The sequence below is a fragment of the Xyrauchen texanus genome, chromosome 40, assembly GCF_025860055.1.
Source record: "Xyrauchen texanus isolate HMW12.3.18 chromosome 40, RBS_HiC_50CHRs, whole genome shotgun sequence".
Classification (NCBI taxonomy): domain Eukaryota; kingdom Metazoa; phylum Chordata; class Actinopteri; order Cypriniformes; family Catostomidae; genus Xyrauchen; species Xyrauchen texanus.
In genome coordinates this window covers 19,105,229-19,227,124 of record NC_068315.1, presented here as the reverse complement: position 1 = coordinate 19,227,124, position 121,896 = coordinate 19,105,229, and the positions used below count along the sequence as shown (strand labels likewise).

The following is a 121,896-nucleotide window of genomic DNA, read 5'->3' as shown; positions in this document are numbered from 1 at the left end:
TCTTTTAGCTATATTTTAAATACATTCAATTATACAGTGGTGGTCATTCCTAATCTATAAAAGTATCTGACGTATACAATTAATCTATAATCATACTTGCGTTTAGGTATTTTGACTGTGTTTCAATCAAATGGTAATAATTTACTGCTTTGACAGTAAAATTCGTCATATGTTACACGACATAATATATCAATGATGTACGGAATCTACTGATACTAATGACATACTTATATGCTTAACGATACTTATAACAGGAGCAGGTACTTTTATTATGAAAAGATTTGTTGAGGCCGGTACTTTCAAAGAACTGTTACACCGGCTTTACTGCCGCCTCCATGTGCCTCATGTTGTAATTATTTACCATAGTTCTGTGTGAAGCTTTTAATTACTCAACTAATTAATCACTAAAAAGACTGATTTTTTTTCCCGTGGCGTAAGGTAAATACTTTCATATAAAAAATGTAGTGTAATCTATGTGATTAGATTTTGCTTATTGTGTTGTGTTTGAATGGTACTCAAACTGGACGATGAGCGGAAGCTAGGATGCTAATTCTCTAAACTAGCCTGAGCAATGCGTTTCAGTCATGTTATAATGTTGTTATGCGAAACGTGAATGTATGGAGCTGCAAGGCGCTCTAGCGCTTTATATTATATTTATTTTTAAACCAGTTGTTTTATTGGTTGTTTTAAATTGTAAAATGTTTCACTGTCGAACATTAGCATATTAAGTGACACGCTAACACACTCAACTAATATTGTTAGAGTCCTGTTAAACAAGAATGCAATACGTGCTAATCAATTTTGTGATACCGAGAGACTCTAAACTCAGATTAAAGGAATAGTTCACTTCACCCAAAAAGGAAAATTATCTCATCATTAACCCTCATCTCAGATGTGAATGACTTATGCGGAAAACCAAGATTGAGAAGAAATCTCGGCTCTGTTGGTCCATTCAATGCAAGGGAATGATTACCAGAACTTTGAAGGTCCAATAAGGACATAAAGACGGCGTAGAAATAATCCAGTGGTTAATCCATATCATCAGAAGATATGATGGGTGTCCTTTCTTACTATAAATCTCCACTTTCACATTATTTTGTTTTTGGCAAGTCACGTTCTTTGTGCATATCGCTACCTACTGTGCAAGAAGGAGAATTTACAGTAAAAGGGACATAAATTTTAATCTATTTCTCACCCACAACTATCATATTGCTTCTGAAGACATGGATTTAATCACTGCAGCCAATGTATGTGCTTTTTGAGCTTCAAAGTTCAGGCCACCATTCACTTGCATTTAATGGACAGAGATGAGAGATTCTCCTAAAAATCTTTGTTTTCAGCAGAAAATATAAAGTCATACACATCTTGGATGGCATGTGGGCGAGGAAATTACGAGAGAATTTTCATTTTTGTGGGATCTGTTCCTTTACTATTCAGAGATTGTTTTATTAGTTTTACTAATACAGAAAGCAATGGCCTCTGGAGATATTGCTCAGCTTACAGAGGCACTGTCCAAGACACATGTTGGGGATGCAGAATTAAGTTATAAGGGACAAGGGATGAAGTTGGACAATGCAGATTCCGGTGAGAACTTTTTATTTGCACTCTCATTTTCAAATATTTACCATTTTCAAATCTTAGAAATATCAATTTGAGGAGGGTTGAAGTTCAAAGTGTGAACCATATTCCATAAGTATAACACGAGTGTTTCCCTCCACTTCTTTGATTCTGCAGTCAAACAGATGGTGCAGGAGATCGAACAGTTTCAGTGTCTGCAGTCCCTCAGACTAGAAGGAAACACACTGGGGGTGGAAGCAGCACAGGTTATTGCAAAGGCTCTTGAAGCTAAAAGTGAACTACAGGTACTTTTACATTGCCTCTGGTCATATTTTAGATCTGCTATTTACTGTACTTATATTTGTTTTTCATCTGTTTTATTTCAATAAGCAATGCCACTGGAGTGACATGTTCACAGGCCGTCTTCGTGCTGAAATTCCATCTGCCCTGGTGAGACAATGTACATTACAATTTGCTCAGTTATAAGAAATTGCTATATAAGAATGTGTTTTATCTCCAGTGTTTCTTTCAAATCCTTAGAAATCACTAGGCAATGCATTGATGGTATCAGGGGCCAGACTGACTCAGTTGGACTTGAGTGACAATGCCTTTGGCCCAGATGGTGTAAAGGGAATTGAAACCCTCCTCAAGAGCTCTGCATGCTACACCTTACTCGAGCTCAGGCTTAATAATTGTGGCATGGGCATTGGAGGGGGTACGGTAAGTTTAGGCTTAGATCAGCACTTCATTCACTGAATGATTATGATGTCAGTAAGCACTTTGAGATGTTTTTGGGTCTGAGGGCTGTGAAACCGTATTTAACATGTTAAGTCTTTTTGAGGTTTATGGAACAGATGTGTGGTGTTTTTTTTTTAAGGTCCTGGCTTCTGCATTGACTGAATGCCATAAGCAGTCTAGTGCATCTGGCTCCCCCCTGAGGTTAAAAGTTTTCATAGCTGGACGCAATCGGCTGGAGAATGATGGTGCTACTGCGCTTGCCCAAGCATTTAAGGTACTGATACATCGAGGAATAGTTCACCCAAAATTCTGTCATTTACTCATTCTCATTTCATTCCAAACCTCACTTTTTGTTCTATGGAAAACAAACGGAGAAAATCGGCAGAATGGTCAAGCAGTTCTTTTCCATACAATGAAAGCATATAGTGTCAAAATGTAAAAACAAACAAAAAAATACAATACAATAATTTCCATAATTATATGGAATGTAGCATAATAGTCTTAAAATACTTTTATGGTTGTTTTCTTTTGTCCTTTTTGGAGCTTGATAGCCCCAGGACTCTGAATGCATTCAGTATATGGGAAAGAAAAGCACACACATTCTACTTTTGCACTCCATGGAACAAAAAAGTCTGGTTTGTAATGACACACGGGTGAGTAAATTATGCCAGAATTTTCATTTTTGGTCAAACTATTATTTAAACTAGTTCTGTTTGATTAATACAAAATAAAAATAAAAAACTTTCAACAAAATTCAAAGCTTTGCTTTTTTTCTCTTTCTTTCCTCTTGTTGTCTTTACGTTTTATCTCAGATATTAGGCAGTCTTGAGGAGGTCCATATGCCACAGAATGGGATCAATCATCCTGGTATAACTGCTTTGGCCAGTGCCATGCTGCACAACCCAAACCTCCAGGTCCTCAATCTCAATGACAACACCTTTACCAAGAGAGGATCATTAGCCATGGCAGAGGTGAATCATGCAGTCTTACTCTATATAATGGATCAAAATTGTTTAAAACGTAAGAAAGAGCAGGTGTTAAAGGCTTATGTTTGCACACTCAGTGTTTTCATGTGTGTAACCCTTCTGTGTCCATCTTCAGGTCATTAAGCACCTCCAGTATCTTAAGGTCGTCAATTTCGGGGACTGTCTGGTACGGTCAGAAGGGGCTATTGCTATAGCAGGGGCCCTTAAAGAGGGGCTGCCACTTCTCAGGGTCAGTGGATGCATTATACATTTACTTTAGCTCACACTTAAACACTTTCAATCAGAATTTAAACATCTTTTTTTAAGAACAAATATGTGTTCTATTTGTCTAGGAATTGAATTTGTCATTTGGAGAGATTTGCGAGGCTGCTGCTTTGGTAGTTGCAAAGGCTGTACTGGGCAAAGCTGGCCTGGAGAAACTGGATCTCAACGGTACAGTAATTTTAGCATGAGATACACAAATGTGTGTTGTCACAGTATTTTATTACCATAAAATAGTACAGTAATATGTAAACACAATTATATAAATATACTTTGTTAAGCCCAAAGTATACTTTGATTTTGACCACTCAAAATTGAGCTCAGGTGCATTCTGTTTCCACTGATCATCCTTGAGATGTTTCTACAACTTGATTGGAGTCCACCTGTGGTAAATTCAGTTGATTGGACATGATTTGGAAAGGCACACACCTGTCTATATAAGGTCCCACAGTTAACAGTGCATGTAAGAGCACAAACCAAGCCATAAAGTCAAAGGAATTGTCTGTAGACCTCCGAGACAGGATTGTATTATAAATTTAGAATAAATTTTATAGGTATCATACAGTAGTTTCCATTGGTTCTCCTTTCGTTTTGTTTTTATAGCATTGTTATTCTTTGGTTATTTGAGCTTGTCTGGGTGCTTGCTTAGGAAACTGCTTGGGAGAGGAAGGCTGTGAGGCTCTCAGGGAAGCAATGGAGAGCATGAACATTGGGGATATGCTTTGCTCACTCAGGTATTTATCTGAGCCTGTGTGAACATGGTGGCTGGTGGCTTTTGTTTTCTCATGGACGAATAAATTGAAGGCATATGCATGTTTTCTAAGAGGGATGAATGATGTGCCTAATATAGTGATGATGAAGGAGAGCCTGATGATGAGGATGGCGATGATGAGGATGGCGATGATGATGAGGAGGAGGAGGATGAGGAGGAGGAAATGAAGATGGAGTAGAAAAGGAAAATGGTGTTAATGGAACACAAGATGTTATTGAAGGAAAGGTGAGTCCATCAAATTTCTGAAGCCCTGTGAGAACATCAAAACAATTTGTATTGCAACAGCTACTTATGTTTTACATTGTAATATAATTATTTCTATAACAATGGAAGAATTGTGGTCATTCGGTATATCTGCCACATTTGAAGTCGCAAACTATTGATGACATTGGAGGACAGGGAAGATTGGATGTTTAAAAGAGTTCATCTGTTATGTCTCCTCTCTGCAGGAGGAGCCTCGCTGCATTTCTGAGCTCATGTCCTTCCTCAGCTCGCCATCAGCTGAGAAACTGCTCTCCCTTGGAGCCAAGAGGATCCAGCTCATTGAGCAGCAGGTACAGTGTTGATTTATAAAGCCCAGCTGTACATGAGGCCTGTTACTCTTGTTCACAGGCCACATTCCTTATGAATGTACTCCATTACCACTGATGTCTTCCCCCCAATTGTTAAGCCCAAAGTATACTTTGATTTTGACCACTTAGCATCTGCACACAGTCGATCACGATCCTGTCAAAGTATTCTCCATTTGACGGTGCACGCATACACAGGCGGTTGGCGCATGTGCGCTACGACTGCTATAAAACACCAGACTATTTCTCTTCAGGAGTTTAGACCCATAAAATGTCCTTCCCATGTCCTGTATTTAAAAATGAATTTCCGTATCAAATTAATGGTGTCTCGCATTTAATTTTTAATTCAGTAAGTAAGGGGTCGTCTAAATTGTCCACACATTGTGCTGAAATGTGCTATCGTGTTGGGTCTGGTAAGGGACTGTCTGAAAGTCCTCACAATGTGCTAAAATTTTGGATTTTTTTTTTTATTGAAAAACAGAAGGTTCAAAATAAATTCTCAATAAGATGTACAAAATTACTCTTGATTCAACAATGTACGAATATAGTCACTGAGTTAAAGACAAAAAGTACAGGTGAAGGAAAAAATATTTTAAATAAATAAAGAAGGAAATACATATTAACCAAGATGGCGTCAGGTGCATTCGGCATTGTGGTAGCAGTTTTGGCATTTACTGTTTTTGTTCATTTGTGTCCTTCAAGTGGTGCACTTTTTTTCTTGTTGTAAATTGGACAATCAGGATTTAGAGGATGTTTTACCTTGTGCATTTTGGCTACAGTCAGAGTGTTATTCTTTTCCTTTTTCTTTGCACTCAACCAAACCTTCCATCTTAAAACACCATAATAATGCTGGCAAATTAATAAAAATGTTGTGCCTGCTGCTTTCTGGAGACATTCTCCACCCACCTCCAACCTGTGAAGTTTTGAACTCCAAATTATGTTTGGCTGAACGAAACATCGCTGTTGAACAGGTACAAGTGCTGAGTAGAGATATGAAAGTAAGTGTTAACAGTATGTCTAAGAATACTTCCTACATTCTCCTGGGTGTGTGAGTTTTGCCGCGGATCCAGAAGAAACTATGAACCTATGTTGGAGAGACTTTCCATTTTCGGCTTTTTCAAAATTATTTATTAAAGGACAGTTTTAAGGTAATAGGTTTGCATTTGGTGAATTTAAATATAAGGAGTTTATTACCGAAGATTAAGGTGGTGGCTTAATAACTGCCAAGAAGAAATTTTATGTTTAACAGAGACCTGGTTAGATTCAACATTAAATGAAGAAGTTAGTGTTGGAAGATATAATATAATTAGAAAGGATCACAAAGGGGGAGGCATTTGTGTTTTTATTAGATCCGATATTAATTTTGATGTGCTAGACATAAATGCTGTGCATGAGGTATTCCTTCTGGAAGTAACACTGCCTTCAGCAAAGCTTCTTCTGTTTGGAGTGTGTTATCGACCACCAAATCAAAATGATTTTTATGAGGGACTCTGAGGATGCTTTGAACAATTATAATGATGCTTTGACAAAGGAATGTATACAAAGGAATGATAGTATTATCAACCTAATTTTGGTGTCTGATGAAAAGGATATTTCCCAGAAAGGAGTGATAGAATATGGTGTCAGTGATCATTATATTCTTTACAAGGAAATGTTTAAAACAAAAATGTAGTTGTCATAAAGCAGTAAGGACTAGACTGCTTAAAAATTATAATGATGAAATATTCAAACGTCACCTAAATAGAGTTGGAAACTCTTAAAATATACAAAACAACTCCTCAGTTGATGATGCTTGGGTAAATTTTAAATATTGATTTCTTAATGTTGTAAACAAAATTGCCCCACTTATACAGGTTAGAGTTTGATTCCTTAGATGAATCGGAAGGTTATATAAAGTAGAAATAAGGCCCTATCCATTTATAGGAGAACTGAGAATTTAGTGGATTATGATAAGTTTAAAGTACTCTGAAATTTAGTAGAGAAAAGTGTAAGGGAAGCAAATAGTCTTTTTATCACTGAACAGTTTAAAGTAAACAAGGAGGATCCAGAATCATTGTGGATGGTGCTGAATAAGCTTAAACTTAAAGGTAACTCTAAACCTGGTTCATCAAAAATGGGCATCTGTTGCTAATTGCCTAGTAGAAAGGTTGCCTCCAAGAAAGGGAAGTTTTGGGATTGCATTTGCTAGGTTCTATTCAAGACAGATTCTTTCTCTTTCATCAAAGTTACAGTAGAAGAGATTTCTTTAATGTTAAAAGAATTATAAGTGTCTAAAGCAACTGGTCTAGATAGCATTCCAGCTAGGTGCTGCAGATATCATTGCACCGACTAAAGTATTCACAGTGCTTCACTTTTTCCACATTTTGTTATGTTACAGCCTTGTTCCAAAATTGATTAAATTCATTATTTGACTCAAAATTCGACAAACAATACCCCATAATGACAACGTGAAATAAGTTTGTTTTAAATCTTTGCAAATGTATTCAAAATAAAAAAACAAAAAAAATCACACTTACATAAGTATTCACAGCCTTTGCCATGACACTCAAAATTGAGCTCAGGTGCATTCTGTTTCCACTGATCATCCTTGAGATGTTTCTACAACTTGATTGGAGTCCACCTGTGGTAAATTCAGTTGATTGGACATGATTTGGAAAGGCACACACCTGTCTATATAAGGTCCCACAGTTAACAGTGCATGTAAGAGCACAAACCTAGCCATAAAGTCAAAGGAATTGTCTGTAGACCTCCGAGACAGGATTGTATCGAGGCACAGATCTCGGGAGGGGTACAGAACAATTTCTGTAGCATTGAAGGTCCCAATGAGCACAGTGGCTTCCATCATCCGTAAATGGAAGTTTGGAACCACCAGGACTCTTCCTAGAGCTCGCCGCCTGGCCAAACTGCACGATTGGAGGAGAAGGGCCTTCATCAGCGAGGTGACCAAGAACCCGATGGTCACTCTGACAGAGCTCCAGCGTTTCTCTGTGGAGAGAGGAGAACCTTACAGAAGAACAACCATCTCTGCAGCACTCCACCAATCAGGCCTGTATGGTAGAGTGGCCAGACGGAAGCCACTCCTCAGTAAAAGGCACATGACAGCCTGCCTGTAGTTGGCCAAAATGCACCTGAAGGACTCTCGGACCATGAGAAACAAAATTCTCTTGTCTGATGAAACAAAGATTTAATTATTTGGCCTGAAAGGTAAGCTGCACTGCTCATCACCTGGACAATACCATCCCTACAGTGAAGAATGGTCGTGGCAGCATCATGCTGTGGGGATGTTTTTCAGCGGCAGAAACTGGGAGACTAGTCCGGATCGAGGGAAAGATGAATGCAGCAATGTACAGAGACATCCTTAATGAAAACCTGCTCCAGAGTGCTCTGGACCTCAGACTGGGGCGACTGTTCTTCTTAAAGCAGGACAACGACCCTAAGCACACAGCCAAGGTAACAAAGGCATGGCTACGGGACAACTCTGTGAATGTTCTTGAGTGGCCCAGCTAGAGCCCAGACTTGAACCCGATTGAACATCTCTGGAGAGATCTGAAAATGGCTGTGCACCGACACTCCCCATCCAACCTGATGGAGCTTGAGAGGTCCTGCAAAGAAGAATAGGAGAAACTGCCCAAAAATAGGTGTGCCAAGCTTGTAGCATCATACACAAAAAGACTTGAGGCTGTAATTGGTGTCAAAGGTGCTTAAAGTATTGAGCAAAGGCTGTGAATACTTATGTACATGTGTTTTTTTTGGTGTTGTTTTTGAAATAAATTTGCAAATATTTCAAACAAACTTCTTTCACGTTGTCATTATGGAGTATTGTTTGTAGAATGTTGAGGAAAATAATGAATTTTGGAAAAAGGCTGTAACATAAAATGTGGAAAAAGTGAAGCGCTGTGAATACTTTCCAGATGCACTGTATATTGTTAATATATCACTTGAAAAATTTAAAGTACCTTCTGATATGAAATAAAAATTATTCCAATATATAAGAAAGGGAATAGATTATGGTACTGGGAATTACCGTCCAGTCTCCATCCTTATTGTGTCTTCCAAAATTTTTGAAAAGTTTGTGCATAAATGGATGTATGAATTTGTATGCAAAAATAAATTGATTTATGATTTGCAGTCAGGTTTTATGAGGTCTTATTCCAGATACTTGTTGACTATATTTAACATTATATAAGGATACAGATTGATGGAAAATTGTGTGGTTTAGTTCTTTTGGACCTTCAAAAAGCCTTTGATTCAGTATTATTGGTTTCTGGTAAAGATGCTTGTAAAATACAGGTTAAATTAGGTGAGGAACTCAGTAAGGCAAGAGATTGGCTTTCAGAAAACAATTTTTACTACATCTTGGCAAAACAAACAATACTATTTAGCTCTAAATATAAATTACATAAGGCTGCCAAATTGGCGACTGTATAATTTTAAATAGATCATCAGTCAGTTATCTTGGTTGCGTTCTTGACAAGAACGGCCTAAGTGGTGCAATAATGGCCTTGAAATTTCTAGGCAAGGTTAATGACTGGATCAAATTTCTTGTTAGACATGTTGGACTTCTGGATAGAGAATGCTTAAGATTACTTGCATCATGTTTAGTGCAATGTTATTTTTGACTATGTAATTCGTGGATGTCTGATTTGTCTCTGATGTGGATGGGTATTACAAGCATCTCAAAATAAATAAATTAGGTTCGTTTTAGGGATTCAGTGTTTTTACTCATGTGGATGAAACCCATTTTAGACATATTGGTTAGTTGCCAATTGAATGTAGAGCAGTTAACCTTAAACTTAATATGATACATAGAATAATCAACAAAAGAGCTCCAGTTTATTTTAGTACTTTTCACAGAAAATGTGGTTACAATACCACACTGTAAAAAAATCCTGTTTTACACAAAAAATAAATAAATCTGCTTTTTACTTTAGAAGGTATTGTTAATCACAGTAAAAATTACAGAAGAGCACATGATGACATGTAGTTCACCAATAGTGGCTCTTCCTGGAGCAATGACCAATAAACATGTAGAGACAGACAGTGCTCAGTGTCACTCACACAAACACTAAACACCATCAGGGTAACACATATGAAATTAAATAATGCAATAAACATTCATTCAACTAAATCAAATATATCAGAACACCCCAATGTACGTAACTGATATAAAAAATAAGAAGAAACATAACTATTCCCATAAATTTGATGACCTGCAGGGAATTGGGGGAACGCCCGATGATTATTTAAATTTTTTTACTGTAATTTTAACAATTTACACTAAATATTTTTTTTTGTTAATGTACATTTTTACCATTAATTATAAAGGAAAATCATATTTTTTTACATCTAAAAAATTATATATTTTGTAATATTTTATTTAAAAAACTAAAATAAATAATGTTTTTTATAAGTCAAGTTAATCGTTAATCAATTAAAGTTTTTTTTTATGTAGCATTTTTACAGTGCAGGCAGAGTATCATGCATCTTTATGTTGCTTTAAAACCACGTAAAGTTAATTTAACTTTTTATTGTCAAAGAAATCTAATTAAAAAATCTAATGGAAAACCATCACAGATTTATACATAAAATAATGAAGATAATCGAAGAAATAAAAATAATCATATTTTTTATAAGTCATAGGTCAGGAAAGTTCTCAACATAAGAATTGATATACTCAAAAAGCATTTATTGCTAAAACTGAAGGATGTGGTAAGGGATGTTGTTGTTTTTACCACCTCCAGTTGTTTATGTCTTCTAGTGTTTTTTCATGACAGCAATGGCTCAAATGTGAGGATTGCCACTTTGTGGATCTGCTAATTTGTGCAAATAATTGCAGGCACATGCTCGTTCAAAGACATGCGGTTAGAATATCGGGCTTTGCGTGTTCAGTGCTTGAGCACTCTGCTGATGATGAGATTTAAGCCACGTGTCCTGTTTGCGAATGCTAAGAATTCACATCTGACCAAAGTAAACTTTGGGCTTTATCTGCAGAATATACAATGCTGTTTATTTAAACCCCTTGAAATCCATTTATTTCTTTTTTTAGGCTGAAGTTTCAGATGCTAATAAAGTGTCAGAAGTTTTTCTTAAAATCTCATCAGTATATGAAGATGAGCCAGAAGTAAAGCAAGCTGTTTTTGAGAGTACTGGTATGTGTAATATACTAATATATTGTAAACATGTAATCAGTTTTTAACTATCGTAAATGTTGAGTTTCGCTGTCATTAAATTCAGGCATTCATGTTGCACAGATGTCCTGATGAAGAAAGCTTTTTCCAAATCCCACTCTCAGTCCTATAGTTTCATCTCCACTCTGATGGTGAATCTGGGACTTTTAAAGGTATCACACTTATCTTAAGATGTTTAGTTTAATGTGTGTTGATTTTTTATTTTTTTTTTGGCCTTTTCAGTTGTTCATTACTGTTTGTTTCTTTTCCAGAGTGAGGATAAGAAGATAAAGAAGGTGTCTGTGCTGCCTGGACACTTGCTGGCTCTGGAGCACGCAGTTGCACAGGAGTTCTTTCCAGTGGATCAGGCTGGTGTTCTGGAAGAATTTGTGTCACGGTCAGTGTCCGTTCCAGGAGCAAAGGTTTTGTGACCATCTATATATCATAAAAAGGTCACCTGTTTCAGTTGTGTCTGTTTGTTTTCCAGAAATGGCAACATCTTAGAATCCTGTTCCACTGCCAGAGATGCTCTCAAATCCACGTTGGCGAAAAGAACCACTGCTTAATTCTTAAACCACTGAAATTCATACGGGTCAAAGAAACTGGACAATTACAAAACTTGACAGGCTACTTGAGACACTCTAAACTATAATCTAGTTTATCTCGGATCAGTTAATTCTGGATTTTAAACAAAGGAAACTGTTCACTCTACATTGATGACTAGTGTCTCATAATGATTTCCTCACAAACAAACTGCTGATTAGAGTAGCATTGAATAAGAGTGTTGTGTAATTCCTTTATCTCTTTTTAGAACAAATTCTTCTATTTTTATACATAAAAGGGAAAAGGGCACTGGATGATTTTAGGGCTTAATTATCACCTTGATATTATATTAAATGTTCTAACTGTATGACGTTTCTTTACAACTGGTTGAAGACTGTCATGTTGATGTGGAGCAGAGAACATGCCTTTGACTAGATGTGCCAATGCCATATTGTGAAATAGTTATGGTGGTAAGGGCATTCAAAACCATACATCAACGTATAAATACAATTTTCTTTTTGACTAAAGTGAAAAGAACAGATCACTGGTGAAAAATATGATTGGACATATAGTGTATTTAATACCATAGCAGGTATGCACTGTATATTTGTTCTATTTGCAACATTCCAGTTTGTTGATATTAAAAATTATTTTCATTTCAAGACTTTGGCTGTATGTAATTATATTGTTTACTATTATTTGAACCAAACTACTTTGCTCAAACTACAAAAAAAAAAAAAAAAACTAATGGAAAAATGAAAGACTTTTTTGCATTCTGTTGACGTGTTGTATCGCTTTAAAATCTAGTTGGTCAGCGTTCACTTCACTGTGACTTTACTCAACTTTTGAGTGACAAAATGCCCCGAGTTCACTGAGCCTTGAGGACCTCAGCAAACCGAATAAGCGAATCTGGTTCATTTTCTCAATATCTTTTGTTTAGACGTAGTTTAAGAATGTTTGATGAGGATACTGAAAATGATAAAGGTTTTGAGCCACTCTCTCCTCCGCTGGTTAATATATTTATAAATGACTGGTGGGCAGACGAACAGTGGAGTCAGTGTGCCAGCAGAACTGCGGACTGAAGTCTACCTGCCTCATGGGACGCCAAGAAGCATATTTCACATTTGGAATATACGTTTCTCTCATGCTCTAGCCTCGATGCCCTTCGGGTTGAGTTTTTGCGATTTTTCTATATTTTTTTCTACAACTGAGTGATTGATCGATTCCAGAGGACTCTTTTATCTTCCCTCTACATTTGACGGATATTCTTGTTTCACGGATGCGATCCGCCGGAGAAGCGTGAAATAATTCAATCATTCATTCTTATAAGGTGTGAAAATTAAATATGTGTTGCTCTTTTAGAATAATTTTTTATTTCAGTCGAGTTATTTTAAATTGTTACTATTTAAAATCGAATTTACTGTCAATACAAATCCAGAAGAGTTGCTCCAAATCAACTCAACCAAGTCAAACAACAGAACTATTTCTTTACATTTCATCTTATTATTTTTTTTTTTAAATAAACTCTTTAAATGCTGTTGAAGAACTTGTTTATTGCAAGTTTTTGCTTTTTTCATTTCTTGTAATTGTGTTGCGTTAACCTAAAATCCCAGATTAAGCATTTGGATTAAAGTGCCACACTTTTGCCATTGTCAGATATAACACTGGAGTCAAGAGCTTGTTTTTACATTCTTATTTTGAAGCAGTGAAGGAGATGCATTCAACCATAAATTATCTGATCATTGCAATGTTTTTGAATTCATTCAGTTTAAACATACCAAGAGTTCACTAAAACCCACTCATATCATACAACATTGGCAAGTAACCTGGTATGGTTTTAAGTAGGTATACTGAGGTTTATCTTAAAAGTTATTAAGTAAATTGATTTGTCACCTCTGGTGTGGGATATCCTCCTCTTTCTTTACACAGATGGACCAAAATGTTTAATCTTCCCACATTGCCAGTTATAATATTGCTTGCCCTGAGGTTCCATGCAGTGAGGTCGGGTAAATGCCCAAAGTTCTGCATTTGTGACAACATCCAGCTCACAATTGTTTGCGTCAACAAGAATCTTACTGCGGTGCCACCTACTATTGATGAGTAATTGTACAACATCCTGATCACTTTGGCCTTTTTCTATTGATAATACTCCATTAAGGTGGCTTATATTCTCTGTTCTGTATATCTTCAAGATAACGGTGAAACTGGACCTGAGAGGAAATGACCTGCAGGAGCTTCCTACAGGGGCTTTCTCACACACACACACACACACACACACACACACACCTTACCTCACCCACCTGTCCCTGCAGAACAGCAACGTCCAAAGAGTGTGGGAAGGAGCCTTCCATAAATTTGGCTGTTTTGGTTTTACTCATCCTGGCCAACAACAACATTCCAGGGGAGACAAGGTGGAACAATGGCTTGGTCTGGAAATTGTTTTGTTCACTTTCAAGATTTCATTCAAAGTAATTTTATACATTTTACAATTCTCTTTTCTTACACTTAATTCAGGAGTCATTTGATAGCCTTTCAGCTCTAAAGCAGCTACTGATTGACCAAAATAGGGTGGAGGAGATCCAGCCTGGAGCTTATCCAGCCTGGAGCTTTTTCACAGCTTGGCTTTCTCAACCTCCTCTCCCTCACACACAACCAATTGGTGTACATACCTAACTTGGTATTCCTGGTTTGCAGAACATCAAATGGTTACGCCTCAGTCACATTCCCTCAATTATCTTGCAACAGAGGCTTTTTCTGGCCTCTTAACCGGTTGAGCCTGGGCAATAATGAACTGCAGTTTTATCCCACTGAGACAATGACAATGTTGAGCTTATAGAAACATTCAGTATTTAATGCTATTTAAGGTGAATTTTGTCATTTCTGTGCCACTAGCATCACCAAATGGTTTTGCACAAATAAAAGTAAATATTTTTTTAGATTACCCCATCTTCAACTGGTTGTACAACAGATAGTGCCGTCCCAAACTCATACAATTTGCTGAGCCAGTGTTACTTTGTTGGGCCGGACGGGTCGCTTAAACAAACAGGAATCTCAAATTAGCAACACAGAGTTTACCCTTTAGGGTAAAATCAACATACAAACTATCTCTCTATATGTCTAACTAACAGTTGCTAAGAGTTATGACTTTACAAATAAAAAAAAAAACTTTAAAGTCAAGTGCTTGTTTGCAGAGGACCAAGCTTTGTTTTTGCTCTCTTTTTTTTCTTTCCCTCTCCTCAGACTTCCAGAAGTAACTCACTTGGAATTAAGCTATAACCTCATGACCTACCTTGGAGAGGAGTCTGTAGCCATGCCCAAGCTCACTCACCTTTCCCTGCAGGATTTTTCAAATGCAGCTATCCTGCTCTCACCTCCTCTCGTCCATCTGGACTAGAGCTATAACCAGCTGCATGTGCTGCAGCCAATGGCCCCTGGCTCTCTCAAATTAACTTGCCTAAATCTGGTAGGCAACCCCATCTACTAGAGCTGCTACATGTGGCCGCTGCGAGAGTGGGCAGTACGGGAGCGCATTCGCCTGGGCGGCATGTATGGAGGTCCACCACATCTGTCTGGTGAGAATCTAGAGGCAGTACAGCCGGATGATTTGCGCTGTCAGAGCCAGGAGGCCATATTAAAGGCTGAACTGGAGGAACAGAGCAGACTACCCACACTCCCCACAACCCCACCCCCAGATATAGTCAAATGCCCAGCCAACTGTGAATGTAAGGTAAGTGAGAACTGTATAGGTTTGATACCAAATATATTTTCCAGAGTGACTGAAATGTTAACCTTGATTGCAAACATTTTACAGGCTGAGAACCAACACTCAGCTTGTGGAAGCAAAGGTCACACCAAGATCTCTCGTGGTTTTTCACCAGATACACGCTTGCTGGACTTGCGAGGCAACCATTTCCACTACATCCCTACGAATAGTTTTCCTGGTGTTGCAGAAGTTGTTTCCCTTCATTTGCAGCGGTGCAAGATCCATGAGGTAGAGGACGGGGCTTTCAATGGTATGAAGGGTCTGGTCTACCTCTACCTCTCATAAAATGATCTCACCTCATTGAGTCCTGAGGCATTCAAGGGGTTGCTTCAACTCACTTATCTGGAGAAGAACCATTTCACACAGTTCCCTAAAGAAGCATTCAAGCTGTTGCCTGGTTTGCTGGATCTACACATGGAGAACAATGCTATCATGAAGCTGGAAGCAGGGCTCCTAACAGGCACTGAGAAACTTAGGGGCCTCTTTCTCACTTCAAATGCCATCAAAACCATTTCCCCCAGGGCCTTTGATCCAGAATCTGACTAGGATACTCTACATTTATTCAGCAACAAACTTTTGGAGGTGCCAAGTGAGGCCCTTTCTTGAGCCAACATCCTGGCAGAGCTTAAACTCTTCCACAAGGGGCAGAAATTGAAAGAGTTAAATCTTTTAAATATTTAGGTATTTTAGTTGATGACAGTCTTAGTTTTAAAGGACATGTTGAACATTTGGTTAGGAAACTGAGACTGAAAATTGGTTTTTATTTTAGAAATAAGCTATGTTTTTCTTTCAATGCAAAAAAGAAACTTGTAGCTGCAACATTTACACCCATTCTGGATTATGGTGACCTCATTTATATGAATGCCACGACCCAAGTATTGAAACCACTGGACTCTGTTTACCATGCCGCATTGAGGTTTATCACAAACTGTAAGCCTCCACACACCACTGTGAACTTTACACACGTGTGGGCTGGACAGCACTGGAGAATCGTAGACTCAGTCATTGGTATATGTTTATTTATAAGGGTATTCTGCGTCTGCTCCCCTCATATCTGTGTGAATATATTCAACCAAAAGGAGCTGGACTGTATTCTTTACGTTCACAAGACTCACTGCTAATGTCTGTACCAAGTGTCCGCACTGAAGCGGGTAAGGTGGCATTTCACTATTCTGCCCCCACAACATGGAACAACTTACAAAAATTCTGGAAATTAAAGGAACTGGTTTCAATAGGCCAGTTTAAACTTTTGCTCAAAAGTTTGGAAATGAAATCTATGGTTTGTAAATGTTTTTAAATAGTCTTATGAAATTGTTATGAAATTGTTTGTAATGTACTAAATTGTTGTGATCTGTGCCGCTGTCTTGGCCAGGACTCCCTTGAAAAAGAGATTAGTAATCTCAACGGGATTTTCCTGGTTAAATAAAGGTTTAATAAAAAAAAAAAACAACCCTATTCGCTGGATTGGAGCAGGGGGTTTTCAGTCAATTGCTACCACACTTAAACACTTACCTTGATCATATGGGCTTAGAAAAGGTGAGAACAGAAAACAAAAGCCATCTCTAATTCAACAAAAATGTCTCCTCTTAAATCTCTATTCCATCTCTTTTTTTATTTTCAAGATGTCTAAGGATTCTCTAGCAGGATTGGGGTCTGGTCTGCAGAGTTTATTTCTTGAAGGGAACCAGCTCGAGGAGCTGCCTGACTTTAATCCACTCACAGGCCTTGAGGTTATAAAGTTAGCAGAGAATCAACTGCTCTGTGACTGCCCATTGTTGCCACTTCACAAGTGACCTCTACCAGAATATACATTGATCAAGTACATTTAGATTTATTCATTTGGCAGAGTGCCAATTATTCATTTATCCAAAGCGACTTACAAAAGAGGAAAACATAAGCGAATCATCTCAAGGAGACATTTGTACAAAAAGTGCCATACTTCTTCCTGCCACTAGGTGGATTGAGAGGGTGAATCTGATGGTCCGAGCCACCTGTGGCCACCCACCAGAACTCAGAGGTCAAAGGGTCAAAGACGTCCACATCTTTAAGAGCTGCCCAGGGAAAAAGCTATCTCCCTAAAATCTCCAAACCAACCAGGGCCACAAAGACTGAATCTGCTCTAATCAGTCCTGTAAAAGCCATCAAAATAGTTGAAGCCAAAGGAAAATCACGCAAAAGTGCAAAACCTCACAAAGTGCAGAAAACTACCACCAAGAAAAGGAAGTCGGTGTGAATCTATCGTTACTGCATTTATTGCATCGCTGTTACTGATTTAGGTAAATGTAACCCTAACACATAAATTTTAAACAGCTTGCATCTGTAAGTGTTCTAGATCTATTTATGTCTGCTCAAGAGTATGTAACTAAGCAGGTAGTAAATAACCTTAATGTGCAGTTTTAGTTTACAAAGGTTGTACTATTATGGTTTACTGGTTTAAGTCATAGTAGGGCTTAGACTTTTGATAAAATTTCCTCAATTGTCAACTTTTTTTCCCATATTGTTAATGTGTGCTTACCTAAAGCATGTTTCTTAGTTAATATCAACATGTATGACCAGATCTTAGCAGAGGTGTAGTCAAGACCAGACCCTCCAAGACCCAGACTTGTTGACTCGAGAGCTGCTGTCCTCGGATCAGTGTACTGTTGACTCGAGAGCTGCTGTCCTTATATCACGCTTCAGTGATTATAAAGGGAGAGTTCTTCACTCACTTCTTTATATAATTTAATCACAACTTGAATAACAATTGTTTTTCATGCTGCTATGAGGAACAATGTGAAGTCTTGATTTACTGCTGTATAGAACAGCAATGTACTAATTCAGGAACCCCATTCTCCACTTGTTTGGGATGTCACTACATAAATAATATGGCATGCAATAAATTTGTACTAACCAATATTATTAATAGTGGTTGCAATATCAAGGGAAATAATCTTCAATTATGATTTTAACGTGGGGGATACGTCCCCTGCACTCTTCAAAAAGGTGATTTTTGTCCATGCACTTTTCCATGCTAAACCCATACCGAGGTGGATTTGTATACAGTATTCTTTGTGTTTCTTTGTATATTACTTTGGGCTGACTGAGCGACCATTCAGTCAATCACAGGTGAGTTTCATGAGCCGAAACAGTTCCGTAATATTCCATCAGTCAGACAGTCGAATCAAAGCAACTCAGCCATTGGCTGCAACTCTGATCTAAATGAATAATCTAGAGATGAGGGACGCACAAATGAGTTATTTATCGGCATATCACTCTTGATTGGCAGCATTACGTGAAATGCACTGCAGAAAAAAATGGACAATCCTTCTTTTAAGCACTCGTTGTAAGTGGAGTTTACATCAGCGCATGAATCAAGTTATTCTTTTTACATTTTGTTTGTGAGGAAATAGTTTGGTCAGGTGTTTTTTCCATCTTAAACAGATTACTACATCTGTGTTAAGTGTCTAAAGCCTTTTTTTTTTTTTTTTTTTTAATCAGCTCCTGTTTTTTTTTTTTACCTCTATTGGTGTGCACTTGACAAACTGTAGGAAAAAATATCTTCTGTATTCTTATAAAAACTGCATTTTACTGAAGTGAATAGATATGTAGACTTTTTATACATGAAAACTTACGGACATAATTGAAAATCATAATATAAGTCTATTTTTGTTGTCTTTTGATAAAGGTCATTCTCAGTAGCTCACAAACTGTAGGGAAATTATAGATTTGCTTTGTTCTTATAATGCTTAAAAACTTCTAAAGACTCTTTGTAGATCTGTAGACATACACATTTTATAGGATTCAAATTTTAATTTGATCTTTGATTCAGTGACTTACTCATTTCACACAAGACACTCATTTGTCATCACCAGTAATGGTCAATTAATCAAAAAATTAATCTGAACGAATTTTAGAGAAGGTTGTTAAATCACTCAAGCCACTTGGATACATTTAAATCCCACAATACCACACACAAAAAAAAAAAAAAAAAAATTGCCCAGACAGTCACACTTCCTTCGCCTGGCTGCCATCTCTTACCCGGGTAAGTGATGCACACCCACACGGCCGTCCACATGATCTTAAGGAAAACGTGATTCATCAGACCAGATCACCTTCTTCCATTGCTCCATTGTCCAGTTCCGACGCTCACGTGCCCATTGTAGGCGGTTTTGGCGGTGGACAGGGGTCAGCACGGGCACTCTGACCGGTCTGCGGCTACGCCTCTACTCCCGCCAACAACTCGTAAGAATACTGGCCACTCGCTCCACAGAACAACCGGGTACCGCAGCTAACGCGTGTAAGTCATAGCCTCTACTTGGTAGTTATAACCATAAACCACTAATGATTGCTTTGTGTTGTTAGACCATAGTTCTTGCACTCACAATCATGCGATGAGTGAGACAGTCCTTGTCGTATTAAGTACTATCAAATTCACATTAATGGTGAAGATACCAATTTAATGCACTGGTCTTGACTAAGACCATAAGCCAGATCCAGACCAAGACTTTTAAGTGTTGAGACCCAGACTACAAGATCAAGACTCCAACTTAGCAAGGTTTGTGATCAACTAAAACTCTGATATTGTTTTTAAAATGCGTTCATAAAAGATGTCAATCTATTTGCAATTGCTAAACTTGAGTTACAGGTCAGTTTTTTGTTTATCAATTTTGAAAATTATTATTTTTTGAATAAAACTAAACACTAAAAACACATGTTGTCAAAGATCAACACAAAAATCACAATTTAAAATGTAAACCATTTTAATAAAGGATTGTAAGATTTCAGTACAAAATGAATACTATATATAAAAAAATGAAATAAACATAATATACCATTCAAGGCAAAATGTATCTTCTCTCAACAGTTCATTATTTACACAAACAGTTTAATAATTAAGCTTAATTACTTGATAAACCAATCAATAACTAATGGTTAATAAAGTACCTTTCACAGTGTTTAATAGTAATAAATGCACAATAGACAATCTGCTTTACACTTTTGTCTTTTATATTCCTAATGAGTGATGCATCAAGAACTTTCATCATTATAGGCGAGGGTTTAAACTGAGATGTCCTCCTGTTTAAAGGTTGTGAAGACCTTTAGGTTGTTGCTTTCTTTACTTTGTATGCTGGGTAATATTGGGCTTTCCATCTCCTCAACCTTCACTTTCACTGCATTAACTGTGGGAATAACAGGAAATCAAAGTATGAACTCCACTGTGAGCTAAAATAAACTTATTTACAAATAACAAAGATTTTTTAAACATTCAGGAAGAGACAACTTATTTTGATTAATGCTTACTTTCTTCCTCTGGTTCAGTCTTGATTTGTACAGAGGTGGGTGTGACAGAGGGGACTAGTGCCTCATTTGAGTGATTTGTCTCAGAATTCTCTTTCGGCTGGGGGAACTGTGTTTTAGATGTGTTTTTAATGCTTGTATTTTTCTTTATAAATCTTCGCCCTTAAGTAAATAAATAAAATAATAATAAGAGATAGATTGTGTTGGTAGGGAATAAGAACACAATACAAAACTGTTTAAGTAAAATTTTATGGATGGAACCACATTAGTAGTCTAATAATTTATTTAAAATTACATTTTTAGAAGTAATGAATATTTTATTTAAAAACCCAATAATAAAGAATGAAACTTACTCCTTTTCCCAATAAAGGGTTTTGGCTTTTTGCTTGGATTGGTGCATTCCTGACCCTGAGGTGGTTCTATGTAGATGGCAAAATACCACATGAAATAACCAGTGCATAAAATCAATAGCATGAAAATGACAACGACATTCTAATCTGAAATTGTCTCTCCATGGTTCACTGCCAAAATTTTAAGAGTAGATTTCTTATAGGTTTCCCCTACCTGGGCCGATGGGTGGCTGCAGCTGGTAGCCAGTGACTTCACACCAGCCCACCGGGTAAATTTCAGGGGACTGACAGTCCACCCACTGATCAAACTCTGGCTCCCAGCCATCAAAGTGCAGAAGGAGAAGCCGGCCTACACAACGCCTAACAGTGGCCACACACACCAGCCTTGGCTCCATGAGGTCCACGGCCTCTAACTTCATCCCTGTGGTAAAGCCATGGCCTGCAGCATCCTAGGTAATACAGATGTGGGAAGGACAATGTTAAGCCACACTAAATGCTACACACCTGCCAAACACATTAGGATACATAATTGAGAAATAAAATGGTTACTGTGTTGAAAAGTCTCTGTGGAGCAGCCACAGCACCCACTTCCTCTAAATACTTATGCCATGTAAACGTTTCTTGAACATAACCTAGTGAGAAGGAAGGCAATCACTGCTTGAAACAGCCTGAAAAAAACTTTAGCTAAAATGATGAGTTGGTCGTGAAGTATCACAATAGAGAATCAGCTGAGCACGTTACCAGGAGGTAGAGTGAGATTTATGTTGTTGTTCTGACAATATCCTACAGGTAAAATGGCATGTGAACTGGCGTGGTAGCAAAACCAGTCAGAACCATCACCAATCTCAACACCATCGATGCCAACCATGATGTATCCATCTAGCAGCACCTGAGCAATAAGATAAACCAGGTGAGTGCAAATGCATTCAACAATGTAATGTGCATTCCAATATTCAATATAAATCATAAATGGTGGCAGCATCATACTTTACGGACTGATGCGACACAGATGTTCCCAAGGTTCAGAGGATCAATTGCTTCCAGTTTCATGCCTTCCTCAAAAAATGTATCTCCCATGTAAACAGTCCTTAACTGTTTGCACCGAGTAATGAATTAAACACAGTAAAAGATTAAACTACATAAGACTAACAAACTATTACAACACAAAGAAAACTTTCCTGTATATATTATTGACTAAATTGCAATTATGAAATAAGCACTTACCTTCTTGAACTGATATGGCACACTGTCTTGAAGGACCTTGCGAAATGCTGGATGGCTACTCATGTTGACATTCCTATCTGTATCAGAAATATCATGCACAATTTAGTCTACAGATAATTACATTGTATAAAAATTTGATCTCAAAATCAATAAAATTTCCTTTTCTGTTTTCTTACAGCTGGTTTATATATTTCAGTCTCATTGTATATTTTGTATATCTGTCTGCTTCTATGTTTGGCGCCATGCATAGATCCAACAGTCTCATCTCACCACTTTCTTTGATGTTGTGGCCCACTCTTTCAGACCAGCCTACTGGATGTACTAGAGAACTTTGCATGTGACACCAGAAATCTGAGAGCACCTCGCCCGATGCTCCTAGACCCCCATCCTCATACAGCAGCCTGAGTCGACCCCCTATTATGGTATCCACCACTGCATAGCGGGTACGGCTCACCTGTGAGCGATCGACCACCTCCACACGAACACCTTGCCTGAATGAACATCTCATACTGTCTGCCATCTACAAAAGTGACAGACAGGAACAAAAAGGGATACTAATGCAGATATGAAAGCAAAAAAAGATGGCTCAATGGAAAATTGATTTGGCATTGTTGTCACCTTGACATGAAAGTCAACAGGAAGTGTGTGTTCTCCAACCAATTTCTCCATCAGGTAAGATTTCCAGTCTTTAATCTTCTGGTGGACCTCTGTGGGAAAATAGAGAGCTCAACAACACTTAAAGGAATAGAATGGACATGTCACCAGGGTGACAAGGTGGCCCAGTGGTTTGCACTGTCACTTCAAGAAGGTCCTGGGTCGAGCCCTGGCTGACATCAAGCCTTTCAGTGTGGAGTCTGCATGGTCTCCCAGTGTTGGCATGGGTTTCCTCCAGGTGCTCCACAGTCCAAAAACATGCAGATCAGATAAATTTGTAAACTCTAAATTGGCTATACGAGTGAGTGAGTGTGAATATGTCTATTGTCCCTACATAGGATAAGCGGTTATAAAAGTTGGATAGATGGACGCGTCACCATATTTGGGCTTTGTATATATGAGTTGATCAATTATCTGTTTTGATATTGAATAATGGCTTACATTTAGGTATGTTCATCATAAAAAGTAATAGTATGCCTTCAGGTCACTTGGAATATGATGCACGAGTCGCATGGACTACTTTCTTTACACTTGGTTGCTTTTTTTAAGCTTTAAAATGAGGCGCTATCCACTGCCATTGTATGTAAATCAGCAATTTTTACATAATTTCGACATTCTTTAATATATGTCTTTTTGTGTTCTGAAGAGAAAAACACCCTTACAGTGAGGCACTTATAATGGAAATGAATGGGGACATTTTGGAGGGTTTAAAGGCTAAAATGTTAAGCTTATAATTTTATTAATTACTACATTAATTATTTTGTTAAAACCTATTTATTATTTGAGCTGTAAAGTTGTTAAAACTGTTTAAGAAGATTTAAGTCGTCATGGCAACAAAGTAGTGAGGGTAATTATCACACTAAAATCATGTTAACATACATATTGTTTGTCTTGTGGCTATACTTTTGAAATTGTGAGTATTTTAATGTTTATGGATTGGCCCCATTTACTTCAAATGTGCCTCAATTTTTTAAAGGAGAGGGACAAGTTTAATTTATTTTAAGGCAAGGCTGTCCACTCTGTGACCATATTGGAAATGCCCCTGGTAAGCCATTTTCTATGTCGGTAAAGTCATATGAATACAGCTCCTATCTAACTGAAACCTTTTTTTTTTTTTTTTACGTTTAAATAACATTTAAAGTCAGCAATAAAATCTGACAATAAGGGTATCACAAATTTTGCTTATTCTTTAGCTCAAATCATGCAACAAATTATAATTATTATAATTTGTTTTCAGATTATTGGCTCTTTTAACTGTCTGTGATATCTGCCCAATTTTTTGCAGTGTACAAATTAGTGTCTATGGAGTCAGCAGTCACCTTGAGGGGGGACCAGGAGCTTGCTATTCACTGCACACCAGCCTATAGGATGAACATCAGATGTACCCAAGTTACACCAAAGGTCATGGCTATCATCATCCTCAAAACCCTCATAGCGCAGAAGAGCCTTATAGCCTGAGAGAATATCAAAAAAGTTTGAAATCAAAAAGAAAGTTTGAACAACAGGCCTTGCACATCTGATACATCTGAGAAGAATATGGAGTTTATATACCTGCCAGCTGTACTACAGTGGCAATCCAGTACACCTTGCTAGGCAAGGCTGTGTGAGTGTTCAGAACCTCCACTTTTAACCCCACGTAGATGTCCTCCCATTGAGCACAGAGTGGTGCCTGTCAAATTGGCAGTGAGAGATCAGGCATGTATAGACCTTTACAGTGCAACAAGTTTACAATGGCGTAAGTGGTGAATTGTTGCAATTGACCACAATTATCTTGCACTGGTACATTTCTATATGTAAAAACACTGAGAAAGAAGTCACTTACATGTCTGAAGCAAGATACAGGAGTAGCGAGGTAGCCACTTTTCTCAAGGTAACTACCCCAGTCAAATCCAGCCAAAGTAGCTTGCAAAGAACAAGGATAATTTAGAGAGATAGTTCACCCACAAATGAAATTATTTTCTCAACCTCATGCCATCCCAGATGAATATTAGAAGAATATTTCAGTTCTGTAGGTCCACATATTGCAATGGAAAGGAAACCAAAACTTGAAAATCCTAAAAGCACATAAAGTCAGCATAAAAGTAATCCATACAACTCCAGTGTTCTTCTGAAGTGATCTAATCAGCTTTGGGTGAGAACAGACCAAAATGTAACTTATTTTTACAGTATATTTTTGCCATTGCATCTCGAAATCATGATCACAAAAGAGACTGCTGATGCCAAGATTTATAGTGAAAAAGGAGTTACATTTTGGTCTGTTCTCACCAAAAATCGATCCGATAACATCAGAAGGTATGGATTAAACCGTATGGGTTGCTTTAAGTGCTTTTTAAAGCTTACAAATTTTGCCACCATTCACATGCATTTATGAATCAACAGAGCTGAAATATTCTACAAATAGTCATTGTTTTTTTTCAGCACAAGAGCGAAATTCATTCACATCTGGGATGGCATGAGAGTGAGTTAATGATGAGAATTTTCATTTTTGGGTAGTTTATACCTTAATGCATTCAAATAGCTGAAATATATCACTATAATCCTGTGAAACTAGATTTGTATAGCTCTCTGTAGTGAAGACAGTAGAATGTGACTTCACAGGTGCATGTGGAGTGTTTTCTCACCATCCTGTCCAAATGCTCTGCTCTCCTGTTGCTGTGCAACACCCTTTGACTGAGAAGACTCAGTCAGTGATTTTAGAGAGATTTTGTTTGTCGACTTCTTTATGGGTGGCTTTCCCTGAATATAAAGACATACAAAATATAATTTCAGGTTTTTAAGGGAATATTTCAAAATCAAAATCCTCATCATTCAATTACCCTCATGCCCATCCCATTTGTGTATGACTTTCTTGAACACAAATTCATATTTTAGGAGAATACCTAAGCTCTGTCGAGTCAAAGCAAGTGAATGGTGGCCAGAAATTTGAAACTCCAAAAAGCACATAAAAGTAGCATCGATTAATAAATCCAGGTGTTTTCAAAGTGTGGGGCACGCCTCCCCAGGGGGGCACTAGGGCATGTGGAGATTGGTACATTTTTAATTAAACAATATATATAAATATTTTACACTGGTAGCCAAACATTTGGAATAATAAACAGATATGGCTCTTTATGGAAAGAAATTGTTACTTTTAGTCACCAAAGTGGCATTCAACTGATCACAATATATAGTCAGGACATTAATAACATGAAAAATTACTATTACAATTGAAGAAAAAAAAAAATTCTCCATGTGCAGCAATGACATCTTTGCAGTTCCTTGACATTCTAGCTGTCAGTTTGTCCAGATACTCAGGTGACATTTCACCCCACACTTCCTGTAACACTTGCCATAGATGTGTCTGTCTTGTCAGGAACTTCTCACACATCTTACAGTCTAGCTGATCCCACAAAACTCAATGAGGTTAAGATCCATAACACTCTTTTCCAATTATCTGATGTCCAATGTCTGTTTCTTTGCCCACTCTAAACTTTTCTTTTTGTTTTTCTGTTTCAAATGTGGCTTTTTTTCTTTGCCATTCTTCCCATAAGACCTGCACCCCTGTTGTACATGAAACTGGTGTTGAGCGGGTAGAATTCAATGAAGCCGTCAGCTGAGGACATGTGAGGCATCTATTTCTCAAACTAGAGACTCTGATGTACTTATCCTCTTGTTTAGTTTTACATCTGGTCTTCCAAATCTCTTTCTGTCCTTGTTAGAGCCAGTTGTTCTTTGTCTTTGAAGACTGTAGTGTACACCTTTGTATGAAATCATCATTTGTTTTGGGAAATTTCAAGCATTGTATATCTTCATTCCTCAAAACAATGATTGACTGACAAGTTTCTAGAAAAAGCGGTTTCTTTTTTGCCATTTTTTATCTAATATTGACATTAAGACATGACAGTCTCCAAAGCAAAGACAATGTTAAGCTTAATTTAACCATCCAAACAGCATTCAGCAGTGCTTAATATAATGGCAAGTAATTTTCTAGTACCAAATTAGCAATTTAGTATGATTACTCAAGGATAAGGTGTTGGAGTGATTGCTGCTGGAAATTGGTCATGTCTGGATTTTATCAAAAATAACTTTTTTTAAATAGTGATGGTGTTTTTTTTTTTTTTTTTTTTACATCATTAATGTCCTGACTATACTTTGTGATCAGCTAAATGCCCCTTTGGTTAAAATACCAATTTCCTTCCAAAACAGCAAAATCTGTACATTATTCCAAACTTTTAGCCACCAGTGTATATGTATTAGGTTTAACTATTATATATAAAAATTAAAAAAATAGGCAAAAAAAAAATATTTTTAAATGAAATATTTGTGAAGATTCTCTGATATTCGTTAAGCCCGCCAATAAAGCAGACGTGATGTATTAGTCTGTAATTACAATGAAGCGGTTTCTGTGACCACCAAATTCGAATCCTCAGGTTGGGGGCACTATCATGTACGTTGCGTCACAAGGGATTCCCACTGTCTTTGACTTCGAAAACCCCTGCTCTCGATTATTTGTTTTGATCATTTGTCTCGTTTATGCTTTGTGGGTGTTAATTTTTTGCCACGCCATCAACATTCATATCTATACAGGCAATGCGTTTATAATTAAATTACTACTACAGCACAAAATTGTTTACAAGAGCACAAAGTTCTTCATAGCCTCTTAATTTTGCTCTTAAAGAGCAACAGATTGATGGATTTAACTTTAAAATGTACAGAATTTTCTTACAGTGGACCATGCTCCATGACCCCCCTAGAGGATCCAAGAGCCACCCACCACAGTCTCACAAAATACTGATAGAAACACTGTGCATTTATGTCCTTTTTGGAGTTTCAAAGTTCTGCCACCATTCACTTGAATTGTGTGGACCTGTAGAGCTGAAATATTCTTCTAAAAATCTTTGATTGTGTTCAGCAGAAGAAAAAGTCATACACATCTGGGATGGCATGAGGGTGAGTAAATGATGAGAGAATTTATATTTTTATGTGAACAAGTCCTTTAAAGAGAAAGTTCACCCATAAACCTGCCTAACATCTCATTATGTGTTCACCAGAAGAAAGTCATACAGGTTTGGAATAACAAGAGGGTGAGTAAAGGATGACAAAATGTTCATATTTGGATGAGCTAGTTCTTTAAATATACAACTGTTTGAAAAAAAGAATATGTTCAAACAGTTGGTGTATGCATGCATGTACACAACACGCATAATAGACAGACAATACATCTTTCCCACCTGCAGCCGTGCAAGAACTGAGGATTTCTTTGAGTTGGAGGAGAATGACCGGGAGCAGGACGCACTGCAGAAGCGCTTGGTTTTTGAGTAGAAAGTGTCCTTGGTACCAGTAGTTCCACACATTTCACACACTGCAGACACAGGAGATTGAGTTTAGGTAACATGACAGAGAAGCAACACTTTTATTGTGGGTTGTTTGCAAAGTGTGCTACATGCACATATCAATGCTCATTAATACAAGTACTCCTGAGTTCACCTATGCCATCATTATCTGCCCAGGATGAATAAGCCCCAGAACTATTAACACTGTTATCATCCGAATAGAGCTGTTTATGATCTTCTCCATCAAATACTCTCACTTCTCCCTCTTTCTGCTTACATGTGTCCAAGTTGACATTCCAAGAGGCCAATTTCCATTCATCCTTTAAGAAGAGCAATGTTATTAATACAGTAAACAAACAAATCAATGTGTTAATTGTAGGGTAAAGCCTATATGATCAGTCAAAACTTTATTGGGTAAAACGCTGTTAACTCCCCCAATTAATTTTAACTCATTCACAAATACATACTATACTACTTAAGTGACTCCTACTCAAGGGATGGTTCACCCAAAAATGAAAATTCTCTCATCATTTACTCACCCTCATGCCATCCCAGATGTATATGACTCTCTTCTGCAGAACACAAATGAAGAATTTTTTGAAGAATATCTCAGCTCTGAAGGTCCTTACAATGCAAGTGAATGGTGAACAGAACTCTGATGCTTTAAAAAGCACAAAAAAGCTGTGTCCCGTTTGGAAGGCAGCATGCTAGATAGGACGCGTCCTTTGAAGGCTACAGTGTCCTCCTTTCAACAAGTCTTGTTTAAACGAAACAGCCTTCATAAGCAAACGGAACATAACATGGTTGCTATGACAGCACACCACTCTTTAACTAGCATGAGCGCTTTGAGTGAGAAGGAAACAAAGTCCCTTTGGAAGGGAATGTATGAGATACATTTCAGGAGAGTTATAATGATGTAGAGAGAAAAGAAAATATATAATCCAGGTGTACTTTTAGCCTAATATTTTATTTTAATTATATATTACTATAACTATACATATTATATACTCTGCACTATATACTGAGGTACTTCAACATGGGAATTAACATTACTTGCGTTTGAACGTAATTTTTTAGACATTTCCGTTGAAGCAAAAAATTGTGGGTTGCGAGTGCCCACGAAGGATACACCTCATGCATCCTCTGAATTCCTGTGAAAGAAGATCGCCTTTGGAGTGTCCTACTCGCTTTTCTGAAACGAGACAGCCTCAATGAAGTATGCGGTCGACAAATGTGACCTCCGGAGTAAGCATCCTCCAAATGAGACACAGCCAAAATCAGCATAAAACTCCAGTGGTTTCATCCAAATCTTTTGAAGTGATCGAATTGGTTTTGAGTATGAACAGACCAAAATATAACTGCTTTTTTTTTTAATAAAAATCTTACCCTTACAGTCTAGGTGGAATTTTCATGAAATCATGATATCAGGCTTGATTAAACTTCCTTGCTCTTGATTGTGCCATGAAGAGTAATCAAGTTTGAAATCATGATCTCGAAGACTGCTGATGTCAAGATTTATAGTGAAAAGGAGTTATATTTTGGTATGTTCTCACCCAAAACTGATTAGGTTGCTTCAGAAGACACTGATTAAACCACTGGAGTATTAAGGAGGATGAATTATCTACTGTCTTTATGTGCTTTTTGAAGATTCAAAGTTTTGGTCACCATTCATTTGCAGTGTATGGACCTACAGAGCTGAAATATTCTTCTAAAATAATATTTGTTTGTGTTCATCTTTGTTTGTGTTCAGTATAAGAAAGTCATACACATCTGGGATGGTATGAGGGTGAGAGAATTTTGAATGATCCCTTTCAGGGTTTTTCAAAGATTATAAAGAAAAGGCATCCGATACTCACTGATTCAAACTTTTCAGGTTCCGTGGTCACACCGTGTCTCTTTCGCTTTGGAATACACGTGGAACAGGAGGCACCGCCGCAGTTATTGCACGGCGGGCGGTTGAAAATCGTCGGGACAGCGCCCTCCTTCAGTCTCAGCCCTTTGAATCCCATCGTCTTGGCAGTAGCAAGAGATCTTGGCTCAAAGCAGTCCTTATTAAAATGATCAGAGCATAAATGGGAGACAGTCCTGGCAACCCAATTCCTGCGGGTCCTCTGAACCTGCTTCTCCCATTTGCGAAAATCCCCGGGGTCCTTGGGAAATCTGAACATGGATACATTCTGCCCACTAAACTTTCCACAGGCATAGGCAACACATCGGTTAGGCATTTGTGCTCCTCTTCAACGCAGGTGTAGAGTCGTATAACGATTGGCCAGACACTCTAGGTCTTGTCGTCCACAGCTGCCTGGTAATATACGTTTAAGATGCATTAACATACTGGAATAATTACGCCATATAATACTGTAGGACCACCATGCTGCCTTTACTGTTACTGGGAGTCATTCATTGCTGCAAGCAAATCATTTAGGAAAATATCTTGTACGAGTATCAGTGTTACTGTTAACGTCTGACATACAGCGACGATGAATCAAAGCAACAGTTTGAACGTGTGAAAAAGAAACATCAAAATATTTCTCACCTGCTTCACCTCTCAGAAAACTCACGTTTGCTTATCGTGAATGGCGCATTATCGCCATCAACTGGACTGGAGGTCAAGAACTGTAACTCCAAAATGGCTTGATTTACGTGTCAGAACGTGTACACTCGTGATCGTATGTAAATATAATCTGTAGTTAATAAAAAAGCTTTATGTTTCACAAACAATTCAGATATGTTTGAATACGGAAATAATACGGAATAAAAACCCTTATTAAATAGAGCTGCAGCATCGCGGTTCCATGGTGTAATGGTTAGCACTCTGGACTCTGAATCCAGCGATCCGAGTTCAAATCTCGGTGGAACCTGAGTTTTTCTTTTCGATTGAATAGTGCTCAACAATACAGAAACTGTGCGGCAGTAGCCCCGGTAAAACCGTGGCAAGGAAAAGCACTCGATGTTAAGGCTATTGAAAATTAATTGATTTCGTTGCAACGGTTCTGGTAAACCCTCTTCATTACATTGACTTGACGGTCGTTCCATGAACTCAGGGCCTTTTCCATTTTAAAAGTTTTTTTATTTTCTCCAAAAAGATTTTAAACATTATATTAGACTAAGAATGTCTTAAGTGTAAACATTTGTACCGTGCTATCTCAAGCTACATCTAAATATGTTTAATGTATGCTGGGATATGGCGATGCATTTAGAAATGTAATAAGGATGACAGTTTTACAGTTCATTTAACCATTATTATTTATGCTCAAGGTCATGACACTGCAAAATGTTTATAAGAAATATAAATTAATGCTGCAATTCCTACAAATATCCACTTTATAATTATAAGATGTTTTCTGTACAAAATCATGGTAACAGTGATGACAATGTAGGATTGTTCCCTTCTGACAAACCTACCAAAAGAAAAAGAGGAGACACATGCACTGTACTTGTAGATTTAACATTATACAGAAAGGATCATGTAATTATGAGATTTTGTTTGTTTGTTTTTTACAGAATTGTATTATTTTAAAAAGGGGGAGTTATGATGGTAACAAGGTTGATATATAAGGGGACAAAACTTTAAACAATTTATTTCCACTAAAACATGCACACACACACACACACACATGTGTGTATGTGTGCATGTGTGTGTGTGAATGTTGTGTGATCGTGTGATATGAGCATGAATCGATCGTCTGTGTTCCGTAACTGCTTTCGGGTCCTTGAATAACATATAACGTGCGAGTAAGGGCAGCCAGTGGAGTTTCTAGTGCCCTCCTAGGGTAAGATGGTGCCCCCCGAGGGAGATGGTGCCCAACGCAGACTGCGTAGTAAGTGTATAGGGAGCGGCTGTACTGTATATTTATATATATATATATATATATATATATATATATATATATATCCATCCACAGAACTGCTGCTCACTTGTTGTTTTTTGTTTTGGGCACTATTCTGATTAAATTCTAGAGACTGTTGTGAAGTTACAGAAATACTCAAACCAGCCTGTCTGGCACCAACAATCATGCTTCAGTCAAAATCACTGAGATCACATGTTTTCCCCATTCTGATGGTTGATGTGAACATTAACTGAAGCTCCTGACCTGTATCTGCATGATTTAATGCACTGCTGCCACATGACTGGCTGATTAGATAATTGCATGGATGATTGTTGGTGCCAGATGGGCTGGTTTGAGTATTTCTGTAACTGTTGATCTCTGGGGATTTTCACACACAGCAGTCTCTAGAATTTACTTTGAATGGTGCCAGAAACAACCAGTGAGCAGTACTGTGAATGGAGACACTTTGTCAGTTCAAACCAGCCTGAACAAGTCTATGGTAACTCCGATAACCACACTGTATAATTGTGGTGAGAAGAATATAATCTCGGAATGATATTCAGAGATGTGGGTTGGCACTGTTTTGGTGGCACAAGGGGGACCTACACAATATTAGGCAGGTGGTTTTAATGTTGTGGCTGATCGGTGTATATACACTGGCAGCCAAAAGTTTGGAATAATGTACAGATTGGATATCTTTAGGGAAAGAAATTGGTACTTTTATTCACAAAAGGGGTATTGAACTGATCACAATGTATAGTCAGGACATTAATAACATGAAAAATTACTATTACAATTTCAAAATGTTGAAAACTTTTTAAACTACTTCAAAGAGTTCTCATAAAAAAATCCTCCAAGTGCAGCAATGACAGCTTTGCACATCCTTGCCATTCTAGCTGTCAGTTTGTCCAGATCCTCGGGTGACATTTCACCCCACACTTCCTGTAACACTTGCCATAGTTGTGGCTGTCTTGTCGGGCACTTACACACCTTACAGTCTAGCTCAGACATGGGCAATTTACGGAACGCAGGCTGGATCGGGCCCTCCACATGGTTTAATGTAGCCCGTGGCTCATTTATGGTAAAAGCGTTTTTTTTCCCATTGGATATTTCAGTTAACTTGCATTGGGATGTAACGCATTTCCACAAGCGTTTACCATGCTCAGATAAGAGACGCAACACCCCCAGTTTGAGATTAATACTTGAGCAAATTGGAAATATTCCGCCTAATGTTATACTTATTTTGTGGAATCTGGCAACCATGCACGCAAGTGCACTTTCTCTCTCGCTTTCACCTTTGAACAAATTTAGCAATCTGTAGTGCTATATTCTGCTCAAGGAAAAGTGTTATATGGCTACTCTGTGTCCATTCTTGAGGCTGCTTGTGATGTTTGGTGCTACTAATTTTCCAGGTAAACCTTCTCAGTGATTAAATTAAATATAAAAGTAGATCTCGGCATCATTAACATGTGAGCAAAAGCAAGCCAGAGATTTATATGTAGGCCTATTTTTTATTTGTGCAATTTAGAAATGTTGATGTCCACCTGTATGTTAATTTAACTCTTGCAGTAATCATTTATCATCGTCATGCCGCCTGTGTTATTCAGTTGTCGCATCAAGACCCTGTTGTAGAAATTGTAATACTCATTGATCAGTAAAAGTCATTGCAAAGGAATGCCCCTGTATCTAAGGAATGTAGAGGGGGAAGATCTGCTTCTGTTGGAGACCTTGGGGAAAAGAGGTATAAAAACAAGTCAGCCCTCCTCGACAACGTCTCACTCGTGTCACAGAGTAATTCCTGTGTAATGACTGGGTCCTTCTTGCAAGAATAAATTATTTTAAAAGACTGGTTTATTCAGAGTGTCTCTTACGCAGTGATAATGGTTGGTTAATAATTTTTTTGCCACAACAATTTGGTGTCAGAATAGTGGGATTCCTTGGAAGTGCCTTCTGGACCTGAGAGCGGACGGTGTTTGGCCACCTGGACTGAGAAGTTTCAGCTCTACCTCGTAAGCTTCAGAGAGGGACCGACCGCATCAGGGCCAGGAGAAACTCCACTGGAATCAAATGAAAACAAACCCGTGGCAACCCAAATATCTCTGGTAAGAGATGACTAAATTATTTTCTTTTGGTATAAGAGTGAGTGAACATAGTGGCTGAGACTGTTTTCTGTAGTGTGAGTACAAGAGGTTCTCGAGCAGAAACTGAGACCTACGAACAGGTCAAGAGGTTTTCTAAACAGAGACTGAGTTCTCGCAAACATTTTTTAATTAGGTTAGATAAAATACTGAGCGCTGGAACGTACTTCAGAGAAAGATTTGGAGTAAACCGTAATTAACAAAGCACTAGGGAGTGCACCCTTATTGTCACGATGTGGGAAATCAGGAGAAGGCAGACAGAAGGTAGGATCCAAACGCGGCTTTATTGAAACAATAAATAAACAAAACACGGGAACAAAAGAAAGGTCCACAATGGGAAAACAGAGACAGAACCTTGGAAGGACACGGGGACATCAACAAGGGGAACAGGGAACAGGAACCACGAATGAGAGAGTAGTCACAGGGAACTCGGGCTGGAAACAGGGAGCTAACAAATACATCCATTAACAAACAACGACCGACAGAGACTGAACAAACAGACAGGGTTTAAATACATGGACATAAGAAGACGGGAACCAATGAACAAACAGAACTCAAACAAGATAACAGGGTGATAAACTAAAACCAAATACAACTAACGAGGGCAGGTGAAAACAATGAACAGAGCACACGAAGGCTGACAAGAAAACTATGGAAGTACAAGGGTGACAAAAGTGAAAAACTAAGGAGTTAGAAAAGTGACAAAAATGACAAACAAAGGACAACGGTGAGACAAGACACGGTAATCATTACAGAGTCCCCCCTCAAAGGAGCGGATTCCAGACGCTCAAAAGAAACATCACATAAAACAAGAAGAAATGTCCATTGACTGGGGGGGGAGCTTGTGGTGGGCAGACAGACCAAGGGGGGCAACGAAGGGCAGACAGGCAGTCCAGGGGGCAACGAGGGGCAGACAGACAGTCCAGGGAGCAACGAGGGGCAGACAGACAGTCCAGGGGACAACGAGGGGCAGACAGACAGTCCAGGGGGCAGCAAGGGGCAGACAAGAAAAGGGGACCGGTTCAGGAGGTCTGGGAGACGGCCACTGGGCGAAGACTGGTTTTGGGGACCTGGGAGGCAGTCGAAGGACAGGGGCCGATCCTGGGGGCCTGGAAGTTGACCACGGGATGTGGGTAGGCCTGGGGGACCTGGGAGGTGGCCGCAGGATAGGGACCGGTCCGGGGGGGCGGAGCCGTAGAAGGCGTAGCCGGGGGAGGCTTTTGAGCCATGGGGGGCGGAGCTGAGGAATGCCCTGGAGGCCCAGGAGGCGGGACTGAAGGAGGTTTTGGAGGTTCGGAAGGCGGCGCTGAGGGAGGCTCTGGAGGCTCAGGGGCGGTGCCATGGGAGGCCCAGGAGACAGGGCAGAGGGAGGTGGTGCCGCAGGAGGCTCTAGAGGCGAAGACGAGGGCGGCTCTGGTGGCGGAGCCGAGGGAGGCCTAGGAGGCGGAGCCGAGGATGGCTCAGGAGGTGGAGCCGAGGGCGGTGACGCCGTAGGCAGCTCTAGAGGCGGAGGCCTGGAAGGCTCTGGGAACGGAGCTGAGGAAGGCTCAGGAGACGGAGCCGAGGAAGGCTCAGGAGGCGGAGACGTAGGGTGCTCTAGAGGCGGAGCAGAGGGAGGCGAAGCCGAGGAAGGCTCAGGAGGCGGAGCCGAGGAAGGTGGCGCCGTAGGAGGCTCTAGAGGCGAAGCCCTGGAAGGCTCTGGAGGTGGAGCCCTAGAAGGCTCTGGAGGCGGAGCCGAAGCAGGCTCGGGAGGCGGAGCCATAGGAGGCTCGGGAGGCAGAGCTGTAGGAGGCTCTGGAGGCGGAGCCGAGGAAGGCTCAGGAGGCGGAGCCGAGGAAGCTGGTGCCATAGGAGGCTTTAGAGTTTCTGGGAGTAGAGCCGTAGGAGGCTCAGGAGTTTCTGGGAGAAGAGCCGTAGGAGGCTTGGGAGGCGGAGCCGTAGGAGGCTCGGGAGTCTCTGGGGCGGAGCCGTAGGAGGCTCGGGAGGTGGAGCCGTAGGAGGCTTGGGAGGCGGAGCCGAAGGAGGCTCGGGGAGAAGAGCCGAAGGACGCTCAGAAGGCGGAGCTCTGGAAGGCCCGAGAGGCTTGAGAGGCGGAGCCCTGGAAGGCTTGAGAGACTTGAGGGGCGGAGCCCTGGAAGGCTCAGGAGGAGGAGCCCTGGAAGACTCAAGAGGCTTGGGGGCGGAGCCCTGGAAGGCTCGAGAGACTTGAGAGGCAGAGCCCTGGGAGGCTTGGGAGGAGGAGCCCTGGAAGACTCGAGAGACTTGAGAGGCGGAGCCCTGGGAGGCTCGGGAGGAGGAGCCCTGGAAGACTCGAGAGACTGGAGAGGCGGAGCCCTAGGAGGCTCGGGAGGAGGAGCCCTGGAAGACTCGAGAGACTTGAGAGGCGGAGCCCTAGGAGGCTCGAGAGGCTTGAGAGGCGGAGCCCTGGAAGGCTCGAGAGGAGGAGCCCTGGGAGGCTCGGGAGGAGGAGCCCTGGAAGACTCGAGAGACTGAAGAGGCGGAACCCTAGGAGGCTCGGGAGGAGGAGCCCTGGAAGACTCGAGAGACTTGAGAGGTGGAGCTGTAGGAGGCTCTGGTGTCTCTTGGAGCAGGGCCATAGGAGGCTCGGGAGGCGGAGCCGTGGAAGGCTCGAGAGACTTGAGAGGCGGAGCCCTGGAAGGCTCGAGAGACGGTGCCCTGGAAGGCTCGAGAGACTTGAGAGGCGGAGTCCTGGAAGACTCGGGAGGCGGAGCTCTGGGAAGCTCGAGAGGAGCCCTGGAAGACTCGGTAGGCGGAGCTCTGGAAAGCTCGGAAGGCGGAGCTCTGGAAATCTCGGGAGGCGGAGCTCTGGAAATCTCGGGAGGCTCGGAAGGCGGAGCTCTGGAAAGCTCGGAAGGCGGAGCTCTGGAAAGTTCAGAAGGCGGAGCTCTGGAAAGCTCGGAAGGGGGAGCTCTGGAAAGCTCGGGAGGCAGAGCTCTGGAAAGCTCGGGAGGCGTTGGCGCTTGGACGGTCATGGCTACAGACGCTGGCTCAGGGACGGTCGAGGCTACAGGCGCTGGCTCACGGACATCTGAGGCTACAGGCACTGGCTCATTGACGTTTGAGGCTATCGGCGGTGGCTCGGGGATGGTCGAGGGCTCAGGCTCGCTCACCGTGGCTGACGAGGACTCAGGCTCGCTCACAGTGACATGCGTGGGCTCTGGCTCGCTCACAGTAACATGCGTGGGCTCTGGCTCGCGCACCGTGGCTGACGAGGACTCAAAGCAAGCTTGCCAGATTTGATACACCGGTTTTCTGTCAAATGAGAAACAACTATAGGAGAAAATGTATGCAGGACATAGAGAAACTGATCAAATACCATGATTTCCCCAGGGAGGGAACACTGAGCACGACTAGACTGAGAGTGGTGTGAGAATCAGTGGAACAGGGCAGCGAGGCACAAAGAGGTTGTTGTGGCTGCGTTCAACATGTGTGTAAAAAATGTGAACAGACAGTGGGCTGTTGGCTTAAGGAAGCAGATAGAAGAGAACGAAAGCAAATGCAGAAAGAATTAGCATGTAGGATTGAAAAGTGTAGGAAAAAACTAAAATAAAATGTGTGAAATATCTGTTTGTGTGTCAGCACCACCAGAACCGACTAATGAAAAGTATGTTTGTGTTTCCCCACATGCAATGGCGATTGTGCCAGCGCCGCCGGCGTATAATCATCACTATCCCGTGGCGGAGCTGAAAGCCCTGAAAATAAACCCCGACCTCGACTGCTCTCCGCCCAGAAGACAAGCACCACAAGCAGCTCCTCCCGACTCGGACAGTGAAGTTGTTTCCTGAATGGACTGAGACCTGAGATCGAGCAAGCGGTGAAAGCAAGTTACATTGAATGGAAGAGTGGGTGGCTGACCTCCACCCTGGCGCACGCTGTGCACGCAGAGGAACAGCTGCTGACAAAGAAAGACAAAGTCAAGGCAAAGGGGGAGAAAGATCTTCAGCTGACAGTTGTGTGACTACAATCTAATGTCAGCACATCTAAACCGCAGCAGAAATGGGCCGACAAAAAGAAGAGAGGCTACAGAAACCAGCGGAAGTGGAATTGCGGCTTGTATGGGACTGACGACCATGAGTTCAGAGAATGCACGAAATGCAAACTGTGCAAACAAGAGGGACACTGGGCTACAGACTGTCCGGGAAGGAAAAGGCAGACTGAAGCAAGCAGAGCAGAGAGCAGCGAGGAGGGGGTCGAGCCGAGGGTGATCAGCTGCCGGCTACAGAAAAGGGAAGTGAACATTTTTTAACCACACACACACATACAACACGCACACATACACTGATTTACATACTGCTCTCTGCAATGAAGACAATGCTTGCAAACCTTTGAGTGTGACTGATGAAACTTTATGTGATAATGTTTTGGATAAATGTTTGAGAATGTACAAAAGTTCAGGGTTTTTACAAATGCAGAGATATCAAATGTTAGTTGATGAGACATTAGTAGATTTTTTTGGTAGATTCTGGGGCATGCAATTTTACGATACGACCATGTGACTTGCCATGTGTACCAAAATTGACAGGTTCAGCGCATGAGAGCACTTTGGCCTCGGGCCATTTGATTTCTGAAAAATTCACAGTGCCCTTGTAGTGTGAGACGGAGAAGGGGAAAACATTTAAACATGCGTTTCTGTGTTCACCAGCTTGTCCGGTACCTCTAATGGCCAGAGATTTAATGTGTGAATAGAATTTGACCCTTACGGGGGGTTCAAGGCCAAAGAGCAGCTGTGGGCAGATCTGGGCCCTTTTGTGAGAGAATGCATGAAAGCAACAGATTGGGCTGACAGACTGCAACCTGTGGCATATTTTTCAACCAAACTTGATGCAGTAGCAGCAGGTCTACCACACTGTTTGAGGTCTGTGGCGGCTGCTGAACTGGCAGTACTGGCATCCAGGGAATTTGTTGGGTATTCTGATTTAACTTTGATGGTTCCAAACGCAGTCTCCATGATTTTGCAACAGAGAACGTCACATTTATCTACAGCCCGATGGCTGAGAGCAGGATGGAGGAACATCACCGTTGTCTGTCAGCGCTTGAATAGATGTGCACACCGCATCCAGATCTATTAGACACGCCATTAGACAATTGTGACAATATCCTCTTTGTGGATGGGTCGGCTTCCAAAGATCCACAAACAGGAAAGAATAAGGTTGGTTACACGATAACCACTGAATTTGAGGTCGTAACATCTGGCAAACTGCCATCAAATTATTCAGCTCAGGCAGCTGAACTGGTTGCTTTAACAGAAGCATGTAAACTTATGACAGACAAATGTGTGACAATTTACACAGATTCGCGTTATGCCTTTGGGTTAACACACGATTTTGGTGCTTTATGGAAGCACAGAAAATTTCTGGAGGCCATTCTTTTACCAGACAAGGTCGCGATTTGCAAATGCGCAGCGCACACTAACGATAACAGTTCAGTCTCAACAGGAAACGCACGAGCAGACGCGGCAGCGAAGGCCGCGGCAGCGATGGAGACAAAAGAAACTACGTGTGCTTTGATATCTGACAATAAACTTGACATTTCTTCTTGTTTACAGAGCATGCAAACTTTTTCCACAGGCGAGGAGAAAAACAAGTGGAAGGCGGCTGGCTGTAGTTTTAAGGAGAATGTGTGGATGAGCTGTGATGGTATGCCTTGTTTACCCAAACAGTTCTTTCCTCATTATGGAAAGTTGATACACGGGTTAGACCATGTATCAAAAGCGGGGATGGTTGCGCAAATGAAAGAATTGTGGTTTACAAAGGGTTTCACGATATTTGCTGAACATTTTTGCAAAAGATGTGTCATTTGTAACACACATAACGTGGCAAGAGGGATAAAAACACCTATAGTATCTCAACCACCATCAGGGGGGCCTTTTGAGTATCTGATGATGGATTTCATCGAGTTAACCCCTTGTGGGAAACAGAAATACTGCCTGGTGATGGTTGACATGTGGTCGAAATGGGTTGAGGCCTTCCCAACCTCGAAACAAGACTCGGCAGCAGTAGCGAAAGCTCTTAACCGAGATTGTTCCGAGATGGGGAATTCCAAGAAAAATCAGCTCGGACAATGGGACACACTTTGTCAATGAAGCAATAATGCAATAAAGCAGATGAGTCAGTTTTTGGAAATTGACATGAGAACACACTGCAGTTACCATGCTGCCAGTGGAGGCGCTGTTGAGAGGGAGAATCAAACAATCAAGAACAAATTGGCTAAGTGCTTTGAGGAAACTGGGCTCACATGGGTTAAAGCACTCCCAATTGTGTTGATGTACACCAGAACAGAGGCGGCGGCAGCCGATTTTGCCGGGGCTTCAGCCCCTAATGTTTTGAGTGTAGCCCCGAATGTATTTTGAAAAGTTCACTGACAAATATGAAACCGGACAATAGCCTATGTAAACCCCCGAAATCATAAGTTGCCTTATTTCATTGTGCTTTGGCTTTGCATACTGCATACAGCCTGTAAAAATAGACATAGGCATAATCTAGCCTATAGAATAAGTTCCTTTGCTGTCGGTAGCCTATGGGCGACTCCGTTTCTTCCTCTCTGTTGAATATGCAGCAGGTAGGGGAGGAGCTTGCACAGTCGTTGACATCAACTAACGTTACTTAGTGGCGAGTTAACAGCAGTTAGCAGGAAAGGTAGCAAAAATTAAGCTAATGAGTCTTTGGGGATTTTTCCGAAAGAAGTCAGTGGGTAAGAATTCACATTTGTTTTTGTCCTTAAAGTCTGAAGATCATCATCTTGCTGGCTTTCACCCACAGTAGGCTAAACCTCAAGAGGTCCACTACAGACTGCCATTACATGTTGTAGCCTCCTAATGTAGGTTGACGCAACTTGGTAGCTCTTTGTTAGCGTGTTCGCCTCTCACGTCGGACACCACGGTTTGAGTCCTGTTCGGAGTGTACTTTACTTGTTTATCAGGTGTTGTTTTTGCTAAGGATAACCAATAAGCATTAGCATAAAATGTATGTGTGACTTGTTTTTTTTATATTAGTTTGTAGTAAATATACACCTTGATTTGATTAAATGGTTTTGTAGAGTGTAGCAAATATGAGCTACAGACTGAGGAGCAGCAGCAGCAGCAGCTGTGCCAGAATCAGGCATGGAAACTGCTAACAATTAATCAGTCACTTTACTTTAGAGAAAGTTAAAAGTGAAACATTGTTTATCCCAATGAATCCTTTCCTAATGAAAGGATTTTGACAGATTAATTATTCTCATAGAGATGATGAGAATTATAAACAGTTCGAAGCCATGGTGTCAATGAACTTAGACTAAAGTTATTCATGTATTGCTTTAACTTAGGATCTTATACATCATTTTGACTATTTATGTCAAAAAATATAAATTATTTATATTCAATATTTTTTTTTACCTCACTTTACTCACTATAACTCTTTTGTGATGACTTTATTGTAATGTACATGAAAATTCAAGAATTATGATAGATCTTAGGGAAATCCCACTGATCTGCTCTTCCCAATACATATTCTTCAATGGTATTGGTCTAGAATTTGAAATATGTAGCACTTGATGAATTAGTTGTTTGAAGCTGATTTGCAATGTGTTATGTGCTGTATCTGTTCTTTTGCATCACAGATGATTCAGGGAGGAGAGAGAATGAGTTAGTCGAGAATAGTACTAGAGTGGAAGATTTAGGAACTGTAGAAACAGGCCCAGCCAGAGCAAAACTCAAAGAATACCCTCTCACCAGCTTTGGACTACAGAAAAGTGGTTGCTAGTGTGAAAATAAAATTGTCTGGGCTAAGCCCCGGATGTCCTTCAATGCTGGAAACGCCTCTGCACCAGAATGAGAAAAGAGAAAAAGAGTCAAAACAAATTTAAGTCCATTTGAAATACTCTTTGGTAGACCACCATTCATGGGAATAGGGGGGGAGACAAAGGCTTCCATCAACAGATCTGTGTGAGAATGACATGTTGAATTATTGCAAAGAAATGTCTTCTCTGTTGTCCAATGTTTGTGTTCAGGTGAAAGCTGCTCATGGAAAGGTTGCTGAAACCTTCCTGCACAAAATCAGGCCTGGCGATTTCGTTGTGATTCGTGACCTGAGGAGAAAGAGCTGCAAAGCGAAAAGGTTCCTGGGACCATTCCAAGTGCTACTGACGACTCACATGGCGGTGAAGGTCGCAGAGAGAGCTACATGGGTTCATGCCAACCACTGCAGGAAAGTTCCGCCGACATCGCAGGAGAATCAGCAACAGGAGGAGATTGTTCCGAGTGAATGTCAATAAACGCAGAGGTCAAGTTTGAACACCGAGTACCACTATCAGTGGAAGAGCAAGGCCAACCACAGAGAATAAGAGGGCCTGTGTGCAGAGTGAACCCCATCGTGTGGTCACAAGCAGTAATCATCGTGAAAATGTACGAACTGAGAAGAATTCAAGAACAATGCGAGACTGTTTAAAGCAGGATGGTCTGACTGCAGGGTCAGAATAAACGTGAAGGACAGAACAGCGGACAACTGTACAAGCAGCGGCCATCCATGTTACGAGATGACGTACAAGGAGAGGGTTTGAAATGAGGGATTTTATTCTACTTTTATTCTTTGTATTTTTATAGCCTGCTGACATAACCAAAATGTTAAACTGATGTGTTTTTCCTACTTAACCTGTACACTATTTCTTGTTTATACTGAGGTGACTGAGGGTCTGATTTTATGTCAGAAGTGCAGTAACAGTGTTTACTCATTTAGCCCGGCTTCAGATAAAGTCTTTACTTGCTTGCTAATACTTAAGGAACTATCTCCACAAAACCCAAAACAAAAACAGCCTAAGCTTTTTTTACTTTTTCCAAATGTTATTTCACAAATATTTAAGAGAGTGATCATTTATGCGAAAATCAAAGAGTGTGAGTGTGATGATATGACTTAAAATTTGTCTTATTTTTTATTATTGTGACTGAGTAATCTGAATGATAAAAAGCGGGGAATTGTTGTAGAAATTTTAATACTCATTGATCAGTGATAGTCATTGCAAGGGAATGCCCCTGTATCTAAGGAATGTAGAGGGGGAAGATCTGCTTCTGTTGGAGACCTTGGGGAAAAGAGGTATAAAAACAAGTCAGCCCTCCTCGACAACGTCTCACTCGTGTCACAGAGTAATTCCTGTGTAATGACTGGGTCCTTCTTGCAAGAATAAATTCTTTTAAAAGACTGTTTGATTCAGAGTGTCTCTTACGCAGTGATAATGGTTGGTTAATAATTTTTTTTGCCACAACAACCCTTTTAGCATGTAAACGTGTAATGTTTTAGAAAAAAGAAGTAAACTCACCCGCTTTGCGACAAACATTAAAAGTTCTATAAAAAAAATATTTTTTGGTATTATTATTAAAACTGAATAATAAATTAACAGGGAAGTAGAGATGGCAAAATACATTTATAATCTCCACCTTTATTCAGTTTTTTAATCCCTGAAAAGTATCCATCTTTGTAGAGCAATACAATACTTTAGGCAATTACAGAATAGTCCCACTAGTCACAGATACACTTCAGAAAATTGAGTACACAACTATTTCTGGGCTTAAAAGATACAAAAACCAAATCAATGCAGAACATTGTATCTCAAAAGTAATAAAAGATGGCCCCCCATGCACTACTTAAAGCCTGATGTGGCCCCTTTACCAAAATAATTGCCAACCCCTGGTATAGCTGATCCCACAAAAGCTCAGTGGAGTTAAGATGCATACTCTTTCCAGTTATCTGTTGTCCAATATCTGTTTCTTTGCCCACTCTAACCTTTTCGTTTTGTTTTTCTGTTTCAAAAGTGGGGGGGGGGGGGGATCCAAACTAGATCACACAGCATTAAAGTCCAGGGCACCCCCTGGACAGTCAAGGGCCCCCTGGCACTGGCCCCATTGGTAATCTGTCCCTGCATGTGCTAAAAACAGTCTAGACCCAGCGCAACGACTGAAACAGAACGCAAGTTTCTCGACATGTGTTTTTGAAACCTGAAGTTCTTATTAACTTCAAACAGTTTCTAAAAATGCATGACACACTGAAGAAACACAGAGACACGATTCTGCAGCCAAGGACATACGTCCTGCGTGTTTACATAGAAAAACAATAAAAAAACAGAGCAGAAACACATTTGGCGTGAACTAACTCCTCCGTTCGCACGTATCTGAGCACGTGAGTGAAACAAGTTTGGAAGGCCTATATATTTTTTTTATAAATTACAAACCCAACCCCAAAGTCCTACTGACCGGCAGCTTCTAACGTGAACCAATCTGAGAGCGTTGACAATGGCATTTTTGCTTTTTTGCATAGCCTTCCTACAGGGGTGGGGGCCCTCTCGATGTCCGGGGCCCCACGCAATTGTGTGGTTTGCGTGGTTGTTAAAACTGCTACTGTCCTGGATTAACTGCAGAAGTTCACATAGATGAATTGTCCTTTGTTAGTTGGCTGATGAAGGCTTTTGTTGGCAAATACATGATAATGTATTACATTTCAAGAGTGTAGTCCATCATTAGAGGTGATGCAGGCAGAAATCAATGAGGTGCATTGCAGTTCAACCGGCAGGTCATTTCAGTGAGGTTCGGTGGGGTCTATCCTAAGTCCAAGGTTCAGGCAGTGGCATATGAAGTATCCGATGTCTTACGGTTGGTGTTGGCATCAGTTCATCCTCTGAAGTAATAGACTGAAGTGATGTCTGTCTGGCACTGGCTGCATTTAGTTGTCATCACTCAGAGACACAGCAGTGGAGTCTGACACCAAGCAGGAATTGAGCTGGATCTGGCCGGCTCTGTTAACCTTATGAATCCCAAGGTTGAGACATGGAAACAAATAGAATAATATCACTGTAGACGTCATTGAATTTTATGCAGTTATAGATCATGTTAAATGTTTCTAGTTCCGGCAGACCTTTGGCCAACTTCATCTCCAGTGGGGTTTTTTTTAATACATCATAAGCTTCACAAATTTCCTCTGAATTTTTGTTTCTTCCAATTTTGAAGCAAATACTTTAATTTATAGATAAAGCACTAGAGAACATTTTCTCTAAATGTTTTAACAGTAAAGTGGTTAGTGACAGCCTGCTGAAAATCTGCGTACCTGTGGAAGAAAACTAAAATATATTTTGTTCCAACAAAGAGTGAGATAAAAAGTCACTATAGTCCTTGAGTTTTACAGGGGTCCACTGGAAAATTAGAGCCTAGTGTCTACATTACCCTTCTTACAAGCTTCCCTGAATGGCCAATATTCTTATGGGAAAATTGATTTTGGTTCTATTGTATTTGTATTTATATATTTATTTCCAAATGTATATTTATTGCTGCATTAAACAATTTTTTGTGTGTTTTTTATTGTTTCATATTTTACAGTCAACCACCTTGTGTGTCAACCGCATTGTTAAATTTTTATATTATAAGGACATTACTACTTTAGATACGAAAATCTGTTAATAACTAATACAAAAATATAATTCTAAATATATTTATATATCATATAGACATTATCCAACAAGGGCCATCTCCTCAATTAGAAAAGTTAAGTAGGCCTATATTGTATAAAGTTATATAATATTCTGTATATTTAATTGGCATCTTTAATTGCATATGCAGTGACTAAATGTTATAAAATAATTTTAAAGACTAATTAACAAATACATATAACATTGCTACAGAATCCACACATAAATTACTTAAGACCCATATAAGCATTTCAGATTTGTTATTCATCAACTCCTGAAAATAAGAATGAATTGTCAACATGATATTCTAAAACCAGTAAGTCAAACTAAACTAAATTGTAAAAAAAAAAAAAAACGAACATAAATCCTTTGCCCTTATTGTCAAATAATTTACAATCCTTTTTTATTTAGTTTGTTCCACTATTTGAAGGTGCTTTTATATAATTGCAGCTAAATCATGCAAATCTAGTGAAGTTTATTCGATTTTAATTACTTCTTGACCTTTTCACATTTAAAAATCCAGCAAAACTTCACAAAAATGATCAAAAAACGCTTAGAGTTTCAAGAACTAAAACATTAGACAGTAGTAAGTGACATCCATCTTTTGATCCGTAAACTACAGCATATCACTCTCGTTTGCAACAAGACCTGCCATTCAGTCTTCAAAACAAACGATGCGAACAGACTGGGCTGAGCGATAAAACTATTTTAAAATACATAATCGGTCAATTCTACCTCGTAAATGGGACTAGATGAGTTCTTTTTATCCTTTCTTGCCGTGCCGACTCCCCCTACCTCCTCATCCGCTTGCAGAATTGTATAAAGAACAAAAATCGTGCTGGGGAGGGGGTTGATACGGCGAAGCTGAAATCGAGAGGCGAACCCAGGAAAGAGGAGTATTTTGTACACGGGACTTTCCCCCCCTTCGTCCCTAAAAAGGAGGGGGAAAAGTCATATTTTTTAAAACCGATAATTACAGATAGGCTCAGGCGCCTACTTCTGAGGAAATATATCTTAATTCGTTAAAAATATGGCCGAGAACGTTCTGGACTCGCCTTCAGCCAAGAGGCCTAAACTGTCTTCCCCGGCACTATCAGCCAGCGATGGAAACGGTAAATATTACGGTTTCGTTTCATTTTTCACGGTACTTATATTTTTTAAATGCATATTTCTGTCCGTTTTGTATACGACCGTGTGAGTTTAAGGTATGAAGAGGGTAGTGTTTTTCTTTTTAGTTTGGTCACAGGCTAGCAAGCCTAGGCTAGTTTGGGGAGCTAACGTCGGATACGCATGAGTTTAGCTTTAGCTTGTCATTGCAGCTCACAGCAGAGCGGATAGTGCTCAGCGCGAGCTATTCCTCTGGTCCATCACAGCGGTGTCAACTGTTGGGACATTATGGCTGCAAATAACACACGGTGCAAATCAGAATATAATGGCTATACAGTCGCCAAAATGGTGGAATTTGTTCAGCGCCTGTTTTGCTGCTGTTCTTGCTTACAAACAGTTTCAGTTCTTCAGATGATAATGGAAATTCAGAAAATGTACTCAAAGATTCGTGGTGCAATTTTTAATAATTGTACTTTTACAACTAGTTTCTAAATATTTACATTTGACCAATGCGCATTTCTATTCACTAATAATCGACAACGATAAACTTTAATTAGCCTGGCTGCTAGAATGTGAGTCAATCAACTTCAAAACTTAATGACTGCACTTGACAACAGTTGTTTTCACCAACTGCTCATGTGCAGCGACCGCAATGTTTGTAAACTAAATATCTCCTTGTGTTTTCCTGAAAGTACCATGGTATTCTTTTTTTTATTATTATTAATAAATGTGATTCAATTTGGTTAGTTAGCTGGTCAGCTAATAACAGACTGATGTTGAAGGCCCACACAACAACTCTACCATTGTTAGCTAGTTGCATATCAATTGATTCCTCATTATTAAAAAATGAGTATATATATATATATATATATATTAGTTTTACAATAAAGATTAATTTATGAGCTTGCTGAAACACTGTTTATTGAGCTTAAATGGAAGGGAGAAAACAGATGTACTTGTGTTTGACTGAGTTAGCTAGTTGGCTTAGAAGTAGCCATTTTTGCGTCGGTCATTTCTTTCAGAACTTGATTTCCATTGCTCAGCCATAACACAACTGACTAGCCCGTTTCCTAAAAACACCTTATTAAAGGTTAAGTAATGCGAGTTCAGTGACTCCTGTTAATGCTTAATGAAAGGTTGCACATCATTTTAAGAACAGAACAATTGTATGAGCAAATTAACTATTTTCTCTGTTATGTCAGCAGGTAATTTAGCAGACAGGACCAAGTGAAATATGAAAAGACATAGGAAGGCAAAAGCTGTTCTTTTGGTTACTTCTGAAACTTTTGAATGGATGTAAACAAAGTGAGTGAATGAATTAAGTGATTGGAATGGACTTTAAAGGAATAGTTCACCCCAAAATTAATTTCTCTCATCATTTACTCACCCTCATGCCATCCCAGATGTGTATGACTTTCTTCTACTGACAGCACTGTTGGTCCATTCAATGCAAGTGAATGCTGGCCAGATCTTTGAAGCTCTAAAAAGCACATAAAGGCAGCAGATAGTAATCCATATGACTCCAATGGTTAACTCCTTGTATTCAGAAGTGATATGATAGGTGTGGGTGAGAAACAGATCAGTAATTGTCTTGTTTTGAAGGCTGTGGCTAGGTAGGACGCTTTGAATTAGAATAGTATAAACAAGACTGCCTTCATAGAACAAACAGATACAAGATGTATCATGGTTGCTATGACAGCATGCTTCACACTCAACCTGCTCATGCGCTCAAAGTCAGAAGGGAACATCTAACGTAAACTTTAGTTGGGCCTTGTGATTTCCACGTTGTGGAGAACACTGGCGGAATCGCAAAATCCATTCATAAAAACTTAATTAACTATTAAATGCGGAATGTTACTGAATTGAACATATTTAAGATAAAATGTATGTATTTCTGCACAATTAACCAAATAAAAATTGTGATATGTACTAGTGCCATGGCTTTCAAACTGGGAGGTGCCATAGTATGTCATGGGAGGCATGGAGATTGATGATCATTTCACCAAGTAAAATAAAAAGATGCATAAATGCAATAAAAATGTATTGTGAAGATAAAGAAACATTATTGGCATAATGGATTATAGTCCTGCTTAATAGACTTTAGCTCTATGGTGTTATAATATTGTTAATGTCGAGAGCACAACATGCATATCATGCGAGAGCGCATCCATGTACCGGTTGCACCAGCGCAAATCTCTCCGCTCGGACACAGGCAACTCTTACTCAAAACTGGATGTGAGCTCTCAAATAATTTACGCAGCTCTACATTCAAAAATCTATTATAAAGCCACTCAGCTCTGCCTATGTTCATTCATATTCTGCTTCTGCAGATGTGCTATATCAAGGGAGAAATTATACCAGAATTGAGTAATCAACATCATTTGGTTGGTAAATTTTAATTTGAATCAATTTAATCTAGGGGTTAATCGGGTCGATGTGTCTTCATGTGTATGTGACAAGTGCAGTTTCACATAGAGACGGAGATTGGCTCATGTGCTGCAAGTTTATTTCACAGATATAGGCTAAAAACAGTTAGGATAAGTAATCCCATTGTCGTGAGGACAAACAGGTATTTTTGATAAATAGTAATTCAGAATAAGATATATTATTAATAGAAACATTTCTAGCTGTTAATCAAGCATCAGTGTTTAACGCATCGTCCGAATGACTCTGTCATACTGAATTAAAGGTTATTGATAAACATTGGTAAAAGGCTCCAACACCTGAAATATGATGCATTTTGATAATATTAGACAAGGAAAATACCTGTTAAAACTTCATATAAATGGCCAGAATGTTTTACATTTAGCACACGCTAAGTTATTTATTATTTGTTTTGCTATGTTTGTAAATCTTGAATGGAAAATTACCAAAAATTGGGGGGAAGGGAGTCAAGGTGGGGCACAGTCTTGGACAGTAAGCCCCCCTCTGAGAAAATGTACAAGACATTGAAAACCCCCGTCCTAGTGTGATGATTAAACTACAAAAGGCTGAGATTTAGTTATAGTTTAATTACTGCTTTCATTAATACTGTATTGCTCTACTGTATTTGACCAAAAAATAAATAAATAAATGAATAAAAAAAAAAAATAATAATAAAAAAAAAAAACCCTCACATTTTGGGTTTTGAATTATACAGTAGGCTATAGGAACTCTTAATTTGATGAAAAATATTGCATTGTAAGTTTAAAAGTGACTTTTCTGGTTTCATTTGATTAAAAATTTTATGAATTAATTTAATTAGACAGTTTTTATAATGCAATTACACTTTAAAACTCTGAATTCAGAGAAAATGAAACAGAAAACACGGAATTTGGGAAAAAATTAAATGAAGTTCATAGGGCCCTACATTGGGTGAGTTATAACAATGATGAGAAAATTGATTTAGCAGCTATACTGTTATATTTTGTTTTAACATTATTTGTTATTATTTTTTTACATGTTAAATATTTCACTCCCATCTACTGAGATACTTGGAAATGAACATTACATGCATTTGGACATCATATTTTCGGGTAAATCTGTCTAATTTTTTCAGAGAAATTATGTATGTTTCTGTTGAAGTAATAAATTGTAGGTTGTGAGTGCCAATGAAGGGCCCATTGTACAAAGGTGCCTCTGTTTGTTCCTGGCAGGCAGCAGATATACTAACTCTGCCCTAATCCTAACCATATGGAGCCTGTAAGGCTTAGTACCTTGCCAGGAACAGCCTGAGGCACCTTTCTCCCATCGTGCAATGAAGGATAGATACACTTATTGCATCCTCTGAATTCCTGTGAAAGAAGGTTGCATTCAAAGGCTGTATTCTGTGCCATACTTGCTTTTCTGAAATGAGATTCTGTGACGTATGTAACTGACAAATGCAACCTCTAGCACATGCAGCATTTTGAAATGAGATACAGCTAATATTTAAGTCCTTTTTTACTATAAATTCTCCTCCATGCCCAGTAGGTGCCGATATGCACGAATAATGTTAATAGCCAAAAAAACAAATGAGGATTGTGAAATTAAGTGGACCTTTACAGTAAAAAAAGTACTATTGATCTGTTTCAAACCCACACCTGTCTTTATGTGCTTTTTGGAGCTACAAAGTTACACTTGCATTTTATGGACATAGATAGCTGAGATATTCTTCTAAAAATCTTTGTTTGTGTTCCGTAAAAGAAAATCATACACATCTGGTATGGCATGAGGGTGAGTAAATTATGAGAGAACTTCCTAAGACAAGTTTCCTGTGGACTTAGTCCAAATTCAGTGCAATTGTTTATGCATATTTTTTCATATGGTGTTTTATGTCAGCAAGTTTCACCAGGCAGTCATGTTACCTTAGATGCACCTCAGTGGTGACTACCTCAAGAACTTCTCTCCTAAAGTAACAACACACTTAAATCTAGGGATGCACAATTAATCGTATTTTAATCGTGATAATGATTTCTGCCTCTCACGGTTAATTAAGAATACTCGTCTGTGATATTAGTGAGCTAGCAAACAGAAGATGTCAGCCAGGTAAAGTTACAAATTGTTGTTCATTTTCATTATAGGCTGTGTCTACGGATGATGAAAGCTTTTTCCTAGTCCGTTTTCACCTCACATGACCAATTACGCTCTCTTCAGAAGTTCGCTACTGCCCAATCACTGTTTCTCTTTCGAGCATGCGCTAAAATACACAATCGCACCGCAGCTGTTTACTAGTCTTGTTTGTGCGGTGCACGAGGATAATGATACGGCATTCTGTGCTCGATGCCCATGAAATGAATTCCATCTTGTGATTTGATAATGTATGTTTTATTCAGAACAGCTGTGCTCTTGAGTTCGGTTCGTGTACATTGCTAACGTGCGCTGCTACGCATTTACTTCAGTTGTCATTTGTATGATTTCAAATATATTTGGACATAACAAGTTGGTAAAAATCTAAAGTAACCCCATGTAGTTGTGTGGAGTGAGGAAGAGATGCGAACATTTCTCCATGTATGGAAGGAGCTCAAAACACCACTGTCACCTCTCCTGGTAACACACAGAAACAACACTTTGTCTTCATTCAAAATAAAAGGCTTGATAAAATTATTAGGCTTCCTTCAAAATAGATGCTTGACACTGTATAGCAATTCTGCACGCTCCATTATTACAGAAATATATTACTATTAGTCTATATATTACTGTATAAGGATATAATAATAATAATAATTTAAAGAATGCATCTTAAAAGAGGATGCAAGTATTAACACCTGAATGGGCAAAACATGCCTTAATTTTGGTCAAAAGGAATCATATATTAGTTTGCAGTTCTAACAACATTTAAAATGAGAGCTACTGTTTAATGTAATTTTATGTTTTTTGTTCTTTTAGAATCAGGATCCAAGTAAAAAATAAACAGTATTTATTTATTTCAACTTGTGCAACCCTGTAAATAAAAATCAGTTTTCAAATAAAAGAATAAACGATTAATATAGAGTGGTCTCTGCCACCATACTGAATGGCAAATCGGCATTTAGGGCTCTGATGATTCAAAATAAGGTTGTAATGTAAACATTTTAGAAGGCCCCTTAACGGCATAGAGGAGACATTTGGATTTATCCATTTCGGCTGTCCATGATCCATATTCATGCACTTTTACAGTTACAGGTCGACCAATTAATCTGTGCTTGATGCTGATAGTTGCTTTTTGGAACTATTGGTTCTTGGCAAAAACTATGCCGATAGTTAGAGAAAAGACACGTATGACATTTGCAAGCTATTGCTGATGATCTACTATTGATTAATGATGATCTACTGTTGATTGATTACTGCTCATACTGTATTTATTAGATCAAATTACACTTTATAGTGATTCTATTGTAATACATTGAGTGCATTTTGGTTCTCTTGTGTTTGTATGTGCTGGAAGCACAGAATCTTATTCAAAACAAGAGTCCCTGGTGTATGTCAGGATTGTTTATTATTTAAAGTCCTGCTATATCCACCAAATCATCCTTATATTATCTTTATTTTTATTATTATCTTGGTTGCACAAAAATTAGGCATTTGGGATTTTACTTGCAGCCTCTATCTCTGTGCCCATCACAAGAAGGGAAGATTAAACAGTTTTGTCCTTTTAACAAAAATGTTCAATATTCAGTAAATGGAGTTTAAAATTATCTTTTTTAATTTTTATTATTATTATTACCTTTTCCACCACCTTAGGTATGGTATCAGCAATATCAACAATCTGCTCATAATGAGTATAATTGCATGGCTGGACTGACACAAACTTGTCTTTGCCCTGCTTTCTGCCAATTAACTGCTTTCATATCTCCACATGTCAAAAGAGTTTGGTAAATTGTTCTCAAACTGGTCGAGCATGAATAGTTGTCAGACTTAAGTCCATCATTTTGTTGTCTGAGACTATTATAAAATTTTAGGAAAATATATTGTCATCTCCATTAATTGTCATCATTAACTTCCTTTGTAAATTCACTAATTTTCTATTTTGTTTAGATTTCAGCTCCCTTTTTGACCTGGAGCATGATCTCCCAGATGAGCTAATCAATTCCTCAGAGCTGAGCCTGGCAAATGGAGTGGACCACAGCCAGCTGCACACCAACTTCGGTAGTAGGGGTGGGGCCATCGCAGGAGTTATGTCCAGTGTCCAGGATGCAGCAGCCAAGCACAAGCAGCTCTCAGAACTTCTCCGGCATGGATCCACACATGCAGTACAGCAGCAGGGAACAATGGGCAGTCCAATGGGAGCCTCGATGGGTCTGTTCGGGAATATGAAGGCTTCAAGTCCCCAGGGCATGGGCCAACAAGGACAACAACATCTTTCTCCTCAACAGGCTACCCTTATGCAGCAACAGCAGCAGATGTCTGGGATGGTGGGCATGAACAGGAATATGCTCGGACATCAGAAAGGCAATGGACAGCAGCAGACAGGAGGGCCCACTCCACAGCAGGAAAACATGATGGGAGGACAGATGATGAATGGCTCGCCTAGAATGGGACCTCACAATCCGGGCATGGGCAGTAATGGCAACCTGCTAGCAGAGGCTCTTCAGCAGCAGCAGCAGACAGCAGGAGGCCAGGGGGGACTGAGGCCACAGCAGCCTGTAACAATGAACAAGGTAAAGCTGTGACGACATCCTGCACATCTTAAAACCCACCCCCCCACACACACACACACACACACACACACACACCTATATGTACTATGGTGAAACCTCTTTATTGTAATGCTTTTATTAGTGAAATGGACAACAGAAACTTAATATGAGCCGTTTTTTGAAAAATGTTTTCCATCTTCCTGTATATGTTGCAGATGGGAATGAATGCTGGTTCAGGCCCCTATGGAGGCCCATATGGTCAGCCTGCCAGTCAGAGTATGGGTGTTGCAGGGCTGGCCCCTTTACTCCAAAACAAACCAGGTCTGCCCAACAGTCCGGCCCAGTTTAACCTCAACAAGAAACCTCAGCCTATGCAAGGCATACCTGGCATGGTTTGTACATTGTGTCCACTTTGATATTCGTATACTATAATAGAGCTCCAACAACTAATCGCTAAAATCTATATTTATTGATAATGAAAATCATCAATGAGAAATGTCATTATTAATTATTTCATTATATATTTGGACATGATGCGAGTGACCATCAGTGACGTTACTTTACAGCCCAGTGAAAATGTTGCATGACAAATTGAAGCAAGAAAACTCAACCAAAAACACGAGAGCACTTTTACTGCACTTGACTGTTGTTTCTCTCCAGCACATATCAAAATTTTACTGCTATTTTCTATGTTTTATAATGTATAAATGTTATGAATTCCAAGTTAAGCGCGTATTTCCATTTCGCAAAACTATTTGTCTTAAGCGGGTTAAATGAGCATGCACACCTTTATCATTTATAAAAAATTATTTTATCACATTTTCAGTAAAATACAGGAAATATAATTTTGTTTTTATCCGATTAATTGATCAACCGAAGAAATAACAAAAGATTAATTGATTAATCCAAGAAATAATCTAAGATTAATTGATTATCAAAATAATCATCAGTTGCAGCTCTATACTCTACATGCTTGTATTTAGTATAAGTAATAGCAGTTGTTGGTAGCCTAATTATTCTATGTGGACCGTTTAAATGGACAAGATCTTAAAGACTTTCTTCCTTTCTGTCGAATGCAAAAGGAGATGTTAAGGACTGACAGCTTCAATCAGTATTTAATTTAATGGATGGAATGGTTTAACTTGAGGCTGTCAGTTTTTGCTCTGTAATTATTTTTTTTAGTTGAACTAACCATCTGAAGTCTCATTTTATTTGTCTTCATAAAATGAAGTGTGTATACACTTTACTTTGGCCTTTCCCATCTAACTCCCATCTCTTAACATGTCCACAGCAGGCTTCTCAGCCTTCCCCAGCCGGTGCTGCCGGAGGTGCAGGAACAGACGGCATGGTACCCAACACTCAAGGAAGTCTTGGCCCTGGATCAGCCACCTCAGTCGTGACTGCAGCAGGAGTGGGAGGTGTACCTCCAGCGGCCGACCCAGAAAAGCGCAAACTTATACAGCAGCAGCTGGTGCTTTTGCTCCATGCCCACAAATGCCAGAGGCGGGAGCAGGCCAATGGGGAAGTACGGCAGTGCAACCTGCCCCACTGTCGAACCATGAAGAATGTTCTCAATCACATGACGCACTGCCAGGCTGGCAAGTCTTGCCAAGGTAAGTGTTTGAACTGCACCAAATTGGGGGAAAAAAATAAAAACGTGGTAGCTCTATTCTGTTGTTTTGCATTTCTTCCTATAATACACATTTGTCATTACCAGTATTGGGCTTTGTGTTTTTATTGTTTCTTTCTATTTCAGTGGCGCACTGTGCCTCATCCAGACAGATAATCTCTCACTGGAAGAACTGCACACGGCACGACTGCCCTGTATGTCTACCTTTGAAAAATGCAGGAGACAAGAGGAATCAGCAGTGTGAGTGTGTGTATTAAAACAAAATATGTTGTTTCTTGCATATTAATCACACTCCCTCACTTTATTAGAATATAGAAACATAGAAAGTTACATAAAACATGAGGCTGTGACGTTGTTGTTCATTCTTGAAATGATAGTTCACCCAAATATGAAAATTCTGTGGTCAATTATGCACCGTTATTTTGTTCCAAACCTATATGACTTTTGTGTCTTCCATGGAACACAAAAATAGATGTTAGGTTGAAGGACCAACTCACTCACCATTTACTTTAATTGTGTGGAAATAAGACACAAAAAACTGAATTGTGACAGAGTAACATTCTGCCTAACATTTTGTTTCACAGAAGAAAAAAGGCATATGGTTTTGGAACAATGTGAGGCCCTGATTGGGCCTGTCACGATTAGTAGATACTCGCCTGATCGTGATTAGTTGAGATAACTGCCGCATTTTTGTCTCATTTTCCAGTTTAATTTTATTATGTGAGCACTCCAAATGAACGTCTCGCTGACCTGCACAACCAACTGCACCCAGGGCAGCTCCTGAAGAGTGCATGAAGCTTAACCGCTTCTGAGGTGCTCTGATGCACGCTCTGTAATAACATGCTATGACCTTGGTCTTCATGCAAAATATGGGCTTGTCTGTTAAAATGCCTTAAAATAATGTGTGAACGTTAACAATGTTGGACAGACATATTTTACTATTGCAAAATGTATTCTATGATACATATCAGATTATATTAACTATTCAGGTTTGCTGGGTTAAAAGAAAAAACAAGATTAAAGTTTTTAAGAGACATATTTTAAGTATTTGGAAATATTTGATGTTTAACAACTTTTTCATGTAATTTTACCCCTATGCAATATTTTTTGCAAAAATTCCAAGTTAAATGTTAACAAATTACTTGTGGCGTATGAAGCACACACACACCTTAAGGATGACAAATGTTATGACCATTAATCGTCATACTTGTGAAGGCCCACAGACAGACAAGTAATCGTCATAATCGCAATTATTTGTTTGACAATTAATCGTCAGCCAAATTTCATAATCGTGACAGTCCTATCTAGGGCTGCAACTAACGATTATTTTGATAATCGATTAATCGGACGATTATTTTTTCGATTAATCGATTAATCGGATAAAGTTTTTTAAATTCAATTTGATTTTTTTTTGTAACAAAATAAAACCCTAAATCAGTGTATTTATGTGTAAAAGTGTACTTTAAAAAGTGCAAAAGCCACACATTGAGTTTTACTAATATAATCTTTAATTTGGACATTTTAAACCTTAAAACACAAAAGTTTGTCCAGTTTTTAAACAGTAAAACTTAAATATCCAAAATATAAATAAACAAAACATTGAGTTGTGCTCATATAAACTATTAAGCAGCAGATTTAGTTGAAATATCAAAATTATAAATAATAAACAAACAAACAAATGTTACTGTTTTATACAGAGGTAGAATGTAGAAGAAGAGGAAAACTGTCACTGTTCAGTGTTGTTCATACGAACATGTTTCTTATTCACTATTCCAAAAAACATCTCAAATATATAATTCATTTAATTTTTATGAATTATAAGAATATATTGATAAATTAAATATAGAAAGACTGAAAACAAGCTTGTGAACGTAGTAGAGCTACGCATTTTTTTTCCCCGACAAAGCCTTTTTTAATCGGTGATTGATGTAGAATAGAATGACTGCTGCACTTGACAGGGCTAAAACGAGCAGAGAGAGGCTAGCAGAGAGAGAGAGCCCGGCCTGCAGCGCCTCTCACGTCTTCAAACAACACGGCGCTGTCTTGCTCTCTCTCCTCAAGCATATTAATCAAAATCTATTGACACGATAGTAAAAGGTCGGAAGACCGCAGTTTCACGTGGAGCATTTGGAGATTTTTAGAGATTAGAGACTCTAGGAACAACATCTCAATGAACAAAATCTCAACTAAATTATAAAGGCCTGTCTCAAATACAAGCCGGTGCAGTTCGACGATTTGGGAAAATAAAAGCCCGGCTATTATTTGAAGTTTTACGGGTATACCATTTTCACATCTTCATATAATGAGGATACAGTTTTTGCTTACCGTGCTGTTTCACCTTCATCCGTGACACCAACGTGTTTCCTCTTCATGTGTTCGTGCATCACTGTGGTACTTCCATGCCACACAAGCTCAGCTTTGCATAACTTGCAGGTAACGATCTTCTTTGCTGCATTTAATGTAAAATGCTCCCATGCCTTAGATGACTTGGGGCGCACACTTTTTTCTGCCGCCGATTGATTTGTACTCTCTGCCATTTCGCATGTGACTGTTGTCATGAAAGTGACGTCATCAGTAAACGCTCCCTGTGACGTAAGCAGACCAACTAATCGATAATGACATTCGTTGACAACGATTTTCATAATCGATTATTATCGATTTTATCGATTAGTTGTTGCAGCCCTAGTCCTATCCCCAATGGAACAATTTTGTACATAAAACAGTGTTATTACTACTATTCCAGATTCCTGTTCTGTTGAAACTGGCACTAATTTTCTTCTGTATTATTTCTTCACCGCTTCATCTCCTCAGCTCTCTTGAGTTCTGCAGTTGTGGGGTTAAGTACGTCTTTGGGTAATGTGACTGGTGGCCCACCTAGTGCCCCCAATCTCAACACCCCAGGGCAGATAGATCCCAGCTCCATCGAGAGGGCTTATGCGGCCCTTGGCCTCACATACCAGGGAAACCAGGCATCCCCTCAACCTGTCCAACAGTCACCACGGGCACTAAACACTATGGGTAATGACAAATTTGGTGCAACAATTTTTAAATATTGGCAATATTCTGTTTTTGTTATTTATCTATCAGACAAAGTTTTGCGTTGGATGCCTCTTCTCATAACCTTTCTTTTAACAGGAGCAAATCCTGTGGGTGTAAATGGGGCAGTGGGTGGTCAGTCTCCGAATCAGCAATCTAATCTTCTCCAGGATACAATGATGCATCTGAACATGAACTCATCAAGGTAAGCAAAACTTTAGTAACATCTCATGTAATTGGCCACTATTTTGTCTTGAGCCTCCTAATGTATTAAAGTCTCAAAGTTACACTAATCCACTGCACTAGGGTTTAGTCAGTTTGGAAATGTTAATGTACAAAGAGAAGTCCTTATTTGTCTCCTTCACTCCTCTGTCCCCAGCCTGATGAATGACAACAATGCCTTGGGTGGTGTGGGGTCTATGCCTTTGGCCAACCCTGCTGCCAGTGGTGGCATGAGGAAGAGCTGGCATGAGGACATTAATCAGGACCTACGCAACCACCTGGTGCACAAACTGTAGGTCCTACAGTGCTTTGTGAAAGTTATTTGTTATGTGAAATTGACTCCCATGTTTTATAAAGGGAATCTTTTAAACAAGTTATTTGTTATATGAAATTGACTCCCATGTTTTATAAAGGGAATCTTTTAAACAAGTTATTTGTTATGTGAAATTGACTCCCATGTTTTATAAAGGGAATCTTTGAAACAAGTTATTTGTTATGTGAAATTGACTCCCATGTTTTATAAAGGGAATCTTTGAAACAAGTTATTTGTTATGTGAAATTGACTCCCATGTTTTATAAAGGGAATCTTTTAAACAAGTTATTTGTTATAATCACCAACCAAGGCTTTTTTTTTTTTATAGAGAGAGTGAAGAAAAAATACACTCAGTTAGTCAAACACCAGTTGATAATAATTTCCATGTGCCTGCCTTGCTGGTGCCTTTCTATCTTCAGAGTCCAGGCTATTTTTCCAACTCCAGACCCAGCTGCATTGAAGGATCGGCGCATGGAGAATCTAGTGGCCTATGCACGTAAAGTGGAGGGGGACATGTATGAGTCTGCTAACAGCAGGGTGAGGATACTGTCCTGTCCATCAAAATATTTGCAGTCTAAAAATAGTCACGGCTTTATACATCTATTTAGTATGGCTTTCAAAATGTAGATGTTAACTTGTGATTTAAATATGGTTAATGACATTAATAACACTGTTAACATATTACATTTTAAAATGAAACATTTTTCATTTTATTCTGTGACATTTCTAAAGACTAGGGATTGGACGATATACACTGGTGGCCAAAAGTTTGGAATAATGTACAGATTTTGCTCTTATGGAAAGGAATTGGTACTTCTATTCACCAAAGTGGCATTCAACTGATCACAATGTATAGTCAGGACATTAATAATGTGACGATTTAGTATTACAATTTAAAAAATGTTCAGAACTTCTTAAACTACAAAGTGTTCTCATAAAACATCCTCCATGTGCAGCAATGACAGCTTTGCAGATACGTGGCATTCCAGCTGTCAGTTTGTCCAGATACTCGGGTGACATTTCACCCCACACTTCCAGTAGCACTTGCCATAGATGTGGCTGTCTTGTCAGGCACTTCTCACGTACCTCACAGTCTAGCTGATCCCACAAAAGCTCAATGGGGTTAAGACCCATAACACTCTTTCCAATTATCTGTTGTCCAATGTCTGTTTCTTTGTGCACTCTAACCTTTCCTTTTTGTTTTTCTGTTTCAAAAGTGGCTTTTTTTTGTGCAATTCTTCCCATAAGGCCTGCACCCCTGAGTCTTCTCTTTACTGTTGTACGTGAAACTGTTGTTGAGTGGGTAGAATTCAATGAAGCTGTCAGCTGAGGACATGTGAGCTGTCTATTTTTCAATCTAGAGACGCTGATGTGCTTATCCTCTTGTTTATTTGTACATCTGTTCTTCCACATCTCTTTCTGTGCATGTTAGAGCCAGTTGTCCTTTGTCTTTGAAGACTGTGAAGTTACACCATTGTATGAAATCTTCAAGCATTGTATAGCCTTCATTCCTCAAAACAATGATTGACTGACAATTTCAAGAGAAAGCTTTTTTTTTTTTTTTTTTGCCATTTTGTAACCTAATATTGACCTTAAAACATGCCAGTCTATTGCATACTGTGGCAACTCAAAAACAAACACAAAGACAATGTTAAGCTTCATTTAACGAACCAAGTAGCTTTCAGATATAGTAGTTTTGAGTGATTTTCTAGTACCAAATTAGCAATTTAGCATGGTTTCTCAAGGATAAGGTGTTGGAGTGATGGGTATAGGGCCTGTCTAGATTTGATCAAAATGTACTTTTTTCAAATAGTGATGGTGCTGTTTTTTTACATCAGTAATGTCCTGACTATACTTTGTGATCAGTTAAATGCCCCTTTGGTGAATTAAAATACCAATTTCCTTTTTGAAACAGCAAAATCCGTAAAACATTTTCCAAGCTTTTGGCTGCCAGTGTATATTGAATTCTGATATATCATGAATCAAAAAAATTACGGACCATATTCAGGCATAACTCAATATTTCAGAATTTGCAACATTGTTTTCGGTCCATTTCATCATAAGTGAAAAGACACGGTAAACATCATAATTTCTCTATTGCTTAATTTTACCCATGTTTCACTTTTTCCTACACTATTACAAGGCCTTGAAGTGCTTTTAAGGGCTTGAATTTAGCAGTTTCAACTATTTTTATTGCAGCGTCAACGTTGATGAATATATGTTTATAGAGGAAGATATCACAGTAGATAATGGATTCATCTTAACCTGTAATACAGTATGTTAGGGATTTCCCCGCTTGAGCTGCGTGAGTTGCACACACTGAACACCGGGAAACTGATCCGCTTTAAAACGGGTTAATGATCTCGCTCAAACTCATTTTATTTACACATAAGATTAATCACTATATCCACAACATATATGTAATATTACAACTTGCATCTGCACAGACAATGAAGTGAGTGAACTTGAACTAAGTTACACTCTAGTCAGAACACTCTTTCCTTTAAAAAAAGCACACTACAAGCAATGTAATATCCTAAATTGGCTAAACATAGACAAGTAACAGTCTCTAAAGCAAAAAGAATTCACAATACAGAAAGCTAACCTCTAAAGATTATGTAATACTTCAGTGTATTATTATATGCTATTATTTCAGGAGCTCAGGTTTTCACAGCAAAGTAAGTTGTATATAATTTTGTATGTAGTTTATCTTTATATGTTTGATACATGAGATATATGAAAATGTTTATACATTTTTTCTTAATGAATATTTGATTAAAGTTTGGTCTGTTACAGTTTGACATGTTTTTGTCGTTTCGCACATTATCATCCCATTATTATATCATTTGTCTTTTAATATCCTTTCTGTTCTTTACAGTCAGATACATTTTTTAAAAGAATTATGAAATTTAATCACACATGTGATAAAGAAACTGAGAGACTTCTCTCTTATTAATAAACTGCTGTGAGTCTGTGAGATGCATGTTGAACTGAAGTGACAGCAGTGGCTTATGTTGGACCTTGAGGGTCCCAGTGCAAAGAAACTTTTGTTTTTCATCACCCCTCGGGCCCGTGGCCATTTTTATGGTTTCTTTTGGTCGACCGTTGCGGGCCCCCTCTCATCCTGGGCGCTAGGGCTGCTGCCCATCCTGCCTTCCCTCTAGTTACACCTCTAAAATGTACACATTATTTCAAACAGTGATAACAGTGATAAGTTTACATACACTTAGGTTGAAGTCATTAAAACTCATTTTTTTAACCACTCCACAGATTTCATATTAGCAAACTATAGATTTGGGAATTCGTTTAGGACATCTACACAAATAATTTTTCCAATAATTGTTTATAGACAGATTGTTTCACTTTTAAATGACTATATCACAATTCCAGTGGGTCAGAAGTTTACATATACATTACATATACGTTAAGTTAACTGTGCCTTTAGCAGCTTGTAAAATTCCAGAAAATGATGTCAAGCCTTTAGACAATTGCCCAATTAGATTCTGAGGGGCTAATTGGAGGCAATTGCTGGTGTACCTGTGGATGTATTTTAAGGCCTGCCTTCAAACTCGGTGCCTTTATCGTTGGACATCATGGGAAAATCAAAAGAAATCAGCCAATACCTAAAAAAAAAAGTCTGGTTCATCCTTGGGAGAAATTTCAGAATGCCTGAAGGTACCACGTTCATCTGTACAAACAATAGTATGCAAGTATAAACACTATGGGACCACACAGCCATCATACTGCTCAGGAAGGAGACACATTCTGTCTCATAGAGATTCCGGTAGTTTGGTGCGAGAAGTGCAAATCAATCCCAGAACGGGGATCCCTGAAAGGACCTATACAAACCTAACACCAGTTCTGTCTGGAGGAATGGGCCAAAATTCCAGCAACTTATTGTGAGAAGTTTGTGGAAGGATACCCAAAATGTTTGACCCAAGTTAAACCAAATGCTGACAAAGTGCATGTAAACTTCTGACCCACTGGAAATGTGATTAAAGAGATAAAAGCTGAAATAAATAATTATCTTTACTATTATTCTGACATTTCACATTCTTAAAATAAAATAGCAATCCTAACTGACATAAGACAGGGAAAGTTTTCTACAATTAAATGTGAGGAATTGTAAAAAAACTGAGTTTAAAATGATTTGGCTGAGGTGTATGTAAACTGTAGAGACAATTTCATGATATAATATTAATCTATTGAATGTTGAACTTTTATTTGGTAAAATGTAATTATAATAATGATGACAGTCTTTGTTCTGTACCTGGTCAGCCTGAAGATAGTTCACTGTTTTTTAAGGCTTATTTGTTTGAACATTTCTTACATAGAAAGGTATACAAGAAAAACTCTTTATTTAAACAATATAAAAGAGTATTTATATTATGTTGTAAAGAACACATTTTGATGAAATTATAATGTGCATTTTGCTCAAACATAATCACCCCCCCCACACACATTTTCTGTCACAGTTTGTCATATATATTGAAATGGGATTATATCGAATTGTCGAACCGAATCATGAGAACAGTTTTTTCCATCCCCACTAAAGATCCTCTTCCAGAACAAGTGACTCTGTTCAGTACTTCAACACACACAATAGTTAGTTGTTCTCTTGTTTATCAGTAAAGGGAGAAACAGCTTATTTTATTTATAAATCAAACCCAGATTTTAGATCAATATCTGTATTGAGATTAAAGAGTGCCGTTTCAAAAACCTACACCTACATGTTGTCCATAAACAATATCATATAATATATTTAACTATGAGTGTTGTCCAAATGAATTGCCTAACCAGTTTGTATTCTTTTTTTTTTTTCTTAAAAAGAAACTTAATGTGTTAACTACAAAAATAATCAGTTGATTATTAAATATTTTTATCGATTGACGGACCAGTTGAGCAATTTTTACATCCTACTTTCAGGCAGAATATTACCATCTGCTTGCAGAGAAGATCTATAAGATCCAGAAGGAATTGGAAGAGAAGCGAAGGACACGGTTACAGAAGCAGGGTATGATGCCCACTCAGCCTGGCATGTCCCCCACTGGCCTGCAACAAGGGCCACCCACAGGACTGTCACCTAGTGAGTACACGTCCTTGAAAGGTAGCATGAGAGAAGATGGCTTGTTGAAAATAAAGTAGCTTATGCTTGGAAGTTGCATTTAATTGGACTGCAATTTTACTTTTCTCCTTCTACCTCCAACTGAAGATGGTTCTCTCTCAGATCCTACAATGGTGCAGCCTTCTGGACCAAACCAGATGATGAACAGGTTGCAGAATGCTGCTGGTTTGTAAATCTCATTCAGAGTGTTGCATGTCTTGTGTCACCCTATCTGAAGATAATAAATGTTATGAATATGTATGTATACATAACATATATGAAAGTCTGAGACCACTCATCATATTTAGTAAAGTTTTTCATTGCTAATTATATTCTCAGCATGCCACTAATTTGCTTACATTATCAATCTAATCTCAGACATTTTGACACCACTTTTGTATGTAAACTCACTCTTATATTTGACTCTGTGCATTGTAGGAATGAGTCAATTTAACCATATGGGAATGCAGTCCATGAGCCAGAGATCTACACCACCTCTACCACTCAGCTCACCTCTAAACCAGGTCGGTTCTGTGACTAGAAAGTCACACCTTTACAGATTTCTGTTGTATTACAGTGCAGTAGTTAAGGAGGACATTGTCTCTGAACGATTGTACAGAAGATATAACACTGTTACTTTTTAATGCTGAATGTATTTACTGTTTCAGGCGAGCATGGGCACTGGCAGGATGCCACAAGCGAATGTTGCACAGATGCAAAATCAGTACATCCAATCTGGACAGTTTCCAGGTTCAGGACCTGCGCTTGGTGCTGGGCCTGGTGACATGCCACACCCCGGAAATGAGGGTGGTATCACTCAAGTAAGAGACTCCGCTAGGAATCCTTGTTTTATCCGTCTATATTAGCAATGTTCTTTATGTACAATCCAAAACATATTTCATTAGGGAAACATTACTTTACAAACTTGTATGCAGACACATTACATATACTGATCTGTCTTTATATTTGTCTTGGTCTTTTGTTCTTGCATATTCTAGAGCAGCATTGTTCTGAAATTATGTTTTGAATGTGCTCTCATTGTTTGTCCTGTGTGCTTTTTTAAAATGCCAGCAGGGGCAAATGCCTTTGTCATCTCTGCCAGTCGGCAGTCCTTTAACCCAGCCTGGGTCTGCTGGGCCCTCTTTGGGCTCTCTGGGTCCCAATAGCATCCCTCCATCATCCACCCCATCACAGTCCATCAACCTCCCGCACTGTCCGCCTGTTCGCCAGAATTCTCCTTCCCCAGCACGTAGCCGCACACCTACACCGCACCTCACGCCGCCTTCAGGTTTGTCGGGCTCACAGACGCCCCAGCCTCACACCCCAGGCCAACCCCAGTTAGCCACGACTGGCAATCAGCAACAGTTACCTCCGTCCGCCACTTCTGACAATGCCATGCAGCCATTAGGAGGAACTCCTCCCACTGTGCCTCAATGTGGCCTTTCTACGCCAAACACAGGCCAGCATCCACGCACTCCTGTGAGTACTAGCTTTCATTATATATAAAAAAAATCATGGTGCCATTCCAAGGTTCAACAGTAAGTAGTTTTACTTGCCACTTGCAACATTTTTGCTCTGCCCAACACAAAAGAATTCTACTTCTATATTTAGAAATGCATTTTTAAATGGGACAGAAAAATACATTATAGCTTTTATTTCAGCTACTATTACAAATCAGACAAAAACAAGATTACATTTTTGACCACTATAAATTCATACACACACTTTTGCTGGATAACAATGACGTATGGTGCAAAACATGACTGATTTATCTTTCTCAACCTAATTTTTCTCACAAGTTTTATCAAACTCATCTAGGGCTGCACAATTAATCAAATAAATTATCAAGATTGCAGTTACAGGTGCCAGAATGAACTAATCATAAAAGGTTTCAGTTATAGCAGTCCATGTAGGTCTACTCATGTTGTTTATACAGCAGTTCAGCATTTTAAATGAATATTTCACCCAAATAGCAAAATTCTCTCATCATTTACTCACCCTTATGCCATCCCAGATATGGATACTTTGTCATATGCCGAACTCGAATGAAGATTTTTAGAAGAATTTCTCAGCTCTTTTCATCCATACAATGCAAGTGAATGGGTGCCAAAATTGGGAAGCTCCAAAAAAGTCAACATTCAAGTAATCCATAAGACTCCAGTGGGTAAATCAATGTCTTCAGAAGTGATAGGATAGGTGTGGGTGAGAAACTGATAAATATTTCTCCTTTTTTTTTTTTTTTTACTATAAATTCTCCTCCCTGCTCAGTCAATTTCCACCTTAACTTTCACATTCATCTTGTGATTTGGTGATTCACATTCTTTGTGCAAATCGCCCCCTACTGGGCAGGGAGAAGAATTCCTTGCAAAAAAGGACTTTTACAATTAATTTGTTTCTCATCCAAACCTATCATATCACTTCAGAAGATATGGATTTAACCACTGGAGTCATATGGATTACTTTTATTCTAACTTTAATTGCTTTTTGGAGTGTCAAAATTTTGGCACCCCTTAACTTGCATTAGATGGACCTACAGAGCTGAAATAATCTTCTAAAAATCATAATTTGTGTTCTATGGTCATTCACATCTGGGATGGCATGCAGGTGAGTAAAATTAGAGAATTGTCATTTTTGGGTGAACTATCATGGTCCATTGCTTGCTTACTGTATATAATTTATTCAAAATTTGGAATGTACTTTTTTGTTTTGTTTATTTATGCTTCCAAGAAGGTCAAAGTGAAGTTGACTGTTTAGGCCATATGTCTTGATGTTTAAAACCAATAAATAATCTTAGTTGAGGAACACCGTTCTCAGCTTGTTTTGGATTAGAAGCCAACAAAGAATATGGCATGCAGTTGATCTAGCCAAAATAAGTTTTTTAATGTAAATTATATTAAATTACAGTCATTGCAAAAACAATATCAAGGGTAATCATCAATTCTGAGTTTTGTCATTATCTTGCAGCCCTAACTTGATCTATGTTAGCAAGTTAGATGTTAACTTGATGTAAATCAGCAGAATTTGCAACAACAATATTCAATACTCACAGAAAACTAAAAAGTTTAAGTTTGCAAGGCATAAAAACACAAGTGTATAAGGTGTAGAGGTGCAGCTCTGGCCCAATAAGGTAAGTGCTACTTCTATCAGCTGGTCTAAAACTCACATTGGTCCTAGGCTGGTAGGCCATTTTTTAACATTAAGCCTATGTTATGCTCTGTTTACTTGGTTTGCCCTTTATGATTAGTCTTTTCTTTCCCTTAAGTTGTCTCATAAGGGCTCTCTGCCAGTGGACAGCCAGGCTACTACCCCTGCTTCCGTCAGCAGTGCAGATGCCTCATTTCAGCAGGGCCACGCAGACTCCAAAGCTGCCTTCGAGCTAAAGGTGGAAGTCAAGCAGAAAGAGGAGGAAGAGGAGGATGAAGAAACCATGGGAGGAGGACGAACTGGAAAGCAAGAAGACTTTAAAACTGAAGAAAAACCTAAGGTAAGAAGTGAACGTTGTAAGATCAATCAAATCAAATCACTTTATTGTCACACTACCATGTACACAAGTGCAACAGTAGGTGAAATTCTTGTGTGCAGTTCCAAGCAACATAGCAGTCATGACAGTGACGAGACATATACCAGTTACAATAAACAACATACTTACACAACACAATTTACATATCAAATGTACACATACTTACACAACACGATAATTATATACAATACACACAATATAGAATACACAATATACAATACAATAAGTAAGGAGTATATGAAATATATATATGTATATGAAGTAGTATATTGAGGAGAATATGTTGACAGTCCAGTGTGAGATTATAGATTAATAAAGTGCAGTGCTAATTATTGATCCTAATAGATCAAGTGTTCAACAGTCTGATTGCTTGGGGGAAAAAGCTATCATGTAGATCAGTAAAGAATACAGGTTTTAAGAATGGTGTATTGATTTTCCAACATTTAGAATCAACTTTTTATATGATTCTATGTGGTTTGACTGCTGTCTGTTTGGCTTTTCAGATAAAGAAAGAGGAGCCTTTCAGTGATGACTATAAAGGTGTGCCAATGGAGACATTGTCCGCAGAAAAAGGAGAGGACAAAAAGCCAGAGCTAAAGACTGAGCCTAAAGAAGAGGAGGAGGGTTCAGGGTCCACAGTTACCCACAGCTCACCTTCTGGAGTCCCTAACAAGAAGAAAAGTATGATCAATGCAAATAATTGTGTGCACTACAATTTGGGAACCGCTGGTTTTAATGCGAATTGATTAAATATTCACAGTTGCATGTTTCTAGCAATGGTTTTAAGAACTGATGTGTTGTAGTAACTCCATATACATTTCTCACTTTTTCAGCAGTTTTTAAACCAGAGGAGCTGAGGCAGGCCCTGATGCCCACACTGGAGTCCCTTTACCGTCAGGACCCTGAGTCTCTGCCCTTCCGCCAACCTGTGGACCCTTCGCTGCTGGGAATACCAGTATGTGTGCAGTCTGATGCATTGTCTCCTTAATAAAGCTCTGTTTGAGGTTGAACAAAACCTTACTATTAATTATTACCATACCGTACTATTAATATTGTGTATTAATTTATTTAAGAGTATATGAAATCTTAAATGTGTACTGCTGGGAGGGATATGTTGTGGGATATCAAATATTTTTTTAGATACCAAAAACAGCTAGTAAATAATATCCCAGTTTATCAGCAGTACATTCTCATTTATCAGTCCCACAAGGATTTTGCAAAACCTTTTCCTAATTTTTGTGGCCCAAAATAACAGACTTGCTGCGGCTTTGCTCAAAAATTGCAATGCCATTTGTGATTTAATGTGTTATTTTGCTGTAAATCTAATCATAGTACACTTGTGTAATTTGTGTCAATGATATTATAAGTGCAATTGCTGGTAATTACTTCATTGCATAACAACTGTATATGCAGCTAGCTAGCAAAAAATAATAAATACACACAAAAATGCTTCACATTTAAAATGTGAAACCTGAGATATGGCTAGTATGAGTTCAATGGAAAAAAATATCAAGTCAGACAATGCAAGTAAACTTTGTTAAAGTTAAAATAGTTGACCTAAAATAAAACGAAATGTGGCGATTGCAGATTCCTGGAGGGACACACATTCCCACTGTGACTTACTAAACCTGTGTTCAGATCTAATATTTAACCTTTCCACTTTTGGCAAATTGCAGGACTATTTTGACATTGTGAAGAACCCAATGGACCTGTCCACAATCAAACGGAAACTTGACACGGGCCAGTACCAAGAGCCCTGGCAGTACGTCGATGACATCTGGCTCATGTTCAACAACGCCTGGCTCTACAACCGCAAGACATCGCGAGTCTACAAGTATTGCTCCAAACTAGCTGAGGTGTTTGAGCAGGAGATTGACCCGGTCATGCAAAGCCTCGGCTACTGTTGTGGGAGAAAGGTACAGCAGAGAGTGCAGCAGTTTTTTTTTCAAACATTAAATTGTCTACACACCAAGAGATTCTAAGAGGGTGCCTGTTTTGTAAGCTCAATCTTCTGGCTGATGCAGTAATCAGCTTTATAGTGTAGATCATCGGGATGGGTCAACAACAACTAGTCAGTTAGTGAGGTCTACAAGTTTGTGTGTGTGTGTGTGTGTGTGTGTGTGTGTGTGTGTGTGTGTGTGTGTGTGTGTGTGTGTGTGTGTGTGTGTGTGTGTGTGTGTGTGTGTGTGTGTGTGTGTGTGTGTGTGTGTGTGTGTGTGTGTGTGAGCGTGTATTTATCACTTTGTGGGGACCAAATGTCCCCATAAGGATAGTAAAACCCGAAATTTTTGACCTTGTGGGGACATTTTGTCGGTCCCCATGAGGAAAACAGCTTATAAATCATACTAAATTATGTTTTTTGAAAATGTAAAATTGCACAAAGTTTTCTGTGAGGTTTAGGTTTAGGGGTAGGGTTAGGTTTAGGGGATAGAATATAAAGTTTGTACAGTATAAAAACCATTATGTCTATGGAAAGTCCCCATAAAACATGGAAACACTACATGTGTGAGCGTGTGAGCGCGTGTGTGTGCGTGTGTGTGCGTGCGTGTGCGAGCGTGTGTGTGTTTTTAATTTTTTTTATTGTTTATTAAAAAATAACCAGTTTCCTTTTTCATCCACATTTAATCATAACATGCATGCAAGAACAGTTTAATCTGAAAACACTATTCATATCTTTTAACATATACTTGCACAGTTTTTTGTGTGTTTTGCTCTTTGGAAGTCCCTTTGATTTGTTTTCTCCAGCGTAACACTGGCTAATATTTTTTTGTTCTCTCTCACAGCTTGAGTTCTCACCCCAAACTCTGTGCTGCTATGGGAAGCAGCTGTGCACTATACCCCGAGATGCTGCTTACTTTAGTTATCAGAACAGGTAAGGAACTTAAGACCAGGGTCAAAATCAATGGACACACAAGCAAATATAATCTGATTGACTCGCATGAAAGAAACAAAGATTAATAGTTAGATAAACTTGTGAAATAGCTTGAATGTCTTTCCACCTGGCCACATAAAATGAACTGACAGTTTGCTGGTGTTGTTATGCCACCTTTTCCAATAGGACCAATCGGTCCTAGCCATTGTAATGTCCTATATTCTGTATGTGGAAAAACTCTGGCATTTTAAAGTGTTGTCCTTTTCTTGTAGATATAAATGTTTCAAAAATGTAAATTTTTACATTCTAAAAAGTCATGTAGGCTATATATTCCTTTTTTCCCCTAAAGTCCATTATTAAAGTTATAGTAAATGGTACTCTTCTACTTTTTTTAAAAAAATGTCTTGATGTGACTTCTTTTCTGTCCGTGTATAATGATTTTCAGTTATTGATTTTCCTTTAATTCAAATCTTTCAAAAGGACGTCTTTAAAATGCCCATATCTGCTTAAATTGTGGCTGCATTGTTTTGTTCATGTTTAATGTGCTCATGTGTCCATAAGTCTCCCCCTTCCCTGCAATTGATTCTGCTCCTGTTTGCTGTAATGGATTTGCTCTATATGTAGAAATGCTAATCCATGCTTTGCTTTGGCTTTCTGCTTGTCGCTGTTGTTGTCTCACACCTTGATCCATTCATTTCACATCTTGTCTAATGTTTTTATGTCGACCCTTCATCTCCCATGTACATTGATATCTGTTGATTCCTTTGTCGCCTGCTTTCATCTGCACCTAAACCTCTCCCTGCTCAAAATCCCTGCTCAAAAATCCTGCATTATGATTGGCTCCTCTGGCAATGACCCTATCCTGCAATTTTCCCCCTTTGGCCTGCATACCCTGTCCTGCCTTGCCTTGTCCTGCACTGATTGGTGGCTACCTCCTCATTGCCTCTGTGAATTGCTGTGGTGTTGGCGCATGGTGCAGTTCACCAAAACATGGGCTTCTTGCTGACAGGTACCACTTCTGCGAGAAGTGTTTCAATGAGATCCAGGGTGAGAGTGTGTCCTTGGGAGATGACCCATCCCAACCTCAGACGTAAGTGACTCCTTCATATGATTTTTAATCCGTGATATATTTTTTCTATATATATTTTGAAAAGTTTATTTCAAAGATTAATTCTGTTAAAAAAAATGTTTTTGGTTAGTGTTGTTGTAACTCCAAACAGATTTTGCCCTTTAGGGTTTTGCAAAATATCTCATTTGATGATTTCAAGAACAGTTCTCCTATGAAATTGAGCCCTTAAGTAGTGCATCAGAGAATACATTTAGACATCATGCATCTTGATTTAATAGTGCTACAATTTCCATATATTTCTAGATCAATCAACAAGGATCAGTTTGAAAAGAAGAAAAATGACACACTTGACCCAGAGCTGTAAGTACATATCTTCATGCCTAATCCTGTTTTTGTGCTCTCAGGCTTGAATCGGTTTCATTTGCTGCTTCTGTGATGCATAGAGCAGTATTACTTTAATCTTCCCTTGTATGCACTGCTACATTTAAAAAAAATTAACACAGTTGAGGCTTGTTTAATATTTAAATAGAATTTATAGACATGTTTTCAAAGAAGCCTGCAACTACTGCATACTTTGGGCTGCTGTAAAGTTTATTGTAAATATTTCATCTACATAATATTTACTATATAAATTATTTACTAAAGTAGATGTAGTCTAATTGCCAAGGAAAATTCTAAGGAGTAATCTTTTTTTTCTCTAGATTTGTGGAATGTATGGATTGTGATCGTAAGATGCATCAGATCTGTGTTTTGCACAATGACACTATCTGGCCATCTGGGTGAGTTTCTTGAAATTTAATCCAACAGTCAAATGATTGTGGATTAGGAAGGTGTTTCAAACCCCAACATTATTGTCTGTCTTCTTTTATGTTAATTTATTTTCCTTATTTTAGCTTTGTGTGTGATGGCTGCTTGAAGAAGTCCAATAAGACTCGGAAAGAGAATAAATATGCTTCTAAAAGTGAGTAGTCACATTTTCAGAATATTTGTATTAAAATACAGTCAAATCTTTGCCATTTTTTTCTCTTGCTGATATTTCAATTTGTGATGACATTAACCACATTTTGTTGGACTCTCAGGGCTTCCACAGACCAAACTAGGCAACTTCTTGGAAGTACGGGTTAATGACTATCTGAAGCGACAGAATCACCCAGAGTCTGGTGAAGTCTTTATTCGTGTTGTTCATGTCTCAGACAAAGTGGTGGAAGTCAAACCAGGCATGAAGGCCAGGTGAGACATCATGGACGAAGACCAAAAACTAACATTAATTTGTTATAACTTTATCCTTTACATTTATCTGTTGGTCATTTTAAGAGTATTTCCTTCAATTAAGTTGTTGCATTGTTATTGTTGCTGTGAAGCCATGTTTGTTCACTTTGATGTTTGTGATATAATTTCTTTAAATTAGTTAATTGTAAATCTGTAAAAGGAAAAAAAGAAAATCAAAAGTTGACCTTTTGATCGTCTGCTTGTATTTTAATGGATGTTCTTTCTTTTCCCCAGGTTTGTGGATAGTGGAGAGATGGCAGAGTCTTTCCCATACAGAACGAAAGCTTTATTTGCCTTTGAGGATGTTGATGGTGTTGATGTCTGTTTCTTTGGGATGCATGTGCAAGAGTATGGCTCCGACTGTCCACCGCCTAATCAAAGGTCAGTTAGTAACCTCTCTTTATTGATTAGTCCTCTAATTTAGTTTAAATTAACTGCACACTCTTATGTGATTATTTTTTTTAATCCTTCCTTTTAGACGGGTTTACATATCCTACCTTGACAGTGTCCACTTCTTTCAGCCACGCAGTTTGAGAACAGGAGTGTACCATGAGATTCTTATAGGGTACTTGGAGTATGCCAAAAAACAAGGGTAAAGCGATGTGTACATTTCTGTCCTACTGTTTATCATACTTCAACTGACACTGACATTTCTTACCTATTGAAATTCTTAACTTCAACCTTTGTGAATATTTTTCTTAGGTTCACCACAGGACACATCTGGGCCTGCCCTCCTAGTGAAGGAGATGATTATATCTTCCACTGTCACCCTGCAGAGCAGAAGATACCAAAGCCCAAGCGGTTGCAGGAGTGGTACAAGAAGATGCTGGATAAAGCGGTAGCAGAGCGTATTGTTCATGACTACAAGGTACAACTTGGACAACACAATTATATTTAACCATATTTTAATATGAATATTGTACATTTCAGTGTACCGTTGAGAGATCTACAAATTGATGTAACTTTTTTTTTTTCTTACAGGACATCTTCAAACAGGCAACAGAGGATCGTCTTACCAGCGCTAAAGAACTGCCCTATTTTGAGGGTGATTTCTGGCCTAATGTGCTTGAAGAGAGCATCAAAGAGCTGGAGCAGGAGGAGGAGGAAAGAAAGAGGGAGGAAAACAGCACATCCAATGAGAGTGTTGATGTTAGTCTTTAGGATCTCACTTATCTCACTTATCAGGTTTCATTCCTTTCTAATTGTGCTTGTTTACATAACAACTAATATTTCTTTTTGTTTCTCCAGATGACAAAAGGTGATAGCAAAAATGCCAAGAAAAAGAACAACAAAAAAACAAGTAAGAACAAGAGCAGTCTATGTCGAGCCAACAAAAAGAAGCCAGGGATTCCAAATGTGTCCAATGACCTTTCACAGAAACTGTACGCCACTATGGAAAAGCACAAAGAGGTATGAAGAGGACTTAAACTTGGTTTCACAAAATCACGTGTACTGACATCTGAAATCAAGAAACATTTCTGAACATTTAAAATTAACGTTTTATGTAAAGCTCTCTCTATAATCAATTATCGGTTGTATCCTGATCAATATCTTGGTAAAAATGTAACGTATGCCTAGGCATAGTGACCAAATATTTTTTTGCTTGCAAGGTGTTTTTTGTTATCCGGTTGATCGCTGGGCCCAATTCCAATTCCCTTCCTCCCATTGTTGACCTGGATCCTTTGATGGCATGTGATTTAATGGATGGTCGTGATGCCTTCCTAACACTTGCACGGGACAAGCATCTGGAGTTTTCTTCACTACGACGTTCCAAATGGAGCACTATGTGCATGCTGGTGGAATTACACAACCAAAGCCAGGATCGTTTTGTCTATACCTGCAATGAGTGCAAGCACCATGTCGAAACTCGCTTCCATTGCACTGTTTGTGAGGTAAGGACTATAGAATGGTAGGAATTTTTTTTTATTAGGGTTGCACCTATGCAATTTTTCTCTCCCAATCCGATTCCAATACCTGAACTCTCAGTATCAGTCAATCCCGATCCGAAACCAGTATTGTTTTTTTCTTGATCAGTATAGAATATCTAAACCTCACTGTATAGAAATTATTGGGGATACAATTTTTTATGAAAAGAAACAAAATCATCTAACTACACATTATTTATTATATTATTATATTAAGAGAGAGGGAAAAAATTATTACATAAAGTGTGTAGCCTATTAAGAATAGCTTTATTTTTAAATACTGTAGACTCCAGGATAACATTAATAGCAATTCCAGTGAAAGTCTTATAGAAAAGATTACAGTTCTTTTTATGCATTATTTCAATGTGTATCTGGACATAAATAGGTTCAGACCTAATTTTTTTTTTTTGTTCACATCAGTTGTAATAGGATTTCAGTCCTTTTTTCAATCATGTTTATTTGTTTTTGGAATGGTGTGAAGTCAGAAATTAATGTTAATTAACATAAAAATAATAATTATTGGTATTATTAATCATAATAGTACATATTAGAATTGTATTAAACATTAGTAATGTATTTCAGTTGTATTTTCTTAACTTTAGCTGGGGCTATTATTTTGACACTCCAGTAAGACGGTTACCATAGAGTGTCTGTGTGTGTGTGTCTGTGTGTGTGTGTGTGTGTGTGTGTGTGTGGGCTAGTTCACAGTAGTTTAGCAGGGTTTCTGTGGGCCTTAAAAAGGTCTTAAATTGGTGCAACAAGTCTTAAATTCATAAGTTAATTCATGGCATTAAATGTTGCATGAGGGATTGTGATTGAGATTCTCAAAGGCATCATATGTCTTCAAGAGACAAAAAAAAAATTGTAATGGACTACTTTAATGGTTCTTTCATGTCATTTTTGGAGCTTCATGGTAACAGCCATCACCAACAGACAGTATTGGATTTGTTGGCCCGATACCCGATCCAGTTAAAAACATCAGTATAGGAGCCAATACCAATCCAGGTATTGGATCGGTGCCTAAGATTTGAGAAGATCGGCTGGCCTAGGTAGCTCAGCGAGTTAAGACGCTGACTACCACCCCTGGAGTTCGCGAGTTCGAATCCCAGGGCGTGCTGAATGACTCCAGCCAGGTCTCCTAAGAAGCCAAATTGGCCCGGTTGCTAGGGAGTGTAGTGTAGAGTCACATGGGGTAACCTCCTCATGGCTGCTATAATGTGGTTCGCTCTCTGTGGGGTGCGTGATGTTGTGCGTGGATGCTGCGGTGGATGGCGTTAAGTCTCCACACACGCTATGTCTCTGGTATTGCGCTAAACAAGCTACGTGATAAGATGTGTGGATCGACTGTCTCAGACGCGTAGGCAACTGAGATTAGTCCTCCGCCACCTGGATTGAGGCAAGTCACTAAGCCACTACAAGGGTTTAGCATAGGATTTGGCATTCCAAATTGGGGCGAAAAAAATAAAATAAAAAAAATAAAAAAGATTTGAGATGATCTCCTAACTATAATCATTATCACTATTAAAATCTTTGGAGCTGATATATTTATATGGCATGAGCAGACATCCATGATTTTCCTTGGACTGTCCAAAACGGTTTACACATGTCCTGAATGATTAAAAATTTGCTCCATAAGAAACAGGATGTCTGGTCACCACAGTTATATAAATAATTAGTTGAACTTAATACAGGGTATTTTATTTGCTTTTGGCTAGTACACAGTGATAATTTTCCTTTGTCATTTTACAATTATTCTAAACCTCCCTTTCACAGGACTATGACCTCTGTGTCAATTGTTACAATATAAAAAATCACCAGCACAAGATGGAAAAACTGGGCCTGGGTTTGGATGACGAAAGCAACAGCCAGGCTGCTTCCTCAATGCAGAATCCTGGAGACTCCCGTCGTCTCAGTATCCAGAGGTGCATCCAGTCCCTGGTGCATGCTTGCCAGTGCCGCAATGCCAACTGCTCACTTCCATCTTGCCAGAAAATGAAACGTGTAGTTCAGCATACAAAGGGCTGCAAGCGCAAAACAAATGGTGGGTGTCCTATCTGCAAGCAGCTAATTGCACTCTGTTGTTACCATGCAAAACACTGCCAAGAGAACAAGTGCCCTGTGCCATTCTGCCTCAACATCAAGCAGAAATTGCGGCAGCAACAGCTCCAGCACAGGCTACAGCAGGCTCAGATGGTGCGCAGAAGAATGGCCAGCATGCAGAGGGCAGGTATGCAGCTACCAGGAAGCAAAGGTGGGCTGCCATCTCCAGGGAACAATAGTACTACTGGACCCAGCACACCAACACCCAGCACTCAGTCCCCTACCCCACAGACACCCACTCAGCAATGCCAGCCTCCTGTGCCACAGCCTGGAGTTGGAGGTGTTCCATCTCAGCAACCACAGCAATTGGCAGGGATGGCACATCAGTACCAGCAAATGTCCGGAGGAAGTGGGATAATGAACTCCCCACAGCAGCCCTTGATACCACAACAGCAGCAACAGCCAACATCAGTTCAGCAGCTTCAGCATCCCAACAACCTTCCTCCATATGTACAAAGACCTCCTGGATCCTCTCAAATTTCCCAGTCCATGGGAAATCCAGGCATTGGGCTGAGCAGCTTCCCTCAACAGCAACAGCCAAACCTAGGACAGCCTGTTATGCCGCAACATCAGCAACCTGGTCCCCCACCTGCTGCAGTAGAAATTGCCATGAAGATTCAACGAGTGGCAGAGACCCAAAGGCAAATGGCTCAGCAGAAGATCCTGCAAAGGAACCAGGGACCAGGGATGATACCTCCACATGGCATGCATCAGGGTCCCCAAACTCAAGGCCAAATGGGCCTAAACATTCCTGGGTCTGGAATGGTTGGACCTCAGGGAATGCCATCCCAGGCACAAGCTGCAGTGGCTCGAGCTCACGTAGAACAGCAGCAGGGAATGATGACAGCAGGCATGCAGCAGCAGTCTGGACCTCAGATTCCGCTCCCTCAAGTCCAGTTGCAGCAAGCCCAGCAAGGAGGACCACAAATTCAGGCTCCACAGCAACAGCAGCAGTGGGTGGGACCTGGCATGCCTCCTCAGCAGAGACCTGGATTAATGAACCAAATGGGTCTGCAAGGAATGGCTGCACCCCAGCAACACCAGCAGATGGTTGGTCAACAGCAGCAGCAAGGGCATTCAGGTCTAATGGGTATGTTGGGTGGCCAAGGAGGGTCCGTTCCAGCTGGCGCTGGCACTGCAAATCATTCCCAGGCTGCCTTACAGGAACTCTTAAAAACCTTAAGGTTACCTAGCTCTCCCCATCAGCAACAACAAGTCCTGAATATTCTACGTTCAAATCCTCAGCTCATGGCAACCTTCATCCGGCAACGGGTTCCCAGGTACCTTGGTCGAGGTGGGCCTGGAATAGGAGGTGCAGGTGTTGCAGCAGGACCCAGTGGAGGTCCAGGAGTCATTGATGGCCAGCAATTAAATGTAAATCCTGGGGCAGCTCAGGCAGGTATGCATATGACACAAGGAACTGGCATGCCGATGAATCAGCAGCAGCAACAACAACAACAACAACAACAACAACAACAGCAACAGCAGCAGCAGCAACAACAGCGGTCTATGATGGGTGGCAGTTTGCAGCAACAACAGCAAATGGTGGCTTTACAACAGCAACAGCATCAGCAACAAGGTGTTATGTCCAGCCAGGGCACCAACATGTCCAACATTTCCCCCAAGTTCCGAGAGTTGATGAGGAGTCATTTGCTGAGGCAGCAGCAACAACAACAACAGCAGCAACATGTGGGAAACCATGCTCAGTTTCAGCATCCTCAACCACCTCAGCAGCAGGGCTATCTTGGCCAATCTGGAATGCCTCCACAGCAGCCTGGACAACCTCTGTCTGGTGGTCTCCAGCAGCAACAAGCAGGTACCCATTCTGGGACACAGCAGACCTATTCTGGGTCTGTGTCCCATCAGCAGGTTGCGGCTCTTCAACAGAGGTTGCAGCACCAGCAACTCCAGATACAGCAGCAGCAACAACAACAACAACAACAACAACAACAACAGCAGCAGAATGCTATGGCTGGACTCCCAGCTGCTGATGGAGGTCCTGGAGGTGGTGTACCCCTCCATCAGCAGCAGATGCAATCTGCTCAAGTTGGTTCACAACCCTCAGTCATGCTTTTGCAGCAAAGGCTCCTCCAGCAACAACAGTCACACCGAGGAGCAGGATCTCCTGCTCAGCACAACAATCCCATGAGCCCTCAGCATCCACAGCAACAAATGTCCCAGTCTCCCCACTTGCAAGGTCAACAGTTGCCCACTTCCCTAAGCAACCAAGTCCGCTCACCCCAGCCATCACCTCGTCCCCAGTCTCAGCCACCAAATTCTTGTCCATCTCCTCGCATGCAGCCCCAGCCATCACCCCATCGCATCTCTCCCCAGACCCAGACAGGGTCCCCTCACCAAGGTCATCTTCCTCCGCACCACACTGGCATGGTTGCTCCTTCACAACAACAGCAGCAGCCATCTCAGCAGCAGCAGCAACAGGCCAAAGCTATGGACCAAGACCCATTTGGAGCAGACCAGAATGCCATGGTTTCACAGCTTGGTGGAATGGGAGTCTTGCATGGGCAAGGGACAAGTGATATGCTCAATAATAACCAAGAAATGGGGACAAACATAAATCACAACTCTTTAGACTAGTGTTGCAGTGCTCCAAAAAACTGTACTGATTGCCAGGGGTTGGTTGCAGATTGAATCTAGGATTTACAATGGATGTCATCAATAGTATTATTATTATTTAATATTTTTCTTACGTAATTGAAAAGAACTGAACTTCCTATGGGAGATAATACATGTGCAAGTCAACAAATTAAATTAAATGAATGGTAAGTTATTGATGGTACTAATATATATATATATATATATATATATATATATATATATATATATATATATATATATATATATATATATATATATATATATATATAGCCAATTGTGTAAAAAGGGTTTTGGGTTAAAGGATGGGAAATATTTCCTCTTGGTATAAGACCAGAATTTTTTTGGGGTTGAAGATGTCTGCCTTTTTTATAGATATTTTTTAAGATTTTAAAAATGGCATGAAATTAAAAAGCAAAATGAGTAAACAAAAATGACTTTTGTTTTCTTTTGCCTTTAAACAATCAAGAATATCTGCTCTATTTTGGAGAATTTTAGATTCATTCTCACCAATGTAATGATTTTCGTAATGATTTTCATAATGATGGCATTGGTAATAACGGTTATTTATTACTCAGCTTTTTTTGGTTGGCTAACAGATATTTTCTTGTTCTCTTGTTTTGAAGTATATGGCATATAGTATTTGAAACTTCAACAATTTACAAAGAGTTTATTTTTGTTAATGATAGAACCTGACTATAAATGGATGAATATATATTCTTATTCTACTTTTTGTATTTCATTTGTCTTTCTTTTTTTGAGGATGGGCTCAAATTAATATTTGATGGTGTCTAGGAATAAGTGTGTTTTTGATGGCTTGTTGCATGGGAAACATCTGTCCTCTTAGGCATGTAAGTTTTCCCACCCTCATACACCTTGTCCCATGAATGTCTTCTCACTATGCCCTCAACAATGGAACCATGGAAGTACTGATGACTCTACAGGTGTGCTCTCATAGAACAGTGCAGTGATAACTGTTAAGAAGTTTGGTGTGGTCAAAACACTGTTGAGGGTTGTGGATTTTGCAAATATCACCTTAAACTATCCTCTGCCATTTCTGATGCCGTCACACTCTTTCCTCTCTGTTTCCCTGGGAAGGAAGTGTTATTCTGTCTCCCTTGAATCTCTAGTGTTCTAAACTTTGGGATTTAAGTGATGTTCATGGTGTATAAAATAAATGACTCAAAATGGTCTTTGTAAAAAATAATAAAATATATATATATATAATGTGTGTGTAAATGGAGCTAGATGGACAGATGTTTCCTCTTGATTTAAGCTTGTCTGAGCTGAAGAACTATGGCAATTTAGTAGGCTCAACCTGAGAGATTTTGATATATAATGGAGTGCAAGTGAGAAAAGCACCAATGCGCCTTTGTGTGCTTAATTAAAAGGTTTTCAGTAGTTTTTACTTAACCAATTCTGGACATTATAGTCTCCATCCTGCACACAAATAAGGTGAGGAAGAGACAAGTTGTGTGTGTGTGTGTATGTATATATATATATATATATATATAAGATGGATGGATGATCTTTTATAGTGTTAAATATAAAAACCCATTACATTCATTATTCTTTATTAAGTTGGTTAAAGGGGTGCTGAATGACCACACAACAGTGGCAATATGGCTTAAAACTTATTTTATTAAAAAAAGGATAAAAATACTTGTTTTTATACATAGATATGTTAAATTTTTATTTTTCAGATTAAAAAGTTGAAGCTACAACATTTTATATTATATTACACTTTTTTTCAAACATGTATTGATATTGCAAAGACACTGCTGTTATACCATATGCATACCACTTTGAGAAGGTTGAGAAATATGGGATTTTGAGGAAGTGTCTTTTGCATGATATAGTGGTATATACATCATGATTATACAAACCATGGCAATTGAAATTTTTTCTTTGATCTGTAATTTTTTTTAACATTTATTTTTCTTTATTAAACAGACTGGAAAAGAAACCATACAACTTAATGGTTACTAGTTTTGACCACTTCTGTTGCTGAGAGGAGCAAAAAACTATTGCTCTGATTTAAGAATCAGTCTTTTGTTTTACTGTTTGTTTGTTTTTTGAATTATGGTGGTCAGTATTTTGCCAATTATTTAATTGTACATTAAAATGTTTGTACTATTCAAAAATAATTTGCTACCAGCGTGGTTTCAGTACTAATGTTATAAATGTGAAGATAGCATTATGTCAACCTGATTTAGAGATGGCTTGAGGTTGATTCTTCAAGTTATTAAATCCATACAGTGCCATGTATCACTGATATAACTTAATACATTTCTTAATGATTCATTTACGCCAAAGCTTTATTTATGGCATCATAATACCAGGTTTTCCATTTGAAAGTGCAAATGGCCTGAAAAGCAAAGGCAACCACAGGCATTTTCATAGTTTATCAAATGTATACATGTCACAAGATGTCAGTGTTTACTAGAGGCATATAAAACAGTTAAGCCCCCCAGAGAATTTTATAGAGGCTAAATAAACATTCACGTCAATATAGAAAAATATAGCAGTTGTCTTCTCCTTGGTTATGTTTGACGAATACAACAAAGAAACAGTCATTAAAGTAAATTTAACATTAAAGACTAATGTGCAAGATGTTGCAAATTCATACTTGGTGAGTTTATGCACAAAAGAGGACTAAGCAAAGTTTTTAAACACATTTGAAAACACACACACACACACACACACACAAAAATACACTTTACAACAAGGTGGTATTAAAGTTAACCCAAAAATGAAAATCCTCTGATTTCATTCTTCTGCTGAAGACAAACAAAGATTATTAGAAGAATGTTTCAGTTCAGTAGGTCTTCACAATGAGAGTGAATGGCTACCAGAATTTTAAAGCTTGAAAGCATCCTTTGAAAATGCACATAAAGGCAGCATGAAAGTAATCCATAAGACTCCAGTGGTTGAATCCATGTCTTCTGAAGCGATATGATAGGTGTGGGTGAGAAACAGATCAATATTAAAGTCCCTTTCTTTTAACTATAAATCTCCACTTTCACATTCTTATTTTGTTTTTGGCAATTCACATTCTTTGTGCATTTCGCCACCTACTGGGCAATGACATTTTATTGTAAAAAAGGAAATATTGATCTGTTTCTCACCCACACCAATCATATAGCTTCAGAAGATATATATTTAACTTCTAATAATAGTGGATTGTGTGCTGCCTTTATATGCTTTTTGGAGCTTCAAAATGTTGGTACCCAATCACTTGCATTGTAAGGACCTACAGAGCTGAAATATAAGTCTAAAACTCTTACAGTTTGTGTTAAGCAGAAGAAAAAAAAACATCTGGGATGGCATGATGATAAGTAAATGATGAGAATTTTCATTTTTTTTGGATGAACTATTCCTTTAATGAAACAGCTAACATGAACAATACTTTTACAGCATTTTCTTATCTTGTTTAACGTTTTAATGTCTTGTTTAACATTTATATTAAAAGTTGTACAAGATAAGATTAATGCAATATGAACTAACAAACAATGAACAGTAGCATTTTGATCAATCAAGTTTAATAAATGCTGTCATATATCATTGTTCATCATTAGTTCATGACACCTAATGCATGAAATAATGTTAACAAATAAAACTTTATTGTAAAGTGTTACCAAAAAAACCCAAAACTGCAATAATAAGAAATGTGTTGTTAATAGCAAGCTATAGTGTTGAGAAAATAAAGTGCTGCTTTATTTCATACAAATACATAATTATGCTAAAAGTAGAACATTGTGCAGATTTTTTTTTTTTTTTTTTGTCATACCACAATATATATTTGCTCATGCATTCTGAAAGAATGGCACACTGACAGTAAAAGCTGAAATGCTAAATGCGAAAACACCATTTTTATTGTTGAATTTCAGATATTTCCTTTTTTTTTTTTACATTTACATTTTTATGCATTTGGCAGACGCTTTTATACAAAGCGACTTACAGTGCATTCAAGATCCACAATTTTATTTGTTTATGTGTTCCCTGGGAATCAAACCCATGATCTTGATGTCGCTAGTGCCATGCTTTACCAGGTAACCAACAGTAACCCTGTGGCCTCATAATATTTTTAGTATCACATTCTACAGCACTGCACATAATTGTAAGTCAAGATTAGAATACTCTCTGTGTAAGTATATGTCGATTCTACCAAGTATATATTCAGTATATACATACATTTAATGTGTATATTTATGGAAACATATATGACAGCTTGTCTTTAAGATTATTTAATTGTACTAATTAATATTTTGTACTAGCACTGTTAATATGCAAGTACATGGGCACACCAAATGGAGTTCATCTTGGTTAGATGAATCTCTAAACTTCACTGCACAACACAGGCAAATAGAACACTGTATTACATACCAGCATCGGTGAACTGGCAATAACTTTTTTTATGGATAATATGAAAATGCCTATCATTGAGAATTTCAAGATCTTGTCAAACTCTCACATTATTGGGTAATTTAAAAGCATTAAATGATAAAAACTTTTCTGTGATCTGAACACAATCCTGAAAGCATTTTGGAGGGTTTAATAGTGCACTAGAACAGTGCACAATGGTGCAACAGAACAATATTGGTGCAAATATAAGTCTGAACAGGCTTTTCTTACTGAAACATTGCCGGAAGCCATGCAACAACATAATAAAAAACACTGCTAAAAAGGATGTACCAACTGTCTTTCACTCTCACCATCCTCACCTTCTCCTTGTCATATTAGAACTCGAGCTCCAAGCTCCTGAAGAATCCCCTTGCAACCAAGGCCTCTCTAAAAGTCACTGTTATTGAGTTGATGGAGATATCAGTCACAGTTACCTCCTCTGGGCCCATAACTGGACTCCAGTGCTCTGGCAAAGGAGATACAGTTGTTTTCTCGAAATCAGTGGTTGGACTCCAGCCTCCTGTCCTGATATGCTCTGAGACAGAGAGAGTACATTTTGTACATATTCTCACATTGCTCATATGAATACAATGTCAAATAACTGTGATTATGAACAGTCAAGCATTGTATGGGATACTGTTTTAGGCGATTCAATTTAAGTAACAAAGCTTGCATTTAAGACCTTATGAAACTGCTTGATGAGTGCAGTTTTCTATCCTGTTTTGGTGTGTTTAATATTGAAACAGGACGTTGCTGTAAGAAGGGCTTTTCCTTTTTATGTAAAATTGGGTTTACATCACACTCACAGCCATATACGTAATTTACTACTTGCTATTGCTAACAAAAAGTAGGGGGACAAAATACTTTTGCAAGATGAGTCATCAATATTTTTGGTCCTTTTCCCATAAGAAAAAGACTTTTAAATATGTATATCTGCTAAAAGTAAAATGTTTCAACTTTAAGGAGAACACTAGCATATTGATTTCCTAGAAGCTAACAGAAATGGAATAAAACCCACTCAAACTCCAGCTTTGATTTCATTTGATTTCCCCAAACTTAACAAACAACAAATAAGTAGATGTGCCTAACATTTTCAGGTCTGGCAATCAACTACAGTATACCATGGAAATACTCAAGTAGATAGCAAAGAGATTTACTTATACGTACTGTTTAAAGTGTTGCTGCCAGTTTTAGTCCCTTCCTGTCTTGTGTCTTCCTCATCCTCCTCCTCCTCTTCTTCCATAACCCCCTCATCATCATCATCATAATCATCTTCCCTTCTATCCCATTCTTCCTCGGAAGTCTCTCTAGATGTTTTCTTCTTTCTCTTGTGCTGGGTTAATCCGTGATATATGCATGTCCCTGTGGAGTGGAACCTCTCATCCACAACGCTGAATTGTGGGGCAAGCGATCGTGTCACTGAGAGTGGCAGTTGTGCAGACGAACTCTCTGTACCTTGGTGTGCACTGCGTAGATCCATTGGGTAAATGTTGCTCTTTGATAGAGGAATATGTGGGTAGTCAATACATTAAAGACTATGTTTAGAAAGGTAACTATCACAGAAATAAGGAATGAGATGTTTTAATAGTCTTTACCTGCAAGAGCAGTCGTTTTGGTTTTGGCCCTCTTTTACGCCAGCCCAATGATCTGTCTTTTTGTTCTCTGTTTAAAATGAGAAACAATGAGGAAAAAGCAGTTGGGACAGTTTCAGGCACTAGAAGTTAAAAGGGAAAGAATGGAAATGTATTGTTAAGGAAGTACACTTTTTTTAATTGCTCACTTCTCCTCGTAGGCTAAAACCAGTCGAGGGTCTAGGATGTGCTCCTCTGGCTCCCATGTGCAGTACCTAAGTTGTAAAAAATTAAACAAGTCACATGTGCATACATAATTAGATGAGCATCAAAAAATAAATAATAATAATATATATATATATATATATATATATATATATATATATATATATATATATACACACACCATAGCTGCTAGACAATGGAAATTGTGGTAAAACTATAATAAATCACAGTTGAGGAATATAGAAAATTAAGTTTAATTCTGTGGTTGTACATTTTATGATTTTCCATTTGTTTATTTATTTGAACAATTGTAATACTTACTTTGGAGGCCAGCCCTTCCACTTCAAAAAATACTCTATATGACCCTTAAACGTAAAGAAAGAAAAGAAAAAGATTATTGTGTTTTTTTCGATGACGCATTTCTCCTGTTTTCTTTTTTTCAATAAGATTATGTAATTGGATTCTGACATCATAAAGAAGACGACCCTTAACTGTTAGTCCCTCCTTTTTATTTTAATACACTTTAAATTTACATATTTTCATAAGAGAGAATGAGAGTAACAGTGTATTTCTTTTTTGTTGCCACCCGTTATTATGACTTGAATGCATGTTTTAATATGATTACAAAACAATTAAGAGCTATGTGAACATAACTATACCTATATAAGGCTGTGTCCGAATTCCATAGTTATTAAAGCCCAATGGAAAATAAAACTGCGTAGTCTACCTCTCTCTCATCACCACAATATTCCAAACGTAGGGTGCGATACCCGTCCACAAAGATGATATAGACTACAAACACACGTTCACGTTGTTCTAAAGGGGACGTGTCGTGTGCGTCCCGCCCCTATAACATGTGCGACTTGAGGCCACAATAAAGTTGGCATGACGTTTGATCTTTAATTTTTGGTGACAATTCAGCCTACTTCAATGTCATTCGCATGTTGGCATAATGGCTTAAAATTGTGTTTATTTGAATTGAATTAGATAATGATAAGAATGAGATTACACATCTCACTTTATTTATTTTAGTCCGCCTTGACGTATTGCAACGCAAATGTGTTCAGTTACTGAAACAAAATAGGGACAGTCTGCAAAGTATTGATATGACCCTGTCATTGAAAAGACAATTAAAAAAGAAGAGTAATGTGCACTAATATGCATGAAACGCATCTATACGTATTTCCAAAATCTAAAGTTGGTTTTACTCTCACATATAAATGTGGGTCCTTCAACAGAGAAAAATTACTATTCACACATTCAAATTAGAAAACGATGTAAAATATATAGATTTGATCCAATCTAGAGGATGTTTGCTGCCACCCAGAGGGACAATTTGGAGCTGATTTTACTCTCATTGTTGATTTAATATTTTGAGAATAATATTTTATGAAGAAGTCCAAACAAAATCCTAAAGGGTGTGCATATTAACAACAACAACAAAATTATCACCACTTAAGTTTAACTTAATGTGCTTCAGGACTATATGCACCAGCAGGGCTGTAGCTTGTGGGGTGAAAGTTGGTAATGATTCTAGGGGCCCAAAGGAACAGGGGGCCCCACAAAGAATTCTAAACTATTTTTTTTTTTTAATAGGAAAGGGGCCCAGAGCAATATACAGTCAGGGGGCCCAGATTACCTTGCTCACCAGTAAACTATTGAAACATGTTCTGGGAAATTTCCATAAAACCAGCACTGATTTGTTTTAGATATTCATTATACTCTCTGGCACTCACATAAACAAAACACAAGCATAACTTCTTAAAGTATAAATATAATATAAAAATATAAATAGCCATATGGCTACTCAAAATGTGTAACAAGATTCGTGAAACATGCACAAATATGTATTTTGTTACACATTTTGAGCCATTCCGATGACGGAGATATTGCACGTTTTTCTCCTGGTTGTGTGATTTGTAGACAGTCCCTACATTGCTCCAGCAACCGTTAAACACATTTATAACATCTATCCGTTGCAATATAATAAGGCGGATTACGTCAAACCACCCTGTGTTCTCTCTTCTACATTCTAATGCGATTCAAATAAAATATGTTTATGCCATCATGCGCAACGGTTAATAATCTATTTCAGTTCCTCGAGGCTGAATGTCAGACAAACGTCAAGCCAAACTTTATTCCGGCGGGAACGTCACGTATGAGTGCATTGGTTTGCTTTAATTTAAATCCAGTGCTGTCAAATCCTCAGCTCAGACAGACAGTGCTGTCAACAAACACGCAGCTACACACGCATACACTTACCTTTCTAACTCTTTTCTTAATGATTGATTCCACAGCAAAGACTTGCTCACCAATTGCTGACAGTTCCATTGGTTAACTTGTTCCCCTATAATAATATTTTAGAAAAAATATTTTTAAGAAAGCCTTGTACTTTCTCTTGTTGTCGTTTAAGTAACTATTAAACGTAAACCCCACTGCCTGTTAAAATAGCTGTCTTCTCTTCCTGCACACCTTCCCTCTCTTCCGCTGCCGTGTTTATAATTCAATATTTCATGCTTTGCACAGCTCCATTTCCTTGTACTAGATCTGAGTGCTGACTTTTTAAATCTGCGACACATCTGCAGAGCGCGCAGCGCGCCCCCGTGCGTCACAAAGCGGTCTGACTCGCTCCCGCCACACACACAGGCCTACCAGTAGTTATGTTTAGAGCGGAGTTGATGGCTTTACTATTAAACTTCCCATTTAAATTTTCCTTTTGCAATCCAAATAAATAAATAAAATGCCTTTACATGCTCCTTTGCAATAACTATTGTTTTTCTGTAATTGTACGAGCAACTGAGATTTGAACACCTCTCCTTGCACACAAAATATAAACATAACACTACACTGTGTACATACAAAGATGACTTTAATGATGTCACAGCACATTTTACATAATACATAAAGTGCCATCATACGCATTTTATTTGAATGGAAATCAATGGCATTAGCACATGTAGTGCCTACCAACCCCATGAAAAAAGGGGTTGTGGGGATATAGATTGTCATGGCAAAGGCTCTTATTCATCTCTACAGTTTTACAAGTTACCCTGTGTATGGTGAAGTGGAATGTTCCTTTTAAATTGTAGTATATGATTTAAATATTGATCATAATTCTTGCAATATTTACAAGTGAAGCAGTGTTTATACCATTGATGCCCAAGAGTAAATTAAATTTAAATTTGGATCACCTGAGATGCATTATTCGACTTCCCTTTGAATGTGTAATCTGCTCCCTCTGTAAAGTTTAAGGCTATGTTAATCCAAACTCAACCCCAAACTATGATGAATAATCCAAGGCGAAAGCCAAGTTTGTGACCAAAATGAAGGAAACGGTCCTGTCTCGACAATTACGATTTCAGCCTCGGACAACTTTTCCATCTTATTTCATTTTTTTCTTTCTTCTCTCAACAGCATTTTCTACGTAAAAGAGTTTTTGGCAGTTAAATTATTATTTTTTTTTTACTACTAATGCTCACCTGTTCCTGCTAAGTCCCCTACTTGTAAGCCATGGCCTAGAAAGCCTAGCTGTTTCTTACAAGAATATATTACAACCAGAGTGTTGAGAGCAACAGTTTACAATGAGAGATTAACATGTGACTGTTTTGGTAATTAAAGTTATAAGAAACTAACACAGAACATCCAGTTATAGTGGTGCCACGCTGTACTGTGATACACCAGACACATCTCATCTGTCACTATGCCATTAAAGGGATAATTCACCCAAAAATTCTCATCATTTACTCAACTGCATGCCATCAAAGATGTGTGACTTTCTTCTGATGAACAGAAAGACTTTTAGAAGAATCTCTCAGGTCTGTAGGTTCATACAATGCAAGATAGGCACAAAGATAGCGTAAAAAATAATTAATACAACTTCAGTGGTTAAATCAATGTCTTTAGAAGCGATATAATAGGTGTGGATGAGAAACAGATCAATATGCAAGTCATTTTTTTTTTCACAACCAGTCACCACTTTCATTCTTCTTTTACTTTTGGTGATTCGCATTCTTTATGCATATCACCACCTACTGGCCAGGGAGGAGAATTTATAGTAAAAAAGTACTTTTTTCTCACCTACACTTATCGTTTCTGAAGACATGGATTTAACGACTGGAGTCGAATTGATTACTTTTATGCTGCCTTTATATGCTTTTTGAAGCTTAACATTTTTGAGCCTATTCACTTGCATTTTGAGGACCTGCAGAGCTGAAATATTCCATAAAAAAACTGTGTTCAGCAAAAGATAGAAAGTCATGCACATCTGGGATGGCATGAGGGTGAGAAAAACATGAGAAATTTCAGTTTTGGGTGAACTATCCCTTTATGTAAAAAATATTCAAGCAGGATGCTGCCTTTATAAATCTTCAAGTTCATGCTCCAAATAAGTACATATGAACCTTTGTGTTACAAATCCAGTTGGTCAAACATATATCTTTTACTGTGATCTGTAATGTGAGACAGGATGTTTAGGTGTGTGGGAAATCAAATGGAAAGGATGTAACATTTGGAAGGTGATGTACAGGGAGAACGCATCACTAATTATTCCATTACCTCAAACTTTCAAGTCAGAAACAATACAAAGTAAAAGAAATAACCAATGTATATAAAAAATGCATCAAATTACCAAATTCCAAAGAAAATTCTCATAAATCGGTTTAGTGTTTAGTTGTCTTGTGATATCCCTGTGTGTCCTGTGCTGCAATAGTCTCCATGGCAAGAGTCCAGCTGCGTGTGGGTGTGTAACAAAGTCTGACCAGCATGCTTTCATAACTGGTTGAATGCAACTCCATTTGCTCCTTAAATGGTTCCCTGATTGAACCTCCCCTTTTTTCACATCATTGCCCCTCCTGAGCATGAACTGAAGACCCCCCCACAATAAAGTGATCTGAAACATTCATCAGTTATCAGACCTCCATGTCTGGTGGATTTCCACCTCTTCTGGCACAACCAATAGGAGTTCACAGTTCTTCCCTCGAAGCTGGTGACACAAGAACTTCCTGTGAAATCATTACAATGACTGGTAAAGACAAAGCACACCTACACTCCACATGAAAAATTGGCTCAATTGCAGTTGTTGTTGTTCCAGACCTGTATGACTTTCTTCTGTGGGTCCCTGTTCACTTTCATTGTATGGGAAAAAGATGCAGAGAAAGTGAATGTTGAGTGAGGTTAACATTCTGTCTAACACCTCGGTTTATGATCCATGGAAGAAAAAAAATCATACAGGTTTGGAACTATCCCTTTAGGTACTCCAAACCTACCTAAGTTCATCGGCTGTTCCAATAGCATGAGGACTGCGCAATTTTGAGTCCAAGTTATAGTAGATACCTCCCACCTCTCGAACTCCAATCCAGTGCTGGCGCTTCAGTGGAAGTCGCAGCGGCCCCCAGCGCAGATTGGATGGCACATTCAAGATGAAACCGGTGACATTCGGCAGTGCAATGCTGCCAACATCCCTATTGGACAACAAATACAGATTTAGTGTGGGGAAAGGAAGGCATCAGTAGACAATTAGTTTCAAGGGATAGGTCACCCACAAATAACCCAAGTCACCATTTACTTACATTTATTTACTCATGTTGTTTTAAGCCTAACTGACCTTTTTTGGGAAATGCTAAGTGCTGACAGGTGACTGAATAGAGACTGAGGCTATTCTGCCAAACATCTCCTTTTGTGTTCCATGAAATGTATCTCAAATGGCAAAGCATGGTGCAAGCAATGCCAAAATCATGGGTTCAATTCTCAGGGAACACACAAACTGATAAAAGCGTAGCATGAGCATGAAAGTCTCTTTGGATAATAGTGTCTGCTGTATGCGCATGTAAAAATGCATAAATGAATTAAAATAAATTCTTGGAACAACATAAGGGTGAATAAATTACAGAATTAAAATTTTTGCCTGAAATATCCTTTAAAAATTACAACAGCATAATACTTTTTCCAAAGGGAAATAAAGTACCTTCTCTTGTCCCACCAAACAGCCTCAAATCCCCGAGTCTGCAATGCAGCCATGATGACATTCACATCATAGTTGCCATTACCCAGCATGTTTTTCTTATGGGGCGTGACCAAAGTGCTTGGGGAGAGCCTGTATGAGAAAGAGGAAACAGAACTGAGCCAAAAGAAATGTCAAAATCAGCCTATTTGAGAAACACTACATTTTCTTTGCACTGACCTCTGGTAGATGTCCTGAAGTGCATCCCTGCTGAAAGCAGCTCCGTCCTGGAAGACATTGTTTAAGGCGTGCAGAGCGCACAGTTCTCGATGCTGCTTTTCATGGTAGATGACAGGAGGTTGTGAGGAGATGGGAGGTGTTCCAGCATTCGGCCTCTCCTCCAGCTCAGATCCACGTCCACCACCAGGTTCTCCTTTCTGCTTGCGGACCTTCCATGGCATACAGCCAAGCTCCTGAAAACCCCCTACCACCCTCCCCTTACCAGAACATGGAGTACTCCCCATTCCTGCTGCTGTTGCTGCTATGTCACCACTATCATCTCCACAGCAACCTCTCAGCTGCTTGGGATGAGTGGCAAGGGGAGGGGAGGTAGCTACTGGGATAAAAGGTGAGCCAGGGCACCTTTTAATTTAAAACAGTATCAATGGAAATAAGGAAAGCCCACGTGGTCTGTGAAACTGGAGTATCTTAGAAGCTAAGAATTTGACTGTCTCCTCCAGTGTTCTTCATATAGTGATTGCTTGAAGACATGCTGAGCACCATTACAATCAGTAGGGCAAAGCAGTTCTTTCCATTTTGGCTGACATAAGGGTGGATAAGTCTTGTAACTTGACTTGTACAACTGACAGGGAGTAAATGTGACAGTCAGGATATAGGGTCAGCAGTGCAGAATCCTGGCAGGGTGGACAACTGCCATAGTAGTTACAGTACCACGAAAATGCAGGCAAAACCCTGTCAAAGCCTTAAGAGTGAGAAAGAAATACAGAGATTTATAAAAAAAAATACTTAATAAAAATAAAAGGAACCATAATTCCTCCCAAACTGAGCATTAATTAATGTTTAACTGAGGGACAAGACCAACCATGAACCTTTACTCCACTTTAAGGGATAGTTCACACAAAAATTACAATTTTTTTCTTTTTTATTCGTGCCATCCCAGATGTGTATGTCTTTCTTTCTACTCCAGAACGTAAATGAAGATTTTAGAAGAATATCTCAGCTCTAAATGTTCTCACAATGCAAGTCAAAAGGGTCCAAATCATTGAATCTCCAAAAGCATGTAATGGCAGCATAAAAGTGATCCATACGACTCCAGAAGCGATATGATAGGTGTGGGTGAGAAACAGATCAACATAGAAGTCCTTTTTCACTACACACAAATACTGTAAATGACCAAACACAAAAGAACACCACTTAGGACAAAAGAGAGCACTTAGAAGGTCTGTTTGAAAATGGAGAAATTTTGTAAAAAAAGACTTAAATACTGATCTGTTTCTCACCAACACTTATCATATAGCTTCTGAAGACATGGATTAAACAACTGGAGTCTAACGGATTACTTTTATGCTGCATTTGTGTGCTTTTGAAGCTTCAAAGTTGTGGACTCTGTTAACTCGCACTGTATGGACCAACAGAGCTGAAATATTCTTCTAAAATCTTCACTTGTCTTCTTGCAGAAGAAAGAAAGTCATACACATCTGGGATGACATGAGGGTTAATAAATGATGAGAGAATTTTCATTTTTAAGTGAACTATTCCTTTAAGGCTAATTTGAATTTATGGTCAGCATAAGTGCATTGGGAATGGTGCAAAACTTCCTGCCAGTCGACTGGATGGGTGTTTTGCACTTGGTCAGAGAGAAACGACATTAACACTTTACACACAAGTTTAACAATGTATCTTGAGACATGTTGAACATATGTACCCCTTTATTTGTCAATGTTTCTCTCATTTAATCTCGACTATTGCGCTCATACCAATTTTACACTCTGGCTAAGTGCTATTCGTTTGGTAGCAATGGACAAAACGCTACATTTGTAAACCTCAGTGTATTCATTCCTAACACGTACTTCTACCTGCATGCGAACGTTTAGAGTCTGTGCTGCTTTCGTTGCTCTAAGTTGATGTTTTCGCCTCCACTCCTTGAGTTGTTTATTCCTTTGTCTCTTGTACTTTTTCCTTGCAGCTTTCTCTGGCTCGACATGAGCATGCGCAAAACGTCATTGGCTTTCCGTTGGCTTGCGTCATGAGCAGGCTGCATCCCATAGGACTGTCAAACATGTCTCGGTCGCCCACATTGTGAAATTAATCAGATATTTCCCATTTCTTTTGGGATACATTATTTTTCGTATTACATCTAAATTCGTACCTGCTTTCATCTCATTCACCTGTGGTATGTGAGCAGTTGTCTTTCTGTTTTTCTTTAATGAGTCACTTTGAGAAAACAGATGACAAGCCCTGATTGTTACATTCCAGCTGTTTTGAGAAAATGTAAGATATAACAAATAACCAACCAACAAAGAAGTGAACTATATAGAGTTACAAAATAATCATAAATACTAAGCATTAATATACAAGCTAAATACTAAAATAATGATAATATATTTTCCCATTCTCCTAGACATTTTCCACCCACAATATTTAGATTTTTTTTTTTTTTTTAAGGGAAAATCTTTGGAATATGCTTTAAAGGTATAGTTTGTGAAGATTTTAAAAATAATATTTCAGATCAGTTGGTCCATACAATGTGAGTGAACAGGGGCGAAAATTTCATAAAAATGTTGGGGGGGACAATAAACATAACAATTCTAAAGAGCAATTTTTGAAGGGGACACCAAGGTTTTTTTTGTTGTTGCCCCATTTGCATTTGTATTATTTTATTTCTTAAACAATAATTTTAAGAATATATCATTATATTATTTACAATACACATATTTTAATGATATTTTGGGGGACAACCCTCAGATGGGAGGGGGTCCTGACCCCCCCGCGATTTCCGCCTATGCGAGTGAATGGTTACAAGAACTTAGAAGGTCTGAAAATCACACAAGTCAGCATAAAAGTAATCCATAAGACTCCAGTGGTTAAATCCATGTCTTCAGAAGCCATATTATAGGTTTGAGAAACAGATTAATAATTAACTTTCATTTTCTTCTTCTGTTTTTGGGAATTCGCATTCTTTGTGTACATCACCACCTACTGGTCGAGCCTGGTTAAAGGTGGAGATAAAAAAAAAAAAAAAGGACATACATTTTGATCTGTTTCTCACCCAAACCTATCAAAGTGTTTCAGATTATATGGACTAAACCACTGGAGTCATATGGATTACTTTCATTCTGCCTTTGTGATTTTTTTCAGATTCAAATTCTGGCCATCATTCACTTTTTGTATTGTATGGGCCCACAGTGCTGAGATTTAAAAAATGTCTTGGTTTGTTTTCTGTAGAAGAAAGTCAAACACATTTGGGATGGTATGAGGATGAGTAAATTAATTAACATTTTTTGGCGAACTATCCCTTTAAAGATGCACTCAATAATCTTATGCGTGTCTTCGTGGCCTTACACGGACACCTAACGGTGTGTAGGCAGCATCATACAAGCAGTAGTTTTCAGTTAAAGATGCCATTGTAGAAAATTGACTATTCAGTCGGCCATGATTAATTTACTTAATAAGTGGAAGTGTCCAATGACAGAGTAGTTACTGAGATGATGTGAGTAGCATTCGGCTGGCCAAACCATCAACTCTTTTAAAGTTTGATTTCAGAGTACTCCGGTTCAAACAAATAAGGCTGGGCATAGAAATGCATCTCATCGACTTCAAACTAATTTTTTCCCCCTTTAGCTCCCCATCTCGCAAGCTGGGGCAGCGTAAATGTTGCTCTCGTGCACTTCCGTGAATGTGCACAGGAGAGCAATGATTGTCAAGATTTGTATTAAATAATAAATTAGATTTCAGTTACTTTCTCACCAAACCTCATATGCCTTTAGAGCAAGAAGTCACATTGATTTATCAGACTTTTGAATTTGCATTCTTTTTGAAGCTTGAACAGGTGGTCACCATAAACTGCCATTGTATAACATCATTTAGCAGATTCTTTCCCCGCCCAAAATTTCTCCATTTGTTTCCCAAAAACATTTAAATAAAAAAATATTAAAAAAAGTGTCAAATTGGTTTAGATTAGTACAAGATGGAGTAAATAATACATTTTCATTTTTGGGGGAACTATTCCTTTAAGAAATTATTCCATCCTTGTTCAGTAGAAAAGGAGTTGTCAGTTTGCAGAATTGAGATGATGCCAATACTGGTAGAGGCTTACTAAGTGGAGGCATAATGTGGAAATATTTCAAGAGTAAGGAGCAAATGTGGTGAAACAAAACAGATCAGTGCTACTATCAAAACTCCAAAATTCAAGCTTTTATTGCATGTTACAACAACAGTCACAGTGCTGGACCTAATTATGTCTAAAAGAACAGACTTGATTTGACAACAACCACTTAACATGAGCAGACATAAATCTTTTTGCATTTATTTTATGAACAAGTACGTAAATAAGTCACCATAATGTCAAGCTATCATACATTTTTTCTCCCAGATATGGGCATCACTTTAAAAACACTAGCTCATTCAGGAAGCTGCCTGGTCAGGGCATCTATGAGCTCCTGCTTCTTGGTTCCTGTCGTTCGTATTCCAAACTGCTTGCAGGCATCTTTCAGAACAGGCACTGTCAGTTTGCCCAAAGTGCCATTTGCCACGTGGTCTCTGAGCTCCTGCTCACACATCTCAACTTTTGGCTTCTTTTCAGCACCACCAACAGATTCAGCTGTGCAAAAAAAGGATGTACAGTGTTGTTAGAGATTAAATATCAAATAATGATTCTGGCCATGCCAACATTCAAAGTTTCTGAAAGCATGGGCACTGTTACCAAAACCCTGAGTTAGTGTATGGAAGCAATTCAGTCATCTTCAGGCATCTTGAACCATACTGCCATGTCTTTGCACTTGCATTACGCCATTGTTTTGTTATCCATGCTTTATATCAATATAAGATCATCTCTCCAATCTCACCAGGCTTGCGCTTAGCTGCAGGCTTTCCTTCTGGGTTATAGCCAGGAGGATAGACTAAATCTTTGAATTCTTGAACCAGTGAGCCAACACGATCATCCATCATTTTTACCTTTGGCACTGAGAGAGGGTAAAAAGAGTGAGACATTAAGAGAAACAAAGAAAAATGTTTCTATTAAAAAAAAATTATAATTAGAGTACTACAAATACTTGTAAAATCCTCAATGGGCTCAGGTTCAAGCATGTCCAAAGCCAAAGCTTCCAGATTCCTAAAGTGCTTTTGCAGCACTGGGTTTTCAAATGCATCACTCCTGTAAATACATACAATTTACAAATCAACACTCCTTAAATGGAGATTGGCATGTAATTAGGAGGAATATTACGGGTTCTATACAAGTTAAGCTCAATCGACAGCATTTGTGGCATAATGTTGATTACCACAACAATACATTTTGACTCGTCCCTCTTTTTCTTTCAAAAAAAGCAAAAATCAAGGTTACAGTGAGGGGCTGACTATACCAAATGAGAGTGGTGCGTCAAAAGCAATAGGGCCCATTATTATCAATCTCTACACTGGAAGCGTCCATAGCGGAGTGTCGCACTGACAGTAAACGGGTGTCGCGTTCCATTTTACGCTGCATGTCCTGGCGCTACTATTGCCAACAACACAAATGGTTTAAAACATTTGTATTGATGTGCCTAGTGTAGACAGATTCAAGCCGTTGTTGCATCAATGGACGCACCCGGTGTAGACATTGAGTTACAATCAAAATGAATGGGGCCAATTGTTTGGAGGGTTTAAAAACAGAAATGTGAAGGTAAACATTTTATAAAAGCACTTGCATTAATTCTTCTGTTAAAACTTGTGTATTATCTGTGCTGTAAAGTTGTTTAAACTGCAATTTTTACAGTCATTTTAGGGTTTGTTGACATTACATCATCATGGCAATGAACTTATAAAATTGTCTATAACTTTACACAGAAAAGGTTAGAAAGTGATTTATCACATTAAAATCATGTTAACATGTACACTGTTTACACCTTGTGGCAATCATTTTTAAACTGTGGTCATTTTAATGCTCATGAATTGGGTCCATGAATTGGGTCCATTGACTTCCATTGTAAGTGCCTCACTGTAACCCAGATTTTAGTTTTTTTAAAGAAAAAGAGGGACAAGTCAATATACATTTTTGTGGTAATCATTATAATGCCTCAAATGCTGTCCATTGAGATTAACTTGTATTGAACTCGGAATATTCCTTTAATGTGTGCTCTGTAATGAGTATGCACAAGGTATCATGGCACTGGAAGAAAACCACACACTTGTATTTAAAGCGGAGCTTGTGCACAATCTCTTTCATCTTGTCCACCTGCTCATCAGAGGCTGAGGGACACTCGTGAGCATCCAGAGTGCGTATGTCATCAGCATAAGGCAGGAAAATCACATGGAAGCCTAAATTATAAGAGCCCGCAGTATATAGCACGTATAAAACATACAGCTTAACACATTACAATATATATTATCATGTCATATGATATTGTAAATGAAAATATATGCCAATCTTGATTTGTTCCCAACACTTTAATAGCAATTACCTGGAGGTGTTGCCTGTGTTTGACTCTGATCCAGCTCTTCTCTCTGGGGAACTAGCGCCACAAACCGAGGTGGAGTGTTTCGGCGAGAGATGTATTTGCACAATGCAAAAACATTTTTCTCACTGCACTTTAAAAGCAGAGCTGTAAAGATACAGGAGCTTCCTAGGATAAACCAAAAATAAATAAGGAACTGCACAACAGCTTTCCAAAACTCATGAGATCCATGTTACAAATGACTATCTGAGAACTGATACAAGTACTTACAGTAGGGCTGGGTATTGATACAGATTTCCTGATTCAATTCAATTAACAAGCTTTCGATTTTTCATCATTTGGTCATTGACTTTTTAAAAATGAATAAATATATTCAATTATGTGTATTCAATCAATAAATATTATATTTCATATATTGTTTTTGTTACATATTTGGTGTTAAATGGCATTATTTGTTCTATTTACAAAGCTTTACACTGATTTATTGAACACGTGCTAAAACCGGTCTCTTTAACAAAAACAGCATTTTTGTTAACACAGCGCCTTTAAATGAGCACGTTAACTAGAGGACTCGAATGGCTTTACCTCATCTGTGCAATGCATGATTAGAATGAAATGTTATTTGTAGTTGTTTTTGATCAACAACTGACTGTAAGGAACAGAACGTGTATTAAAAGAGACATTATTCAATGACAATTGAATTACGTGGTTACTTGGATTTCGTAATTGAACACACATTACATGGAACAACTTTTACTCTCAACACACTGTGAAAAGGATTTCGCTGCTGAACATTTCACGAACAAACTACACAATTACTGGTGAGTGAAATGTAAACATTTACCAGTCAGTTGCCAAATATATTAATTTTAGTCACATAGTATGAAATTTGGTTGCAAATGCGAGTGATTTCCTCTCATTGTAGTGGAGGGTTGCACACCGAGTGAAAGATAGATCTTGGGATTTAAGAATCGATATTGAGATCATTCAAATTAAAATCACGATCAATCAGAAAAACTATATTTTTACCGACCCCTAACATACAGTCTGCTTTTCAACATTTGCTTAATACATGAACAAATGACGACTTGCCTGATATCTGCTCTTCCTCAGGATATATAAAGAGCGCAGGCCGTATATGATGGTGCAGTTTGAGGCGATCCATGGGCTTAAATCCTATCAGCACCAAACCTGGATCATCAAACTTCTTAATCTCATCCACCTCATCCTTCTCCATTACAATCTGCTTCTTTCCATAAACCTTTATAAGAAGGTTAAGTATAAAAAGACAGAGTTAGACAATTTCAAATTAAAGTGACATAAATAGTAGTTGATATTGTAACAAAAATATAAGCTCGATTTTGATTTCAGGTGACATACAAAAGTGCCTTTACCTGTGCCCTCTTTGTATCACTTGGCAAAAGTAGGCTGCCATTGTGGGTGTGAAAGAGACGGGTTTTAGTGCGAACTGGTTCGTTAGTATCTCTGGAAAGTCTAACAGCGGTAGGTTTGGTGGCAGTCCGGGCCAACACATATACACCAACTGCTACATTGACACCTTCTCCAAGAGAGAATGTTAACCTTGGAAACAGTGAAAACAAACAGTTCAATGAAAGGATTGTATTCTGGAACTATTTTGTCAAAGAAACTGTTAAATAGTACGATGTTACTATGTTTAAAATGGTCAAGAAAAAGAGAAGCTTTGCTAAAAACCAACCAAATTCCAACACTAAAAATACTTTAACTAATTTTCTGCATTTGACAGCCATGAAAACTTGAGGTTGTCGATATTGATAACTAAGGAGGTAGGGAGGACAGATAATCAAGTAATTGGCCAATAGTAAAAAACAAACAAAAAATAATATATATAGCTGCAAGCAGCGACGACGGGCCCAAGCTCCATTTCCACCAGAGGCTTTTTGGAAAACAATGCAAGGTGGAGACATGCATTTGGGATTTGACATTATTCTAAACAATTTTGAAGCAATTTGGGTAAATATAAAGTCTATTGTAAGAGCAATACTTCCTGCTGCCAGGTGGTGGTGCTATGACCGTAACCCAAAATAGTCACATCCATGTGATTTGCCTCCAAGACTAAACATACATCTCAATTTTTATCTAAAATCACACATAAACTATGAGACACTTCCTGTTTCCTATTTTCCACCATTAATTTAATGCCCCACCATGGCAACACCATTGAAAAATCATATTAAAAAAATCTGTTCACGATTTAGCATTTTCAATGTCTTGGCATAATGTTGTCTAAATGTGGTGACAGTCTAATGAAGTCCCCTGAGATCAAATCAAATCTCTTTACTGTCACAACCATATACACAAGTGCAACAGTGGGTGAAAGTCTTGAGTGTGGTTTCAAGCAACATAGCAGTATAACAATTACAATAAACACCTGATTTACTTAACACAATTTACACATCTTGTTACACAACACAATATATACCTAATAATATACAATATAAAAATGTGAGACATTCATATACAATACAATAAAAATCATATACGATACACTATATTGTAATCAGTGGAAATAATATGAAGTTGCCAATGTGTTATTAAGTATAAAATGAGGGCCCAGTCTGAAGCTAATAAATTGCTGTGCTGATATATGAATTGTGAGAGATCAAGAGTTCAAAAGTCTGATTGCTTGGGGAAAGAAGCTGTCAAAGTAGGCCGGTGTGGGTCCTGATGCTGCAATACCGCCTGCCTGATGGTAGAAGTGGGAGCAGCCCATGGCTCGGGTGGCTGGATTCTCTGATAATCCTCCAAGCTTTTTTCACACACCGCCTGGTATAGATGTCATGGAGGGAAGGAAGCTCACCTTCGATGATGTGTCTGACAGTTCACGCCACACTTTGAGGGCTTTGCGGTGGAGCGCGGTGCTGATGCTGTACCAGGGGGTGATGCAGCCTGTCAGGATGCTCTCTACAGTGCTGGTGTAGATACGTGTGAGAATGTGGTGATTCATTCCAAACTTCCTCAGCCGTCTCAGGAAGAAGAGATGGAGTATCTTATATATATATATATATATATATATTTTGAGTATTTAAAAGTTCAGAGACTGCAATATAAAAAAAATATAAATTGCAGACTTACTGTTGGGCAAAGCTAATAACTATAATTATGACAGAATAGAATTGTCCGCTTGAATAGAACTATGTACCAATTTTCTTCTGCCAGTTGGTGGCACTATGAATGTGACCCACAACAGCCACATCAACGTGATCAGCCCACAAGGCCAAACATATGGCTCAATTTTGATATAACGTCTGCGTGCATCATGTGATTGACAAGACACAGTTTTTGCTGTTATTTTATCACATCACCATGGCAACTTCGATATATAAAAATCAGTTTGCAATTTAGCATCGTCAATGTCATGATGTCGCCCACATTTAGTACCAGTCACGACCAGCTCGTTTCAAGCCGTAATATAAGAGGGATCAGACAACAAAGTCTAATCAATACAAATGGTTTTATTTTAATAAAACAAATACCACAACAACCAATAATTAATAAATATAAGTCTAGGGATTATGAAGGAAAACAAAGAGTTACCAAACAATATAACTATGACTAAATCTTTGTGCTACATGATATAAGAAAAACACAAGAAGCAAAATAATAAGTGTCAGTAAGGTGTAACATATTGAGTAAGAGCCACTCCGAAGAAAAAACTATCCCACAGAGAGTGTCTCCCCCAAAAAATTTTATTCACCAAAGTGGCATTCTACTGATTAGTCCTGAAGTATAGTTAGGACATTACTGAAGTAAAAAACAGAACCCTCACTATTTAAAAAAAGTATTTTCTGATCAAATCTAGACAGGCCCCATTTCCAGCAGCCATCACTCCAACAACTTATCCTTGAGAAATAATGCTAAATTGCTAATCTGGTACTAGAAATTCACCTTTCCATTATATCAAACACTGCTGAAAGCTATTTGGTTCATTAAATAAAGCTTAACATTGTCTTTGTATTTGTTTTGGAGTTGCCACAGTATGCAATAGACTGGCATGTCAATATTAGGTCAAAAATGTAAAAACAGCTTTCTCGAGAAACTCATCAGTCAATCCTTGTTTTGAGGAATGAAGGCTATACAATGCTTGAAATTGCCAAAAAACTGAAGATTTCATACAAAAGGTGTACACTACAGTCTTCCAAGACAAAGGATTAGGGATGCACCAATACCACTTTTTCTCTTCCGATCCGATTCCGATATCGGAAATCTCAGTATCGGCCAATCCCCATCCGATACCAGTGTTGTTTTTTTGCATAATCAGTTTAGAATATCTTTACATTATTGTGTGGAGTTAATTGGGTGTGCTCTTTAATATGTAGAGAAACACAAACCTCTAACTACACATTATTTCAATATAATTTATAGCTTATTAAGAAAAACTTAGTTAACTAGTCTACTGGATAATGTAGCAGCAAAATTAACAGTAATTCCAGTATAAGTCATCAGTAGAAAAGAAGCCGTTTTATTAATTATAATTTTTTTTTTTTCAACTTGTATCTAGACTTTAAAAGATTCAGATCTTTTATTTTGTTCAATTTAGTTGAAAGATATCAGCTCACTTTTCATTCACACAATTAATAATATACTATAATAGTAATATATGTGTTTGCCCTCCGACAATTGTTGCTTGCAGCTATTTTTTATTAATTGTTTTAAGGTTTTTGGGAGCTTTTGGGCACTAAACATGCCAAAAACTCATGAAATCTCAGAGTTGTTGGCCTTCATGCCGAAGTGTCCTTGGGCAAGACACTGAACCCCAAGTTGCTCCCAATGGCAGGTTAGCACCTTGCATGGTTGCTCTGCCGTCACTGGTGTGTGAATGAGACGCAGCGTAAAGCAATTTGAATACCGCTAAGGTTAAAAAGGCACTATATACATGCAGACCATTTACCATCTTAAACCCATTGAGATTTTGTGGGATCAAATAGACTGTAAGGTGCGTGGAAGTGCCCGACAAGACAGCCACATCTATGGAAAGTGCTACAGGAAGTGTGGGGTGAAATGTCACCTGAGTATCTGGACAAACTGACAGCTAGAATGGCAAGGATCTGCAAAGATGTCATTGCTGCACGTGGAGGATTTTTTTTATGAGAAATCTTTGAAGTAGTTTAAGAAGTTCTAAATATTATTTTCAAATTGTAATAGTAATTTTTCATGTTATTAATGTCCTGATGATATATTGTGATCAGTTGAATGCCACTTTGGTGAATAAAAGTTCCAATTTCTTTCCATAAGAGCAAACTCTGTACAATATTCCAAACCTTTGGCTGCCAGTGTATATGAACAAAGTTTGGTGACTATAGCTCAAAAGGGATGTGCTACAGAGCCCCCCGAACATGCCCATCTTTTAGGTGGCGCTAGAGAGCTCACTCTAGATGCCATGAATGAACTTTTACCAAGCCCTAAAGGCCAACAACTTAGAGACGTTTGCAACATTTCATGAGTTTTTGGCATGTTTAGTGCCCGAAAGCTCCCAAAAACCTTAAATAAAATAGCTGCAAGCAACAATTGTCGGAGGCCAAACACATATTGCAAGATGACCAAAATAATCACATTTGTCAGAAAAGATCCTGTGGATGCGATGGACAGCTGTTTGGGTGTGACATTATAGAGATAATACAGTATTAAAACGTCTCACACACAAATGTTCACAAATGCTCGCATCAGATTGCACAATTGTAAGCTATACAATGATTTCATTGTTCACAGTGCAGTCCATGAATGCACCCATAAATGCAGAGACTTTTTTTATATCGGTATTCTGCCATAAAGATGCCCACAAATGTGGTTTTGCATTTGTGTACAGCCTTGAATCACAAAAATGAGCAAGCTGAATCAAGTTTGTGGAACAAGAGTGTCAAAACTATCCAAAAATGCAAAAGCACATTCAAGAGCATCCTCAAGGCAGAATACCAATGGAAAAACTCTCAGCATTTTTGTGTGCATTTGTGGACTGTACTGTGAGCAAATAAATCATTGTAAAGCTATGTGCATTTGTGAATTGAGCAAAGGTGTGGATCTGTTGTGTGTATTTGCAAATTGCTGCGCGTGTGTGTGTGGATCTGTTGCATGCACTTGTGAATTGAGCGCAAATGTGGATCTGTTAAAAGGGCATTTGTGAATTGCTGAGGGCGTAGATCTGTTGCGGGCATTTGTGGATTGAGCATGCATGTGGATCTGTTGCATGCATTTCTGAATTGCCGTGTGTGTGTGTGGATCTGTTGCATGGGTTTCTGTGTTGCTGTGTGTGGATCTGTTGCATGGGTTTCTGTGTTGCTGTGTGTGTGTGTGCATTTATAGCTTTGCTGCTTGGCCCCCTAAATATAGCCACAAGCGGCAATCATCGGGGTCCAAGCACAAGAGAGATGACTAAAATAATCAGAATTGACAGAAATGATCCAGTGGATGCCAAATAATACGAATTGATATAATAGATCCTGCCTTAACTAAATTTGTTGAAAAATGAATTGGGCACCAAAATGTAATTTGTTAACCCGTAATGTGTGCAAAATACTGAAATATGTATTTAAAACAAGCCTTGAATATTTCTTTTAAAAGTCTGAAATAATTTAACTGAAAAATCTGTTACATTTTGTAAGATAGAGATACATGCACGTGGGGCAGAGAACTGGGGGGGTTAACTTGCATGTTTTGTTTATTGGGGGGTTACCTCCCCCCAGATTCTACACCTCTGGATATGCAATATTATATTGCTATGATGATGACATCATAGAAGCACGCAGAACACCGGAACCCCCACCGCCCAAGTAAACTGAAGTTTATGGAATTAAAAAGGACCATCGCGGAGATCACAAATATAAATGTGTTTTGATCCAAACTGCATGTAAACTGTGTATAGTTTTACCATTAGCTATGTAGAGATATTAAAATTAATCTTCAATAATTTTAATTTTTCTGAGCATATTAATATTAAGCTAATTTCACTATAATATTTGATATCCTAAAAGTGTAGAAACATTTTTATTTTGTATTACTTTTAATTTATTTACTTTTCTTTATTTTTACAATGTAATTCATGTTCATATTAATTTCAAAATTAGTATTTTGTAAAATGATGTTGCCAACAGATGGCTTGCCATAGCCATTCGCTTTCTACTTTTGTTTAGCTTGTTATCAGTCTGCATGTAACTTCAGACTGTTCATGGGACGATATAGGAATAGAAATCTACACAGATCCGCAACAGCCAATAAACAAGCCAAATTTGAGATTAGAAACCGACATCTGGTCTCATCATTATCTGCACACACTTAAGAGCATGAATAAAACATTTATTGTTTGAATTTTGTGATAAAAGTGAAAAATTGAAAGCTGAATCTAAAATCGTGTTTCTCATAAATCTACTTCTCACTCAAATGATGGAGCATATTACATTTGTTGTTGTGTTGCTGTAGCTGGTGCTGTTCAGTGCTTCAAATCTGCGTTAAAAAGAAACTGAATGCATTAACTAGACAGATATGACTCACAGTTAAAAGTTAAAAAATATAACAGGCTTATATACACTGGAAATCAAGCATGCGATTGATGAATGTTGAGGTAAATACGTGTAAAAGTCACTTTAAATCTGACCTGGCTGTTCACTTTGTAAAAAAAATCAGATATGTTTCCAATTTATTTTCAATTACAAATGAATTCCATTTTTCACACAATCAATCAATTCAGCCACATTCAGCTGCGGTGTGAATGTAATATAAGAAAGCAGGAAATAATTGTGCAACCCCCTGCCAAATTTCATGCTCATTTTATATTAAATGATACAGGCCTTTGCTATATCACAAATATAGCAAGCAATTTTTTGCTATTGATATTTTAAACAGGCTGCTTGTCCGATCGGACATTGAAAATTCTCCTTCACCTGCCCCTTTAAAAATGCACTTGTCCCGGACAAGTGTCCCGAGCCCTGTTTTATATACAATGATACATAGTAGCCTAATGAAAACAATTAGAAAATAAAAACATCACCCACGTCTCCCGAACCGCTGTCTCATTATTTTCAGCTGTTTACCCTGTTGTGCAAATTAGTGCAATTATATGCGCAAGCTCAACGTTCATGCTGTTTGTTGACAAATTAATAAACTCTCCCGTTACAATGCCTATGTGCGTGAGTTTGTGAATGAATTTCGTGATGGTTTCATTAGGAGCCGAATGGCATGTGGTTGATACACACAGTCTACAATCACAAAATTAACATATTACATTTTATTCTGGGAAGAATCAACAATTATGAACTTTGGACATATGGATACAAACAGTTTTAAAAAAGGACGCAGAGAGCCCAATTAAAATATTACGTAGGTTCTTGGAGTGAACTCAGCAGCATAAAATGTGGCTCACATTTTCTGGTGTCTTGTTAACCAACAATCGCTTGAAAGTGCTTTTTACCAATGTGTACATTCGCAGACTATTAATATCACCAAGGCATATTATTACAGGTTGTTTATAGTAGATAAAACACGCTGTATTGAAAAAAAAATAAAGACCAGTGTGGGAACGTGCACACTGTAAAAAGTCTGAAGAAAATTACTGACATGACAAGGAATTAAAATTACTGAAGCTCTGGTAATTATTAAATTCCCCCACATCTATATATAAAATTAATCCTGTACATCAGCCTTTGATTTTGTGTTTTCATTAGTTTTCTTTGAAGAGATTTTTTGTTGTGTGGCTCCCTCTGGTGGACAAACAGTGAAACAACCTATTTATCTCCATATTTCTAATAGTTTAAAAATGCAGTTGTAAAAATAGCCATTTCTTCTGTTATAGCTTTGCCAACTGTATGTAATTTTCATGTGGCCTCAGAATGTTCCCTTTTCAATGTTTTTTTTTTTTTAAGTTTTGCACTCACGAGATACAAGGCCAATTAGTTATTATGAGTCACAGCCCAAAACTTATTTGATTACATCTTCAGAACGATTTGAAATATCAAAATCCTTTTGAAAACTTTTTGTCTAGAGGGTCTGTAGATAATGTAAAACAATTTTTGTGCGAATCGAAAAAAAATGGCCTAGGACAAATTCGAAAATATATTTTGATTCTAGCCCTCACGGCTGCAGAGATATGAGCCAAAACGTAAAGGTGCTTACTATAGCAACACCTAGAGTCGGATGGGTGTGCATGTAGGCGCCTGAGTAGTGGTTGGGATTTGGGACCATCTTGCCAAGTTTGGTGTCTCTAGGACTTGCGGTCTTTGCTGCCCATTCGCTTTTAGGGCAGAAAAAGAATAATAATAATAAATATAGCTGCAAGCAGCAATTCCGGGGCCAAACAGACCAATGGCAGAAAATGTGACTGCTGAAAATCAACACTTGAATGCTATATTCAAAACGGATAATAATCCATGAACCGAATTACTTGTAATACAATTTCATTTCAGTTTTGACCAATAGGTGGTAATGCGTCCAAATTGATATTGTATTGCCAGGCAGTGGTTGTATTGGCACAATAAAAAGTTTCATGTCGATTAACCAAAGTGTTGAAAAGATATAGCCTCAGAAAAAACCTCTCATGCAAAGAGTCAAATATGTCCACCATGTTTCATTCCGATCGGCCTTTGTTAACCTTGTCTAATAGCTGAATTGGCCATGTTGGCAGCAAAGTTCCGCAAACAGCAATGCCGGGGTCAAGCCCATCATCGGCAGCTTGAACTCTGGGTTAAGGTTCAGAGTTTTGTGTGTGACGTTGTTTAGTTTTGCCCAAGACTGTTTTGGTCGATGGGGTGGTCATCGATGTGGGAAATAGTCACATATGGGGCTTTTCCACAGCACGGTACAACTCGACTTGACTCTGCTCGCTTTTTGGGTGTTTTCCACTGTGGATAGTACCTGGTATTTTTTTTAGTACCACCTCGGTCGAGGTTCAAAGTGAGCCGAGCCGATAATAAATGTGACATCAAAACCCAGAGATCACTGACTGGTCAGAGAGAATCGTCACTACCAGCCTCACTGGATTTGACACAGGACATCAACCCGCCAGTTTTAATGTTAGCTACAGCGATAGCAGTATCATTTGTTCACGCAACTTTCGAATTGTGAAAAGAAATGGCTGTGCGCAAAACCCCGCCGTGGTCAATAAACGAGGTCCAGACGTTCCTCTCGATAGAGGTGAATGAAATGAAAATAACCTTTCAGGAAGTGTCTCAGCTGTTGGTCGCACAGATGAGACACGGCTACCACAGGACCTACCAACAGTGTGGGAAAAAAAAAAAAAGTTACTACAGAAGCACCATGCAACAACTGCTTTATGCAGCACAATGAACGAATAGCTAACAGCTAGTGGTCGGGTCGTATGTATCTCAAGGTATGTGCTCATGGTCAGTGATGGCAAGTCTGACAAAGACACTGCATGTAAATTTTGAAGTCAATCGGACCAATGGCTCCGTAGTTAGAGCCACTTTCACGTTGTTTCCTGTTATAATGCCACCAAGTGGCCAAGCCCCACAACTTTACCTACACGTTCTCAGATTGAGCACTTATATAAGTTTGTCAAATTTGGTGACAATATCTCATTCCGTTTAAGAGTTAAGTAAAAGGGGAGACAACTTTTAATTTCGTCTGCCTGTTTTTGGCAATTACAATCGAAATTTTGCCATGTTCCTTGAACTTGCTTAGAGCAATTTTACTGGAGGTGGTTTTGTTCCAATAGGACGAACGGCCTAGAAGCAATTTGCTAAAGTATTTTCAGAACTTTTTTTCAAAATGGGAACAGGCCATAAGGCGAACCATTGCAATTGTGATATCGTTGTGAGGACTTGCCGAGCACAACGTGTAGATAAAGTTGCGGGGCTTGGCCACTTAGTGGCATTATATATGCCCTCACATAAACACACTATATTATATAACAATGTGCCCTCTCATCAGAATTTATTTCAGACAGATTTTAACATTAAGTTTTTTGTACATAACTACATCATAAAATTAGGAAGTATGGAAAGAAGTTCATTTTGTCAGACGAGAGAAATGTTTGGGGAACTTTATAGTCAAAAACACAATGAACCGTGCTCGCACTTGGTCTTCCGAAGCAGCCGAACGACAGAGCAAAACCAAAAACTCCAGCAGCATTTTCATATAAGATTGGCATTAATGATTGATTTACTACTGATAATTAACAAATAAATTCACTTAGAAACAAAACCTCTTTGAAACGCTCATGTATATAATCTGACTGGAACAAATCGGATGCCCCTCAACCCCGTAGAAAAAAAAAACAACAACAACAAAAAAATATTATAAAAAAAACAACAGATCTGCATGAATTCATGATTGACTTTTAAATAAAATTCAAAACAATGTATTAAGAGGAAAGGTAAGCAGCTTCCACTTTTGACTTAACATTGTTCTAACCGACCATGTCGGCATTGAATTTCTCCAGTGCAGCGATTAGTTATAAACAAATTAATTATCAAACCACCTTTGGTTGTCTTAAATGACTGCTCTATTGTACCATGACAATAATAATAACTACGTGTATTGTATATATACCTAGACTTTTCTGTGTCAATGTTTTAAACCCCCGTTTGAAGCACCCATCTGCATAAATAGCCTAGACACCATTGCACAACTAACGCCACACAAAGTCAGTGTTTGTTTTTTATTTAACCTCTAAAGGGCACCATTATATTGTTGGACCAAGGTGTTCAGACTGTACAACCCTCCAGCGCCGGCCACAGAGAAATACTCTATTAGCCCCGATTAATCAGTAGATCCGACATATCGGTCGATCTTTACTCCATTTACCTGCTCTGAGCCCTCTTCTTCAACTCTTTAGCTCTGACTCTCTTCTGCAAGTCCTCAAGTTTCCCACAGGGCTCAAGCTGGAGACCAAGCTCGCTCTCATCCTCAGGAGGGCTTACAATATCACAGAAGAACAAGGAAACATCAAATCCTCCAGGCTTTTTAAGGTGCATCAAGTCTATAACCACACCTGAGAATCAAACAGTAGGTCCGATCATATGCAAGAGCAGAGGCTACACAATGTCCAATGAATGTCACCAAATAATTCTTGTCACTTTTCACTTCTGTTGAGCCTACCTGTCTCTTTAAGGTCAGCAGCCTTCGTACGAGCCTGACTGTCTTTTGCACTGTCTCCTCCATGAGGGTTGTCCCTACAAGTGAAGATCATGAGGCGTTTATGTGACAGTCGCAGCTTGATGTCACTGTAAAGGTTGGAACAGCACCAAAGAGCCTCTCCGAGGGAAGTATGCCCACTGCCCATGATCTCTGCAGCAAACTGAGCTCCTTTTTCACCCAGTTTATCAATATCCTGCACACGCTGAGCTCCTGGGAAGGGAATCACAAAGTAATGAGATGGATCACCCAAACACATCTGAAAGCATGAAGGGCTAGTTACCCACCAGGTGAATCCAAGTCATGGTAGACATACACATGCTTGAAGGAGTTGCTGGGGTTCTTGCTCTGCTCAGTCCCGTAGAATACCAAAGCAACCATGTCTTTGTCACTGCTTATGATCTTACTAGTGTACACACTGCGCACACACTAAATACAAGGGAGATTAATGTTAAATAGGCACACCACAAATTGTTTAAAATACTCTACCTGTCCCATTAAACCTTTTCATTTTAATTAATTTTTAAAGCGACAGTTTCCCCCAAAATTTTAAATGTTCTCATCCTTTACTCATTGTCATGACATCCCAGATACAGTTGAAGTCAGACATTAACATACAGCTTAGCAAAATACAAAATAATTGTTTTTCACAATTCCTGACATTTAATCATAGAAAACATTCCCTGTCATAGATTATTTAGGATTGCTATTTTAAGAATGAGTAATGTTGTCAAGCAAAGAGGTACTGAGTTTGAAGGTAGGTTTTAAAATACATCCACAGGTACACCTCCAATTTAGTTCACCTCCAATGAGAAGCTAATTGGCTAGTTGTCTAAAGGCTTGACATCATTTTCTGGAATTTTCCAAGCTGCTTAAAGGCACAGTTAACTTAGTGTATGTAAACTTCTGACACACTGGAATTGTGATATAGTCAATTAAAAATGAAACAATCTGTCTGTAAACAATTGTTGGAAAAATTACTCATGTCAATCACAATGTAAATGTCCTAAACAACTTGCCAAAACAATAACCTACTAATATGAAATCTGTGGAGAAGTTAAAAAAATTAGTTATAATGACTTCAACCTAAGTGTATGTAAACTTCTGACTTCAACTGTATGTATGACTTACTTTCTTCTTCTGAACACAAATACTTTTAGAAGAATATCACAGCTCTGTAGGTCCATACAATGCAAGTGAATGGTGGCCAAATCATTGAAGCTCCAAAAAGAAGTGATATGATATGGGTGAGAAACAGATCAATATTTAAGTCCTTTTTACTTTAAATTCTCCTTCCTGTCCAGTAGGTGGCGATATGCATAATGAATGTGAATTGCCAAAAACAAAAAGAATGTAGAAGTGAAAGTGGAGATTGATAGCTAAAAAGGACTTAAATATTGATTTGTTTCTCACCCACACCTATCATATCACTTCTGAAGGTATGGATTTAACCACTTAGGTCTTATGGATTCATTTTTTCTTTTCTTTTTGTGCTTGTTAGAGCTTCAAAGTTCTGGCCACCATTCACTTGCATTGTATGGACCTACAGAGATTAAATATTATTTTAAAATCTTAATTTGTGTTCAGCAGAAGAAAGTCATACACATCTGGAATATCATGAGGGTGAATAAATGATGAGAGAATGTTTTATTTTGGGTGAACTTTAAATTATTTATTTATAGTGGGTTGTAATTTACAGAATTTGTTAAAATGGACAAACTTACTTATTTTCTACATGAATTCAATCACTGTATTGCTAAGTAGAAAAAATGTATTTCAACTTCATACCACAAAATGAAGTAAATAAATAAACGAAAAACACTGGAAAAGAATGTATGAAAACACTGTGAAAATAAGACATGTGAATTAATGAATCTTGTTACAGCTAGAATTCTTATACTTACATGCATGGTCATTTCAAAATTTGATGGCTCTCCATCCTCACCCTTGGTAAACATCTCTTTGGACGCATCAACCAAAAACACCAGGCTGTCACGGCCACTGAACTTGTAATCACCTAACAAGTTTAAAAGTACAGAATGCAAGTTTAATCAGACATTAATTCATCATATGATTAACAGAAGGCAAAATGTGCATGTATTATTTTATATTATAATTAAAGCAGTTGGCAGTGCTAACCTCCAGATTCTTCTTCGTCCTGCTCAGCCTCATCACCTTCGTTTTGATAGTACTCTCTCCAGTCCGCCATTACTCTCCGCTTCCTTAAAGAACAGTGTGAGAGAACTTAGTATTACTGAACGACCGCGCATTCAAAGCGCCACAATTTGAATGACAGCTGCGCTAGCCAATCACTGATAACTATTGGAAGACATGATCCAATGGCAAGACAAGAATGGAGTGACTGGTCGATCCATGAATGAGGAAGTAAACAAAAGCGTATTAATGGTTTAGTTCGGCCTTAGCATGTGGAGTTTTTCAAGTATCCAGCTTTTTCCTCACTTCTAGGCTCTATTTTTGGTTGGTTTCACAAGAACATGGGAAACAAATTAAAGAAATGTACATGATACCCTCTGTACTTAGTGACCACATCATAATGTAATTAGAAGTTCACTTGGTGGACATGGGAATAGGAGATCTGGTTTTAATTACTGGAAATTAAATAATGCGCTCCTCGAAGATGATCACTTTAGAAACAATGCTAAACTTATTATAAAGAGCTGTTATAGAAAAGCCAACGTTTCTAATCTCTTTGGAAAACATTGGGAAATTATGAAATATTACATTAGAAAATTAGCTATTAGAAGGGTGAAAGGAGTTAGCTAAGATTAGGAAAGAATTTTTTTGTATTATTTTTTTTTTAATGAAAAGCAAACTATATGTGATAGGAATAAAAATCTATTAACCAAATTACAATTTGAGTTAGATCATATTTATGAACATGGAGTGGTGGTGGTGTAGTGGTCTAAGCACATAACTGGTAATCTGGTAATCAGAAGGATGCTGGTTTGAGCCCCACAGCCACCACCATTGTGTCCTTGAGCAAGGCACTTTACTCCAGGTTGCTCCAGGGGGATTGTCTCTGTAATAAGGGCTCTGTAAGTCGCTTTGGATAAAACCGTCTGCCAAATGCATAAATGTAAATGTAACATAAAGCAAAAGGGGCATTTATAATATCAAGAAGAAAATGGTTGGAGGAGGGGGAGAAAAATTCTAAATATTTCTTTAATCTAGATAAGAGAAAGGCTGAGAATTCCTCTATAAATAAACTTAATATTAATAACTCTCTCACAACAGATTACAAACCTATTGCTAACTTCTTTGCAAACTTTTATGGACAATTATACTCCCAAAAACTTCTAGGTTACTGTTCTAATCTCCGTTCCCTGATGGAGGGAACAAGATGTTGTGTTGAGTGAAGCGACACTAGGGGACTTCTTTGAAGGCTTCAGATACCTCTGAACTTGAGAAATTGGCAGACAGAATTTGCATGACCCTCCCCCGGACAGACGGGTATAAAAGGAGGGAATCATGGATCTGTCCATTCAGGTTTTGCACCGAGGAGCCGAGAATAAGGTTCGGCCATAGCAGTAGCTCGGTTCAGCGTCGTGGCCAGGGGGCACAACGTCTCGTTCCCTCCATCAGGGAACAGAGGTTACAATAGCAACCTAGACAACTGTCGTTCACTTCTTAACGCTATCACAGGCATCAGGGAAGGCTTTCTTTTCAAACTCCTATTCTTTCAGGGGGAAAAAAACCCATGGAGACCACCACCTGCCCAGGCTGGGGGGAGGTAAAGAGTGGCGAAATACATCACATGGGTTTTCAGGCCACATGTGGAAATGGCACGGTGGTAGATCCTACCTGCTGAGAGGGAGGAGCTGCAACAAACATGGCAACTGGAGGCAGCGTGGACTGCCCAAGGGAGATGCGGGTCCGCCCGTAGGGGGACCGTACCACAGAAAATACACACAGGGGGATTAATCCACTAGGGCCCATCCTGTGGAGCACCTATTCCAGTACAGAGTAATTTTTGTACCCGTAGTTGGTCTGGTCGGGGAATTCCTCAGCTGAATTTGCGGACCAGAGGGCTTGGGAGAAAGAACATCCAATGAGCGCGAATCTAGTGTACTCTCTTGGGGGAAAAGAGTGCACGTGATCACCTCAGTGGAGGGGAAAGGCGCTATGTGCAAGTGGAACACCCGGTCAGACGTTCTGCATTCCAGAGTTCTACGTGCTCGGACCTGAGAGAACACGGGATGAGACCGACTCAACCCTGAGATTGTAAAATCTCATAAAGGTATTGGGTGTTGCCCAGCCCGTTGCTCTGCACATGTGTTGCTAGGGAGGTACCGTTGGCCAGTGCCCACAAGGATGCCACACTTCTTTTCGAGTGTGCTCGAACCCGCAAGGGGGCAGGCACGACCTGCTTGTGATAGGTCAATGCGATGGCATCAACGATCCAGTGGGAAAGCCTCTGTTTGGAAACAGAGTTCCTTTCCACTGTCCACCAAAGCAGACAAAGGGCTGCTCAGAATATCTAAAGCTCTGCGTGCAGTCCACATGGTGTATTTATTGTTTCCCAACTTTCAGCAATTACTCCCCTTACTGGATGATCATTGTTTTGTCCCTGAAGATTAATCCAGTATGCCATAGCTAGTTTATCTCTTCTTACAGTGGTATTTCTGATGTTTCCACCTGTAATGCTGCAATTGGTAAAATGAGTCTTAATGCTTTAGCTTGCATGACATCAAGTTTATTTAGCATAGTTGCAGATGTAGATTCATATACAATACAACCATAGTCTAATACTGATCACATAAGTCCAACATATATAGCTTTTAATGATTGTTTGTCTGCACCCCAGTCTTGTCCTGTAACCCCTCTCATTAAGTTTAATACTTTAATACATTTCTTATAATATAATCTATATGATCTTTCCAAGTTAACCTTTCATCAAAACGCATTCAGATATTTAAACTTAGATACTTTTTCTAACAATGTCCCATATAATTTAAGTTGTTTGTTCTCTTTAATTTTTTCTTTGTAAATATCCGATAACATGTTTTGGATATTGAAAATTTTAACCCCCATTGTAGAGACCATTTTTCAACTTTTCCTATTGCTTCTTGAATTCTCTCCATATTAAAGTATATATATTCCTCCATCTTTTCCACATTATTCCATCGTCCGCATATAAAGCCATGTTAATTCCTGATGACACTCCTTCAAATATGTCATTAATCATAATATTACATAATATAGGGCTTATCACCCTTCCCCGAGGTGTTCCGTTCTCCACTCTTACAGAGACAATTCATTACATACTCAAACTTGGATTGTTCTTTCGAATAAAAAACTTAAACCCAATTATAGATTCTTCCCTCTTTTCCAATTTTCTTCAATTTTAATAATAAACCTTCTTTCCACATCATGTCATGTGACTTCTCAATATCAAAATAAACTGCCACTAACCCCTCTTTCATTGCTACTGCTGTCACGATCCCTTGTTGTCTGTCCCGTGTTTTCTGTTTCACTGATCACGTTCCATGTCACGTTTTCCTTGTTGTCCGCCCCGTGTTTCACTTGTCTATTGTCATTTCCCATAGTTCCCTGCCTTCATCACTGCCCATGCACTTCATTGTTCTCACCTGTATGTCGTTTAGTCATTAGTGTGTCTGTGTATATAAACCCTGTTTGTTCTCCATTCCCTTATCTATTGTTGATGTTTGTGGACGCCTGTTTCCATGGGCTTTGTATGTTTATCCTTCTTGTTAAACTCCTCGTATGTTTTCCGTGTTTTTGGTTTATTTCCCCATTGCGGGTATTTCCTTTGTTTTGGTTTTGTCTGTTTCAGTTTTCTCCGTTTCAATAAAGTTACACTGCGTTTAGATCTTGTCTCCATGTCTGCCTTCATCTGCATGCGTAACAGAACGAACGACCCAATGGATCCAGCGGTCCAACAGGCCAACTATCAGCTGCTTTGTTTAAAGCAAGGGGACCGACCGGTTGAAGACCACATCCAGGACTTCCTTGAGCTGGCACACGTCTCGGACTTCCCGTATTCAGCCCTGGTGGTCTTCTTTAGGAGCAATTTGAACGCGACGCTGAAGGAGCGGCTGCCCCCGGCGACGCGCGGCTGGACTCATTGTGGGCGTGGCAGAGGAGGACCCAACCTTACCTCCCGCAGTGGTGACTTCCCACTCGCCCATGGCTCTTCCCATCACGCCTGCCCCACCTGCCAGCGAGCAAACCCCCACACCAGTCGTTTTCCATGAGCCTGCACGGTCCACTTAATCTGCCCGGAGGAGGAAGAGAAGACGGGCTTCCGCCTCCTGGCTCACGCCTGCCCCGGTCAGCAAGCCAGCGCCTGTAGCCTCGACCGTCCCTGAGCCAGCGCCTGTAGCCTCGACCGTCCCTGAGCCAGCGCCTGTAGCCTCGACCGTCCCTGAGCCAGCGCCTGTAGCCTCGACCGTCCCTGAGCCAGCGCCTGTAGCCTCGACCATCCCTGAGCCAGCGGCAGTAGCCATGACCGTCCCAGAGCCAGCGCCCCACGAGCCTTCTAGGGCTTCACCTCCCGAGCCTCCCAGGGCTCCGCCTCCCAGGGCTCCTCCTCTCGAGCCTCCCAGGGCTCCTCCTCTCGAGCCTCCCAGGGCTCCGCCTCTCGAGCCTCCCAGGGCTCCTCTTGGGCCTCCCAGGGCTCCGCCTCTCAAGTCTCTCGTCTTCCAGGGCTCTGCCTCCCGAGCCTCCCAGGGCTCCGCCTCTCAAGTCTCTCGTCTTCCAGGGCTCCGCCTCCCGAGCCTCCCAGGGCTCCGCCTCTCAAGTCTCTCGAGCCTCCCAGGGCTCTTCCTCTCGAGTCTCCCGAGCCTCCCAGGGCTCCGCCTCCCGAGCCTCCCAAGCCTCCGCCTCTCAAGCCACCCAAGGCTCCACCTCTCGAGTCTCTCGAGCCACCCAGGGCTCCGCCTCTCGAGCCTTCCTGGGCTCCGCCTCTCGAGCCTCCCAGGGCTCCGCCTCTCAGGCCTCCCAGGGCTCCGCCTCTCGGGCCTCCCAAGGCTCCGCCTCTCGGGCCTCCCAAGGCTCCGCCTCCCGAGCCTCCTACGGCTCTGCCTCCTGAGTCTCCTACGGCTCCGCCTCCCGAGCCTCCTACGGCTCCACCTCCCGATTCTCCAAGGGCTCCGCCTCTCGAGTCTCTCGAGCCACCCAGGGCTCCGCCCCCGTGCCTCCTACGGCTCCGCCTCCCGAGCCTCCCTCTGCTCTGCCTCCTGAGCCTCCTACGGCTCCGCCTCCCGAGCCTCCCTCTGCTCTGTCTCCTGAGCCTCCAGAGCTCCCCACGGCTCTGTCTCCTGAGCCTCCAGAGCTCCCCACGGCTCACAAGTCCTCCTTGGCTCCGCCTCACGCGGCTCCCCCAGTGGCCACTCCTCCTTCCAGGCTCCCTAAACCTGTCCCTGCCCGGTCCACACCTCCCTGGCCTCCTAAACCTGTCCCCGCCCGGTCAACGCCTCCCAGACCACCTAAACCTGTCCCTGCCCGGTCGACACTTCCCTGGCCTCCTAAACCTATCCCTACCTGGTGGACGCCCCCCAGGCCACCTGACCCATTCCCCGTCTCATATCCCCATGGACTGCCTGTCGGCCCTCTCGGCCTCCCTGGTCTGCCTGTCCGCCCCTTGTGCCCCCGTGGACTGCCTAATTGCTCCTTGTGCCCCCATGGACTGCCTAATTGCCCCTTGTGCCTCCTTGGTCTGTCTCTGTGTCCCTTGTGCCCCCTTTGGTCTGTCTGTTTTCCCCCTTTTCTAGCCCCTCTCTCCTTGAACATTTGTTTATTTTTTGCTATTTTTTTGTTTCTTAGGACCGTCTGGAATCCGGTCCTTTTGAGGGGGGGTTATGTCACGATCCCTTGTTGTCTGTCCCATGTTTTCTGTTTCACTGATCACGTTCCATGTCACGTTTTCCTTGTTGTCCGCCCCGTGTTTCACTTGTCTATTGTCATGCACTACATTTCCCATAGTTCCCTGCCTTCATCACTGCCCATGCACTTCATTGTTCTCACCTGTATGTCATTTAGTCATTAGTGTGTCTGTGTATATAAACCCTGTTTGTTCTCCATTCCCTTGTCTATCGTTGATGTTTGTGGACGCCTGTTTCCATGGTCTTTGTATGTTTATCCTTCTTGTTAAACTCCTTGTATGTTTTCCGTGTTTTTGGTTTATTTCCCCATTGCGGGTATTTCCTTTGTTTTGGTTTTGTCTGTTTCATTTTTCTCCGTTTCAATAAAGTTACACTGCGTTTAGATCCTGTCTCCACGTCTGCCTTCATCTGCATGCGTAACAACTGCTTTCTTAACATCTGTTTCCAATTTTATTAGTGCATCCAATGTTGATCTATGTTGAAGTGATGGTGAAAAGGGGTTTTATAATAAGATACTTGTATGAAAGAAAAGTCAACTTAATAATTCCTCACTTTGCCAAGAAAACACAGCTGACAGAGGAAAAGGTCACATGCAACCACAGGATTGTAAATGTGAGGATACATGTTGAACGTGCAATTAGGAGACTAAATTTATACAAGGTGTTGTTACAAACCTTGCCTATCACCCTTACATCAAAGATAGATACAATTCTGCATGTGTATGCAGCTTTAGTGAATCTGGGTGGTGACCTGATCTGTGAAGCAGATAAATAAATGCTCAGCCTGTTGCATGTAGTCAAATTAGTACATGTGTATTTAATCACAATACTTAACATTAATTCTAAATGCATAACAATGTTTTTTCTATTTTCGTGTACCATGTACATTTATACAAAAATGAAATTCATGATCTGCAAAAACATACTGAAAGGTTATATATGCAGAAGAAAAAAAAACAGCCTTTCAGTTTGGAATGTTTCAACGTCGTAAATCACCGGCCATCACAAGAACCCCCACACCAGTCTTGGTACCATCAGATTTGCACAACTCTAAGACATTTCATCTTAATCTAGCCTTGCTAGATAATGCTGAAAATCACTTTGAACTGTGCTAACATTTTTTACCTGACAAATGAATGATTATAGACTGATGGAACTCTTTAAAATGTGTGTAGCGATGTGCAATCACCTATAATTGATAAATATAATCTTTAATTGTGTATGATTCATCTCATTCTAATAAGAATGGTAACTATAAGGTTTAACTTGATAAAATACAATAATGTGTAAAACCAATATGATTTTGTATCCAGAGATTTTCATGTTTTATTACCTACACGTATAACATCCATAAAAACATGTCATGTTTAGTATGTAAACATTTGTGTATGAAGAAAAATCTGATGACAATGAATATAATGCCTCTTGTGCCAAGAAAGCTCATGATTAAATATGCAATATTTTTGAGCGGGAAAGAGTCTGAAACAAAGAACCATAACTCAACTGTCGGAAAAGACAGCCCAGTTGACCATGTGACTCTGAAAATTCACTTCTGATTGCCGCAGGACACCTTTGGGGGATGCGGCCAATCTCAGTTCAAATAGTTCCAAACAGGAAGAAGTCTCTCTCTTGTCTCCATCTTGGTCTTCAACTGCTCTTCATCCTCTTGCTCCTCGTCTTCATCTCCTTACTCTTCTTCGGCCTGCACGTGCTTCGTCTATTCATTCTGCTGACGGCCAGGTCCTCCCATGTGAGATCCAAGGGAGCTCGGGACTCGACGTCCCGAGAAGGAGTGAGAAAGCCTGGCTTCATAATTAACCTAATTCATACAGACAATAGACTTCGACCAAGAGCCAAGAACCAAGGAAATGCCACAAAGAATGCAAGTTCATCTCCAATATTTTGCTCAAAGTGCTGGTGTATTAATCAAATAATTTGGGTAATCCGAGAGCAAATCGATGTAGACTCAAAGAAGGATAAATGGTTTTTAAGGCATTGTCGATAGACTCCATAGAGTTCATCTTCACTGTACTGATCAGTTATTTCACATTCTGTAACTACTCACCAACCTGTCTCATGTATATATGTGTTAGATTAGACTTATGTTTAGAATAGTAATATTTTTTGTCTGTGTTCAAAGACGACTTGACCGAGGTATATTTTGATAAATAATCTCATCCGTTTCTGAAACATTTCACTTCAACGCTGTACCTAAATACATGTGATATTATTTTCAATAAGCCATTAGAATAATATCACTCCAATAAGTTAATAAGATAATTCCTTACAGTAGAAATTGTGAGCTGATAGAATTAGACGTTGTGTTGTTTTCAATGGTGGAGAATCTATTAAAGACAAAGAATCTAGTTATTTGTCATTTATCTAATTTATAGTGGTTGTTGAATGCGACTAATTCCCTTATACATTTCATTACCTAATAAGGTATAACAAGGAAAGTTTAATCTAGTCCATAGCTCACATGTTTCGAGACCCTAAATTCCCTCCTAAATTTAGCATGCGTGCAAATTACCCTACATACAATGGTGGTAAAAGGCGTGCAAAATACCCATTTTAACAGTCCACATCTCTAAATGATATACCATTTTAAAGTGCAAAACCTGTAAACAAAGAACTAATATCAAATAAATTGAAAATTGTTTGGAAACCTTGCCAGAACCTTTCCCCCTATATGTCAGGAGGATCTGTACACTTTTTAAACTCTGTTAGAGTCTAAAAGGCTCTGAGACGAGTAACTTGCTCAGTTAAATACTCTGCATCATACGTTTATCAGAATGTGCTCCTTTGGAGACCAGACAAGTAATTTTGCCATTCTCAGCCCAGTACAAACCACGCCTAATTGTATCTGTCTGTAGTCGCCCCTGACTCCCATCAACCACTTTGATGTCACTGTTACTCCAAGTAAAATGGTCTGCTAGAGAGGTGATGTTCTTATTAGGGATGGGGCACTACTTTCAGAAGTTTAAAACCATTTAATATACCATCAGGTAAACGATTTAATATACCATACAAAGAGGGACACCTGTAGACCCTTCTAGAAGGTTTTGAGTTATTGGCTCATTTTTACTCCCATACTTTGTAGCCGCATTACCCCGAAAGGTAGGGAAGAGATGCTCACTCATGAATTTATCAGGATTGGTTGTTCCTCTTACTGGTATACCTTTGGCTGAACTAGCAGCAATCCTCATCTGTCTTTTGTGTTTGAATCTCCAATTCAGCTGCCTGATCGCTGTAGCATTTCTATGTATTTCATTATTATGTATTTTACATTTATTGCAAGTCACTATTGCAAGTAGACGGTAGCATTTCTCCCTCTCTTGCTGATGACGCACCATATACATCCTTAGCCCTGTGATGTCTGAAGGTTATCTTTTCTGAGTCTTTTCTGTTCAAGGTTTCTACTGGTCCCTGCATTCCTTCTATGCTGCTCATCAGTGCAATATTCACTGTAAAGACTTTATGAAAATTTACGGCCAAATTCCTACAGCAATATACTGTGATTCTTTAATACAGTAGTTTGCATTTAAAAATGCTGCATTCTGGGTGATCAAGAGCAGGCGCACAGTGAAGTGACTAGTTTTACTGTAAATAGCTGTTCTATGAAAAGCATTAGGGGAAAATGAACATTTAAAATCATGATCTC

The 121,896-nt window shown here is 39.0% G+C and overlaps 6 protein-coding genes, 1 non-coding gene and 1 pseudogene across 16 annotated transcripts; 4 read left to right on the top strand and 4 right to left on the bottom strand.

The window, feature by feature from the left end:
• The first annotated feature begins 461 nt into the window (after positions 1-461).
• Positions 462-12,220, top strand: rangap1b (Ran GTPase activating protein 1b). Its single transcript, XM_052112898.1, is given in 16 exon segments — positions 462-1,584; positions 1,735-1,862; positions 1,948-2,007; positions 2,098-2,277; positions 2,435-2,569; positions 3,108-3,266; positions 3,397-3,510; positions 3,614-3,713; positions 4,192-4,276; positions 4,393-4,475; positions 4,478-4,539; positions 4,764-4,868; positions 10,930-11,032; positions 11,135-11,223; positions 11,323-11,447; positions 11,538-12,220. Coding segments are annotated over 16 exon segments (1,719 nt in total). The 5' UTR covers positions 462-1,472; the 3' UTR covers positions 11,617-12,220.
• A 1,312-nt stretch (positions 12,221-13,532) lies between these two features.
• Positions 13,533-17,589, top strand: LOC127633180 (chondroadherin-like protein; annotated as a pseudogene).
• Positions 17,590-20,114: 2,525 nt separating this feature from the next.
• LOC127633417 (lethal(3)malignant brain tumor-like protein 2) lies at positions 20,115-30,748 on the bottom strand. Of its 2 annotated transcripts, XM_052112491.1 has the most exons (18): positions 30,710-30,748; positions 30,030-30,475; positions 28,328-28,493; positions 28,072-28,202; positions 25,483-25,597; positions 24,684-24,763; positions 24,413-24,530; positions 24,181-24,315; positions 22,826-22,914; positions 22,478-22,727; positions 22,208-22,284; positions 21,971-22,075; positions 21,725-21,872; positions 21,533-21,615; positions 21,198-21,432; positions 20,987-21,052; positions 20,637-20,795; positions 20,115-20,515 (listed from the first exon to the last, which is right to left on the bottom strand). In XM_052112491.1, exons 2-18 carry the CDS (start codon positions 30,396-30,398, stop codon positions 20,394-20,396), a joined length of 2,448 nt encoding a protein of 815 aa, XP_051968451.1. In that variant the 5' UTR covers positions 30,399-30,475; positions 30,710-30,748; the 3' UTR covers positions 20,115-20,393. The 2 variants fall into 2 exon arrangements, with proteins under 2 accessions (XP_051968451.1, XP_051968452.1); XM_052112492.1 differs by lacking the exon at positions 30,710-30,748 and having other exon boundaries at positions 28,451-28,493; positions 30,030-30,699.
• A 214-nt stretch (positions 30,749-30,962) lies between these two features.
• trnaq-cug (transfer RNA glutamine (anticodon CUG)) lies at positions 30,963-31,034 on the top strand. Its single transcript has one exon. It is a non-coding gene; the product is annotated as a tRNA-Gln (tRNA).
• Positions 31,035-46,075: 15,041 nt separating this feature from the next.
• LOC127633376 (histone acetyltransferase p300-like) lies at positions 46,076-79,634 on the top strand. 7 transcript variants are annotated; one of them, XM_052112421.1, is made up of 31 exons: positions 46,076-46,698; positions 53,168-53,790; positions 53,985-54,161; positions 55,064-55,382; positions 55,526-55,639; positions 58,211-58,417; positions 58,535-58,640; positions 58,815-58,949; positions 59,390-59,507; positions 63,897-64,056; positions 64,183-64,260; positions 64,513-64,598; positions 64,743-64,895; positions 65,146-65,553; positions 67,337-67,558; positions 68,098-68,275; positions 68,431-68,549; positions 69,271-69,510; positions 70,378-70,466; positions 71,476-71,556; positions 71,839-71,895; positions 72,237-72,314; positions 72,429-72,496; positions 72,615-72,765; positions 73,039-73,185; positions 73,283-73,396; positions 73,507-73,672; positions 73,786-73,953; positions 74,053-74,214; positions 74,415-74,696; positions 76,503-79,634. In XM_052112421.1, the coding sequence occupies exons 1-31, from the start codon at positions 46,617-46,619 to the stop codon at positions 79,422-79,424; spliced, it is 8,010 nt and encodes a 2,669-aa protein (XP_051968381.1). In that variant the 5' UTR covers positions 46,076-46,616; the 3' UTR covers positions 79,425-79,634. The 7 variants fall into 7 exon arrangements, with proteins under 7 accessions (XP_051968381.1, XP_051968380.1, XP_051968378.1 ...); XM_052112420.1 differs by having other exon boundaries at positions 68,428-68,549; XM_052112418.1 differs by having other exon boundaries at positions 55,526-55,645; positions 68,428-68,549.
• A 3,676-nt stretch (positions 79,635-83,310) lies between these two features.
• LOC127633890 (chromobox protein homolog 7-like) lies at positions 83,311-88,132 on the bottom strand. The gene is made up of 7 exons (XM_052113265.1): positions 88,115-88,132; positions 87,905-87,989; positions 85,964-86,007; positions 85,627-85,692; positions 85,442-85,508; positions 85,014-85,341; positions 83,311-84,381 (listed from the first exon to the last, which is right to left on the bottom strand). Exons 2-7 carry the CDS (start codon positions 87,971-87,973, stop codon positions 84,182-84,184), a joined length of 774 nt encoding a protein of 257 aa, XP_051969225.1. The 5' UTR covers positions 87,974-87,989; positions 88,115-88,132; the 3' UTR covers positions 83,311-84,181.
• Positions 88,133-88,509: 377 nt separating this feature from the next.
• On the bottom strand, positions 88,510-93,813 carry josd1 (Josephin domain containing 1). Of its 3 annotated transcripts, none has more exons than XM_052112533.1 (5): positions 93,677-93,813; positions 91,821-92,562; positions 91,605-91,733; positions 90,907-91,101; positions 88,510-90,642 (listed from the first exon to the last, which is right to left on the bottom strand). In XM_052112533.1, exons 2-5 carry the CDS (start codon positions 92,102-92,104, stop codon positions 90,543-90,545), a joined length of 708 nt encoding a protein of 235 aa, XP_051968493.1. In that variant the 5' UTR covers positions 92,105-92,562; positions 93,677-93,813; the 3' UTR covers positions 88,510-90,542. The 3 variants fall into 3 exon arrangements, with proteins under 3 accessions (XP_051968493.1, XP_051968491.1, XP_051968492.1); XM_052112531.1 differs by having other exon boundaries at positions 88,510-90,623; XM_052112532.1 differs by having other exon boundaries at positions 88,510-90,623; positions 93,671-93,801.
• Positions 93,814-95,994: 2,181 nt separating this feature from the next.
• xrcc6 (X-ray repair complementing defective repair in Chinese hamster cells 6) lies at positions 95,995-112,646 on the bottom strand. The gene is made up of 12 exons (XM_052112656.1): positions 112,511-112,646; positions 112,276-112,388; positions 110,659-110,800; positions 110,336-110,584; positions 110,042-110,228; positions 99,646-99,832; positions 99,340-99,512; positions 98,258-98,415; positions 97,985-98,114; positions 96,872-96,972; positions 96,665-96,781; positions 95,995-96,420 (listed from the first exon to the last, which is right to left on the bottom strand). The coding sequence occupies exons 1-12, from the start codon at positions 112,578-112,580 to the stop codon at positions 96,221-96,223; spliced, it is 1,827 nt and encodes a 608-aa protein (XP_051968616.1). The 5' UTR covers positions 112,581-112,646; the 3' UTR covers positions 95,995-96,220.
• Between the last annotated feature and the right edge of the window lie 9,250 nt (positions 112,647-121,896).

Excerpts from the sequence above, each read along its gene's own strand:
- LOC127633417 (XM_052112491.1), bottom strand. The coding sequence starts at position 30,398 with ATGCCTAACCGATGTGTTGCCTATGCCTGTGGAAAGTTTAGTGGGCAG. Across the intron at positions 21,873-21,970 it reads GTGTCGCATCAGTCCGTAAA|GTGCTGCTAGATGGATACAT; the intron begins GTATGATGCTGC and ends CTTATTGCTCAG. Across the intron at positions 20,796-20,986 it reads ACCCTTTATTGGGAAAAGGA|GGCGAAGATTTATAAAGAAA; the intron begins GTAAGTTTCATT and ends TATTTACTTAAG.
- LOC127633376 (XM_052112416.1), top strand. The coding sequence starts at position 46,617 with ATGGCCGAGAACGTTCTGGACTCGCCTTCAGCCAAGAGGCCTAAACTG. Across the intron at positions 58,950-59,389 it reads AACCACCTGGTGCACAAACT|AGTCCAGGCTATTTTTCCAA; the intron begins GTAGGTCCTACA and ends TTCTATCTTCAG. Across the intron at positions 72,766-73,038 it reads AAACCAGGCATGAAGGCCAG|GTTTGTGGATAGTGGAGAGA; the intron begins GTGAGACATCAT and ends TCTTTTCCCCAG.
- LOC127633890 (XM_052113265.1), bottom strand. The coding sequence starts at position 87,973 with ATGGAACTGTCAGCAATTGGTGAGCAAGTCTTTGCTGTGGAATCAATC. Across the intron at positions 86,008-87,904 it reads TTAAGAAAAGAGTTAGAAAG|GGTCATATAGAGTATTTTTT; the intron begins GTAAGTGTATGC and ends TTTACGTTTAAG. Across the intron at positions 84,382-85,013 it reads TGGCAGCAACACTTTAAACA|AGCATATCAGGACAGGAGGC; the intron begins GTACGTATAAGT and ends TCTCTGTCTCAG.
- josd1 (XM_052112531.1), bottom strand. The coding sequence starts at position 92,104 with ATGGGGAGTACTCCATGTTCTGGTAAGGGGAGGGTGGTAGGGGGTTTT. Across the intron at positions 91,734-91,820 it reads CTTCAGGACATCTACCAGAG|GCTCTCCCCAAGCACTTTGG; the intron begins GTCAGTGCAAAG and ends TTTCTCATACAG. Across the intron at positions 91,102-91,604 it reads GTTTGGTGGGACAAGAGAAG|GGATGTTGGCAGCATTGCAC; the intron begins GTACTTTATTTC and ends GTTGTCCAATAG.
- xrcc6 (XM_052112656.1), bottom strand. The coding sequence starts at position 112,580 with ATGGCGGACTGGAGAGAGTACTATCAAAACGAAGGTGATGAGGCTGAG. Across the intron at positions 110,229-110,335 it reads TGCTGACCTTAAAGAGACAG|GTGTGGTTATAGACTTGATG; the intron begins GTAGGCTCAACA and ends TTTGATTCTCAG. Across the intron at positions 96,421-96,664 it reads TGCAGCTAAGCGCAAGCCTG|CTGAATCTGTTGGTGGTGCT; the intron begins GTGAGATTGGAG and ends TTTTTTGCACAG.